At 39.3% G+C, this 144,179-nt stretch overlaps 1 protein-coding gene and 1 long non-coding RNA gene across 4 annotated transcripts; one reads left to right on the forward strand and one right to left on the reverse strand.

Moving 5' to 3' along the window:
- Window positions 1–31,898: 31,898 nt before the first annotated feature.
- On the reverse strand, window positions 31,899–100,225 carry MAL2 (mal, T cell differentiation protein 2). 3 transcript variants are annotated; one of them, XM_041769391.1, is made up of 4 exons: window positions 99,967–100,225; window positions 85,697–85,867; window positions 44,772–44,896; window positions 31,899–31,914 (listed from the first exon to the last, which is right to left on the reverse strand). In XM_041769391.1, coding segments are annotated over exons 1-4 (429 nt in total). In that variant the 5' UTR covers window positions 100,099–100,225; the 3' UTR covers window positions 31,899–31,913. The 3 variants fall into 3 exon arrangements, with proteins under 3 accessions (XP_041625325.1, XP_041625324.1, XP_041625323.1); XM_041769390.1 differs by lacking the exon at window positions 31,899–31,914 and adding an exon at window positions 36,585–36,600; XM_041769389.1 differs by lacking the exons at window positions 31,899–31,914; window positions 44,772–44,896 and adding exons at window positions 75,046–77,305; window positions 78,052–78,207 and having other exon boundaries at window positions 99,967–100,216.
- On the forward strand, window positions 99,513–102,357 carry LOC121498963. The gene is made up of 3 exons (XR_005989960.1): window positions 99,513–99,814; window positions 100,841–101,029; window positions 101,963–102,357. It is a non-coding gene; the product is annotated as an uncharacterized LOC121498963 (long non-coding RNA).
- The last annotated feature ends 41,822 nt before the right edge of the window (window positions 102,358–144,179 follow it).

Consider the following 144,179-nt stretch of genomic DNA (forward strand, 5'->3'; position numbering starts at 1 on the left):
GTATCCTAAGCCATGGAAAGTGAAACTGCAGATAAGCAGGAGACACAATTGTTATCCAACTCAAGAGTTGACTGAGTGAAATAATAGGGCATGTGGGGAAACGAGTTAGAAGACCATCCCAAGTTGTCCAGCTAAGAAATGATGGATAGCCTGGACAAGAGTCTGGCAGAGTAGATGGGAAGAAGAGAAAACATTTCAAACAATTACAAAGTAAATGCTTTGGATTTATGATTTTTAACAGAAGTTACAGAAACCAACCAAAACTAGAAGAATAAGCCTAATTATAAGATTATGCAGATGCCTCCAAGGAACTGGAGTATACAGCTGAGACTTAGAAAGTGCCTGGAACCAAGACATGGAAAGTCTTAGGAAACTCATGTAGTAACTTGTTTTTATCTCTCATTTCTGTTTCTAAATTTTTACTGCCTTCTCTATCTATGCACACTGGCTTAATCTACTCCATGTATATAGGGTAGAAGATGGCCATAGCACATCGCCCACATTTCTACACCTCCTCTATTCAAAAGAAAGCATGCAGAACTACATTTTTAATTTTTTAGTTTCAATTTTAATTCTTCAAAAGTGTGAACCAGGCTGTCCACTTTGAATCTTTTTAAGTGGATTCAGGGAGAAGTTTTATGATAAAAAATAAAATTCTGAGTACTCAACATATTGAAATGGGGCTAAAGTTAGGGTTAAAAATCTAATGATTTTTGGGGTGTCTGAGTGACTCAGTCAGTTGAGCCTCTGACTCTTGGTTTTTACTTGGGTCGTGATCTCAAGGTTGTGGAGTTGGGTCCCTTTCATTGGGCTCCATGCTCAGTATAGAGTCTGTTTGAGATTCTCTCCCTTTCCCTCTCCCTCTCTCTCTGCCCCTCTCCCCCATGTGCTCTACCTCTCTCTCTCTCTCTCTTTACAATAAATAAATAAATAAAATTGTTACAAAAAATCTAATGATTTTTATTTTCTCATAAAGAGATGGATGTGGTAATTGTTGGGAGTAAGGAAGGTGGTAGAGTCAAAGATTTGGGAAGACTAGTTAAGGTTTGAAATTACAATTGCAGAAAGAGAGAGATTGAGTAGAGGGACGTAGTATGACCCTAGGTAGCATTGAGAGCCCAGTTGGGATGAACAAACTTCAATTTATGGTGGCACTAATCTGCAAATTAACAGAGGCACAAGGAGTTTAGGTATTAGATAATGACAGTGATGGGCCATGCACATTAAGGATAAGTAGATATGTGAAGAGAGAAGACTTATGGGTAGAGATAAAATAGGAAGAACAGCATGTACAAGGGCCCTGAGTCAGGAGAGATTTGGTGGGTTTGAGGCACCATGAGAAATCTAGATTGGACACATTTTTTGAAGGCTGGAGTCACAAGTTGATTTTCGTTTTCATCACTCAAATGACTGACTTCAGTGACCAATCCAGTATCTATTTGTAGTAGGTGCTCAATAAATATTTCTTGAATGAAGCTAGCCTTATCTTTATCCAGCAATTTTCCTTCAAACTTTCTGTCCTCTAGATGGCACCCTTCCATAATTTACAGAAGTAATTCCGGCTTTCATCTATTTTTATATTGGAAAAATTACTTAAATATTTTGGGTCTCAATTTCCTCATCTGTAAAATATAGAATAATAATAACTCCCACTTTATAGGTAGTTGTGAAGTTTTGTTGGAGTGAAACACATAAAGTACCTTTTGATTTGATAGACAATAAATACTCATTACCTAATGTAGTTATTAATTTTTTTATTAATGATCTCAGCCCGTGAGATTATTTGTGTTCATGTCATTGTCTTTGTTTAAAAATCTTTCCATTTTTGCTGGACATTTGTATGTTGAAGGACACTGAACACCCTTTCCCATCTTAATTGTATCCTGAGTTTTCCTTTGAGATACTAGTCCCTCCAAATTCTGAGTCCAAGTGTTGGTTTTGCTTGTTTGTTTTTGTTTTTGAGCCCACGTATTTTGAGTGAGATGCCTACTCCTGGTTAGAGGGTAGCAGCCCTGGAGGCTTAATGTCAATACCTGTATTCTGTATTTCATTCCCCTGATCATAGGGAACCTGGGAGTCTAACCAGATCCAATAAAATGTGTAATAATTTGGGACTTTTGTCTAGTCCTTTGTGGAAACTTCAAGAAGAGAGCATCACTTGTCCCCACAATAATAAAAGATGAGGTCATGAGGTCTGTATTTATGCTGCTAGAAGTATGGCTGAGAGAGTCCTCAAGGAGAGCCTGAGGGTCAAGCAAAGAACAGAACAGAGATAAGGTTAAGAGTGAAGTTCTGGATGATATTTTTTTTTTGAGCCCCTGGATTCAATCCTGCCTGAAACTAGTTGTATTTCTTATCTTTTGCAATATGTGAGCTAATGCATTTAGTTTATTGTTTAAACTAGTTTAAGTTGTGATTTTGTTACTTGCAACATATACATAATTTTTATTGAAAATGCAATCTGCCTACTTTCTATCAAATATATACTGACAGAAATAGAATATTCTTCTAATAATCTTTATCTAAAAATTCCATTAGTATAATAATCAATGTCATTAAATAGCCCATATCTTAATTTTTTTCCAGTATAAATCAAACTCTAGGACCATATGGTCTTTCAAAAATTAGTGATTCTTTTAATAATTATGCTGTGGTTCTCAGGGCCTATCACTGAGTAAAGATATTCCTACACACAGATTAGTTTTTATTTTATGGCTTATTTCACCTTTTCGTGTAAAACAAGAACATTACTGAAATTTTTTATTGTCCACTTATTATAAAGCTGAGTTCAATTTTTTGCTACTTAAATCCATTATTTAATTTCTACATTTCCATTATATCCAAATTTTGAGAGACCATGGTTTTTATTACTCACAGAGGGAACATTTGAAGAGGAAGGAATTTTGGAATCAGACCGAACTGGGTTCCAATCTCAGCTCTGCTACTTGCTAGCTCAGTGAGCTTGGACTAGTTATTTAACTCTGAGCCTCAACTGTTTGTTTGGATTTCAAATTGGGAGTGATAACAGAAACTTTCAGAGAGAAAGATGTACTGAGTAATACTGAGATAGCACATGTAAAACTCCTAATGTACATTACAATACCTAAAGGCTCATAACAAGTATTATTTCTCTTTTCCTAATTAGTGCATTTAGCTTTGTCTCCAAAAATTTTAGTGAGATGTCATGCCAAGAAGATACATTGTTCTATGACTTAAAAGCATTAAATGTTTTTCTTTATTTACCAGTTTCTAAGTGCTCAGTGAGGAAACTAATATGTATTTAGATTAGATCTTGTTGATTGCTAATTTGATGTCAGGTTTACAAATTACTTGTAGTGTATCTATGGATGATGATAGGAATACGCATATTTCTTTGCACAGTATACACTGAGAATTATGGGAAGCTTAGAAAGCCATTAAATCCCTCTCTTATCATAATGTCCATACATCAGTTTTTGTGTGTATTGTCTCAGTTCCACTGGAGAATTTTGGCTTCATGTTTTTTCATTTATTTTTCAACTTTATATTATTTTGTGCTGCTAGCTGTGTAGCTCATAATAGGGAAATTGGAAAAATATGTGTGCAATCATGCTACAAACTATGACCCATCCATTTAATATGAGCTGGGAGAGAAGTAGCTCCCCCTTTGTTTTATTTGTATTATTGAAACATTCTCAACATTTGGATTTCAAGTCCAAAGGAAGAGTTTTGTTCTTCATAGTGTTTTTTTGTATAAATGTCCTGAATGGTGTTCATGTGAAATAAATTTTGTTTTCCCCCTGGACCTCAGTACTAACTCTGACAATCAGAAATCATTTTAAAATCTCCCAATTACATACCCTGCCCAATGGCCTAATGGCCATGACCTTTTCATGCCAATTGGATCCTTCCTCACTTCCCAGCTGGAGACTGAGCTGGAGTAGCTAAGGAACCTTCTTAAACAGAGGGATAAACATATCCAAGTTTAAATTTGTCTGAATACTAGTATAATTACACGAATGACTTAGCTATCCTTTTTTATTGTTCAAGTTGAATTCAGGAGGGAGAAATAAGCTCCTGAAAGTTAATGAAGACAGAAGTCAGAGAACAAGAAAGTATCGCCAGAGATGTCTCTTTATATGCAATGATACTTAAAATTTATGACCAAGATGCAAGATGGTATGATGGTTAGAAGCAAGGGCTCTGGTGCTGCTGGGTGTGAACTCAGATCTGTGACTTACTAAGAGCACAATGTTGGGAAGGGAGCCTGCCTGTGTGCTTCTATGAAATGGCGATAAAAAACCAGACCTCCCTCATGGATTCTCGGGAGAAGAGGTAAATTAAATAAATATCCTAGAACAGTACCTGGCATATTGTAAATACTCAAAAAAATGTTACTTTTGGTTATTATTGTGTTTCTGGATATTTAATTTAACAATACAGAAATTTCATATAGATGAGTAAATACTGACTAAATAAAAATAAACGTAATTTTAGGATTCCAGTTCAATCATGTGGACATCAGTGAGAGCATATTTTATATTAATTTACATTAATTGCAATGATGACCATTGACTCTTAGGTAAATTTTACAGAAATCTTCAGAAATTTCTTCATATGCACAAAAAGAGCACTTTACAAATAGACCCTAAAGTAAAGGAAAAAGCGGGATGAAAGCATTCTGACTTCCAAGCAGCGTTTCTGTTATTCTTCTGGAAAAGGAATCCTTATTCCTTTTTTGACCTATTCCAGTTCTCTCCTTACCTCCTTTCTTAACCAAAATTATTGAAAAAATCCTTTCTACTTGAGGTTGCAATTTATTACCTGCAGTTTTCTCCTGGCCCCAACTAACCTCACTTTGCTGTTCCTCTGCAGCTGTCTTCTCAAAAACCATTGGAAAACCTGGAACTTCTAAAACTCAACAATCCTTTTCAGTCTTTACTGATGGATGCTTCAAAGCATCAGACCATGTTTGCTTTTCTTTCCTTCTTGAAACTCTTCTTTTCCCTTAGCTTTTTAATACCTATTTCCCTCCTCCATCTCTGTGCCCTTCTTAATCTTCTCAGATACCTATTTTTGCAGCAACTTTGTCAATTATTGTATTCCTCAGGATCCGCGTCGCAGACATCTCACTGTTAGACTCTCCTTGGTTGATTTGATCCAAGCCAATTGATTCCTGGTGCCATCCAAATTGTCCCAATTTATATTTCTCAATTTGTTTCATTTGTTTATATTTCTGTCTCTTAGATACTGTGGTGCCCCATAAATATCTCAAGGTCATTGTGACCTCAACTAAAACTAAGTGTTTTTTCTTTCCAGTCCAAAGTTGCTTCTACATTAATCCTTATTTGGTTGAATGATTCTACTACCAACATACTCATCTAAGTTAGAAACCTTGAAAGCACAATAGATTGTTCCCTTTACATTTTCCAATATTTCCCATTGGTTCCCAAGGCAAATTGAATTTACCTTAGAAATCACTTGACCTATCCTTTTCTTTATATCTACAGTCTTACTACTTATAGTTCTCCTCGTCTTATGCTTACATTATTACAATGCCTACACTGAAGGGCAAGCAAGGAAGGGCCATAAAGTTAACTGAAGAACATTGAATTCTCAGAGAAAAAGAAAACTAGATAAGTAGAATCTTTAGTGTAAAGTGGGGAAAAAGTGAGGTTAGTTGGCACTTGATTGAGAAATTTTGCAATAAGATGAAATCTTGAGTTGCTACCGCTGAAATGTGTTCTCCCAAAGGTCAGATAATACTTTAGGGGTGATAGAGGTGTTTGAAGACTACGAAAGGATTGTCTACCCTGATGATTAGTCATGCCAGTCAGTTTAATTAATTTTAAGTGTTTGTCTGTTGTGTAATAAAAATTTGGCAAGCACAGATACAGAGCTAAACCTATCACCTCACCCTCAAATTATCCTTCTTTCTGTTTTCCCTCTCTTGGTAGGTGATACGCATAGATGGGCATTTTCCCACTCTAGAAATTTCAAGCATTTCCCTGCTCCCTCAGCCCAGAATACTCACCTTGATTCCCTACTTCCCACATCTTAGTTCAAAGCTCTCCATTCATTTTCTTGAAAGGTGCAGTTAATACTGAATCTTTAGCACTCTACTGGATTATTTTGAAATAAATATTTGTTGATTCGCATTTCAAAATCCTAGACATTGTCATCTATGATGTGGACTATCCCAATAATCTAACTTGACTTTCTAACATTTCTTCCCCAGTTTAACTTATCTTCCATGTTGCTAGCACAGTTATCTGCCTAAAAACTGAAGTCAAATGAGTCCTTTCTTCTTCTGGCTTTCAATGGCCTCAAGCACAAGCTAAATGCTTTCTACTTGCCAGCTGAGACTTTTTACCGGTTGACTCCATTTTCCCCCTATAGTCACATTCCTACCACTTCCCTTCCTGTATCCTATGCTCCTGTTACTTTTTGTGGTTCTTCAAATTAAGCTAAGCCTCCCTCCTTGTGTTTTCACACATGTTGTTACTTTTGCAAAAAACTCATCTCCCTTTGTGGACACCCAGCATATTTCTTTTCTGCTCACAGATCACCCAGGCAGGTAGCCTTTCCTCCACCATCCTCACCACCCTCACAACTCTCCATTATATCTTTTGGTATTTTTAACAACTGTTTCTTATCTATTTACCCCAGACTTGGTAAGCACCTAGAAGGTATGGATTTTGATTTAGATGCCTCAGAATTCTCAGAGCTTCCCAGAGTTAGCAGTCTCTCATGTTTTGTCATCCTCTCTAATTTTTCCACTCGTTTTCTCTCCTTTCCCTATAATCCCTTTCACTATTTTTTATATCCCTATATGACTGAAACCATATAATGATTGTCCTTCTCTGATTGACTTACTTCACTCAGCATAATACACTCCAGTTTCATCCATGTCGAAGCAAATGGTAGGTATTCGTGGAAGGGGAGGTGGGCGGGGGAATGGGGTTGACTGGGTGACAGGCACTGAGGGAGGCACCTGACAGGATGAACACTGGATGTTACATGGTATGTTGGCAAATCAAACTCCAATAAAAAGTATATATATATATATATATATATATATATATATATATAAAGAATTCTCAGAGCTTCTTATGCAGTAAAGATTTTTTTAAATGAATAATCAAATTCTAGGATGACATTCTATTTTTAGTTATGTACATATTTTAACATTTTACACATCATGTGCATGTACATTTTCAAGTCTTGTCATAATCTGTGATCAGAGAGATATTTTTATGTATGTTCTACAGAAAAAATAGAGAATCATTGTAATCATACAAGATTCCAATTGAAGTATTCAGCAGTCTTATTAGCTAGACACTTCAGGCTCTTGAAAGAAAGGGAAAGAGGGAGGGAGACGAAAGGAAGAAAGAAAGAAAGAAAGAAAGAAAGAAAGAAAGAAAGAAAGAAAGAAAGAAAGAAAGGGAAAGAGGAAGGAATGAAGGAAGGGAGGAGGAGAAGAAAGGAAGAAAGGAGAGAGAGAGGGAAAGAAAGAGAGAAAGTTGATTAAATACAAATGCTAGAAAAATGATAGACTAGCATGGGCCTAAATGTGACTTGTCCTCAGTAAATGAGACCTTTTATCATGAAATTTCTGAGTTTTATCTCCCTGACAGTCATTTTGCAGTGACCCACTTTTTCATCCATATCTTCAACTTCCGCCAACCAATCAGCATGATTAATTCATTACTAAGAACACGTCTTGGGTTTCCACTCTATTTTTTTTACTCTACTGTTTCCTTTGTCAGAATGCCTTTAACACTTTATTCCTTCTCTCCTCTCAATATCCTACCTAGTATTCAAGAGATTTCAAGATGTCACTTCCTCCAGGAAGATTTTTCTGATCCTTACGCTGAATGAAAACTTTTTCAATACTTTGTACCCTTTTAATGGCACTTACCACAACCTGCTCTATACTATGATTATTTGTGTACTTGGTTAATTTTACCTATTAGAGTTTAAGCTTCTTAAAGTCAAGAAAATTCTCTTATTTTTATCCTTCACTCAAGCAATGTTTGGTACAGTTTTGGCATTCAGTTAGTATTTGCAGTATAAAATTGAAATGAGTTATGGGCCTGAATTTTGCCATTGATAAGTTTCTTGGGGCCTGAACTATCCAGTACATACATGTGTATGTCTTAATCTCTGCTGAATTGTATGGAATGTCCCTGTCTACTTATTTCCACTACTAGAAGTCTCTATTTTCAGGGCCATTCACAACCAATTGTTATAACAACAATAAGAATAACCATAGAGATCTTTAAAGTAGTCATCTCTAGACTTCTTTTTTTTTTTTTAAGATTTTATTTATTTATTCATGAGAGACACACAGAGAGAGAGGCAGAGACAGAGGCAGAGAGAGAATCAGGCTCCATGCAGGGAGTCTGATGTGGGACTCAATCCCGGGACCATAGGACTACACCTTGAGCGGAAGGCAAATGCTCAACCGCTGAGCCACCCAGGTGTCCCCATCTCTAGACTTCTTACCCCCCCAAAAAAGCATCATGTTAAGGAGGGAATAAGATGTATTGTCAGGAGCACAGGCTTTGGATCTAGAATGATTTAGATCTGAATCCTGGCTCTTCCACTTATAAGTAGTGTGACCTGAGTAAGCTTATTAACCTATCTATCCCCCCCCTCCTTTGAGTATCCATAAAACAAGTATTGTAATAGTACTTAACTCATGGTTTGTGTGAGAATGGAATAAGTTAATATTGTAAAGTGCTTAGAAAAGTATTTGGCATGTGATAAGTGCTCAGTTGCTTTTAGTTTTTACTGTATTATTACTATTATGTGCACTTAGTGTATATGCCTGCCACTCCCTTGAAAGCATGAGCTTATAAATGTTTGATACTGTGTTTTCTTGGTCTTTGTATTTTACGTGACTAGTACAGTACCTCACACAGAGTTAACACTGAAGAAGAAGAACCTGGAAGAAAATTCCTCCTTGCTCTAGAGGTGAACCTGAACTTGCTTGCTCCCTGTTGTGGATATTCAAAGAACTTCCTTTTTATGCTCTCAGCAACCTCATATTTAACCCTGCTGGTTTTCATTTATTTTATAATTCAATCATAATGAATTTTAAAAACCATTCTAACTTCTAAAGATCTCTAGAGATTTGCTTCATCAGTCTGACATCACGTTCATTTACATTTCTTATTTTTTCATTTCCTTGTATGAGGTCTAAGAATTGTTCCAATAAAACACTTTTAAGATTGTATTACATATACTGTGTGCTATTTATTCCTGGCTACATGTTCAAATTAACAAGCACGAAATTGCTAATGCCCTGATCAACTATAACAAACTGTAATGCTATATCTGTCATAATTGAAAAAAACTGGAACTGGACTATTCTTTTGTAATCATCTAAGCTAATAGTTTATGTGGAAAATATTTATATAAAAAGCATAGCCAATTGAAGTTCAAGGAGTTGTTAGAGGCCATTCAGCTTGGTCACTCTCCCAAGAGGGTAAGTTCCTCAGTAGCCCTCATGATAAATAATTGTCCTTTGCCTAGATTGTTCCAGGAGGAGAGAACACATTGATTCTAAAGTCATCTTTTTCCCTTGGTGGGCAATTTTAATTTGTGGGAAATTATTTCTTCTGTTGAATAAAACCCATTGCTCTTAAAAACCACATAGGTTAGAATAGATCATCAACTTTCTTGATGGCCTTCAAATACTTGGAAACAGGTACTTTATTTCCCTGATATGTTAAAAATTAACAGATTGTACCAATGGAACTCAAGAATTTTTATGCCTAAAAGATATAAAAATATGATTTAATCTTATTACTTTACAGATGAATACATTAAAAAGAAGAGAGATTGAGTACTAACATGCTCACATCACACATTTGTTCATTCAATCATTGCATACTTAGCCACCAGCTTAACAAATTCATAATTTTGTAATTTAAAAATAATACACAATTTTATAATTTAGTACAAGACAAAATTTTACAATTTATTATAACAAATAAATTATGAAGAAACTTATGTTTATTATATAAATAACACTGAAGATCTTGGTGAGTTACAGCCAATCCATTCTTCCTCCTCTTTCCCCAGAAGCTCTGACTAATCCATATTTGTTATTAACTTTCAAACATATTGTATGGTTACTGCTCTAGCAGAGAAACAGAACCACTATGAGTGATGTGGAATATGGGATTTATGACGGGGATTCTCTTTTACATGGTTTATAGGTGTTATGGAAGAAGTGGAAGCCTATTGCCTCTGCATCTGGGCCTGAAGTCATTGTTGGTTCATAGAACTGGCAGTGAAGATCACAAACCAGATGTGAAGTGGGGTGAAATGAGAACAAACAAGAATGTACATCCATCCCTCACTGCCTCTGAGATGATTATAAAGTACTTAGTTTAGTGAGAGGCATACAGTAAGTGCTCAATAAATCATTGTAAATATTTATCCCTGTTATTGCCCCTAAAACCTCTTGCTGTTTCTACTTGATGTGTCTCACCATTAAACTGTGTATTCCTTGAAGATAGGATCTGTGCCTGATTCAATCCTATATCCTTAGAAACTTAGCTAAGTAAAGTTGTCAAATTTTGGGGGGAAATAGGTAGAAATGAACATGAGACCTTGGAGTAACATTTTCTAAGCATGTCACAAAGAAAGGTTTGATAACAGATTTAATCTTATAAAATTAAGAAAAATTGTCTATTTAAAAATCTCAGCGAACTAAAGAGGAAAAAAATTGTAATGATATTTGCAAACTGTATTACTGTCCATAGTCTTAATGTGCAGGAGACTCCAATACATAAGTATAAAAAATACAAACAAATCAATAGAAGAATGGGAAAGAGCATGAATAGACATTTCTTTTTTAAAAACATTTTAAAGATTTATTTATTTTAGTGAGAGAAAGAGCATATGTCAATGAGAGTAGAGTGGAGGGGGAGAAGGAGGGGGAGAGACACTATCTCAGACAGACTTCCTGCTGAGTGGTGAGCCCACCGTGGGGCTCCTTCCCAGGACCCTGAGATCATGACTTGAGCTGAAATCAAGAATCAGCCACTTAACTGACTGAGCACCCAGGCACCCCCATGAAGAGACATTTCAACACAAATGCATTCTCTTACAGTTCTAGAGGTCAGGAGTTCAAAATGGGTGGTATGGGGTTAAAATCAAGGTGTCAGCTGAGCTTCTTGGTCTTAAGGGCTCTAAAGGAGAATCGATTCCTTGTCTGGTCCAGCCTCCAGAGGCTGCCAGCATTTCTTGGCTTATGGCCACATCGCTCCAATCTCTGCTTCTGTGATCATGTTACCTCTTACCAAATTTGATCTTCCTGCTTTCTTTTTTTGGGACCATTGTGATTACACTGGGCTATTGGATAATCCAAAATAATCTCCCCATGTTAACTTAAAAATATCTTCAAAGTCCCTTTCATCATATATATAAAGTAATATATTTGTAAGATTCTGGGAAGTATGATATAAACACTTTTGGGGACCCATTATTGAACCCACCAGAGTAGCTTAAAATTCACTGATTATTATCTAAATTTGTCATACTCCTTCTGCTCTGTATACGCAGAGCAGTAGGAAAAGCATACTAGATAGCAACTAGCTATGTCAGTTTTCCTGGCATTTGAGTGGTCTGGGCATGGCCACACGACTAACTTTTTCTATTTATTTTTTAAAACTTAAACACAACTGAGTCTTTCAAGACATTTGTTCTGAACCTAAACATAATTTTTTGATCAAATAAATTAAGTAACCATAAATACTGATTTGTTTTTGTTTCCTCATCCTTCGTTCCTCGGCTTTATGGTATGTTGAATATTATTTTAAACACAAAACCATTTTATTTGGTGTTAAATTGATGACTGAAGCAGGGAATACACCTCATCAAGGAGTAGTGATATTTTCTAGCACCACATGGGGGAAATCACTACTCTCCCACATTTCCACTTGGGACCTTTCTTATAATTATCATGCAACATATGACTAGATTAATTCTTTTCTAGGCTTTCACTACCTAAAATATTGTGATGCCGTCCAGACCCACTGACCCCTGATACATCATTCAAAACAGCAATGAAGTCTGTAAAAGGAAATTATAGCAATTCTTACGTTAAACTTAGTTGCATATTTATTTGTCCAACATTAACAGGAGACCAAGTTTTCTGAGGGCATTGATTAATGCTTTATCCAGCACATAACACAATGACTGGCATGTAGTAATTACCAAAATAAATTTGTTAAATATGTAAATGAATGAAAGAATGAATGACTTCATTTTACAGCAGCCTGTCTATTGAGTGGCCCCTGACTTGGATTAGGATGATAAGTATGTAATTTTAGTGCCTTCACCTTAAGCAGGAAGGAGAATACTTTAGAAAAAAATGCTCATTTTTCTTGGATGTTTGAATATATATCTGACTGCCATTGGCAGTGGAAGAATAGACCTCAGGGGTCCAGGAAAGCATTTTTCAGGCATTTTCCAGAAATATTCAGAAATTGCAATTCCCGAGGAGAAAGGTTGACCTCAAGAGCAGGTGCTGAGGCCGCCTGTCGGGTAATCAACTACCACGATGCATCAAGCATTTTCTTGCTTTAGGCATCACCTTGAGGTGGCTCGAGAGCAAAACTGTGAAAAGGAATTGAATGTTCTTAGAGATGGTTTAGATTTTGAGAAGAGGTTCCTTAAGCTTAGAATCTTAGAATTCTAAGGATTCCTAAGATTTTTAGGAATTCTAAGATTTCTTGAGAAGGTTGCATATTGAAGGAAGAAAACAAGATATCAATGGGAGAGAAAGAGACAGATGAGATGGATCCCTAATCTTACAGTGCAAAGTCTCATTTTATGTGTAGAAACACACATAGAAAATTATGCATAGAAGGCTAGAGCTGGCTGGAAACTTTGGGAAGAGTTGATTCTGAGTTCTTCATTCTACAAATCAGGGGCCCATGGCCAGGGTGTTTAAGCAAATTGTCCAGAGTGACAAAGGGAATCAGCGGCAGAGCCAGGATTGTAAAGTGGGGCGCCCAGTTTCTAACCCCTCTTTCCACTCTCTTAGCTGGCTGCCCAGCTCCGGTGCGGAAGGAGAAACCACTCCTGGGGTTATTTGGAAGAGCATCTGTCATCTGGCTGCCACACTCATGGAAGAGCCAGACCGCTTGATGGTGGAAAAAGAGGATGGAAATGCAAATGGCAAAGATGGAACTGCAGATTTTATATGGAAAACATGAACCAACTATGGTTTGAAATATTAAAAATAGGTTAAATTCAGCTTAAATTCTATTGAACACCAACTTCAGGGCTATAAACACAATGTCTGGAAAAATTTATTCAGCTATCTTTCTTTTTGCTGTATTAGGCAAATTAATAGGACTGTGCCCCTCCTCTAGGAATTTGTTTAAAGGTTGAAAACATTAACCTTAATAAAGAAAAGGGAATGAAACATAGAACAAAGATTATGCCTATCATCTCTTAGCCTTGCCCTCTGTGATGTAGAACCAAAATCCCTGGGCTGGAAATGCAAGAACCGAATCCTAATCCTGTTTAAGCTATGACTTTATTCAATTCTTCAACAATACTCTGGGGTTCAGTTTATTTACCTGTAAAAATGAGGAGATTAAATTAGATGCAGGATCTCTAACAGTCTGTCATATTTAACATTCTAAGACTTAACTTTTTCTTTTAATAAGCTCACATGTTAATTTATTAACTACTCGCTATGCATCAGGTACTGTGCATGATGTTGTGCATACAATGATGAACAAGACAAATATGATCCCTGACCTCATGGAACTTAGAGAGACAAAAAGTAAACAGGAAACACTAGCAGATAACTTATTACATTTTATCCATAATAAGTAGATAACATAACTAGTAATAGGAACTAGGCTGGGTTAGAGAGTAGAGTAAATGTCAAGAGAAGAAGGCCTCCTTTGGGTCTCCTCCATGGAAGACCTCAAGCCCCAAGACAAACATTTAAATAGACATATGCACAATGTGCCTAGCAGAGAAGGAAGTGCACACAAAGGCACTGAGGTCAGAAAGAGTTTCCTATCATCACAGACTTGACAGAAGGTGACAGTGACTGGGAGATAGTGATCAAAAGAAAGGAGGCATAAAATGAGAACAAAGCAGGTCTTGCGAAATATGGCAGATCATGGGAGGCAGTTTGGATTTTGTCCCATGGGCAATGGGAAGCCATAGGAAACTTTAAAGGAGATGAATGTCATGGTTTTATTCAAGTATTAAAAAGATGATCTTCAATTCTGTGTAGAGAGAATGTAGTGAGGCCAAGGTGCAGACAGGAGACTGGGGAAAGGTAGTTGCAGAAATTTAGTTAAGCTAGGTGGTGGCTTGGATGACAGTTATACAGTGCAAATGAAAAGGAGTGAGTAGACTTAAGTTAAATTTTAGCACTTGTGTTGACAGGACTTATTAACATATGGTAGGTGTGGGGAAGAGAGAAGCCAAGGTTAGAGATGATTTGAGTAAGTAGATGGTGGAGCCATATATTGAGGAAAGTTGGAGGAAGAAGAGGAGTCAGGTTGGGGACAGAAATCAGTGATTCAGTTTGGTCTTGTCGACTTTTAGATTCTCTTTAGACATGTGCAGGGACATACTAAGTAGATAATTGGTTAGAAGAGTCTGAAGATCAAAGGAATGGTCTTGGCAGAAGAGGTATACATTTTTGGGATTACTGGAATATAAGTTATAGCTAAGATTATGAGGATACTCAGAGAGGGTGAAAATAGGGAAGAATACCCAGGAATTGTGGCTTAAGTAGAATTGTCAGCTACAAAGGTTGAGAAGGGATGACCAGTGGGGTAGTTGGGCTAAAAGTCACATAAGCAAGAAGAGAATGTTTCTTTTTTTTTTTTTAAATAGGAGAAAAACACCAAAGTTTTATTACATGTGCACAAAATCCCAGTGACGAAATTGAGACCAAAAGAATGACCAAGAAAGGCAGCTTTTGTACATTTTAGACAAAGAAGTATAAATCTTTGATACTTTATGAGACAATTACATTCTCAATCTTTAGAAGCTAAAATTAGTATGGAATTCTAAAGATGATTTGGTCTGGGGTCATAAATTAATAGAAGTAACAAAATTTATTTATGCAGAATTCTTGAACCTGAATTCTTTGACATTGTCTCTCTACTTCCTGGTGTGTAAGGTGGTACTTTTCATATAGGAGATTCACTTCCTTCTTTTTGGAGACAAAGGAAGTTCATAGTATTCTTCTTGCAGTGGACATTTCTTAAGTAACTTTAATTCAAAATAATCAATACGCCACTGTGAAAAACTGTGGTGGACTACCCAAAACCACTAGAGTTTCCTCCTCTAAAACTTCCCTGAAATACTCACATTTCGAAAGCTGTCGTGGTAGCTGGTCTCATAGAACCAGTTCTTAGTCCTGACAATGGGTCAGTTTGGTTAAACTTAGTTCAGGACATAGTAATGCAGGTGTGTTCTCAAAGTTAGGTCTTAGATTCAAGTAGTCATGTATTAAATTACAGGTATTTCTTGTAGAGATAAATGAAAAATAATGGTTAACGAGTGTAAAAAATTATAAACCAGTTTCTCAGTTCTGGGTGTAGCCAATTGACAAGATTTCTGATGTCAGGGTCCAAGCATCTTTAGACAGAGTGAAGGCAGGCAGTGGCAATTGGAGAGGTTTTCCTGGTTTGCAACTGGTATATCTCTGGTGACCTTTTTTTTTCTTTAAGTCTCAATGAAAGGATGTGTTAGTTGAAAGACTCATCACACACAGTGTGGTTTCAATGATTTAAGCATGCAGCTATTTTCATATGTAAGAAGAGAATGTTTCAAGGAGGGAGTGGTCAGCTGTGTTGAAAACCACTGAAAATTAAATAAAATGTAGACTGAAAAGTACCGTTAGATTTGAAAACATAGAGATAATTGGTGACCTATAAGGGAAGATTTTTTTTATAGTGGCAGGATGAAAACTACATTAGAATGATATGAAAAATAATTGAGAGATGAACAGTAGAAGAATGTGTAGAAAAAATCTTTTTTGCTGTGAAGGTTTACTGTGAAGATCAACAGAGGAATAATATAGTAGCTAGAAAGACATGAAGAGTCAAGAGAAGATAAAATTTTTTAAGAATGTAAGACACTAGAGCGTAAAAAATAGTTGTCACTAGTCTGCTAAGTAGTGAGAGAAATAATGTTTAGACAGGGATTGGCAAACTATAGCCTGTGGGCCAAATTTGTCTTGTTGCCTATTTTTGTAGACTATGGATGGCCCATGAGCAAGGAATAGTTTTTATATTTGTAAATAGTTTTTAAAACACTTAAAAAAGGAAAGATATTTATTTAGTGATGTGTGGGAATTATACAAAAATCAGATTTTAGTGTTCATCAATAAAATTTTATTAGAATGTGGCTATGCCAATTAGTTTATGTATTGTCTCTAGCTACTTTTATGCAATGATGGCTGAGTTTGGATGTCATGACAGAGACTGTATGGTCAGCATAGCTTAAAGTATTTACTCTCTGGGCCTTCAGAGAAAAAGTTTATTGACCTCTGGTGTGGAGGAAAAAAAAATTATTTGGTGGGATTAATTTGAGAAAGGAATGAGTCTGAGTCCCAGAGAGTGAGAGGCTGGCCTCTCATAGGGTCAGGGATATTTAATCAGTAGAGCTGGAAGAAAGATTTTTTTTTTTTAGATTTTACTTATTTATACATGAGAGAGACACACACACACACACACACACACAGAGAAGCAGGCCCCATGCAGGGAGCCTGATGTGGGACTCAATCCCGGGCCCCCAGTATCACAACCTGGGCCGAAGGCAGATGCTCAACCGCTGAGCCACCCAGGGATCCGGGAAAGATGTTAAGTATGAGTACAGATGCACAAAGTGTCTTGAGTGGTGACTGTGGGACAATACCATTCTTCATTATGCCTCTTTTCTCAATGGCTTACATAATATAGGCATAGAGTCACCCTAGAAGTCTGACCTAAGCCTTCTTTGTCTCAAGAAAGAAATGTCACAATGAAACGAAGATCAAGGTATAAAATTCACGACTTTCAAGTTTCAAAAGCAAAGTATAATGAAATATCTTAAACTTGAAACAATTCTTTGAGCTGAAGAGGGAAGGAAAGACTCTGAGGGAAAGCCAATTAGTTTGATGCTAATGGTTCTCTGAGGGGCTGTGTGCCCTTTCTCTTCTCCTAGGATCAGTCATAAAGAGAGGGTAGACAAACCTCCCAAGCAATTTGGGGGCAAATTCAAATAAATGGGACAAGGCTTTGATCTCCTTTGTAGCTTGGGAACCACAGGATTAGGAAACAGTAGAGGAGGTGGTTGCATGGGGGCCAGAGCAGAGACATGAGTCAGTGGCAGTCCTGTTGTAGTTACAGAGAATTGTGGTAGACAATCCAGCCATGCCATGGGGCCACGCAGTCAAGACAGCAGTGGTGGATGGAAGCATGGAATTGGATGGAAGCACAGAAGCGAGTGGAAGAAGAGGATAAGAGACAGAGACCACATAAATGACAGAAATGAGGACAACGAAAGTCTAAGGAAAACCTGAGATCAAACGTGGTTTTGTTAACCTCAGTGGAAGTCAGCAAAGATAGCTAAGGACCAAGAATATGTCTTACTCTGGATGTGAAGTAACTTTGAAGACCCCTTGACTGTTGGAAGCTACCACAAATGGGGCAGGTGTTGAACCATACATTGACTGACTTTACTTTGAATTAACTGAGAGAAACCTTGAGTGACTGAATTTCCCTTGAAATTGCAAAATCCAATTTCTGCTCTAGGTGCCATAGGAGTTTTGGACAGAAACTAGGAAAAACACTTACATTTTTTGCATACTTGAGTTTTGTGGTTTGAAAATTTAAAAATCTTAACAGGAATTGAAAGAGAGAGGAGAGAGTTTGAAATTGTTCATTATGCCCTCTGGAAGGAGAAAAATGTTTTTACCACATAAGTAATTTCTTCTTGATATACTAAGTTTACTTCTTTAATCATAATTGTCATGTATAACAGCTTATTATGTGTGGAACATGATATAAAACACTTTATGTGCATATTTTGTTCAATTCCTACAGTAGTCTATGAACCTCATATGAACCTCATAATTCCTTATACCATAAGGAATTATGATCACTTTATTAATGAAAAAACAAAGATCCAGAATATGTTAAATATTTTTCCAAATGTATTTGAAAGCAGAATCCACTTAATCCCAAAGCTGTTCTTTCTTATCTCTCTTTCTAGCTTGCATTTCTCTGAATCAATAGCTATTAATAATGGCTTCCACTTGGTAAAATTGATTTTTTAAAAACATTCCATTTATTTATTCATGAGAGACACACAGAGAGAGGCAGAGATACAGGCAGAGGGAGAAGCAGGCTCCCTGCGGTGAGGCTGATGCAGGACTTGATCCCAGAACCCTAGGATCACGCCTGGAGCCAAAGGCAGACGCTCAGCCACTGAGTCACCCAGATGCCCCTGTAAAACTGATTTTTGATGAGTATTGAACTAACTGCTTTTAAATACTTACTTTCCCTTAGTCCTTGCAAAAAGTCCATGCCATATTATTAGTCTGATTCTCACAGATGAGCAAACTGAGGCTCAGGGATGTCAAGTAATTTATTCCAAATCACCCTACTACTAGTAAGCACCAGAGCCAAGATTTAAACTAGTTTGTCTCAGAAGTCCATGTTATTAATACTATTCCCCTCTGCCACTCAGACACCTGAGAGTCAATTGTACTTGGGAACCTTTTTAACAAAAAGCAGGAGTGATAACAAATCATATATATATATATATATATATATATATATATATATATATATATATATATATTTTGTACAAATCACATTCTATTTGTGTTAACTTAAAAGACATATACTGGCATCCACAAAAAATTCATGTCCCCCTTCTTGGGCACTTAACTAGGCTCCTTTAGAGCTGTCCAGGCCATGTATACTATGAGTGGAAACAGTATGTATCATTTCCAGGGTTGACCCATTAAATTTCCTGTGCCATCCACCAGGATCTGTCCCCTTGATCTGGCTGGGTGCAAATGTGGAGTAGACCCTAGGGATTACTAGAGCCACAAGATGGAAGCATTTAGGGTCCCGGAATAACAGCTTGGAACAGAATCACCACCAGAGAACTGATACTTCCTCAGGACTGTTATCTGGCGGCAGATGCAGAAGAGAGGAATGGCTTTCATTGGCCTATTTATTATTTGCTACAGTGTCTTAGCTTATTCTAAAAAATACAAATGGAAAAGGACATCGCAAGCAAAACAAAACCAGCAGGAAGTAAGGGAGCTATGCTAAAATCAGACAAAAAGCATTATGTGAGATTATAGTAGGCACACAGCAGCTATGTCAGAGACAGCATTCTGGTCCTAATGCTGTTTGCATGAGAACAAGCCCAGAACAACACTAAGAGTAGGCAGGTCAATTAAGAAGCTAAAGTAGCAACTCAGGAAACAAATAGTGATGGCATGACCTAGAATTGTAGGAGAGGGGTGAGTGGATTTAAGCTATTTTAAGATTGTAAAATCAATAGGACCTGTAGTTGATTGTATGTGGACTGAGAAAGGGGGTGTCTTCAGGGATAATACCCATGTTTCTGCTGGACAATGGTGGTGCCATTCACAGACTCATGTAACAGAGGAGAAAGGGCACCTCAGGGAGGTGGAGTTGATGGGGTGATGGTGGGACATGTAGTATGCATAGACAAGGAATCTAGGCATGGGAAGGTTTAGTATCTTTTCTGGAATCACAGAGGCCATTTTTTTTTGCCTTCCAAACCCAAGTTCTTTTCGCTAAGACAGGTTGGAAGAAAATTCAGAGCTTCCGATTTCTGGTACCTTTTTCTTTGCTCTGTTCAACACCCCTTTCTTATAAAAGTGAGTTACCTTTAACAGGTGTGGCTACCGGAGTGCTTAGGAGAGTTATGGGTAAAGATGACATTTCCGTGGCCAGGAGAAATTCTCATGAGGATTCCTATTGAATGAAATATGATTCCTTTCTATAGGGTTATATTTCTGATCCACAATACCGCTGTGTGTCAAAATTAGCTTCCCCTCCCTCTTGCCTCCTTCTTGGTATCTTTAATGCCTAATTTATTTCAGCTCAACACCCAGTATCTGTACCAATCTGAGTGATTCATGAAGCTTAAAGCATAGCTGTATTCAAAGGTGTCCTGGGTGACCTGCATTTCATGGACTGCTGCATCAGGGCTGAGCATGGTTCCCTGGGTTTCTGTGATGCTCTCATCTGCCAGAGACTGATTGGAATGTGCAGTCGCTCACGGTGGAAGGGGAAACATGTTTCTCATTCAACAAGAATGTGGTCCCATCTACAGAGTTTACAGCACGGTTACATTTGAAGTTCAGCCCTAGAACTCTGTGGCAGTAAAAATGGTCGTGATTTATAGAAAAATGTCACTCGGCTGTCTCCTCTATAAAAACCTTTTACAACTCTCATTGAATATAAATCAGAATGTATGCAGCCAACAAAATGATGGTTTTGGCATAACATTTTCAAGACAAAAAGAAATGGACTAGAATTGTCTTGGCTTTTTACTGAAGACAGATATTACAGGAATTTATTACTGGTCCAAAATCAATATTCTTGTTTTTAAAAATAGGTATGAGTAAATTTATGTCTTGGTGAAATTCCAGATTAATTAAAGCTGTCATTACAGACTTTACCCACATATACTGAGGATGCCATGCTTTTGTAGTTTGAAATTTAGCTGAAAGTGTTTTTCTTTTAGTTTTTGTCTTGCTAAACCAAGTTGTTAGACACATAACTCAAACTTAAGGCTGTATTTCATTCTAATGGGGAGAAAAGAGTTGGCCTCCAAAGGACTGATTTGCTAAATTCGTTTTGGAGATACATAAGAAGCCTCACAGTATATTCTTCTCCAAGTCTCAAAAAGATGTCAAAAATGAATGATCAAAACATAAGATCTGTGTTTGAAACAGCATTCCCCATTTCCTCGTGTACTTTTGCATCATAAGGCACTCAAAGGAGAGATCAGAATAAAGAATTGAGGGATGGAGGGTGCCCATGGTTCTGTGAGAATCTGGAATGAACAACCAATATTGGGGCAGGAGAGAAGCAGAACATAAAAGATCTTCATGTGGCTGCTTTGGGGGTGTAGAAAGAATGTTGACTATGCATGTGGAAGAATGATACTATAAAAGATTATCAGGAGATTTTGAGAGAGCAAGTAAGGCAAATGGCCGAAATATTTGGCTTCTTTTTCTGGTGACCATCCCTCCCCTACTCACCCCAATACCCACCTTGGCCAGACCTCGCGTGAAATTTTGTTTTGTGAGTGCTACCTACTTGGGTAGGGAAATCAATGAAAAGGGTCAATAAAATATATTATTTTAGGAACTATTGAAGGACTCAGAATAGCTCATTCACAACAAAGAAAGCCCTCAGAGAACATAGTACCTGTTGTGTGGAAGAGGAAATCCACCTGTTGTGTGAAGTCTCAGTGGTCTGATGTAATATCAATAGGAAGATCTTACATCCTTTCACTCCATGAAATGTTTGTTGAGTGTTATGTGATGGGTGGAGATTTAGGGACAGGATTCCAGTGCAGTGAGATATAGTTTAAAATAAAGAATACCATTCTTCCTCTTCCTTAATCAACATTATTTATTCTAAATAGTATTCTTAAGAGTCATTTGATATATGGTTCCACTGTTCTTTTCATTTGTCTCTGTTCTCTCTGTGTCTTTCTTAATATGGACATATAATCTCTATGGTGGTGATAAGGACCAGAGACAATTCTATGTTTTACTTTCTAAATTTAACAATAAATCAATAGCTTCTTACAAGTATGTGTTATGAGCTTTTCAGTGATGGGCTGAGCTGATTTAAAAATCTGTGAGTTTCCTACCCTGGGGTCTTCTAAGCAGAATCTAGATGATTATTTGGAAGAGGTAATGTAGAAGTTATTCTAACATTTATGACAGAGAGGTGGAGTTTGTTTTGAGATGGTATAAAAAGAAGCATAGTGTTGTGGAAAGAGGCCTAGTGACTCAGAGGTCTGGTATTAATGTTTACAAAGAGATTTAATATTAAGGCAGTATTAGAAGCAAACTCCGAGAAGCTCATATTTCTCTCTTCTCCAACTGTTTAGTTCAGGTTTCAACATTTTTGGATAATAGTGTTTTCTATTTTTTTCCTAGTTATTTTCTTAACAATACTATGACTTTTTCTTCCTAATATCCCTCTGATAAGGAGAAATTTTTATCATCTAGAAAATTCAGTTACTTTACTAGACCAAGAATCTCCAAGGAAGAGACAAAGTTCCGAGATGCTAGGTTTTTATTCTCTGCCTTTTCTTTAAGTGAACAATCATGGTAAATCAGAGGACAAAATTGAGCATAGAATTAGCAATATATTATACTAATAAGACAAAATCTTTGTAAAAAAAGTAAAATTTTTCTTAAGTTGCACTTGAGCCCTGTGACCCCCATGACATGTTTGCAGCCATTAGTATCAAAGTAATATTATATAAAATTTGCAAAATTCTCCTAACTACATGCTCATTGACTCTTCTATGTTACCCTAGGATTATGACAAATTATGACATAGGTCCTAGTACCTATAATATTAACAAATGGGACATACTATCCATTGAGTCATGTCAAACTTTTCAAATGGGTAGAAAAACGTACATAAGGAAATTGTTAAAAAAAAAAATCGGTTTGAATAATAAGACAATGGCAACCTCAGTATGATTAGAGTTTGATAAAATGTCCTGAAAGGCTAAAGGACCCATTTGCAGAAGAGAGCTGTAAGAGTGATGTTGATGAATTTTTTTCTCAGTTAAGAACACTTCGGGGTGGGGGATGGGGCACCTGGATGGCTTAGTGGTTGAGTGTCTGCCTTGGGGCTCCTGTCATGATCCTAGGGTCCTGGGATGGAGTCTGGCATCTGGTTCTCTGCAAGGATCCTGCTTCTTCCTCTGTCTAGGTCTCTGCCTCTCTCTGTCTCTCATGAATAAATACATAAAATCTTAAAAAAAAAAAAAAAGAAAAGAGAGAACACCTCTGGGGCATAAGTTCCCCTTCTGGGCATTACACTTTTCTGAGCAACATTGGTAAATGGAATGTACCCAGAAGTGGTTCCTGATATGTATAACAAATCATCTGCATATGATTGAAAGAATTGAATACATTTAGTATGATTTAAATAGTGACATGCGAGTTGCTGTCAAATAATTAAGGATAGATGGAAGAAGAACACCTATGCCTGTAATAATCTAGGGCCAGAAGTATAATTTAGGCTCAATATAAGGAAATGCTTTCTAATGGTTTATATTATCCAAAAATAGAAAGGATTTTTCTTTTGAAATGTCCTTATCATTGGATGTGTTCACGAAGATGAATAACAACCTCACTGAGGCTATTGGAGAAAGGATTCTTGCAATAATTGGAAGTTTCTGTTTCCTTCAAATATATTATTGTTGTTATAATTAGGGTCCTCTAAGCTTGGTGGCCAGAATACAGTGTGTAGAAACCTATAGGAGAAGAAATACCATGCAGTATACCAGTCAGTATATTGCCAGACATTCTAGAGGAAGGAGTGACTAGGATGGCCTTTTGCAAAGGGGAGATAACTTATGCCATTGACATTTGACTGAACTTCAAATTTCCTAGACCGATCCTCAGCTTTTTATCTAAGGTGATTCTCTTAATTTCCTTATGGTTATTTCTTTTTTTTTTCCTTATGGTTATTTCTTAGTAAAAGTATATAGGAGAACAATGGAGACACCAACAGAAATAGTGAGTGTGTGGGAAAGGAATTTTGCTGCTGTTTTCCAATCACGCCCATGTGTCAGGGCTATTGAAAGGGCATGATGTCAGTAACTTTCTAGACATTTCCTCTACAAACATAACTGGTGGGCTAAAGGAACTGATATCAAGACAATAGAATCTAGCTGGTCAGGTATAATTCAGATGTGTGATTTCCTTGACATTTATATAAACTAATTCATTCCCTCTTCCACATCATGGGATGCACAATGATTTCTTACAGTCACATGGACATCTCTCCTTCTAATTTCCTGTGCTTTCTGAACCTATGTCTTACTCTTTTCTCATCACCCTGTTCTGATGCAGGTATGGAAATGCATCCCTTTTTGCTTTTCAGATACTTATTTTTTTTTTAATTTTTATTATTTATTTATGATAGTCATACAGAGAGAGAGAGACAGAGGCAGAGACATAGGTAGAGGGAGAAGCAGGCTCCATGCACCAGGAGCCTGACGTGGGATTTGATCCCGGGTCTCCAGGATCATGCCCTGGGCCAAAGGCAGGCGCCAAACCGCTGCGCCACCCAGGGATCCCCAGATACTTCTTATATAATGTTGTGAGTGGAGTAGATTTTACTGGCAGTTTGGCAAGATAAAAGATGCTTTTGTAGTGACACGTTGCAAATAACTTGAACACTGAATTTAGGTAATCCCTTGTTATGAAAAATCTGAACAATTTGCCATTGGAGATTTCTCATAGACAGCATTTCTTTATTAGGCAATAGACCACGCAGCATCATCCAGCTCCCCTATCTCTTTTGTTCTCCTTCCATTTTCATTATTTATTCCAACTCAGATTCCTGTTTTCCTCTCAAACAGAGAGCAGTTAAGCTTATTTTCACTCAAATCATCATGTTCTCATCGTCCCCTGCTTACGTGACTAGTCATTGTAACTTTCTGAGAAAGAAAACCCTTTCTTCGAGAGAATTCAAGGTGTCAGTTGTTAAAATGTTTTTTTCTACTGATTTCACCTTTTGGTTTTCTGAATAGAGACCTCTGGTTGCTGTATCCTTGAACCTAGACTATTGATCATTGAAGGTAGAGAGTTAGGTGGAAGGATGTAAGAGATGAAGTAAAAAAGCTGATGTTTTGAATACCTGCTTTGCCACTTAATAGTTACATGACCTTGGAGAGTTGACACAGCCTCTCTGAGCCCCTTTTGTCCTCATAAAATGCAGATGACTTATACCTTAGAGAATAATTATGAGAATTATTTGAGCATGTGTAGACAAATCATCCAATTAAGTACTTAGCATATGCTCACCTCTAGATAAATGTTTATTTCTATCATCTCAGAATCCATTCCTTTCTTTCCAGCTTTTTCTGAATATCTTAGAACGATGTCCTGATCTATAGCTTGGAATATTGGGAAATATTTGTACTATTGAACAAGCAGACACAAATGAAAAAAATAAGTGTGGTTTATAGACAAATTCTAGCCTTTCTTTGTATATTTTCAAACCAAATTCCTACATTATTATACATCCAAACAATGAAGTTGAGAAATTAGATTCTAACAAAGCTGAAAGGAAAATAACTGTTGACAGACAATTTACTTGGGAGCTTGGAATTCCAAGCTTTTCCTGGAAGCTTTTAAATGTTGAGATTGTGTGGAAATATTCCATACATTGTTATTAATATGTTTCTCTCATCTGTGGCAGCTGATGCAATTAGAGGGGGGAAGAGGGAGGGCAGAGCATTGCTCAGAGAATAATGTCAAGCAGGGTGAAAGGTTGGAGTCCAAGCTGGACACAGGTTTGGCGTTAGGCAGCTCTTTGGAAAGTCTAATGACAATCTGATAATGGAAAAACAGTGGCTGTTTACAGCAAAATCTAAAAAATTATGTCCATCTCCCCTTGGGCAATTTTTATCTTTAACAGATCTTTTCCGCCTCCTATTTGTAGAGTGGCTGGACACAACATCAGATCAATTTGGATTTTCACACAAATAAAATGTACTAACTTAATGGGATGTGAAAGAGCCAACTTCAAAGTAAATCTCTGTTGAAAGGCACTTGAATTATATTTGAAATGGAAGTGAAACAAAGTTGAATTTTATGGTATTGGCTTACAGGCCCTCTCTTACACCATTTATAGATTGACCCAGATAAGATAGAAACCAGAATCAATCAATCCCACCATATACATTTCAACAGTTTGATAACATAGATTGATTCCATTTATATATGTTTTCTTTTTTCCCTCATTTTTGCTTTTTTCAATAATAATGTTTTTCCTCGAAATATTAATGTGAGTCAACCTTTAATATATAACCAGGAGTTTAAAATAGATTGTGTTGGAATAGATACAATATAAAATTTCCTAATCATTACTATCCTGTTTCATTTAATTTGTAGTGTTCTTTGTACTTTCCATCATCTGTCTTCCAAAATTTCATTTGCCTCAATTGTCGATCCAGTATTGATCAGATTTTATCCCTAAACTACAGTTAAAGATACTATAACTCAGGAAGAAGAAGAGATTTATCTAATCCACGTATCTAAAAGCAACATAGCTGCTTCCTTGTGGATCTAATTTCCTGCCAAACCTGGTTTTGGTGGTAGTAAGTAAATGCATATGATTTTGGTACTAGAATGTAGATTTTAATCTTTAGTGAGCTATATTCTCTCACCTAGACCCCAAGCCTCACTGTAACTTTCATGGTGCTGTCAGAGGTGGTACTAATAGGCACCCTTTCCAGTTCCTCCTTACAAACTCCCCTACACACCCCACCACTCCCTGGGGCCCTTCGTGTTTCCATGTTGACTGTTAGTGATAAAATCATCTGATTTAGACCACATTTTTCAAGGGATCTTATTTATGAAGAGTACATTGTGCTTTCTCCACACTACTGGAGACTTGCAGAAAGCTAATGCCTACAGGACTCCAATTCTTATGACTATACAATATCATCACGAAAGGAGTATTATAGAAGAGGACACACTGTCAGGGACTACCAGGCTTGTTTCGTTTTTAATTAAGCAGCTGGATTCTTCTCTCTTCTTTCCTTCATCCTCATGGGGATATGGGCAGGAGACGCCTGGTATAACTTTTGAAGGAGATTTTGGAGGGCAGGGGCAGAATTTCTCTGTCACCAAAGATAGCTACCCTGGAATTGTGTTTAATGGCAGCAGCTATGCGAAACCCTTAGCACTCAGCTCTCAAAGAGGTGTTGTATTTTGGGGAGGTTTTGAATATGTAAAAGTTACAAATTATTTAAGGTATGAATTGTCTCTTGCTATATAACAAATACTTTTAAAGGAAGTAATTTTGATATGATGAGTATGTTTTGCTGGTTCATAGAAGCACAAAATAAAATCGGAGAAGAAAGCCAAGAATGCTACTTGATATCTGCTTTCTGGGCCCCCAAAATATAGAGTTCCTAGCAGAGCACATAGCACATCTAAAGAGAGATAGATGTCTTCTCAAAACAGAATCTTGGACCTAATGTGTGCTGCCTGTCTCTCTTTGGATAGAACACTGATTCCAAATATCAGTGAAGTTGTACACATAGCAATACCTCAAAAAGTTTCTAGCTAAGGATTTTATGAAGATGACATGAGTATTTGTTGAAAATGCCTGACCTAACACCTGAAAAAGACAGCAGTAAACTGTTTACACTGTCTATGTAAGAAACTATAAAGGACACCTACTGAGTAATAAATTCCAGTCACACATTCCAGTCACACTGAAAATAAATTCCAGTCACACATTCCTCTTCACTTAGAAGCTAAGGCACACAGGGACAAGTAGGTGACCACCTCCCAAGATAGCCAGTTCCATTGATATCTAGTTTTGAAGTTTATAAACCTCCCAAAGGAATGTTTTCCGTTCTGGTCTGTATTCTTTGACTTTCATGTCCTGAGGCTTTTCCAGTAGCTCCCACACCACTGAACTGGAAAGAGCTCTAAGAAGATGAACAGTGTAGCTTCACTCAGCAGCTTCTCAAGCAGCATCTCTGTTAGTTTGTGGTCTTCAAGCACGTAACACACATATCATGGAGCCATGTCATCTCTGTGCTTGAAGGGACACTCAAGAGATCTGTAGTCCAGAAAGGCTCACTGAGTCATAAATACCCTCGGTACTATCTGTGACTCTTCATAGTATCTCATCCTATCAGAAGAGTGTGCAGGTAGAGGAACCCAGATGTATCCTGTGATTGCAAATTTCATGTTACCTGCTCCAGTTGTTACGTTTTTTTTTTTTTTTTTTTTTTTTTGTCTTTATCATTTTGAGCAGGATTTCATCTCTCTGCAAACTCCTTTCTGGAGTCCCAGTTAAACCATAGTGGATTAAAATCAGCTGTAAAAACAGCATTTGTAGCTATCTGCACACCAAACTGGGGGTACTTGGCACAGAACATTTGCTCCCAAACTCCATGCTTTTAACTTACCTGTCTATTCTTTTGGTTCTCTCCTTAACTAAACTTGAAAACACTGAGAGGCCTCCAGGGTAGAATATGAAGCCCTAAACAATTAACAGATGCTGAGGGTTATAGGAACACTGAGAATTACTGTAATTGGTGTTTGGGGAGTCATAGGCAGGGCTTGGAGCCCAGAGACAGATAATTCCGATTTCCCACCTCTCTTTGATGTCCTTGTTGACAGATGATGTGAAACTAGCTCCCCTGAGCCTAGTTTGCCTGAATTTACTGGATTTGCAGGTGTTTGGCTTCATCCCATCAACGGAAAATGATACAAATTGTCTCTCAAGGCTTACTCAGTACAGAAGGATCTCATGTATCATAGAAAACCAGAATATTAGAGTGAGAAGTGACTCTAAAAATCTAGCCTTCCCTTTGATTTTACCTATTTTTTTTTTTTATTAAAACCCTTTTTTTCTTCTAGAGCACAAGTATAAAACATCAGGTTAATCCTATTTCCTAGTAATTAATGCTATCATTAGAGACAATGCCCTCTTCTTATTTAATCTCCTTTCAGTATTTTCTCCTTTATCACCCATCTCTTTCCATTCTCCTCTTGCTGGCATGGGCACCACTCTGATGTCCTTCAAGATGTATAGTTCTCTGGACAATGACTGTTATTATTTTGTATATAGAAGTGTTTTGAATTTGCATGAATACAAAGCAATTTATACCTTATGATTCTTAGCTTTTTTCCCCATCAACACTTGTTTCGTATGTTTGTATTTACTATTGCTTCTGATAGCTGCTTAGCAAAGCACTGAACATACCACTTCCTACTTATCTGTCCATCCATAGATGCATACCTAGGTTGTTACCAATCCCCCACTTCTGCACATGGTGCTGAGATGATAATTCTTAGATAAGCCTGTTTATGGATCTGTGGACAATTCTCGCTGGGATATATATAAAAGAGAGGCTTACTAGGATTTATTAATATTTCATTTCATTAAGTACTTCAAATTGCTCTCCAGATGACTGCATTAGCTTACAATTCCGCCTGCAGGTGTGTTTCAAATGTGACATTACCTTCATTTTGTGTAGGTCTCAGCCTATCTATAGGGATGCTATGAACTAGTAATGCCTGATGGGGGGTGCACCCACCCCAGCCTTCACTATTGGTGGCAGGCCCCCATGGACATTTCCCTAACAGAACCAATGTTGTGGCTGGACTTGCTTTTGTGGTGCTTATTATGATTGCAAAATTTACCTCAGCAACACACCCAAGGTCACACAGCCAGGTCACAGAGGGAGAGAGAGAGCGTGCACAGACCTGGGACTCCACCTTTATTGAGGTTGAGGGTAGGGTTCCTAGGATTTCACAAGACCACTCTTTGCTGGTGAATTTAAAACAGAAAGCAAGAATTAAAACATGAGAAGGGAAACAGGGTCAACCAAGTGGCCAGTTATCTTAGTCACCCAGGGCTTTCTAACACAGGAACTTAATGGGTGGAGGGACCTGGCTCTCTATCCAGATGTGTTCTTTCGAGATGGATATCTTTGAAATGGATGCTTCAGCTTTTTTAAAAAATAAATTTATTTTTTATTGGTGTTCAATTTGCCCACATATAGAATAATGCCCAGTGCTCATCCCATCAAGTGCCCCCCTCAGGGCCTCTTACCCAGTCACCCCCACCTCCTGCCCATCTCCCTTTCTACCACCCCTAGTTCGTTTCTCAGAGTTAGGAGTCTCTCATGTTCTGTCTCCCTTTCTGATATTTCCCACTAATTTTTCTCCTTTCCCCTTTATTCCCTTTCACTATTTTTTATATTCCCCAAATGAATGAGACCATATAATGTTTGTCCTTCTCCGATTGACTTATTTCACTCAGCATAATACCCTCAAGTTCCATCCACATCGAAGCAAATGGTGGGTATTTGTAGTTTCTAATGGCTGAGGAATATTCCATTGTATACATAGACCACAGCTCCTTTATCCATTCGTCTTTCAATGAACATCGAGGCTCCTTCCACAGTTTGGCTATTGTGGACATTGCTGCTAGAAACACTGGGGTGCAGGTGTCCCTGCGTTTCACGGGGATGCTTCAGCTTAACGTCAGGCACTTTTATCACATTCAAAGAAGCTAATTGTCAGGCACTTACACTACAACTTTTCCTAATTTTTGCCAAATTAGTGGGTATAAAATAGTCTAATGTAGAGTTGCACCTCTCTAATTTCAAGTATCTCATCTATAGTTGTTAGCTTTTTGGAACTCACTATGAATTGCCTGTTGATAAATTTTGCTCATTTTTCAACTCAGCTCACTGTTTTTTAACATATATTTGTAAGAATTCTTTTAGCATTATAGATATTAACCTACGTTAGTTTTTTACATTGTAGGTGTTTAACCCAAGTAGGCTGCATGAACATGATAAATCACTTTACCGTATTACATAGATGTTTTAGGACTCATTATTATGTTTTATTGATTAATTTACTTGTTCTTATGTACTAGACCCAAACTATTTCTAAGGCTTTATATAAAACTTCATGTATAACTAGATGAACTTCTCTTTCCTTTTCATTTTAAAACTGACAACTAGTTCCATATTTTAATCTAAGTTTTGGAATGAGTTTTTTTTTTAATTTTTATTTATGATAGTCACAGAGAGAGAGAGAGAGAGAGGCAGATACACAGGCAGAGGGAAAGCACTCTCCATGCACCGGGAGCCCGACGTGGGATTCGATCCCGAGTCTCCAGGATCGCTCCCTGGGCCAAAGGCAGGCGCCAAACCGCTGCGCCACCCAGGGATCCCTGGAATGAGTTTGAATGGAATTTTTATTGGAACAGCATTAGATTTATAAAATAATTTGGGAAAAAGTAACATGTTTATGATGCTAATCAGTCTCATTCATGAACATGGTATATTACTATCTTTTGTAAATTTTCTTTTACATATTTTAATGGGGTTTAAAATGTTCCTCCAAGAAATCTTGATGAACATCTATAGAGTTGTTGAGGGGATTTGTTGCTAGCTATAGAGTATTTAAATTTCTGTTACATATATATATATATATATATATAATATATATATACTTTTTTTTAAAGATTTTATTTATTCATGATAGTCACACAGAGAGAGACAGAGAGGCAGAGACACAGGCAGAGGGAGAAGCAGGCTCCATGCAGGGAGCCCGACGTGGGAGTTGATCCCGGGTCTCCAGGATCACACCTCGGGCCAAAGGCAGGCGTCAAACCGCTGCGCCACCCAGGGATCCATATATATATATATATACTTATAGCCAGCTAGACTCAGTTTAGATGATCCGAATCTGATCTAGGTGTTGACCATATCACCTTGGCCACATCAATGATGTAGATCTTCTTCACAGCCTATTTGATCTGATGGTTATTGGCCTGGATATCCACAATGAACACAAGTGTGTTGTCTTCTATTTTCTTCATGGCTGACTCTGTAGTCAGGGGGAACTTGATGATGGCATAGTGATCAAGCTTGTTTCTCTTGGGGGTGCTCTTTCAAGAATATTTGGGCTGCCTTCAGAGATGCAGGGTTTTGGGTCCTCACAATGTAGGTGACCTGCGGATCTTCTTTTTTTGTGGGACAATGCACACCTTTCAGCACAGCTTTCTTAGCTTTCAAAGCCTTTGCTTTGACTTCGGTTTTGGGAGGGCCAGGGGCTTCCTTCTTCACATTTGGCCCCATCTGCGTGAAAAGATTTATATTTTTAATTGGTTATTGGTAACCAAGTAGACATACCATAGTAGACATGAGGTAACTGGTAAAGGAAACTTGATTCTTTTGGTATTAAATTTATTGATTTCTTTGGATACAATTGATATTTAAATACTAAATCCTTAAGCTTTAATTCAATTTATTCCCTTCTTCCTTAGGTTTTTAATAAAGCTTAAAAATTTTCTATAAAAACTGTGAACATTTTGTCCAATTAGTGCCTGGACAATGTACAAATTTCTTTATTTGCTCATAAATCTCACATTGAATTTATAATATTTTCTTATCAATATTTTTGTCATAGAGGAATACTATTGATTTCATAAATTGGACCTCAAATCCAGCAACCATGCTCATCTCTAATTTTTCCAATATATGTTCTGTGGATTTTTTTTCAGGTTTTCTATGTGCATCTGCAATAATGGCAGATTAATTTCATTCTTTATATTGTTACTCCTTTTTTTTTTTTCCTTTTTTTAGTTGTACTAGAATACTCAGCTCAAAACTCCATGGTGGCTGTCCATCTTACTCAGATCAAAGCCAACCTCCTTGCAATGCTCTGAGGTCTTGCAGTGGTTGTCTTACACCTCTGATTCAGGCAGCTGCTGTACAGATGGGTCCCTTTGCATCAGGCACACTGAGCGCCTCACTGGTTCTGAAACTTTCTAGGAGCAGTCTGCCTCCCAGTCTTTCCAGGATCAATTGTATTTACATAAACTGAGAGTGGGAGCTTCCTTAAGTTTTACAGCTGAGGCACCTCATTTACTTTACTTTAGTCCAAGCTCCACTTTTCACTTAATCTGTGTTTGCCGGCAAAGCTCTTATCCCAAATATCTGCATGACTTACTCCCTCACATTTTTCAAGTCTTTGCATAGATAGTGTCTATTTAAAATGGATGCCTGCAAGCACTTTCTATCCTTCTTTCTTGCTTTATTGTTCTCTATAGCTTTTATAACTACTTAACACACTCCATGATATGTATTGATTTATTATTTTTTACTTCTCTCTCTCCCCACTAGAATGAAATGTCTATTAAGGGCAGACATTTTTGTCTCTTTTGCTTACTAGAATATCCTCATGTAACTGTGTCTGGCATATAGAAGGAGTCCTATAACCATTTGTTGGTAAGTAAAGAAATGAATGAGTAAATTAAATTATTGATGTTTTCATCTTGTTCTAGATGGAAAAATAATTAATCTAATATTTGTTCAATAAGAGGAGGTTCACAGTAGGTTTTTGACAATTAGCCTTCTTCAAATTAAACAAGTAGATCTGATGTATCCAATATCATTTCTTAAGGTAAATAATAGAAAATAAATTCAGTTTAAAAAAGTCTATAGCATACAGAAAAGGATATTAATCTTTAAGTAAAAAAATTAAAATATTAGAATGAAATGCAAGAGGTAACAACAGTGGCTATCTCTGGATAATGGCATTATCATCTTTGTCATATCTATAATTTTTTTGTATTAAAAATAATGTTACTCAAATAAAAAGAAAATGTCAGAAAATAACCTCATTGCTAAGCAATTAAACTATTCACAAATTTCCAAGGACATTATTCCATTTCATTTTATTTATTTCCATTAACAATCCTTTATTGAGCAAAACATTGTGCCAGGTGCTGGGAAAGATACAAAGATGAATAAAACACAAGCCATGTCCTTAAAAGAGTTTATAATCCAATGTGCACCAATAACTCAAGGGAGCAAAGTGCTGAGTGTGCACAAGCTATGGAACTCCCAACCCTCTGGGTTCCAAATTGGAATGCTGGCATTATATTTGAGCCTTTGCAATTTCCATCCCAGGACTATGCTTGACGTTATTCTTCCCTGGACCAAATCAGAACTACTGTCTAGGAAGACTTAAGAAAAACCTCAAACACCAGAGGAGGCATGGAAAAGTTTTTGGAAATGAGAGAAAGAAAAGAGAATAAGGTGGGTTGGTGAGAAGGTGATCTGACCAGATGAACTGATTGATGGTGGAGGATGGCGGCAGAGGAGAGCATGAGTCAGTGATGTTTCCCATACACTGCTAAGAGCATTCTGTCCACAGAGAAGACAGTGAAGATGAAGATAAGGTAGGAAGGGTAGGAAAACTTTTAGGACTGGGCAAATTCAGCAACTTTAAACCACAAAAATTTTTGAAACTCTGCATTAGAGGAGATCATAAGAGGTCATTTGGGGGCGCCTGAGTGGCTCAGTTGGTTAAGCATCTGCCTTTGGATCAGGTCATGATCTCAGAGTCCTGGGATTGAGCCCTGCCTCTGGCTCCCTGCTCAGGGAGGAGCCTTCTTCTCCCTCTCTTTCTGCTTGCCTCCCCTCCTGCTCTCTCTCTCTCAAAATAAAGTCTTAATTAAAAAAAAAAATGACATTTTGTCATTTTCTTGCCTGCAGGCACAACCACAAACTGTCTTCAAGATGGGAATTATCACAACCGAACTTATAGAATGTCCACTATATGGTAGACATGGATCTAGGCATTTTAACATATTTGAACATTTTTTTTTTATCACAACAACCCTTTGAAATAGGTGCAGTTATTATCTCTATCTTAGGAGAAAGGAGAGTGAGATGTCAAGAAACTAAGCAACTGGCTGAATGTCACAAGCTAGTAAGGAGGAGAGATAGATTGATCCCAAACAATCTGTCTTGTGAGTCCACATTTTTAAATGCTCTCCTGCCTCTCCTTAAGATGTCCAATTTATTTAACCTTAACAAAGAAAGAATATATATAACTCTCTCACCAAAAGACAAATTATTTTGCCTGGGTCAAATTCCTTTTTTTCTTCATTGATATATCATGCTTGAAGATTGTTATAAAATCAGCCATCAGCAATTATTATTTCTTTAACTTGGAAGTTTAATTGTGGGTAACAAAAGAGTATAAATGCCAGGTTGACAAGGGATGGACCATGGTCAAATGTTTGTCATTAACTTGGCTTCATAGCCACCTCCTTGTAAGATCTCTGCATCACAGAAGAAAAGGTAGGAACTTCATTTCCTGAATTCTCTTCCTCAACTTGTTCCTGAATCATTTTCCAATGAAAGGCATTCATTTGAGATTCGGAAATAGGAAGAGAAATAGAGGATATTATTTTCATCAGGAAGAAGCAGCCAGATGCATAGTAGACATGAGGTTCACAGTGATCCAATATAATCATCTTGTCATCAAGTGGTTGGGCAGTCTCCTCAAGGGATTGGGCCATATTAGGGATATACTTTTGGGCTCTGTTGTTAAATCAGAGGCATTGATAAGGGTGGGCCCATGATTAGTCTTCATCTCTGCTGCTGTAGCCACTCTGTTCATGGAACCATCATGCCAATTCAAGAGTCTGATGGCAAACACTGCCTAATGCCACTTGGCTTGCCCAATTTTTTTCTGCTTGTTTATTCAATGCCTTTTCAATTACGAATGCTTTCTGGAAGTTATTAACATGTGATAAGGACATGTTTCAAATAAAATACATTCACTCCCACATATACATCTTCACCCTCTATTCCAAAAGTTTTGTCCTTAAGTCTTTTTTTAAGTATTTGTCTACAACCTTCTAACTCCTGGCTTTCATACTCCTGACCAACTTTCCAGACTCATCTGCCACTGATATGTATTCCGTATATATTCTTACTTTAGGCCACTTATCTTTCTATTATAGGTGGATAAGCCAGTTGTTCTGTTTAAGATTCTTCCCAGCTGAAAGATTTTTCCTCTGTACTGTTTTTCAAGATCATTTTTATGAGTGTGGCTATAATGCAGTTATCATTTAATTTAGGCTTGTACCCATATGCTGAACTATTCATAAACTAAATTCAGGCTGTTCCTTCCTGCTTCTGATGGTTTTGTAGATACCCTCCACAATATGTTCATTAGTGTGAGCTGATGGAGGGGCATTCAGCCAGCACGATGACGTGGGGGTCTGCTGTGCTTGATCATATAGCTCACTTGTACTGTCTGGTCTTTACTAGTGTTTAATCCTGAATGTATCTACCATTTTTATCTTAACGTGAATTGCTGCTGGGACTATTTGATTCTATGACTTGATGGTTCTAATATAACTCAGCTCTTGATGGGAATTCTGGTGTGGCTTTTGGTGTCTCACGGCCAAGTATTCCATCTCTACCAGGGCCCACTAACTCCCTTGAAGCTGTCTTTAAAAGGCAAATAACTCTCCTATGTTTTGGCCTTGCTGTTGAACCCCAGGACCCTGCCTTGTAGTATGCCCAATGGTCCTTGCCAGAAACTCCATGCTACATCTTCCACTTCAGACACCCCCAATAGTATAGGGTCTGCTAGAATGTATAACCCAAGTGGTAGGGCTATTGTACCACAGTCTGGACCTGCTACATAGTTCTTTCACATTCACTTAAAGCTGGCTCTTTTTCATGTCAACCAATGTGTAAATGAAAGAATTATTTGGGGACCCCAGAGAGGTTCCTTCCTTGTTTTGGGAGATGCACTTATAACAATTAGTCTTTTACTTCATAGAAGATGTCCTGGTAAAGCTCTGACCACTTGTGTCCTTATTGGCAGTTGGGTGGTAAGGGATTCAGTTCTCAAATCCAATTCTCAATTCATTCTGACTATTAACTCTGATAGTTCTGATCCTTCGGGAAGTGGACACAGATGAAATTGGCAGTGCAAATTCCCTGTAAGAATGTCTGAAAGATAAAGGGGGAAGAAAAAATATTAGGTAGGGGAAGCCTTCAGTCCATGATTCAAATCTGACATCTGTGAAATAAGAGGGGATAGAAGCAGGATTGAGTAGGGAGAGCTTCAGAAAAAGCAAAAGGAAACCTGGAAGCAAACATTTCCTAGTAAAGCTATCTCATGTGGAGGAGAAATAGATCCTAGTAACTTTTTAATGGTCCATCGTAAGATGAGGACTATACAGGAATCCAAAGTCTTACCTTGAAAGCTAAGATAGATCCAAAAAGGCTCTGAAGTTGAAGGCTATCATCCAACTGCCCTCCTTGCAGCTGAATGGTAAGTTTGTTTCTTGAAGAGAGATCTCAGTGGCATAATGGTCAATAAGAATGTAAGGATCTAGCACAAACATACAGGGTCTGGCCTTGCATAGAAGCAAGGACAGCTTGTCTATAGTAACACAAAGGAAGGCAGTGTTAAAGGTGTAGATGCCAATGGATATATAGTCACGGTAGTGAGATTTGGTATACATTCTCTTCAATTTTCTTAGCAAATCAGAAAGCAAAGTTATCTCTTCAATCTTCTTACTGAAAAATAAAATGCAGTTATCTGCTAAGCAAGAGGATGGAAAAGGAAGCATTAGAGGTTTGAAAAAAGAGAAAGTAGGTGTGGTACCAAATGGAGAAGGATATTCCAAAGAAAGGAATCAGTATATGTGCATGGATTGTTTGAGTAAGTGGCTTTATATGGTTTTGGTATGACTGGAAGAAGTTAGGATGAAGCTGGAAAGCTAGGTTGAGATCAGGTTATGAATGTCTTTGAAAGATGTGTTCATGATTTAGAGTTTTTTATATTTGTGAAAAACTATTCATAGTTTTAACTAGGGAAACTTAATTAGAATAACATTTACACTGGAAACATAAGTTTTTTTGGCAGCACAGAGATTATACAACAGAGAGAAGTAGAAGTTTCCCTCACTATGTGAATGCTCGCTGTCCAAATCTTCCCTTAACTTCTTATAAAATATCTACCCAAAACTTACTACTTTAGTTGAAATCCATGCTAATGAGTCTACATACATGTGCTAGCAAAAATCCTTTAGGTTGGAATGTGCACTGGAGGATTCATATAATACTGTTCCCATATTTTCACTGTTCTATTGGGATGGTAACTTATGCTCCTGTTTTTAAACCATTTTTGTCTATCTATTATTATTAAGTAAAAGTATTTTTAAAGAAAATTAGAAAAATAAATCTAAAGAAAAGAATTGTCTAGAAAAGGTCATATGCTTAAAAGAAATGCTAGAGATGATGAAGTATATTGAGCAAAGTGAATGCATTAAATATATTACGCTTGTCCATGTGCATATATGTATCTTTGTGCACATGATAAGAAAATAAATATTGTGAAAGTACTGTTGATGCTGGAGAGCTTCACTGTGTTACTTGAATCCAGCATAATATTTTTTAATAACTAGAGAAATGTCTTATGTAATGGACTGAGAGCCCCACTCAGCATGAGATGCCCTTTAGCACCATGTTGAAATAGCAAAAGGCTCTAGACATCCCTAAAAATCTGAAAAAGGCAGTGGAGAAAGGAAGTGATTAGGTGGGGGAGCTGAGTTGCAAAACAAGTCAGAAATAGTTTGAGAAATTTGAGAAACTGTAAGATTTTATAATTTGAGGATCATTGGCAGACCCACCCCTAATACTTACGGAGCCTGCGGTAGAGTAAAAAGGAGGGTCGAGCCCACAGCCAACCCAAACTTCCCTCTGACCAATTCCAACCCATACTGTGAGGGGTCTTGCACACGTGAATGTGGATGCTCCAGCCCATACTTCAAAGCTCCATCCACTGGCTCTCTCCCAACCCTTGGCTTAACAAAGAGCCACAGCATGGCTACCCCTCATGTGTCATCCAACTTGTGCAGGCCCTGGAAGTGGGCTTGTATCCATTTGGGCAGGGAATTCCTGAGTCTTTCCCTAATTTTGGTCTAAAAGAGGGACAGAGACACTGGGTGATCACATTCTTTTGATTTCTAGGACTACTTGCTCTGTGGGGAGGGATGTGCAGGAGGAGGGCCAGAGCTAAGCACAGGGTAGGTTTGCTGGGACTTAAGGGAAATACTGATTATGGTCAAAGCAGTTTCTACTAATAGTGAGGATGAATCAATCTTTCTCAGTGAAATAGAGGGAACCATAGATCAAAAAGAAGAGCCATGAATGGCGATGACAAATCTTTTTTAAAAAATGTAGATAATGCATAAATATAATCACATATGATATGATATGATATAATGTAACATAATACAACATTATACTGCATATAAGAAGAAAAGTAGTGGTGTCAAAGGAATAGTTTTTTATTCTCCTCGAATTAAATTGAAATGAAATGAACAACCACCACAAAAATTGTACAAACAAAAAATATCTTCAACTAAATTAGGTAATAAAATATTCTCATGAATTTGAAAATATAAGTGAGTGGGGCCAAATTATCAAAATCAAAAACACCCTCTATGATAAAAAAAAAAAAAACAAAGCAAAACCAAACAAAAAATAGGGCATAATACAAAACAAGACAAAAAACCCTGAGAAAATATTTAAAGACCTTGACCTGGAGCACCCAGAAATCACTAACAAGTAAGTACTCATTTCCAAAGCCAAAATCTTCTTGGAACCTCAGTGCCCCTATTAGAAAAGATGGAGGAGGCCACACAGGTCCTAATTCATGAGTGAGATCAAATAATGTTGGGCAGTCTGGACCTTATGAAGTCCTGAAATGAATCTTAACCTCTTCCAGGGCTAAGACTTGCATTGAGGCGAAACCCAAATTAAGCAGGAGAGAGTGACTAGGGGTACCATTCCTTGGAGTGATCCCCCAGATACCTGGTGGCAGTTTGATTATAATGGGCCACTCCAGTAACAGAAGAGGCAGGTCTTTATTCTTAATGAAAAAGTCATTTACTCAAAAAGTCACTTACTCTGAATTTGGGTTTATCTTTTCTGCATGAAGTGCTTCTGTCAACACTCCTCCAGTGCCTTACAGATACCCTATCCGCTGTCATAGTATTCTACATACCTTCTTCCCTGTCACTGCTGTCAGTCAGGATCCTCAAGTTTCTCTCTCAGCCTTTCTCATTTCTGCTGGTACACAGTAGCCAAGTTCTATAGGTCTTTTAGTGAATAATCTCTTCCCTCCCTTATCAGGACAGCACTACATCCGTCTATGCAATGCTGATGCTTGAACTTGGTTATTGGTCTAGTGGCCGGTGGTAGAGGTAGAAGTAGATGTTGGAAGGTATATACATTAGCTGAGGTCTGTGTACATCCTGCCAGCAGGAAGGTCATAGGTGGGTACGGGGATCTGGGTGCTATTTCTAGCGAGAGGAAATAGGCCACTTATGCAGTACAGAGGGCTTCAGGGCATGTAGAGATTCAGTATTTACAGTTGCATCTACCCTGTGACCCTATCCTAACCTAAGCCTTTGGGCTTTGCTCTTTCCATGTGGCCTCTGACTTTGGTTAGGAGCTTGTTGAGGTTTTCTGGCTTTTTTTTTTTTTTTAAGTTTTCCTTCTATTAAATGCTGTTAAAAAGGCCTTCTGATTTCATACCATGCTTTAAGTCATCAATTGGCTGACCCGAGACTATGATATAGTTTTCTCTTCAAACAATGGTGTCCAGAGTACAAAACCATCAGAATATCAAAGTGAATAGTTTCTGCCATTGATGGAAGCACCAAATATGTTATAATTCAAGAGATTATAAAGGTATTTTTTTAAGAATCCCACAGGTCACCTTTTGTAGGTTGCAAGAGTACCAATTCATTATTCTGAAACCTGGCAAGTAAAGGAAAAGAGTAACATATAAGTTTTTCCACAATGATATAACAGGAAAATTGCAATATGAAATATAAGAGATAGTTAAAAGATAGGTATGGTATAATGCCTTCTGCATAATATGCAAAGGAATCTTATGTATTATTTATAGATACAAACATATGTGACAGAGTTTTAAAAACATACAAAGTGATAAACCACATTTCAGGATAGTAATTACCTCAGGGAAAAAGGAGAGAATGAGATCGGGGAGTTTTATACAGAAAACTTTATAGTATCTATAAAGTCCTTCTTTGAAAACAATTAGAAAAAAATATCTGAAGCGAATATTGCAAAACGTACATATTGAACAGACTTGAGAGACAGTTGGTACCATCAAGCTTTTCTTGATTATTCTCTCATTATAATTTTTTTTTTATGATAGTCGCACAGAGAGAGAGAGAGAGGCAGAGACACAGGCAGAGGGAGAAGCAGAGGGAGAAGCAGGCTCCATGCACCGGGAGGCCGAGGTGGGATTCGATCCTGGGTCTCCAGGATCGCGCCCTGGGCCAAAGGCAGGCGCTAAACCGCTGCACCACCCAGGGGATCCCCTCTCTCATTATAATTATGCTTGAGGTTTTTCATTATTTTTAAGATAAATAAAAAAAATAAATAACAGCCTTTATGATTTCTGTGTCTAGAGAGCCTGAATGATGGTGGCATCATCCAATGTAATACAGACAAGATGAACAACTGGTTTCTTAGCAAGATAAGGGATTAAACTTTGGCTATATTAGGTTAAAGAAACCTAACATGTATTTCCATCTTATACAAAACAAACTATCTTCATGTCTGCCTTTTCTTTTCTCTTTATTTTTAAATGAACTTTCTAGACTGGTTAGGCATGTCTTGAAGATGAATGGCCTCGACTGAGTATGTCTAGATTTTGTAAGAATGTAATGTAAAGTTTTCCTTGTTTTCTGAAGACTTGATGGAGAAACATGGATAAAATAGAAGACCAGTTAGATGTGCTCAAGGTTTTACATAGAATTAGTTATGGTTTGGCCCCAAATGGATTAGTATTGAACAATAAAGATGTCTCTAATACTTAAAAGGTATTTTGTTGGGGTGGTTATATTTTAGACAATAAGAACAAGTAATGAGCTTATCTTCACAGAAAATAATAGACTGAAATTTATTTAGCATTATGAGGGCTAGGCTGTCTCAGAAACACTTTGCGTGCATTATTGCCTTTTACTAATTATGACAGCCATTTCAAATAAGTATTGTTACCAGGCTAATTTCACAACTAAGCGAAATCCAACTCAGACTGGTTAAGTAGCTTGCCAGGGTCATTCAGTAGCTTGTACACCTACTTACTAACTTACCTGAAACTTCCCAGGAGCCGTGGAAAAAGACAATGTCACAAGATGGTTCTGAGCATGGGGTGTGGGAATCAGGCCAGACCTGAGTTTGAGTCTGAGATTGTTGGTTACTAACCCTGTGGTTTTGGGCAGGTACTTAATCTCTCTGATTCTCAATTTGCTCACTAAAACTGCAAAAATAACAAGCCATTGATTTCACAGGGCGTTTGTGAAGAGAAATGAGATGATGCATGGAAAGCCCTTCTTACGTGTACAGGACCTTGTATCGTTGAATGTTAGCTAGGAGATGCTTTAGGATAATACAAAGGAATGGCCAATATGAATGATAAGCTATTGGGAAGATGTTTTTGCCTGGTACTCTTGGGATTAAATTGTCTCATTGGCTCCTATGTATAGACTGGCTCCGGGTTGAACCACACTACGGATCCATGTGGATCATTTTAGAAAGAGCTCTTCTCCACAATGGTGACAAAGCAGAGGAATGAATTATTGGACTTACTTCTCTTGTTCAGAGTCCAGGAGGCTAGAATCCAAGTTCATTTCTACTTCAAGATGAGAAACAGTAACCCTGATGATGGGTGAGGTTATCACATATTTTTAAATTTTGAACAAGCAATTAACTCACAGTGGATGTCCTGTCAGTGCTGAGCAGGACATGGGGCAGCTTCTAATGATAACACAGTGATAAATGTTTCTCTTAGTCAGCTTGCCAAGCTCACTTAAACCCAATAGGAACTGTTAGCAAGGTGCCAAGGGGACCGGCTCAAAGCTTTTAAAGGTCTTTAAATATAACTTTTCTAATTATAAATGTAAAATACTGTTTGTTGTGGGAAATTGGAAAATAGAGATTTCCTATGTGTATTATAAAAGGAAGGGCATTTTCTAGTAATAGACAGTCCTAGTTACAACCATGTCCTCTTCTACATTTTCTTTGAAATATGCAGTTTCCTGAAAAAATAGGGATGATTTTGAAAGACAATTTCACAGATATTTTTCATGGCTGCTGTGTATTTTAGCCCTTCTGTTAAAAAGACTTCTTTCTTCGTCATGCTATGAAATTTAAGTCAACATGACACAATTTTTTTTTTTCCTTAGAAAAGCAGACTCACCTCCTCCGATGCAGCAATTGGCTAATTTAAACCTCAAAGAAAGGGCTAATTTAAACCTCAAAGAAAGAAGGGTGGTCACCCTTCATCCGGGATTTCATTCCAGGAGGTGGTATTTCATACACCAATCAAAACATATGAGCTGAACTGAGTGCCACCCTCTTCTCCATCCTCCCCAAGCAGTGTGATTCTTCAGAGGAGTGATTGCTTTGCTCTGTCTTGTCCTTAGCTCTTGCATCCAGATAGGAATTCTCCAAGTGTAGACATCAGGATAGTACAAGTATTTATTTTTGATAAGGCTCAAGGGATTTTCTCAAAAGTATATTAAAAACACATTTTTCAATAATTCTTTTGTAGTTGCTCAGAAAAATTTTGGAAAGCTAGAAATTATAGTCTTTATTTTTCAGATGAAAGGCTTATTTTCTTATTAAGTAACTGGCTCTTTGCCTCTTCCTCAGGCCATGACCTCACTTTCTGAACAACTAATAGAGGCATTCAGAGTCACCTATTGGGTGCTATGGGAGAACAAGGTGGGTTCAGACCTGGTGATGCCTATAGCGCATGTTGGAATAAATCCAGGAATGTGTATTTTACTGCCTCACAAGAAAGCAAAAACAAACCCCCCTCCCCCCCAAAAAAACAAAAAAAGTGAAGCAAATAAGTCAATGTATAAGGACACAGGAAAATGTCAAACTTATCTTGGAGATTTGGGGGAAACAGAAAAAAATTTACTTAATTTAAAAAATTATTGTGTATTTTAGAGGCTCTTTAAAAGCCTGTTGTACCTGGAAATAATTACTCTCAAGTGGCAAGTGTGATTCGTAGCCACGTTAGGTCTAAAAGGAAGGTGATAGTGATTGGGGAGTTTAGCTGCCAGGAAGGTTGTTCCATAAACTTCCAAAATCTGAGTCTCAGACTGCTTCTAGAAAAGAGTCTCTAAACCCATGACTATCAAGGGAGGAGGATGAAGGTGTGGGTGCTATTTCCCATGGGGTCTTGTTTTGTTTTTTAAACCACACGTGGGGATGCCCGGGTGGCTCAGTTGTTGAGCATCTGCCTTAGGCTCAGGGTGTGATCCCAGGGACCTGGGATACAGTCCCGCTTTGGTCTCCCAAGAAGGAGTCTGCTTCTCCCTCTGCCTATGTCTCTGCCTCTCTGTGTGTCTCTCATGAATAAATAAATAAAATCTTTAAAAAAATAAACCATATGTGATCCCAGATCAGAATCTCTGGATATGTGGACATGGAGTGAATTGTAGGTAATATTGGGGAAAAATGCAGCTAGACTTCCATGAATTAACTGACTAGCTGTATCTGATTAAACCTCTTTCTGAAAACAACTGAAATAGCTGAATCAAGGCAAAGAACTTAAGCACCAAAACATTTGAAGATATCTGAGAGCTACCAAGACAGCAGGACTTGTGCACCCAAGATCCAAGAAAAGAAGAGAGGGCTGAAAGCACATTGGCCTCACTTTTCTTTCAAGGCATTTGCAAATTTGAAAGCAGCAGAGAAGTTGAGGAGGTAGGCAGAGATTTTGACTAAACTAGAGCTCGAAGGACCATAATAGAAATGTAGAGTCCCCTATGCCCCAGGTGTGAGAGTGAACTGGAGACTCAGCAGTCCCCAGAAGACAGAAACCCAGGTTGAAATGTGTTCAGTCTCAAAATGCAAACAAAACAAAACAAGATAAAACACAGCTTTCCCCTCTCTTCATCGTATGTCTTATCAGTATTGGGAAGGAAGTGACCTCTCTCTTAACCAAGGTCAACCCCTCCATCTGTGTCCATCAGTTACTATCACTCTTTTTCCTGCACCAATAGGCGCACCATATCGCTTTTTTGTCAACCAGTATTTTTTGTCCCGTTGGCACTCACCATGCTATGAGTTGTTTCTTGTGATTGGACTTCACCAAAATGCTTCTTTGAGTAGAATGGAGCAGCCCTTCAGTTGGACACAGGAACTTTCTCTGGGCTTCCATTTTTCTTCCCCAGATGATTTTCTTAAACATATTTCAGGAACAATAGAATATTTTTATGTTAATTAAGCACTTTACTTTCTTGTCACGCATCTTGCCCTTTCCTGGCTGTTTACCATAGTGCTAGCCATGTTACACAGCAGACCCTTCAGGGTAAGCCCATGAGACACATGGGAGAGGGGAACCAAATACACATTGTGGCTGAATGTCAGGTGACCCAGAGTTAAAATGAGTATTCGGCCAAAACTGAAGCTGAAGACTAATGTCACCTCATGGAATGCATTTCCAGGGCACAAGAATAAGTATTAAATTTTCCAAATTTTAACTTGATCGTTAAAAATGCTGGTAGTCAAATTTTTAAAGTTTGATATTGTTGCACAAGACAATAATTTCTTAGGCCTCCCAAGTGAGGTCAATGTGCTCAACCTTTGCTGTGCTAAATAGATTCTCACCTTCAGTTTAGGTCGGGAGAGGGTGAGGCTATTTTCTGTTGTACTTCGGTGTTTTAAGTGCTGTGATGTGAAATGACCCCTGAGTCACTGAGCTTTCCTCTCGTACAGAATTGCAACATGCAGAACACATAAGAGGATTACTTTTCATTCAATTTTGAAAGTCTACCTATATTTGAAAGTGAATATTTAGATGTTAATTAATATTTAACTTGGTGACTCATAACTAATATTGCTCATATGCTACAAGCATAGAGACATATTAAGTATTTTACATTATATTATAAACCTATATGGTTATATATTTTCTTTTGTTAGCTGTGCACAATCTCCATTTCCTGCTCTCATAGGAAATAGAAAATTGTAGCAGTCATCACTTGACGGATTCATATTATGCCGGTACTGTTCTCTGAGTCAGGACACTCTCCAATCCCTCTTAACCCTTCACTAACCTGTTCACATTGATTTCTTAGTTTAAACATTATATGCCTGGGATAAGTTTAGACAACCCTCTGTATCAATTTCCTAGGGGTGCTACAACTAATTAACACAAATGTGGTGCCTTAAAACAGTAAAAATCTGTTTTCTCACACCTGGAGGCTAGAAATTTGCTGTTAAGGTGTTGGAAGGGCTATAGTCCTTGCAAAGGCTTCTAGAAGAGAATGTCTCCTTGGTTTTTCCAGCTTCTGGGAGCTCCTGGCATTTCTTGGCTTGTGACAGCACAACTTCAATTTCTGCCTACAGACCTTCACGTTACTCTCTTTCCCTATCTCTGTGTCATCTCCCTGTTTCTTCTCTTTAAGGACACTAGTCATTGGAATTAAAGCCCACTCTAAATCCAGGATGATGATGATCTCATTTAGCAATCCTTAATTTAGTTATATTTGCAAATACCCTATTTCCAAATGCCATATTCACAGGTACTGGGAGTTAGGACTTGGATACATGTTTTGAAGTAGACACAACTCAACCCAGTGTTCCATGTCTAGAGTAAGTGCACTCCGGTATTTCACCCATAAACACTGTGCTTAGCTCCAGAAGAACAATTTTTAGAACATATTTTAATTGCTTTTGAATTTTCTCTAGATAACTGAAGGCAGGATTTGGGTCTTTATATCCCTCAATACCTAGTGTGGTGTTTAGCATAAAGTAAAAGATCAATAACTATCATGCAATCAATACATAGAAACATTAAGAAGAACCATTTCAGGCCAACATAAGGATGTAGGGAAGAGGGCAACCCGGCGGCTCAGCGGTTTAATGCCGCCTTTAGCCCAGGGTGTGATCCTGGAGACCTGGGATCGAGTCCCACGCAGGGCTCCCTGCATAGAGCCTGCTTCTCCCTCTGCCTTGTGTCTCTGCCTCTCTCTCTTTCTCTCTGTGTCTCTCATGAATAAGTAAATAAAATATTTTTTTTAAAAAGGATTTAGGGAAGACATTTATGTTATTTTAAAGTGAGTTACAGTTTGAGCTGGTTACTTTAGGAACCAAGGAAACAGAGCTAATCAAAGTGAGAAAACTGTTCCTTTGCATGCAAAAACCACTCTATAATACAATTTTACTATGCAAGTATAATGTCCCACATCAAACTAGTCTGAGTCGGAAGAAACTAGAGAGTGAGTTACTTTCCATAATAAGGTAAGACAAAATTGAGCGTTTTTAGATGTCAGCCCTGCACATTGTAGGTTGGAAGAGAGAGAAGGGGAGAGAGAGAGAGACTGACAGAGTGGGTGAGAGAGGTCATAGTGGTAGATCAGAGACTAAGGAGAAGAATGGCCAGTGACAAACTGAATCTGTGTGTTGAAATTACCAATTGTCTCCATAACTGTACTATCTAATAATTGCTCTCCTTCTGTGACCGTACTCATTTGCAGTAACAAGTTTCATAAATGGCTTGTAGTAGTTGGTACTCTAAGAAATGAAATATGGGCATGGCCATCAACCACATGGGGCACAATATGCAACAAGTGGACAGCTGCCTCTGGAAGTAAGATAAAAGAACCCAGATGGCACATTCAATATAAGCCGGGATCCAGAATCAGAGGGTCTAGGAGACCACTGGACCCACAAATCATCCCTTGGAATATGGGAGGAAAACTAAAATTTTCAAGTATATAAGATGGAGGCCTTGAGGCATTTTGCTTTTGCCTTAATGAAAATTGATATCTGGAAAGTTTTATATTAGCAACTTAGAGACACTTGAATTGCATAAGTAAGAGCTTTTTAACAGCCTGAAATATCTTTAGATGAAAAAGCATTGAGTGTTTTGGCACCAGAGGTATGTAAACATGATCTAAAAGACTGCTTGGCAGGGACATAGGGTAGGGGATTCATGCTTTTGATTTTTGATATCTACCATCCATGATGCTCTATGGAGCATCATGATTTTAAGATTTTAAGATTCTAAGGCTCACTGTGATCAATGTAACTTTCTTTTCAAATAGAATTTTTTAAATACAGGTTAACTCTGTGCATAGGTAATTTGTAGTGAGTAGCTTCAAAAAATTTGGAAGTTTTGTCCTTCCATCTATTTAAATGAAATACAAGTTTCTGTCTCCTCTGGCCCAAGGTTGTGTTCTGTTCATGGTGTGTTCATTCTTACTGCATTTCTTGTTTGTCCTCTGGAATCTACAGTGAGATGGGATGCACATGCATGGATCAAATTTTTAAAGTTTGATATTATTGGAAGTCCGCATGCATGAAAGTCTGGGTAGTTTTTCCTCCCCACCCCAGCTACCATTCTCCATAAGCTTGTTATAAAAGAAATTCACAGTGTTCTACAAATGCTGGCTGGCATTCAACACAGATTCGAAATAAAGCTCCAGATGGAGACACCTACATGAATCTACAAGAACGACTAAGGAAAACAAGTAAATGTCACCACCACCTTCTATGTTAAAACCAGAATGGAAGATGTAAACATGGCAATGAAAGTTGCATCTTCCCATATTGATATTCTCTGCTCACCAGAGCTGCTTTGATTATTGCTGAAAGTTTACATTATAGAGATTTATCAAATATTCTTAGCATTATAAGTAATATGGACAATTTCTCTTCAGATTTGGGCTCTGTTATTTGTTTTTATTTGGAATTAATTAAAATTGGATGTTCCTTATTACACTCTGATATTGGCTGACTAACTACCTATAGCACATGTCATCTCTGAGAGGGCAGGACATTGGTCACTGCTGTATTCTTGTGCCCAGAAAAAATCAGAAACATAGTAAGAATTTAGAAAATACTTGTAGAATTGATAAATGGAGCTTATATTCCAAAAATAAGGACACCGATTATAAAAAAAGGAACTAATTGAAAACTGATTAATCACACTAAGAGAGAAACACAAAGAGAAAAGTGAGAGTGTATGGAAAGTGCCAGAGGAGTGGCCCTTGTAGGAGACCTGAACCATGTGCAAAAAAGCAGAGAAAGAACATCACAGGCAGAGGACAAGCTCTGGAAGTCCAGACGAAAGAAAAGACTTTATATGTTCTGGGAATTCAAGAGAGGTGGTGTGGTTGGAGCAGAAGGAATGAGAGGAAAAATCAGGTAAGTTTAAAGGAGTAGGCAGGAGTCAGATGGTTTGTGGTTCTACACAAATTCACAGTGTTCTACAAATGCTGGCTGGCCTACCAGCTGGCTGGCTGGTGCAGTAGGATATCACTGGAGAAAACCCAGGGTGTGCCATGATCTGATTTAGGTTTTAAAATGTTTATTCTGGTTGGTGTATGAAGAAAACATTAGATGTGGTTAGGGGTATTGGGAGGTCAGATGAGGGATGATTGGGGGGGCTTTTCAGTGCACTTTGGAGGGAAAATGAAACCATTTTTTTAGTATTGGAATCAGCTTGAACAAGTAGTGGTGCCTCCTTTAAATAATATGTCTATATGAAGATGTGGGAAATTAAGAGCTTTGCTAGAACTACCTATTAGGTTAAGGGCATCGCTGAATATATGAACTGGAGCTCAGTAGGGTATTATGGGTTGGAGGTACAATTTGGGAACCACCAGCATCTGGATGGTATTTTAAACCAAGTACTAGATGAGATAACTGGACGATAAACATATATAGGGAAGAAAAGATAAGCTAGGGATAACTCCCAAGTCACTCTCTTTAGGAGCCCATCCCAAGAGCAGTCCCAGACATACCACACAGAGAGGTAAATCAATTAGGACCTAGTCAAGTGTTATCTGAATGGGGAAAATGTAATATAAGTAATTACTATCTAGTTGAGGTGGTCAACTACTAAAAGAATAAATGGGATTTGAAGAGGCCAAGCATCCCCTCTAGGACAAGAGAAGGAATTTAGGACTAGGAGAGAGTCCCTTCCCCCAGTGCTGAGATTTGAACTTCTTAGAAGAGGTTGTGACTAGCTAGAAACAGGCAGCTTGCAAGTAGCAAAAAGGTAAGAGAGTAGGGTTGAGGAGGGAGCTGGAGCTGCCCAGATAAGGGCCTGGGGGGGACCACGTGGCCTGAGAGCTACAACAGAAGCTGCCTACTGCAGTTACCCAAATGGTTGCCAGGGAGCAAAGCATGATCTGAGGGTGCATCTGGAGTTTGTCCACAAGGACCACCAGGGTCCTATCCCGCATGATAATAATGGAAGATCACAACCCTGAAGAGAAATGTCTTCCTGCCTCTATCACCAAGGGATATTAGTGTCACCCCAGAGGCTTCTGTGAAAAGCCTGATGTCTCACCAGCTGGCAATGAAGAATTGTTTGCAACGTCCAGTTGAAGTATCCCCAGAAAGGGCAGAGAATGGTAGATTTGGAGCTGAGAGACAACACATTTAGCACTGGCATCAGAAGCCACATGTAGACGCTCCAAGAGATAACCCCAGATGAACCTTCAGCCGAACCCCCAGCTGACAGACAGCATGAGCCACCAGCCATGTAAACGATCCATCGTGTTGACTCACTCCACTTTAACGTTCAGATGATGATAACCGCAGCAGACATCTGAGTGCTTCTGCCTAAGAGACTGAGCTAGAAACATCTAGCTAAGTCCAGCCAATCCAGAACCATGAGAGACAATAAGTTGTTAGTCAGTAAATCTTGGATTAGTTTGCAATACAGAAACAGATAACTGGAACTGAAGGAGGTGATAACTGTAGAGAAGTTTGCTGAAAGACCATTTGACATGTAGACTGACCGGAAATGTCCATTCAATATCACAACATAACATAAAGAAGTGGAGAAACAGAAGTAGGCAGGTAGTGAAAGAACGGGGTGGGGGTGGGGGTGGGGGTGGGGGTGGAGAACTACACTGTTGGGAGAGAAGAATGTATGCTTTCTTTTCTATGTCATCACCTTTTTTTTGTTGTTGTTGTTCTCACCCTTTTGACACTCCCGGATGAAGGTGACACATCTTTCCCCATCTGACATTTCCAGGAGACTCATTCCTGACATAGGTCTCCAGAATCTTCTTCTCAACCCACACTCACGTGAGGCAATCCTTCATCTCCCATGGTTTGAAATAGCAACAATATGCTTATGACCTCAAAAATCCAAGCTGGCAGTATCAGCTTTTTCCTGGGTTTTGGACACACATATCCACTCCCCATTTAACATTTATTTGCTTCTCCCCAAATTGTTTATGTCCAAAATTGAAGTCATGAACTTCCCTCACCAACTTCTTCCTCTACTTGCCCTATCCACCGAGTGCTCCATTGTGTACTCATTTGTCCAAGTTAGACTCCTGGAAGTGACCGTGGACACATATGTCTCTTCATCTTTCACAGCCAATTCTAAGTCCAGATTTATTCTACCTTTTAGCATCTCCTGAATCTTCCTTCTTTTTTTCCACTTATGCTATCATTACCTTGATCCGAAATACCTTTGTATCTTGTTTGTCCTTCCTCACTAAGCTCCCAAATGGTCTTTTCATAGCCTCTATTACCTCACTTATAACCAGTCTGCACACAGCTTGCCAGTGTCGTCTTTAGGAATTGCAAACACAAATTTGTTGTACCTCTGTTAAAAGCCCTGAAGTGACTTTCCATTGCTCCCCTGGTCAATATTAATGGTTCTGATATGTTCTGATATAGCCTGCAAGATTTTCCCTGTATACTCTCCTCAGCCTCATGATTTCTCTTTATATACTAGTATTCTTTCAGCAATTTCAGCTTTTTCTTGCTTGAGACACCCTTGTAGATCAGACCAGTCACCTAACCCAGACTAGGTTAGGCACATTTATTCTTCTATAGAATGAACTATTCTGCATTTATGAACTCACAGCAATTTCAATGAATTATATTATCACTTGCCTTCTCTGTTCCACTGAAAACTTTATTAGGACTGGGAACATGTCTGTATTAGCCCGTACTGTATCTCCAGTGCTCAGTCTAGTACCTAGCACTGAATTGGAATTCAAGATTAACGGCTGAATTTTTCAATAAAAAGGACCTAAATTATGAGAATTTAACTTTGATCATCAAGTGGCTATTTCAGGCTGTGCCTATTGAAATGAAAATTCCATTTATCTCCTAAATGGGTTAGGATGAGTTCTATTTACACCAAGTATTAGGAGAGCTTGAAAATATTCTCTTTGGTAAAAAAAGAATACAAATAAGAATGTGAAGCTTCTTCCCCTTTGACCTCACTAAAGCAGTATTATGCTCTTATTAAATGTAGAAAGAACAAGGGAAATAGAAAGATTATCATTAGGCAAAAGTGACAGCTAATTTTTTTGCAGATAAGAACCCTTGATAAATCCTAAAATTAGTGGGCAAAAGTACATGATTAAAGTGATATATGTATGAAAAGAAGCTATACATTATATGTTATTAGAAAGATGCAAATTAGGACAACAATGAGATATTTCTATATATATCATATATATATTAAAATGCCCCAAATCTGGAACACTGACAACACCAAATGCTGGTGAGGATGTGGAACAACAGGAATTCTCATTCATTGCTGGGTAGGAATACAAAATGATATACTTTGGAAGACAGTCTGGTAGCTTCTTACAAAACTAAACATACTTACTATATGATCCAGCAATCTCCTTTCCTAGTATTTACCCAAAGGACTTGAAAACTTATGTCCAAGTGAAAACCTGGATGTGAATGTTCATAGAAACTTGATTCATGATTTCCAAAATTTGGAAACAACCAAAATGTCCTTCAGTAAGTGAATGGCCTAACTTGGCACATCCAGAAAATGGAATATCATTAGTGCTAAGAAGAAATGAACTATCAAGCCCCGAAACAATATGGAAGAAGATTCAATGCATATTTGTAAGCGAAGGAAGCCAATTTGCAAAAGCTACATATGGTATGATTCCAACCATATGCATCTTGGAAAAGGCAAACCTGTGGAGACAATAAAGAGAACAGTGTCAGGGGCTGGTTTGCAGAAGGATGAATAGATGAGACACAGTGAATTTTTAAGAAAGTGAAAATAGTCTGTATAATACTATAATGATAGAGATATGTCATTATATTTTTGTCCAAACCCATAGAATGTACAGCATCAGGAATGAACCCTAATGAAGTTTAATGTATAGACTTTGTGTAATTAGTACGTGTCAATGTAAGTTCATTGATTGCAACAAATATGGCTCTGCATCATTCAGGTGGAGGATAGTGACAATGGAGGAGGTTGTGCATGTGTGGGAGCTGGAGGATATGGGAAATCTTTACCTTCTCCTCAATTTTCCTGTGACCCTAAAACCGCACTAAACACATAAAGTTTTGTTTTGCTTTAAAGAAAAGGATATTTGCATTATTGCAAAGTCTTTCTTCATAATCTACTTATAAATTACAATGGAGGAAATAGTAATTTTATAGTGAAGAACTCCAGCAGACGCACGTTACCCAGTGATCAAAGTGTATGTTACCGTAATCAGACATAACAACATAGTTCACATCTGCTCTCATGCACTGAGACAGGCCCAGCATTGCTTCTGTGCTATGCTTGCTTGCCCAATTTCTCATGTCTAACATGAAGAAGTAGACAACCCAAACTGAAGGGTATTCCCCAAAGTAATTGACTGGTATTCTTTGAAAATGTCAAGGTAGTTGGGGTGCCTGGGTGGCTTAGCTGGTTAAGCATCTGCCTTCAGCTCATGAGATTGAGCCCCACATGCAGGCTCCCTGCTCAGCAGGGCATCTGCTTCTCCCTCTCCCTTTGCCTCCTCTCCCCTGCTCATACCCTCTCTCTCTCTCAATTAAATAAATAAAATCTTAAAACAAAAAAGAAAGAAAATGACAAGGTATTGAAAGAAAAGACTCATGAACTGTCACTGATTGGAGGAGATCTCTGTGGAGGCATGACAACAAAATTAAATGTAGGATCCGAAACTGGATCTTCCTGGAGAAAAAGGACACAGAGGGAAACCAGGGAAATTTGAATGAAGTCTGTAGGTTAGTTAGGAGTACTGTGTCAATGTTAATTTCTTGGTTTCAATAATTGTGCTATTATTATATAAGATGTTAACATTAGGGGAAGTTTGGTGAACAGTATATGGGAACTTGATTTACCATTCTTTGCAACTATTCTGTACATCTAAAATTATTTCAAAATAAAAAGTTAACAAAAATACATGCTTAATCTTTTTAATTGGACTGATAGCAAGATCTTTTTGCTTGACATCTTCAAATACCTTTAATCTCTTTCAGATCTCTATGTTCAAAATTTTTCCCTTTCCTAATTTAGATTTTCAACTTACTCATTTTCCTTTTCTAACTTCCCACGATGCTCCTTCCTGCCCTGATGATCAACTATTCATTTTTCAATTGTCCTTTAATTTATACTCCACAGGGAGGCCCTCCTGATTTATATATAACCAATTTCCTGCTACAGGGAGATACAAAGCCTTCAAGTTATGCTCACTCATAGTACACTCAAGTGCCTAGGGATGAAGTCACCAAAGCCTTAGATGGTTATTTACCCTTGCATGAGAGGTTTTTAGAAATAATAGTGTCAAATTTGTAATGTCAAAATTTTGATCCCAAAACCCAAACAAGCCCAGGCTAGTATCCTGACCTTTTATATGGCAGCTTTCCCCAAGGAATGCAAAGCATTTTATGGATTGAATTGTGGTCATTAGGCCTGGCACGTTGGGCAAGTTCTGTGAGGCTTATTTTTAAGAAGGGATAAAATACTGAGCTCAGAACTTGGGTGCTTCATCCAACACTTACAACAAACTGGCAGCAGGAGAGGCGGTGGAGTCTGCCTTCTGACCTTCATTTTCCTGCCTTCCTTTAGAGTTCCAATCACTCTTCCTTTCTTGAGATTTCTTATCTGCAGGTTGATAGACCAGAGGCTAATGATTCTGAGAAGTCAGCAGAGAGGTCGTTGCCCCATGGAGTCTCCCACTGCTGTTGCATGAGAGGTGGAGGTAGGTTGTGGCTTTGTTGGTCACTAGTATCTCTACTCAGAAAGTAGGCTTTCAATTCATGTTTGCAAGCGGTTTGTTCTTGTTCTCAAGGAGACAGGCTGTTTTTCTTTTCTCTTCTTTGGTGAAGTGCACTATATTATAGGCACTACTTCAAAGGGAATACTTGGATCAGGCTATGCTGAAAAATCCCTAGTAACCTGCCATAAATTTAAAACTTTTCAGTACAGTCAATATTTTTCAAATGCTAAAGATAGGAAATGTGGCAATTTAAAAAAATTTAGCAAATGTATTCCCCAAGGAGAACTCTTGCCCTCTTCCCACTCCTGGCGGCTGGCTTATTCTAAAGGAATCTTTCTTATCTTAAAAATGTTGACCATATGAATAAGCCAATAGGAGCTAGCTCCCAGATTGGAGCTATGGATATCTAGAGTGGGAACCCTGGGATCCACATCCCAATAGATGTGTCTTTGTTCATTTCATATCAGTTGGGTATGAAACTGATGACTTCTGATTTCCAAATAGAGGGTTAATATTTCTCTCCACTAGAGTATACTGTATAGGAATAAAGAAAATCTAACAGATGGTCATTGCAGATATGTAATTTCTTAAATCCAGACCAACTGGACTAGCATTGAATAAGAATCACCCAGCAACCTTGTTAAAAACAGACTCTTTAACCCGAATATCTGATATCCCAATTCAGTGATTCAGATGCATAGCCAGGCTAGGAAATCATTACTTTGAAGGAAAGGAAAACTGGATCGTACTGGCAGTTTATATGTTGGGGAAATAAGTTATTTTTTTTATCCTTTCAGTTCTCCATTCACCTATCTGCCTACTCAACATATATGTATTAAATCTCTAAAAATGCCTGCTATGTGGTAGGAATGGAACCGTGTGCTAAGTGCTTAATTACAGTAAAGGAGCATCCAATCAGAGGGGAAGATGTACAAGGAAATAGGCATGTGTGTAGTCTATTAAATGTAATGCTGGGGTGGTACACATGGTGAATTGGAACCAATAAAAACATCACTGACTCCAGCCTGGGGGAGTTGGAGAAAATTTCATAGAGGAAGTAAACTCTGACCCAGGTATCCTTTAGAGGATAGCTGGTTAAAGAAAAATTGGTGAAGAGAGATGAGATAATAACAAAGTGCGTGTTAAGACGCAAGAAGTGAAAAGAACATGTTGTAGAGGAGATTTCAGTAGTTTAGTACAGCAAGAGTATAAGAAGGCCGTGGGGAAATTGGTGAAAGGTGAGATAGGAAAGTTATAAACAGGCCATGAAAGGCTCTATAATAAAGATCACATGTCCCTATGTACCTGGGACAGTCCTCATTCATGCCCTCTCACCCCAGATTAATTTTAATGGCCTCTCTTTCACTTTTAAAAGAAGATACATTTTATGGTTGGATGATAAATTGTGTGGTTGGCCCACTTACAGACATTTTTAAGGAGTCTGGCTTTTTGGTCAGAGGAAGACATATTATATTTGAAGGGTTTCCAGGAGAGGGTATTGATCTGATTTCTGGTTTGATAATTCCACCTGGCTGCAGCACAGAGAATAGATTGTAGCAGGATGGGATTGGAGTTAGGAATATTGTTTGGTGAGCAATTGTAGGAATCCTGGCAAGAGATGATAGTGGGTTGAATAAGATGGTGATGGTGGGTGTGAGTAGAAAGGAATGGATTCCTCTAACACTAAGAGGACTTGCCATATAAAATATGATCATGGGTAGTTACTTAATTTTTTCTCCTTCATCTGAATAAGGAGTTATAACAATTCCTCTTGGGATTCTCCTAAGACAAAATAGAGCAAATTGTTGAAAGTACTCAGCACCCATCCTATGAGACCCTCAATAATTGCTTTCCTCTTTTTTGGCAACCAAGGCCCTCATCTCCATAGCACACACACTTCCAAAGTCCATCTCTATTCTTCCAAATTAGAGGCATTAATTCTACTCTCAATTTCCTGGTGTCCCTACCCCTACCTTTCATTCCTTTACTGCCCAGATACCAGGTGGATGTCTCCAAAAATAGCCTAATTTTGTTGGAAGATGTGCTTAAGATTTATCCATTAAAACCACAATGCTAATAACAAAAACTCCATCAGGTTTTAATCCGAAAATGTATATCCTGAAGGCTTCACATGTAAGCAGTGTGACCTATGGATATAGTAGTTGCGTACCCAGGATTTTCTAGAACAGTTCAATCATCTGTCCTGGTGTTTTGGGTTTAGAAAATAAGGTATCTTTGAAGAAAGATGACCATTTTTTTGGAATCTGCTTCACCCTCCACTATAGAACACTTTTTCCTTTTCTTTCTCTCATTTTCTCCTTACCTTCCTTTCTTTCTTGTCTATGTCTTTCCCTTTTCCTCACGTTCCCCCTCCTCTGCCGTATATATGTTTACTTCTAATGATATCACTGGGGACCTTGACCTCTGTAGTTTATAATACAGTCTCTCTCCATCAAGGTAGAACCTTTGTCCAAATCAGTTGCTTTCCCAAAATATGGCATACTTTCCTCCTTGTCACTGTTTATGAGAAGATTATCCATCAAAACTTTGTGTCTGAGTTGACTCTACTGAATTGAATTTCCATCTTCTCCAAGAAATACTTTCATTTTCTACTGCATTCTGGAGTTGATGTCTTCCTTTTCCATCTCTTCCTAATTCCTTTAGCACCAATGATCTGAATCTGCAATCTTATCAAACTTTTTATGTGTGCATGTCTGATCTTACCAACTAGTTGACAGCTCCTGGTCACATTTTTGTTTTACATACTCTAATATTACCCACCAAACTGGCATGAACTTTACACACAATAAGTTAACAGATTTTTAGCTATATGTGAAATACGGAGAAAAACTCCTTATGATCTCTTTTCTTGAAACTAGGCTTTTCTTTTCACTTGGCTTCCAGACACCATGAGTGTTCTTGTCTCTAAGTAGCAACTTGTCGTCTTGTCATCAGAATTCCTGGTTTGCTTTCACATAGAAAAAGGTTAGGCTTTCACATAGAAAATGGGGATATGAGGGATTCCTGGGTAGTTCAGTTGGTTAAGTGGCCGACTCTTGATTTTGGCTCAGGTCATGATCTTAGGGTCATGAGATCGAGCCCTGTGTTGGGCTCTCTGCTCAGTGGGGAGTCTGCTTGGGATTCTCTCTCTCCCCCTCTTCCTCTGTCCCCCCCCTCAGCTCATGTGCATGCACATGTGTGCTGTCTTTCTCTCTATCAAATAAATAAATGAATCTTAAAAAGAAAAGAAAATGGGGATATGAAATGTCTATTTTGCCTGTCTTTTGAATTGTCACAAAGTTAAATGAAACAATATCAGTTGTCAGGTCAATATCAGGTCAGTTAACATATTGTTTTAAATAATTGACCTTACCATAGACAAGATCCAACTTGATACCTTTCTTGTTTTCCATCAATACTGAGTCACCTCTCTTCCGAGCAGTTGGTGTCTGTCCTTAAACTTAGGGGTAAACTGTACTCCTTGTTCATCTCTAAGAGAAAGTCCAAGATGAAAAAATCATAGATCTCATTCTAGTACCCTACAATTCTGGATATTCAATTTTTCCTATTTTGTAGAGATAGTTAAGGAGCATATGGTCAATGGTGGAACACTCTTTGAAGTAGTCACCTTTTTAGATTAGTCTGTGGATCATGAAGTCCTGATACATGTTGCTTTTCTTAATGGAACTTAATGGAAGCTAACCAAGTGGAGAGAAGCCTTCTTCTTCAGCCTTATCTAAGATAGTTAATATTTGAACACATTAACCTTCTCCCTCTATAAATAATTCTTTAGGTGAAGGAGCATATTTGTACAATTTCATCCTTCATTCCTTCACCCTCTCATTCATTCCACAAATATTTATTGTTTGTACACTATGTGGCAGGTACTATTCATGGCTTTGGAGATTCAACAGTAAACAAACAAAAATTATCTTTGCACTTTAGATGCTTATATTTTAAAAGGGAGGGACAGACAAAAAGAGTAAATAAATAGGATACATACAATCATTGTAACAACTATGAAGGAAGTTAATAGGGTGATATGAGAGAGAATAGTAAGGTGTAGAGGTAGGATGAACAGCAAAGGTCCCTCGAGCATATCACAGGGAGCAATTTGCAAGGAACCATCAGAAGAGTCTTCTAGGCAGAGGGAACAGCTAATGAAAAGGCCCCAATGTGTGAAAGAGCTTGATACAAGTTTAAGATACAAAAAGGAGCATGATATATAGCTAAGTAGGAACAGGAAAGAAGAGAGTGGCTTAAAGTTGGAGAAGCAGGTGGCCAAAGCCAGGAATGAGAATAGAAATGAATAGGCAAGTGATTTGGAAACTGAATAAGAGGAGTGAAGTCTCCTTTCAAGAGAAAATAGACATAATCAATTACTGTTGGTGTCTTTAAGCAACCATGTCCTTTTCAAGCCTTGTGACTTTGGCTTGTCTCATCTGAGCAGTGGTATATGAGCTGTCTTCTCCATTGATTTTCCTCAGGAAAAACCCCTGTTTGGTAGGCCATGGGAAGATACTTTCCATAAGCAAATTAATTAATTATTCAATAAAAGGGCCTAATTTAGCATAGACCAACATGTTAAATATTATCCATTCTCTCATGGGCTTTTTTAAGAAATCAAAGTTTCCCTTTGGTTATAAACTCATGTGGATTTGAAAGCAAATTTAATCCGGAAGCTTCTGATTCATTTACATTTAGCTCATTACCATGTCATTCTTTTAGAGTGGTTTGAAGTTTAAGAAACCTCTTGAGACTTCTTTGTCTTAAAAAAACAACTATTTAACTTTTAAAAACCCTTTTATTTCTTCTTGTTCTTAAGAACAAGAGATAATGAGTTTATAAACACAAATAAATGGAAAAGCCCAATGGCAGAGCTCAGTTGGCAATGTAAAAAGTTACGATGCCCCTGTCAGTGTTAAATTAGGCAAATGGAGTCACACACCCAGCATAAAATGAGAACATTAGACTTCAGTAAAATGTGCATTGCTATCTTTTATGTAGAGTAGAAGCTGTAGCATATTATTGGGACCCGAGAGTTTACTCTGCCTGTTTCCTCACTTCACCTCAATTCAGCAAGTTATTCAATTTCAGAGATTCCAGAAATACCAGACCTTTAAAAAAAAAAAAATCAAACCACAAACAGACAGTGTTTGAAGAGACTTTATAAAAGGTCATTTTATGTGTTAAGGCATTTTTGGTTGCAAGTGACAGATAATCTACTCAGAGTGGGCTTAGACAAAAGTAATTAATTGGTTTATGTGACTGAAAAAAAATCAGAGGTAAAAGGGGTTTCAGAGGTAAAAGGGGTTTCAGGCATGAGAGAATTTAGAAACTCAATGTCATAAGAACACTCTGTCTTCTACCTCTAAGCTTTTGGCTTCCCTTCTTGGCTTCATGTGATAGTAGGACAGCTCTAAATAACTCCAGGCCATGTGCTCCCAGGTGCCATTGAAGTCCAATGGGGATTAAAGAGATGTACATATGCCCTTCTCTTTGTAATTATTCCAAAGCTCCTCATATCTCTGATTGGGTTAGGAGTTCATGTTTGTGCTTGAAGAGTATGATTCTTTGACTGGCCTGGTTACAGATATGTGCTACCCATGCAACTAGGGATTTGATTAAATTTTGCTTGAATCACAGTAATAGAGATGGGAAAGTGATACTCCAGAGGAAAATTGGGGATTAAAATAAACAATCCAAAAAACAAAGCCAAACAAAAATGTCCACTATATAACCTACTGCACCCATTCATCTGTTGTTTGACTCCTTTGAGCTGGGAAAGTGAAATAGCAGGCTGGATTGAAGCCCTTGCTTTGTCATAAATTACCCAGGTCATGTGGCCAAATCGCTTCACTTCTCTGCCCCTCGGTATCCTTGTTTCTAAAAGGAGGGGACTGAACACAATGCTCTCTCTGACTTTTCTTCCAACTCCGAAATGGTAATGATCCCAGGCTTGCCAAGTAAGAATGGGAAGATTCTCCTGGCCTAAGATTTCATGGAAAAGAAAACGGAAGCAGGCCCAGGTGCAGGGCAGAAAAGGGAGCCAGCAGACCCTGGGCCATAGAGTGAAGGAAGCAAAGAAAATGCTCAGGGGAGTGAGGTCAACTCCAGGACAGGACACCTCTCTGCAAGCTGAGGAGCACCCTCCAGTCTGTGCTGAGTACTCGGAGTGAGTGCACTGGAGCAGTGGTGATAGTTGCCATAGAGAGGGATAAATAGACCATTGTTTAGTGCAATAACTTGATTTCTGCCAGAAAGTTTCACACTCAAAATAAATATTATATATGGCTCCCATCAGAAGTATCTAATCTAGAAAGCAAAAAAAATGTATATTTCCCAAGGTGTTTTAATAAGGTGCTTTAATTCTAGTTGTCCATAATCTCGCATCTAAAACCTGTGAAGTCATATGTGTTCCTCACTTAATTTTTTTTTTTTTGCAGGGGTGGGGGTTAAGAAGCAAACTAAGAACATGTACCATTTATATATTACCATAGGTGGAGTACAGCACAGTAAACTATAATGATCTATATCAATATTTCTACAGTAAAACATATGAATGTTCATACTGAGAGATAAATAAAGACTAAAATTAGTCTCCTATTAGTTCAGGTCAGATTTTTTAAAACAAAACAAAACAAACTTAGTTTCCAGAGCTTTTTTGGAGTTTAAAGTTGTGGATAAAGTAGTATGGACCTTTAGGTAGGTACCAGAGCTGATTGAGATCATTCTGGATAAGACAAAGGAAAGATAGGAAGGTCAATGAATAAACTGAATTGTTTTTCTTAAAGTCAAAGGACATAGAATTTACTTCCTGTTTTTTTTTTCCTCTGACCTAGTCTCTAGTAGGTGTTTGGTAATTATTTATGACACCTAGTCTCTAATAGGTGTTCAGTAATTATTTATGACATAAATACTTTCTACTCCGTTTTGGCTAGTTGACTGTTCTCATCATTGCTCTAACCTCTCTACTGATGGCCAACATCAAGTTCATGCTTCTACAGCATTTGATGGGTTGGTTACTCTTCCTAGGTGTCTCTTTCACTGGCTTGTGTCAAGCCATGTTGTAAATCTAAATCTCTGGATGGTCCTTGGTTTCTCTTTTGGGCTATTTTTCCTCATCCTACCTTTATGTACCAGTGTTCCTCTTCCCTTTTCCCTCTGCACATTTCTCAACGGTGAGCTAAAAGACATCACCTAGGAGGCATCACCTACCATTTGCATGCTCACATCTCCAAAGCTGTACCTCTCTGTACCTTATACTGGTCTTCTCGAATCAGGACCTATAGCTGACAAGGCATTTCCAAATTCAATTGTGCTGAAGAGTTTCAAATAGAGTTTATTACTTCTCCTTTCCTAGACCCCACACCCATAAATTAATACTTTAGTGAAAAGTACCACCCCTTATCCAGGTGCTTGAGACAGAATCCAGAGGGTTAGCAAGTTCTATCAATTATATCTAGTTTATATCTTCCCTATGCATTTTTTTCTCTATCATTTACTCTGACACTATCTTACTCTAAACTTCATCATCTCTTGCCTGGGTTATTCAATGGCCTCCTAATTCAATTCCCTGTTTTCAGTTACCACTTCCTCCAACCCACTTATTCTATCAGTAATAGAGAGATCTTTCTCAAGCAAAAAATCTAATCAAGTTATGACACTGCATCAAACTTGTGGATTTCCTCACCCTCAAGATCAAGTCCAGACTTCTTTACACAGAAGTGACCTAACTTCTAATTTCTAGACTCACTTTTGGCTCCCACACGATGCCCCAATTGCAGGAACTATTTGTAGCTCAAGCTATTTTGCCTTTTGGTCCTTGCATGTGATATCCTTACTTTCTAAAACTGCTCATCCCCTCAATGCCTAATTAACTTACATTTCTAATTCAGACTCAGATTAGACACCTGCTTCTTCAGGAAGTTGCTCCAATCATGCCCACCTGGGATTAGTGTCCTCTCTGCACACCTATAGCACTCTGCTTATATTATATATTATAATATGCTTTCTGATGTCTATTTTCTTTCATAAGGTTGTTAACAGAGGCCAAGAAATTCATATCTTCACTGCCTAAAAAAATGCCTGACCCATAATATCTCTCAATAGACTTTTGTTGAATGGAGGAGTGAATGGATACACACACATACACACTCACATATTAAGGCTCCTATAAAGCCTTTAATAGGGGTAGTTTCTGATTTGTTTTATTTATTTATTTATTTATTTATTTATTTTTGTCTAGGAAATGCTTTTTAAATTTTTGCATGATTCAAACAACTGGCATATCATTCAGGATAAGCGAGGTCCTTCTGCAGTAACAATCTTTAATCTCAGCAGTCACATGGCCTCTACTCATCACTTGGGCCCCAAGCAGGGCAAACCCATCCCATCATACACTCAGAATCATAGAATTTCTGGAATATCTGAGCACTGGCAGAATTTTAAATACGAAAACTCTGTTTTTCCTCATTCAGAACATCACATTTATGAGTAAAAGCATACAGTTTACATCAAGTTGATTTTTAAAAAGCAACTTCTAGATCACTAGGAATTTGTTTCATTCATCTTTTCCTTCTACATCAGCACCCGGAGTTCGTTGTACTTCCTTCCTTCCTCCCTCCCTACCTTCCTTCCTTCCTCCCTCCTTCCTTCCTTCCTTCCTCTCCCTACTTCTCTTTCCCTGACCACCATCTCTCCATGTCTAGATTATAGCACTGGCCTGCAGGATATCTCATTCTCCTCCTTTGATCTGTCCTTATACACTGCAGCTAGACTAATCCTACTAAAACATTCTTTAGTGTTTCTTCAGAGCTTACAGAATAAAATATTAAACCTATAGCTTATCACCCGAGTCCTGTTATAATTTGCTCCTGACCTCCACTATGACCTCATTTCCTCATTATCTTTTTGCAAAAGCCTTTGGCTTATGCAAAGGGGCTCTCCTTGAGCCTTCTCTTTCTTGTCTGCACTGGTTTAATAATGACAGTCCTTATCTCCTAGGGTTGTCAGGAAGATGGAGTGAAACAATATGAGAAAGGCTTTGAGCACACTGCCCTGACGTACTGTCGGCTCATGATATTGTGGCACCTGGTTAAAAATATGTATTATACCTAACACTCTCATTAGCAATCTCTCATTAAGTATCAGCACCTATGTAGTATGCCCGTGCCATCCTTCATTCTTTAGGAATCTCTGAGAATAAAGAATATTCTAACAAACACACAAATACTAGTCATTCTTATTGAAAAACTAGATAGTTATAATTCAGTTCTTTGTAATAAATAATCCTGGTTTGTATGATCCAGGTGATGGCATGCACTAATATAGTCCTTACTCTTGTTAAGTTTCACTGCAACTTCCAACAAGCTAAACAACCAAAGGTGTTATTATTTTGAAGACGGAAGAATTTGCTTTTTGTAGTGGGTGTGTTATAACTCTGCTATGCTTTGTAGTAGTAAAGGTGGTCAAAAGATATTACATCAGCCACTAATGCACTTACTGAACACTGTAATGATACACCTGTGGGTCCCTTAAAAATGTACCCTTATTTAAATTGCCTGAAAGAGGGCTATTACAGATGATGCTGTACTGAAGCAAGAGCACTAGACTAGGAGTCTGAAAATCTGTCTTCTGAGATCTATTAAGAACTAATGGTGTGATCCATTAATACCAGTTGATTTCTCAGTAGACTGTGAATAATATCTGCTTTCTTAGAACATTGTTGTAAATAACAAATTACATTTGTCAAAGTGTTTTGTTCAAATTGATAGTTTAACTTCTGCATGCAATTTACATATATAAAACATAATGTAATTTGCAAACATGTAAGAAAGACTTTCATTATATGTGTGGTATTTGCTAAAACATTATGTAAGACCAAACTGGGGATCCCTGGGTGGCACAGCGGTTTAGCTCCTGCCTTTGGCCCAGGGCGCGATCCTGGAGACCCGGGATCGAATCCCACGTCGGGCTCCCGGTGCATGGAGCCTGCTTCTCCCTCTGCCTGTGTCTCTGCCTCTCTCTTTCTCTCTCTCTGTGTGACTATCATAAATAAATAGAAATTTAAAAAAAAGAAAGTTTAAAAAAAAAGACCAAACTGGGTTCCTTTCTAGGAAGGTGACTATTATACACATTCAGAGTCAGCTACAAGGACTAAAAACACTTTTTGCTATTTTTCTATTACTTTTGGTGCTGGTATTCTTGAAGAGATGAAAGACATAGAGAAGAAAGAGGTTTTATATAAAAAAGGAAATTTGAGAAATAAGACTTTGGTGAATGAAAACAAAAATTCATTTTTCTCCTTAACATTGAAAACAGGGGTTTTTTTTCTTTTCAAATTTTTATTTAAATTCTAGTTAGTTAACATACAATACAATATTTGTTTCAGGAGAATTCAGTGATTCATCACTTACATATAAAACCCAGTGCTCATCATAAGTGCCCTCCTTAATATCCGTCACCCATTTAGCCCATCCCCTACCCACTTCCCTCCATCAACCCTTAGTTTGTTCTCTCTCTCTCTTTTTTAAAGATTTGTTTGTTTTAGAGAGATAGTGCACGTGAGAGGGAGAGGCAGAAGGAGAGAGAATCTTAATCAGACTCCCCAATAAGCATGGAGCCTGATATGGGGCTCAATCTCACAACCCTGATATCATGACCTGAGGCAAAACAAAGAGTCAGACACTTAACCAACTGTGCCATTCCATTAAGAGTCTCTCATGGTTTGTTTCTCTCCCGCATCCCCATATGTTCATCTGATAATAGCTTTGTTAGGGAAAACACAGATTTATTTGGGTTACTGTCTGTATTACTAGAAATCTGCTCTATTACTCTTTGGAGGAATGAACATCACCGGTTAGTGCTACTTTAGTCAAAATAACAGAGACAAAACCAACAGCAGTAGTAGTTTCTGCTTCAAATTCTACTGCTCAGTAAAATCAGAGCATTGCTCATCTTCCAGACAAAACTGACCCAGAAATTAAGAGACTGGCCCTAAATCTCACAACTGAGCCAAAATATGAAACAAGTTCTACCTGGCTCCAAGCTCTGTTTCTTTCATGGCACCACCTGACCAAGCTGGTTGTGAGAATAACGGTGACTTCAATCAAGAAGGCAAAGACAACATTAGAAAGTGTACTACAAGATGCAGCATTTAAAAAAAATTTGATTATTGCATGAAACACATGATGGCCTTAAGTGTGTGCTGTTCCTTACCATTCAATTATCGGCAAGGTTTTTATTTTAAGTGAAGACTGGAAAAGTGATGTCCTTCAGTAGAAGACAGCCAAATTTTGCAAACAGAGCCCAGTGAGTATGTTCCAAAATGATATTTTGATTAACAGTGAAAGATATTGCAAGGTGTTGAAAAGATGACCTTTCATTGTAATATAGTGAGGAGCTCAAGAACATGAAAGACATTCATGTTTTTAATCCCTTCCTGCTGTGGAAACAGGCATTCTGATTACAATTATTGCTATTTTTGCTTTTAATGATTAAGTTTTGGCTAATGCCTTAAAAGAGGCTATAGCTCTCAGCTCTTACTTAGACCAACACGCTACATATGGCCTTAAACTTTGGGTTTTCACATTACTCTGAGGACTGGGACTTGAGAGTACACCCATATTAAAATGGAAAAACTTTCTGAAGTCCCCCCACCCTTAAGCAGCTGCCACTGAAGTCTCTAAAAATGTACTCTGACTGCCCTCTCCTGGTTGGATGGAAGAATAACTAAAAGAAAAGTGAACATCGGTTTTAGCACTGCATGCTCTATGACTAATCTGAATTTAATAGAAATGGAAATTGCCAAGTGATCCAAAGTGAAAAACAATGGGACAGAAAGAGAATTCTCACTTGTGACTCTGCAGTGCAAATATAAACCCAGACTAAAGAAATTCCATTAAAAAAGCATCCTAATGTTGGAAGGAAGTCTTGCTTTAGAGTAGGTAGATAGTAGTAGATTAGTAGGGTTGCCCCACACCTACCGGCTATGTGACCAGAATTTATCTGAGTTCTGGATAGGTCTGTCTCAGACCACATAAACCATAAGGTAGGAGTCAATGAAGCCTGGGCACATCAATGTTAAATTTGCTTTCATTCATGGATACATTTACTGCCTGGTACCATTTGTAGTACCCCACTGGCAGATACAAAGGCTGATAGCAGGTTGATGCACAAAATCAGAGGTAGCTGGCAATCCATGGAAAAGATTTCATTGTAAAATACTCCAGTATTTTTTCAGTGTTTGTTGACCAAATTCACGGTTATGATAAAATCTAAAAGTGTATTTCTCCTTGAACTTGGTTCAGAATTGTAATCTTTAAAAAGGTTTTGAATACCAGCACTTACTGGGCTCTTGGAACATATTGTTTAGGTTTGAAATGTGGCTCTACTCCTAGTTGTATGACCTTACACAAGTCCTCAAATTTTGGTGTCCTGAGATTCTGTATGTAGAAAATGGTGGTCATTAGAGGGTCTTGATTATCGGGGAGATTAAATGTGAAACATCTAATACTAGCACATAATAAATATTCAATAAATGTTCATTGCTAGCATTACTCTACATTACTAGGAAGGCCAGTGATGGTTTCCTTTAAAAGACAGAACTGTGGGTAGGCAAGACATTTAAAGAGCTTGGCGTATCAAAAGAAATAAGGATGATGGAGCCATGATGCAATAGAATCCAGAAGGCAATACTTAACCACCAAAATCCTGGAGGTTGCAAATTTTGGGAGATGTCATCACAGAGCCTTGACCCACTGGAATTTGTGCAGGTGGTTACTAGAACATGGCTTCTGTAGGGGCAGAACAGATGGGCAACCAATGAGAGTACTGCTTATTATAGTCAAAAGAAGGAAAGGATGGATGAGCATAGAACTGTCAGCAGTTCACTTTTTCTCGCTCAGTTCACAACCTGAACCTGTTTTCAAACCTGGAATGTATTGACTGAAGAGGCGGCTACTTCCCACAAGGAAGGACCTCACAACATCAGGGCAGATGTATACTGTTGATCCTTCTCCAAGTGATTCATATTGAGTAAAGTGGAATGACAAGATATTTTGAGGGACTTTGGACACAAGGACTGAGTTTCCATTGATGTTTGGAGATTCATCATATGATTATCATAACTATTCGAGCAGGGACATATGGGGACAATAAATTTGTGGCTAAAATCCATCTTACAAAGAACTTACTATGTATGTGTGAGCCAACTGGTGATGATCCCCCCCAGTTCCCAAAGCATAACTGTATTAACCATACTTGGCAATTAGAATAAACCTCATATTGGAACCCTGGTCAATAGATTAAGAGCTATAATAGAAGGGGAGGCCAAGGGGAAGCTTCTGAAACCGCACAGTCCTCAGCCAATATCCTAAATTTAATATATATATATAATTAAATTTATACTAAATTTAAAATATATATACATTACACTCTAGGGGAAGGGAGATGACAGAGATCAGTGCCATCATTAGGCTCTTAAGGAAGCAGGGGAGAGGGTCTCTAACGTATCTCTATTTAATTCAAAATTTCACCTCTTCAGAAATCAGAAACATTTTTAAGGATGACAAGAGAGTATCACAAGCTCAACCAAGTAGCAGTCCTGATTGTAGCTGCCATGCCAAACAAGGTGTCAGGAGTTTGTTCCATTTTTTTATTCTTATTCTTATTCTTTTTTTTTAAAAAAGATTCATTTATTTCAGAGACAGAGAGAGCACGAGCAAGAGAGGCAAAGAGAGGGAGAGAAAATCTCAAGCGGACTGTGTTGAGCATGGAGTCTGATGCAGGTCTCATCCCAGGACCCCAAGATCATGACATGAGCCAAAACCAAGAGTCAGACCACCACCCACCACCCGGACACCCCAGGAGTTTGTTCCATCTTACTAAAAAAAATACGGGATCAGAAACAGTTGACTTTCATGTGGATCAGATAGTAATACACATGACAGATGTGTCCTAGAATTAGGATAACTCTTCTACTATGGGTCATGATACAGTCTGAAGAGATCTGGACAATCTGAACATAACCACAGCACATGATACTGATCCAAGACATTAATGACACAGGATGAGTACACGAGCTCACTAAAGACCTTGGTAAGATCTGCACTACAGATATCATAAGAAAAACCCTGCAAAGATTCAGGAAACTGTCTTTTCTTCTAAAACTTGTAGGCATGTAGTTGTCAGCAGCATGTTGGGGCATCCCCTCTAAAGAAGCCAAAATCCTGCATCTTGCTTTCTTATTCACAAAGATGGAAGTACCATGGTTTGTAGGTTTCTCTGGGTTTTCTGAAGGTGATACATTCCATGTGTGGGAATATTGTTTTGGTCCATATTCTGGTTGACATAAAAAGGAAACTTCTTTGAGTGAGGCCCACAGTAGGAAAGAGCTCTGCAGCAGACCCAAGTTCTGGGCCAGCACCCAGTTTCAGTCATCTCGGACTGCCATAACAAAACATAGACCAGGTGGCTTAAATAACAGAAATTTAGTTTTTTATGGTTCTGGTGAGGACTCCCTGGGTTGTAGAAAGCCCACCTTCTTGCTATGTCTTCAGAGTGGAGAGGGAGGAGAATCTCCTCAATGCCCCCTTTGGGCGGCATAAATCTGCTTCTAGATTCATTCTGTATATTTCATATAAATGGAGTCATACAATATATGACCTTTTGTGTCTATCTTCTTTCACTTAGCATAATGTTTTCTAGATTCATCCACATTTAGCATGTATCAGTACTTCATTCCTTTTTAGGGCTTATTAGTATTCCATTATGTGGATAGGCTGCACTTGTTTATCCATTCATCCATTGATGGTCATTCAGGTTGTTTCCACCTTTTCACTACAGTGAATAGTGCTACGATGGCCATTCATGTACAGTATTTGTTTGAGTTTGTTTTCAGCTCTTTTGGGTATATAGTTAGAGTGGAATTTCTTGCTAGGTCATGTGATAATTCTATGTATATCTGCTAAAATATTTTGAGAAACTGCTGAAGTGTCTTCCACGGCAATTGTACCATTTTACATTCTTTTTTTTTTTTTTTTAAAGATTTATTTATTTATTTTAGAGAGAGAGAAGGAGACAGAGAGTGTGTGTGAGCAGGGGAGGGGCAGAAAAAGGAGGAGAGAAGCAGACTCTCTGCTGAGCATGAAGCCCAGTGTTGGACTTGATCCCAGGACCCCGAGATCACAATCCAAGCTGAAACCAACAGTCAGAGGCTCACCTGACTAATCCACACAGATACTCCCCCACGCCATTTTACATTCTTATCAGCAATGTATGGCGATTCCAATTTAGTTATTTTTCTTTCAAAATATATTCCAGTCACCATGGGGGGTGTGAAGTGATATCTCATTGTGGTTTTGATTTGCATTCCCTGGTGGCTAATGATTTTTAGCATCTTTTCATGTGCATCTTGGCTGCGTATTTTTTTAAAGAGAAATGTCCATTCGAATCCTTTGCCCATTTTTAAATTGGGTTATCTTTTTATTGTTGAGTTATAGGAGTTATTTATATATTCTAGATACTAGACCCTTATCAATTATACAATTTGCAATTTTTTCCTTTTTAGTAAGTTGTCTTTTCACTTTCTGGGTAGTGTCTTTTGGTGCGTAAGAATTTTGAATTTTGATGTTAAATTTATCTATTTATTCTTTTGTTGCTGTGCTTTTGGTGTATCGCTGCAAAGCCATTGTTGGAATTTAAGGTCGTGGGGATTTATCCCTGTTTTCTTGGGTTTCATCTTACGCACATTTCGTGGAAGAAAAACTGTCTTGAGGTGAGAAAGTTTACAAACTCATGCACAATAACATTATGGAATGATTGGTCCATAGGCATGGAATCTCAGCCAACATAGCATCTAACCAGGGAGATAGTTCTATGATTGTGGTCATTGATCATATCCTCCAATGTACCATAGAAGCAAGCAGCTGGCCAGAAATGGCCTGTTGAAAGCACAGTTGAAGAACCAGCATAGAGCCAATACTCTGTAAGGGTGGGGAGTCATCTTCCTAAATGCCAGGTATGTATTGAATCTGAAACTTTTATAGGGCACTGTGTCCTCAAAAGAACTCATGGTGCTGAGGGAAAAAGAGGTGGAAATAGGAGTAGCTCCATTTATTATAACTCCCCATCACTCACTGTGGGTTTGATATGGCCTGTCTTTGCAACTTTGGGTTCTGTATGGTTACTGTTTTGGATCCTCAAGGGAAGTTCACTCTTACCAGGGAATAGAGCAAAGGTCTCATTGAACTACAAGCTGCGGCTTCTGTTGAAGCATTTTGGATTTTGGAAATCAGCAGGCACAAAGGATTCACCATTTGGCAGGGGTAGCTGATTCTGGCCAGGAAGAAGTAGGGCTGTTATTATACCATGAAGACAGAGAGGAATGTGTATGGAACTCAGGTGATACACTTGGGTACCTTTTTGGCATTTCCTTGCCCAGCTGTGATTGTGAATGGACAAGGGCAGTGACTCCTACCTACAAAAGGTATTACTGCCAAGAATTTAGACCCCTCAGGAATGAGGGCTTGGGTCACAACACCAAATCAATGACCAAGACCTGGAAAGTTGGTGGTAGCTGCTACTAGTGGTGATCCCAAGACTAACTGCAGTGATGGAGCTAGTGGTTTGCCTCACTAACTTCCTTTTTTTAATTCTTCCCTTAGGTCAAGAGGCCCACTGGAGCCTTGGAGAAGTGGCCTCCAGGACAAGTATGGAGAAGTGGATTTATCTGGCACAAAGGGAAGAAAGTGGCAGTCACCAGTGTGCCATTCAGATCTCCAACAGGTTATCACCCAAAGGGAGGGCAGTTATTGAACAGCCTCCAGTTGCAGGTGCCTCCGGATCTTCCTTCAGTTTTTAAGTCAAGAAGCTGAGATCATATTCTTTCTGGGCAATCCAAGGCCAATGACTGAGCACAGTGTTGGTATAGGGTTCATCCTTCTAAGCTAGTATGGGACTCCTCTATGGGCAATCTTAATGCAGGAGCTCCCTGATAAGTTGGTTGAAACTTTCTCATAACTAGAACACAGTCTGAAACTCTTCCTATCTATCTTTGTCTTTCTTCTCTTTATCATAGGCATTACCTCCAATTATTTTTAATTTTAATTCCATCTTGGGTTCTTCTTCCCAAAGGACCTATTGTCACAGGTTTGTAAACATGATCACCATTGAAGATGAGTATATAGGCTTAAATAAAGCAACTCACTTCAAGTCATACAGCTCTTAATGGACCTTTTTTTCCTACTTACATGTTTATTTAGTTTCATGCCAAATAATATCCATGAAATCATGCCTTTGATGTGCAATTTATATTTTTCTAATGAACATTGAAAGTATAATTATTAAAAAAACTATCTGAGGCAATCCTTACTTATCTCACACTGGGAAAGAACATAATATCATATGCATTTCTGGAGAATAGATTTGTTCCATAAAAATTTATCTAACCAAGAGTTAATTTTTGAGATATAGGGAAATTTCTACTCAAAAGAAATGTAGTAGTAGCTATCATCTCACCAGGAAACCGAAGCAAAAGTATTGATAAAAGACAATGTGTATGGCTGTCAGACTCTATATGAGACAATTTCCCCTATCATTTTATTCAATACTTCTATCAAACCAGTAGAAGACAAAAATCCAGGCATGTGACCTCCAGATCAATGATCCATTCATTCCTGTAGCCTCTCAAATGAGTATATGTGCCTTAAGAAATATTCAGAGTAATTCATTACACAGCATGATACAAGAACATATTTTAACTATATTTTATGATAAAAAATTAAAATGCTTTACTAACAGTTAAAATAGGTTGACACTGGTTCATATATTTCATATACATAAATAAGGTAGGCATGTTCAGAAACTAATACAACTGTTACATTCTTTAAAAGTAACAAATCTTTAGTTAACCACTGTTAAACATTTTATATACTTGTGTATACAAATAAATGAGTTTATTCACATTCCAAAAATTTTCCACACCAAAGTTCTAGTGTATTCAGTAAGATGGCATATTTAATACTCAATAACATGCACAATTTCATGAAAAGGCAATGTGGCCCAGTATACTGATGCATCAGAACTTCATTGCTTTGGCTAAACTGTACATTGACTCAGGACATCAGGCATATTTAGAATGATACATGAAACTGCAGATAGGGAATTCAACAATATCCTCCATTCTAGAATATCTCTTATGCATATCCAAAGATAAACTTTAGAGTTGACAGACATAAAAAATCAAAATGCCACATGATATATACAGATACATCTACCTCTTGTTAAGAACAGTGACGTTCATAACTTATAGCAAAAATCACTAGTCAGAGCCCTACACTCCCATCGAAATTATTTTTAAAAATGACAGCTTTTGACCATTAGTTCTTAGTTCTGATAATGCTTTGAGGACTAAGTCAGTTGAGTCTATAGTGATATCTTTTGTCATGAAAAAAAATATAGAATAAAGATCTGATGAGTTTACACAGGATGCCTAATTTTTATCTGCATAGCCCCTCTGCTATAGAAGACTGATTACATAATATTTTTACAATACACATATATTTAATTACTAGAGAACTTGTAAGGTAGAATTCACTCTAAATACATCCAGAACTAGATGAAAAATACTTAGCCATTTTATACCAGAAATTTTCAAGTGCTAACAAGATCAATTTTTATATAGTATATCGATTAGAACATGAAAGTAGGTATTGCTGTAACATTCATCCATCTGCTAACTCAACATGTAGTTACTGGGTACATGTTATTTGCTATGCTCTTTTCTAGCCACTGAACATGGAGCTGTAAACAAAGTAGATGGTTCCTCTCTATAAGCCTTACATCCTAGTGGAGAAGAGGACAAATGCAGTAAGCAAATAAAATACATGTTGTTCAAGCTGTATTTAAAATATATATCCTAAGTGCCTAGGAGAAATGCAGGAAAGGAGAAGAAGGCAGGCTGTTGTGAGATTGAAGGTGACAACTGGGCAAAGACCCAAAGAGGGTGAGGGAGCAAGCCATGCAAGTACTTGAGGAGAGAATGGTCCTGAGAGAGCAACTGGTATTGACCTACTGCCCAGGGCACAGCTTAGGACTCTCTCTACAAAGATAAACTTTGAAAGCATTAAAAAAATCCATATATGTCCTAAAGATGATCGTCTCCCCTTAAACTCTGGACCCCTCCCACATGAATATGTTATATTGTCACCTGAGACGCTGGCTCACTTAATAGCAAACTTGAAGCATAATGTTAAAGATAGAACCTTCGTGATGATGACTTAGAATTCCAGATTCTGGCACAGGCAGAGGTGGAAATTCAGAGTTTATATATAAAGATCGAATGGTGTGTCTCAGACTAGAGAACCCTTCTGATGTCAGTTCCGGAGCTGACTGGGAAGCCAGGCTAATTCAGGAAAGTGCTGATATAAGGCAGTGCAGGAGACTGAAGGGCCTGCACTCCAGGCCAGAATTACTGGACCAGAGAAATAGGCAGTCAAGCCCTTCGGGGGCCTCTGTGGACCAAAGTTGCTGGATTTTCCCCTATAATGCAGGTCTGGCCTAAAATCTTACAGCCAAACTCATGAGTCCTTGGCTAGGACAAAAAAGTTCTAAAAGATGGTATCTACCACAAACAAATTATATTAAACATTCTGCTAAAAACTTCTTTGAGGAGGAAAAGGGTTCTCATTTCCATATAAATGAAATATGTAAAATCTTGAAGAACTGAGGAATGCAAAACCATTAAGCACCTGGACTTTAGAGCCAGACTTCTGGGGGTTTCAAGTCTATTGCTAGGCACACGACCCTGCAAGTCATTTATGGTCTGTGTTTTAGCTCCTTCATCTTTTTTTTTTTTTTTTTTTAATTTAAGTAGGCTGCATGCTCAGCATGGAGCCCACCACAGGGCTCCAACCCATGACCCTGAGATCAAGAGCAGACCTGAGACCTTGAGTCGGATGGTTAACCAACTGAGCACCCAGGTGCCCTGAGTTTCCTCATCTTTAAGAGGAGATACTGTCTACCCCTCAGAGTTGTCATGATGAGGATTAAATGAGCTAATATTTGAAAAGATGCTGAGAGCCTGCCTGGCATATATTAAGCAATAGAAAAATGCTTTTCAATAAAACAGAGTAGAATTTAAACTTCCTTTAAAATATTACTTCCAAAGACTTACCTCTTTGACCTTCATCAAAGAAAAAAGGCTCACTGACATTTCCTGAGAGTCTTTTACATAGAAATGTTTAAAGCCGAACTTTTATATATTGTGGGTCTAGAAATTCCAAATCTGTCAAGTTTATATCAAACCTTTCACTGAATTTCAAAGTGAATTGTATAAAAAATAGATGACCAAAAAAGATTATCAAATGAATACTTTATTAGAGTCATAACACTTATAAAATAAATTTCTTTTCATCATGGAGTTACCAGATTTTAAAACCAACACTCTCATTTCTACAGCATATATAAAGAAATTCTCAAATGCCATAATTTTTGTTCAAGTGCTTTGTCACTCAATTCACAAACCCAGAACACGATTAATCTACAAATATAAGTATTCACAGTCAGATGAGTTTTAGGCTTGGTTCTTAATGATCTAGAAGCAATCCATTTACAAAAGTGCCACTAAAGCCATTTCATGAAATCATTTAATTTAATGCCACCAAGCATGGACCTGTTATACTTTGGAAACAAAAATAAAATCTCACAACTAAATCTAGCAGACTAACTTTGAATGATTCCAGCTCAAATAGACTAAATATCCTTATGGCACATTTATGACTTTGTAATATACAATTCATAATACAGGTTTAAGTGTGTGGTATGAAGCTAGAAAAACCAAGGAAGTCAGATATTATAGAAAAGATAGGACATGAGTATAAAGTCGTAGACTGATTTCTTCTTGCCACATACTGAAACACAGTTTATATCACAAAGCAAACTCTAATAAGATTCTTCCTTCTAGGGGATTATTACATAAGTAGCATCTGATCACTGAGCATTGATCATGTTACTCATTCAGGATTGTTCTGTGTTCCATGAAATCTAATAGCACAACTTATACATGGCACTCTTATGGGACGATTCAGCCAAAAAAGCAAAGGGCTGAAGGTTTTGAATGGTCAAAGCCCTCTTTTCCCAGAGGAAGCCCTTCTGGGGTAGGAGAGAAGTATCCTGCTTTGGACAGTGTGGTGGGAGCTGGGACCTAACTCTTACTTGGTCTCCCATTCAAGCCATTTTTGGCACCTTTCCACAACCAGGGTCTCTAACAGATGCATTAAAATATTTTCTGTGCAATTCAGCCAGGGACAAGTTCTTATAATGGCTGTTGTTTTAAAACTGATTTTATACCAATGTAAAACAGCACAGATGTTGGGACCATTATCAAAACACGTAAAAAGCTACAGCTTTAAGTTTTATTTAATACTCTATCCAAATTTAACTCAGGAAGTAATGTAAAATAATTAGAAGTTACAGGTTAACTCTTCTATTTGGTAAAGCCTCACATATCCACACATAATTATTCATATGTTCATGCACAGGACAAACAGCTGTATTCTGAAGCATAAATAAATCCAAAGTAAGACTAAGTAGCTAGATACCAGTTCCAGTAGTGGTGAATGGTTTCTCAGGGAATCTCATTTTAAGGATGCCAGATGAGAGGTTTGCTTAGTTGTTAAGAGACCCTTAGTTTGATTAAGCAACTAGGATTTACTTCATAAATTACTTTTTCCTGTACCCAAGACTCTGCTTGAATTCGTCTGAAAAACTATCCACCACTTTAAGGGTAAGTACTTGACCTTTAACACAAAGGCAATGTGATTATTGCATAATGAGGCTAAATATTATGTTTTATACCTTTCAAGATCAGTTCAATAAAATACATAACATATAACTAAAGTTTTATACCAGAGGTTGGCAAACTATAATCTACAGCCCACAGGCCAAATCCAGCCTGCTTCCTGTCTTTGTGAATAAAGTTTTATTGGGACACAGGCACACTCATTCATTTGTGTATTGCCTATGACTGCTTTCACAAAATAACAGCAGATATGAATTGTTGCAACAGAGACTGTATGGCCCACAAAGCCTAAAATATTTACCAACTGGACCTTTATAGAAAAAGGGTGCCAATCTCTGTCTTATATTAAAAGACAGAGTGCAGTGGGAAGGCTATTTAAAACGTGGTTTGTTTCTTTGTTTTTTAAGGAAATTTTAGTTACCTATTAAAATTAAGGTTTAGGTGACTCTAAATAAAAGAAATACCCCCTTTTTTATGAGAAATATCTGTATATTTTATGGATATAAAGAAAATCTTCTTTAAAAAAGAGACAAATGTAAAATTAAAGGCCATTTCTCTGTTTAACATCATAATACAATTAAAATACCATCCATGAAATGTACCAAAACTTGTACTTTGATTCTCTCCGTATACTAAACAAATTACTTTTGGAATGTTGTTCTATCTGGACAAAATGGCATCTATTTGATCAGACACATAAAGTAGACAAATGAAACTAACACAGGCCGTTAGTTTCTAAGGAGTGTTACGGTCGCCATCTTCGTAAAGCCAGACCCAAACTGCAACCATAACAAGCTGTTGTCACAAAGGCAAAAATCTAAGAAAAAAGGAACAAAAGCTCACATCAGATTTATACCACCAACTTTAAGAAAACACTCATCCTAAGGAACAACTATCTGAATACCGATCAACCTACCTAAAGGTACTTCATCATTTATGAAAATGGTTTATATTCATCTTTTTTTGATGATTTGTACTACTGTTTTACCCCCTTGCATCATTAACCCTTCTTTTAAACATTCTGGCCTCTAATAATTTTCTCATTTGTGGATAGCCTTAGATTGAACACTTGTTCACATGCTGGACTCACTTATTAAATATTTATGAAACCCCCAACACAATATTCAAAAATTCATTATGAGGTGTCTATTCATACAGTGATTTCATAGCCAAGAAAAGTGCAACTATCAGAACTTGAGGATGTATCAAATCCTTCCTTGGACAATGGGAAGCAACTTCAGAAGAAAACCTGCAGAATTGAATCAACAGATTGGCATGGGAGGTAGTCCTGAAATCTGCACTCAATCCTGAATTTCTGTCCTTACTTTTTGACAAGGATTTCTTAAGCATCGACTGTGTGTACATCAGGACAAGGGTCCTTGTCCACAATAGGAGGGGTCAGAGCAGGACTTAGCTCCTCAGGTTTATCTACAGATAAATAGCTAGTATATATATATATATAATGCTAATGGCTATTATTAGAGAAAATGATTGCTGCCCCTAGAGTTTCTAGGAGACCTGGGGAGGGGGCTGTGCTGGTACCCTGGACTCATCGACACTCACTGTGGCTGCTACGTTTATGTTATACTGGTTATCGCTCAAGAGCGGCTGCACCACCATGGTCGTATTGCAATGAAGATCATGCAGGGATGTGGCTGCTGCTTCCAGTAGAAAAGCTCCAAAGTAGAATACAAACACTGTAAAATGGTACACAAAATCCTGAAAGAGGAGGGGGAAAAAAGACACCTACAATTAAAAGTATACTTTTTTTTTTTTCGGTTCCTTATTTCAGCTCATGAGGTTTAACTTCAGAAAGGTTAGAACTTTTAATCAAACAATCTTTAACCATACTCACCATTTATTCTGGCTCCTGAGCCATGTCAAGCTATTCGAATCCAAATGAAAACCAACCAACGCTCTGCTATAGTCGGCGGCGTGGCAAAACTGACATACTGAATTTTATAATAAAATATATAATTTCACAACCTTGTTATAGTTATTTGATAATAATTATAGTATTACAGTATATCATATAGCTATATGATAATATACATACACACATTTTATAATTAGGCCTTTTATTTCTGAGCAATTTTATTTTCATCCATAGACTATCACCCCATACACTGAAAAATGCGGGAGACCTATGACATCATAGAATTCAATAACATATCTCCTGATATTCCAGAAACACAAATTATATATCAGATACTTTGACAAAATGTATAGAACTCTCAAGAGTCAATTGTCATAAGGTGATTTCATATGTTGCTGGCATTGTGAGGCATAACTCTACTGGATTTCACATTGTCTTACAGGAACAGATGTCTATCAACACATCGCTGTGTGTATATTTGTCAACAGCTGCCAGATACCCGGTATGTTACATCCATTATCATTTATCCTTACAACCACCATTTATTATTCCCATTTTACAAACAAGTGACTTCTTTCTTTATTCTTTCTCTTTCTTTCTTTCTTTCTTTCTTTCTTTCTTTCTTTCTTTCTTTCTTCTTTCTTTCTTCTTTCTTTCTTTCTTTCTTTCTTTCTTTCTTTCTTTCTTTCTTTCTTTCTTTCTTTCTTTCTTTCTTTCTTTCATTAAATGACTGTTTTAAAGCTATATAAACATAACCTTTTGAAAGAACTCAAACCCACATAGGGCTGATTCCAAAGTCCACTTTCTTTCCTCTGTCAAACTGTTTGTTATTGATATGGCAACATTACAGAGAAACAGCACGCTGCTTTTATAAAGGCCCGTTCAGCAAAACTGTCCATAGGAATTATTCTTACTCTGCCTAGAATAGTAAGGAAAAGTTAACTCACCAGGAGTGGGAATTCCAAAGGTAAATACTAAAAATACGTTGTACTTAACATTTCTAACTTATAAAAGCTGACTCACCAATATGAATCAAAAGATTTAAGAACAATGTCACGCACTGATCACGTGTCTAATCTATAGCAGAAATGCTTAAATACATGTAGCTATGCAACAAACGTTAATTGATGAAGGTCAAAGTCCAAATGTTATGACTTTTAGGAATTACAAGTAACAGACCTGGATCTTAATTAGTAATAAAGACTGAAAGAAAAATATGTTTAAGATCATTAGGTGCTCATCTAAATTACTGAGGTGGACTCTCGAAAGTGGCTCATGTTACCTTAGAAAGGGCAGGAAAAGTCTGATGACATGGCCTGCAACTCTTGGTATAATGAGGTCCTCACCTTCTTCACCAGCCTTGGCTCATGCCACCTTCCCATCCCTCTGACATCAGCCACTTCAACCTTATTTTGGTGCCAGGAAATACTCTATACCTCAAGGCTGATGTTCCTTATACACAGTATGGTGTGGCTGGAAAGATTCTTCCCACAACCAATTATCACTTGCCCCTCCCCCCACCCACCACCAACTTTCTATTCCTGCTAATTTTCACTTCTTCCTCCTTTTCAGTAGTATTGGAACTGATCCATGGTGAAGGCTTCCCTATCCAATCCTTTTCCTTCATTTTTTATGGTTGTTGTCATCCAATAAACTTCTTATATTCCTAACTCTGTTTGACTTGGGCCATGCTACCCATCTGTCCATATTATCCTAGGGCCACATGTATCCTAAGGTGTTGGTGTAAAAGATTTGAATTCATGGCAATACTGGTGAGAGAAAATCATTATGCAGGCTCCTGGACTTCTAGAGTCAGGCAGGCAACCTGAAGTGGAAACTTACAGGTCTTTGTAAAACAGCTCCTGGGCCTTGTAGCATCCATAATTATGTGTTGCACACGTTCCCCTTTAAGAAAGAACCTGGCATTCAGCTGTGAGGAGTCTACTTAGCTGATGACTTTGGCTTCAGTAGGTTGGGGATCTACTGCTATGTTTGAACCAAGGCAACATTCCTCCTGGCAGTCTCCAGCTAGTGATGGTACAGTGGGGATACTGGTGCCTGGCCACTGTTAGCTACTATAAGACTCTTAAGGCAAAGACTGTGCTCTTGAGCTTATCGTTAATTTGGCCAAGACTGTCAATCTGCATCCCACACTAAGACTTTTCTGTTTTACCCTATTTCCTTCCCCATTTCTTTTATGGGTATTATCTCTTCCCTTCTCCCTCAAAAAAAAAATCTTTTGCATTTTTTTATTTTCTTTTCTTTTTTAGAGAGAAAGAGCATGAGCGGGGGGTGGGGCAGAGGGAAAGGGAGAGAATCTTAAGCACACTCTAAGTTCAGCATGAAGCCTGACTTAGGGCTCGATCTCATGACCCTGAGATCCTGACCTGAGTTGAAATCAAGAGTCAGATGCTTAACTGTCTGAGCTACCCAGGCATCTGAAAACCTCTTGCACTTTTAAATTCATCTTACAGTCTGTTTCCCAGTGGACCTGAGATGACAGATATGCTCTTCTAGTACCCTGAACACTCCCTGCTTGACCATTAACATCATTTTGATTAATGCATCAATTGTGTAATTATTTTTTTTTTTAAGATTTTATGTATTTATTTGAAAGAGAGAGAGAGAGAGAAGATGAGTGGAGAGGGAGGGCAGAGGGAAATGGAGAGAGAGAAGCAGACTCCTGCGGAGCAGGGAGCCTGACATGGAGCTCCATCCCAAGATCATGACCTGAGCTGAAGGCAGACACTTAACTGGCTGAGCCACCCAGGCGCCTCTGTGTCATTATTTCTTTACTGACACTGTCTACTACAACAAACGCTTTGAGAGCCACTACAAGCCTGTCTTGTTTACTACTGTATTTCTAGGGCCTACTATATCACCAGGTATATATTAGGTGCTAAGTCCAGATTTCCCACCACCAGAGAGCCACACCCACGTTTATATTTGGCCATCCTGGACATTTTATTCCAATGCCTGCTACATGGGGAATGTGTGTGAGAAGGGCTTCCACAAATTTTTGCTCATCATTTTGGACAGCACAGGTTGTTCATCCAAAACCAGTGGTTCTCAAAGGTAAGCATGCCTCAGAATCATCTGAAAAGCTTGTTACAACACAGACTACCTGTGTCCCACCTTCTGAGTCTCTGACTCAGTGTGTCTGAGTGGGACCTGAAAATCTGCATGTGTAACAAGCTGCCAGGTGATGTGGCTGCTGCAGGTTAGGGACCCCCCTTTGTGAACCACCTGTCCTAAGTCCTTGGCACTTCCCCATCAGCAGATGGCCCCATCCCCTTTCTGAGTCTCATTTGTATACCCTTGCTCTTCTGCCAAACTTCCTAATATTCACACAGCCCAGTGTTCCTCTCTCTCGTCTTCACTTTTTGCTCTGGTAAACAATCTTAAGCATAGCTCGATTTTTTTTCTTCAGCAACAAATGACTATCCCCCATATTCATATCTTAAGCCCATGTTTTACTCTTCAGGTCCAATTTTCACTAACTAGTTTTAAAATAAAAGCTATGCTGTAAATAGGGGGCTCCTGGTTTCCCTGATGGCAGCATGAAAAAGGGACAATGGCCACACTAAGTTTTAGCTTTCTCAACAATGAGAACAATAATAGGAATTGTCATAAAGATCAAATAAGTAAATGAATGTCAGGACAGAAAACATAGCTCGGGACATTCACAGTATTAAGTGAAGTCCAAATAGGCAAATGTATGCCACTTACTTTGGGGGAAGAAAGTGAAATATGTTTAATTGTACAGGATTTTTTTTTGTAGCTCTCATTTTTCTAAAATATTCTAAAATTTTCTAAAACTGCTAGGAAATACATATGTCTAATAAAACCAGGAGGGATGTTGGAAAAATATTTAAACATTGGTATAGCATGTGCATCAACCATTAGAAGGGATGCTGGGCAGTGCAAGGGCCCCACACCCCACCTCTCCAAAAATGGAAAATAACTATGGTATCTCTTACTTAAAGTTAGGCAAAATGGTATTTCCTCTCTACAAAAAAACAACAAAAACAAAAAACCAAAAAAACCACCTCAAAATCAAAACCTGCTTCTTTCCTGAAATTAGAATAGGGCAAGTTTTTAATATTTCATATATGTTATTATATATATTACATATTATATTTTTATTTCATCACTTACACCAAAGCTAGAAAGCCTTGGGGAAAAAAAACTGAAGACATTTACCACTACAAATGCTAATTCAACCCCATAATCAACAAAAGCTCGAAGCTATGAATATTTTAGTTAATATCTCACAACAAATACTTTTAGAAATAAATTCTTTTTTTAAAGGTCTTATTTATTTATTTGACAGAGAGAGCATGCATGAGCATGGGGAAGGGCGAAGGGAGAGGGAGAAGCAGGTTCCCTGCTAAGCAAAGAGCCCAATGCAGGGCTCGATCCCAGGGTCCTGGGATCGTGACCTGAGCTGAAGGCAAGATGCTCAACAGACTGAGCCACCTAGGCACCCCAGAAAATAAATGCATTCTTTCTTCCTTTATGCAATGCATACAGGTAACATTAAACTGTTATCACAAGGGGAAACAATTATTTTTTGAGTGGTTAATGTCTAACAATTCCAGAACGCAGCAATTAAAAATGGTTACCATCTGTGGTCGATTCTACAATATGCATGGCTAAAAAATTTTCCTCACTGAGAGTACCCAAGATATATTACAAAATCTACCAAAAGCAACTAAGTGGTCAGAAATGACCAATTATGTGGAAAAAATCTCAGAAGGGGAGAAAGAAAGGAGCCCTTTCAAATATGGCAAGTGTTTAAGTCAACTCCATGAGGCATGAGTTGGCCCTCTGAAAATGTGCCCCCCAAAGGAGAAAAAATGAGTGGGAAATATCAGAAAGGGAGACAGAACATGGAAGACTCCTAACTCTGGGAAACAAACTAGGGGTGGTGGAAGGGGAGGTGGGCGGGGGGTGGGGCGTGACTGGGTGACGGGCACTGAGGTGGGCACTTGACGGGATGAGCACTGGGTGTTATTCTATATGTTGAACACCAATAAAAAATAAATTTATTAAAATAAATAAATAAATAAAATGAAAGTGTGCCCCCCATGACAAGGCTATAGAGGGAACACCACTCACTTGCTGCGTGCTGTGTTGCTACCACCGCTTTCTTCCTCAGTAATAGTGGACTATCCCAGCTAAAGAACCACAGGATAAACTCTGCTGGTGACCTCTGCAACAGACAGGTAGGTCTTTCCAATTCTGGTTGCCCCTTTCATAAAGTGGTTTAATTTAAAAAAAAAAAAAGCACACTCTTATATTTTATTGTCGGAACACCAAATATAACATTACACATGGAAGAGGGAGACCACATATTTAGGAAACCTAATAAACTTATAAGGATATTAATGATGTACTCAATATCAAAAATTAGACTCAATATAAACAAAAGGAAGAAAGATGGTATGAACATATGTCTAATAAAACCAGGAGGGATGTTGGAAAAATATTTAAACATTGGTATAGCATGTGCATCAACCATTAGAAGGGATGCTGGGCAGGGCCCCAGAGACTTAGTACTTTGCCAGGTACTAACCCTTTAGTTGCTAGGCTACTAGGAAGTCCAGGAAAGTCCCAGAGGAAGACCAAGGGTGGCAGGGAGCATAGCACTTGGGAAGAGGTAGTAGGTTAGGGCAATGACTATGTATTAACCAGGACTAAAGGCTATCCTGGTACATGCTGGCCAAATACTATCTTTGAACTTAATATTTACAGAGCTTGGTGGTGCTTACCAACAACATTAGGTATTGATTGATTCATTCATATATGATTATGGGAAAGCCAAGCACTTAGAAAGAGGAGATTAAGCAATCCATCTGTAACTTAAATAGAGATTTCTGATCTTCCCTACTTGACTAATTACTAGAAACATTTTCTCATCATTTATGAGAAAGCAAGGCAAAAATGTGGGAACACACTGCATCAGGAACCTAAGAAACAGAACTTCCTCGTGTGTGTGTGTGTGTGTGTGTGTGTATGGAAATAAATTTTTGCCTTAAGTTTTTATTTAAATTCCAGTTAGTTAACATACAGTGTAATATTAGTTTTAGGTGTACAATTTAGTGACTCAACAGAATGACTTTCAACATTTCAAACTGCAAGCCTTGGTATACTTACAGAATTATGATGATTATTGACCATCTACTATAAATCAGATACACAGCTGATAAGCACTTTAGAATACATTAATTCCATTATTCCTTAACAGCATTTAATGAGGCAGGAACTATAATTACCATTTTACAGAGGAAAAAATCAGAAGTCATAGAGGTTCAATACTTTGGCCAAGGCTACACAGTTATTAAGCAAACCAGACCTAACTTCAAAGCCTGTGCAAGATGATAGCCCTTGCACCATACTTCCTCCTTTACACTAACCATCTGCCCCTAGGCTGGTTTAATGGGCAGCCACATCTACTGATAACATTCGGGATGATGGTTTTCTTAGTTACCCTGTAACTAAGAACATTTTTTTAATAAGCCTAACATCCATCCTAAAGCTGGTGAATATAATGTTACCACACCTGAAAATAACTAAATAAGCCTGATGAAAGGCCTGATCTAAGTTTCTAACCACCAAACTGACTGAAACCTAGGTGAGGTTCTTCATGAATTTCATTAAACCTTTGTCTACCAGATTGGAATTCCAGCTCCACTGGCCATTTTGAAATAGTCTCAGAGATTGAATAAGCATAAGCATGAAAGAGGCCCCCTATATGATATGGGAAAAGGGAAAGTAAGATGACCCAATTTAATGGTGTCATAATTTTTTAAATTATGTTGATTATAAATTCACTTTTTAAAATTACCAATTCTTATTGATTTAGGACAGGAATTAAAAATAAACTATCCCCTTTTCTAAGTATTTAGAGAGTAGAATATACAGCTGCTTGTTTTCTGAAAAGAATGTATGTACTTAATATCTAAAGCAGAAATCAATGGAAAATTTCAAGATACCTGTCCCAGCATCCATCTCCCAAAGGCACCTCTTCAATGGTTCAATAACTGTAATGCAATTCATTTGTTGCATGAAATTAAAGAGTCTTTGAGTAAAGGTCATCTAACTCATAAAGGAGTAACAGAAAAATGGCTCGGCTCTATTGACAGAAATTTCATAAAATGGGATCCTGCTGTCCAGCAAGCAGCTGCACGCAGCACAGCGGACTGGCAGTCAGACCTTTTCTCTCTCACTGGAGGCAACAGATAGAACAGGGGATCAGGCATTTCAGGACAGAGGAAGATATTTATACGTTTCTTGCATTTTCCTGAAATAGACTTAAAAATCCCTTACCAGGAAGTTCCAGTTGGCATCAATCTGAGTCACCATGCCAGAGAGGAACACGCCCAGGAAAAGGAGGGAAAAGATGAAAGCTGTCACGGACACGAACATGACCCATCCTTGTAGCAGAGGTAGAGGAACGTTGGAGGAGGCGACCAAAATCCAGACGAGTCCCCCAAACAGCTGAGGGAAGGAAGAAAGATGTCACATGTGTGGGCAGTAACTGATCATGTTCGCACCCCTGGTTTCTCCCCAGACCCCTGCACATGTCCCAGCCACCCCATTCACTTTCCTCTTTCCTGATGTAGGCCACCGGCTTCCCTCAGGGCCAAGACCAGTGCTTTCTCTCTCGGGTGACCCAGTCCACACCTGTCTCTGCACCTGCTTTTGTGTTGGACTCTCATCCTCAGCCCATGAACAGACACAGAATTCTTTCATTACCTAAAAATAGTTTCCTCTGACCCCTGTTGCCTAACAATTTCCTTTTCAGTCAATCATTTATACAAATTCAGCTTTGCTTGGTCCCTGCCTCCTACCTTGAGCTCTGACTCAAACCACTGGCTTCTGCCCTCGCCATGTCTCAGAGAGTTTATCAGCAAAGATCAGTCATAACTTTCTAACTTGTCACTTCTAATGGCCATGTGCCCGTCCTTATCACGGCCTATTTGTACATGTGGGATTATTACCTCTCTGTAGAATAACAGCCGCAGCTGCTGTACATGGTAGTAAATAAAACCTACCTGATTTATTGATACTCTTCTATGTGCTGAGCATGGGAATAGGTACTTTGAATATTCACAGATCTAATACTCAGTAAACACCTACTGCCTGTCAGGCACTGTTCCAGGTCCTGGGAATAAGGTGGTAAACAAGCTACACTTGGTCCCTGCCACCAGAGAATTCAGTCATTTATAGGAAAGAGACATTTTTTTTTAAGTTTTATTTTTTAAAAAGATTTATTTATTTATTTATTTATTTATTTATTTATTTATTTATTTACCTACTTATTTGGAGAGAGTAAGTCGGGGGCAGGGGCAGGGGCAGAGGGAGACAGAGAAACTCAAGCAGGCTCCGCACTGAGTGCAGAGCCCAGGGCGGTGCTCCATCTCAGGACCCTGGGATGATGACCTGAGCTGAAATCAGATGCTTAACCAACTGAGCCACCCAGATGCCCCAGGAAATGGACAATTAAGCAAGTGAGTAAAATGCTGCTTCACACATGTCACCATTGGGGAGATTCTGGGCACCACAGGCTCACAGATTGAGGGCTCTAAAATCCAGAGCTGAAGGCTCGGGAAACACTCCTTGGAGGCAGCCACCCAAGGGACAAAGCTGGAGAGTATAGGGGCCCAAGGAGAAGGTAGTTGCCGGGGCAGGAGGGGAGCCCTGAGGTGATCTCGTAGAGCTGAGGGCAGAGTTCAGCACAGCGGGAGCAGGAGCAGCAGGTGCCATGCGGGGGATGGCCGGAGGTGAGAGCTGGATGCTGAGCTCAAGGGTCCTGCAGATCCACCTGCGGAGGCGAACTTCTCCCAAGGCCGGTGGGAGGCCACAGGACCCCTGAGCAGGAACTGGCGTGATTCAATTCGTATTCGGAAGCTTCTCTCTGGCTGCAGGGCCACAGGGCTAGAGAAGAGAGGATGTGGGCCTGAGGGACCATGGAGGAGACTGCGACAGCCACAGGGCACAGCCCAGATTCAGGCACACAGCACAGAGGGGAGTGAGCAGATTAGACAGAAATGAGAGGTGGATGTGGTGGCAGGAGGTGACTGATCAGATCAGCAAAAGAACAGATAAGGAAGAAACCCAGGTTCCTGGCTTGGGAAACTAGGAGTGAGGGAGAGATCACAGGAGGAGAAATGATTAAGGGGTAGAGATGGTCAGTTTTATGAACCTAACCACAGCAGCCTCCTCTAAGCTACCACTAAAGTGATAGAGGCTACACATCCTTTGCATGGCATCCCAGGTCCCTTATGCTCTAACCTGTCTTTTGCCACTAAGCCTCTCACATTTTACACGCAAGAAAAAAAAAATCCATAGTCCAAAGACAAAGCGCTTTCACATCTGAGAGGCCTGACATATGCTGGCCCAGAATGTCATTCCTTCCCCATGTGTATTTGAGAAACTGCTGTTCATAGCTCATATTGAAGAGTACATCACCCCAAAAGTCTTTCCTGAGTTCCACTCCATGTATAGGTACCTCCCTATCTCCTGGGCAAGCTCCCTATACGGATATTTTACACTAATGAGAAATACTGTAACTGGATGTCCTGGCTTCCCGTCCAACTGCACTATGAGACCTTCTTGGCAGCCAGCTGCCTGACAGGCTTCTGCATGCCAAGCCATTTGTCCATCGACATAATGATCCCTTCCTATCAGTCAGGCACTACCCTAGATTGGTGATCCAAAAGCCTAGGCAAGTGGAAATCAATACCCCGTCCCAATCATACACACACACACACACACACACACACACACACACAGGTCATATCATAGAAACATATCCATCTGGCATGCAGGAGGCCCTCTAATATTTGTTTAGTAAATAAACTCCAAGTTTCCAAGAACAGCTGGAACTCTACATATTAAAAACCAATAATTATGTGTGTCTTGCCTCTTAAGTATCTAGATAACATCCAAACTGCAAATTGAACAAATCACCAAAAGTTAAAGTTGCAAGTTTTAATTCAAGTTTCTAAACAAGGGCCCAGTCATACAATTCATTGCCATTTTGAAAAACATTTTCAAAAGCATAATAAATTATTACTTGAGTATGATAACGATAGCACCAATCTAATAAATTTATAATTGTGGTTGCTGAGGTCCTAATTTCATTTTTTTTTTTTTTTTTTTTTTTTTTTTTTAAATTTTTTTTTATTTATTTATGATAGTCACAGAGAGAGAGAGAGAGGCAGAGACACAGGCGGAGGGAGAAGCAGGCTCCATGCACCGGGAGCCTGATGTGGGATTCGATCCTAGGTCTCCAGGATCGCGCCCTGGGCCAAAGGCAGGCGCCAAACCGCTGCGCCACCCAGGGATCCCTGAGGTCCTAATTTCAAATAAAAAAAATTAACAACACAGAAAGTTTTGTGAAATAAGTCTAAGTCATGGAATATTAATGCACACTTAAAAATTTAACCAGAACCTTATTGTAGCTATGAAGGAAATAATGTTCCCGGTAAAAAGGTGCTCTACTCTTTCATACTATTTACTAAATATTTGAAGGTGATAAGATCTTCAAATCTTTCCTTTCTTTCTCACCATTATCTTCCTGGTAACCTTTTCTTACTCACCCACTACAAATAACTTATACTAACTACTCCAAAGGCTATTTAAGAAATATATGCTATTAAATATCTATTAATTAAAGAGCCACCTATTGAGAATTGAGGTGCAAGTACACAGGGTAATAGAGATCAACTGGCCATGTTTATTAGGGGCAAGCTGACTGAGATAGAAAAGCATAATTATATGATGTAAGGATTATGATAAATTGACCCTCTGAAGAAGAGTTATATGATCCCCTCGAATTAAGGAGAACATTTAATAAGCCTCGACTGGACCTCAAACTGGTTGGCCTCAAATCTATTGCCAGGCACTGTAGAAGAATACTCAAGAGAAAAAAAGAAAGAAAGAAAGAAAAAAAAAAAGGCGAGGTTCTGTCTCCAGGAGCTCTAGATTAGGGAGAAATAGACACCATCAAATCTGATTCAGGAGCAGATTGTGGTGAGTGCTATAAAAAGAGCTCCACACAGTGTGCTCCAAGAGGCTGGGAGTGGAGAGAAGAAATATAATGGGAGGCATCGAGAGAGGGAGGCGAGGGAGGCAGGGGAGGCAGGGGAGGCAGGGGAGGCAGGTTTTCAAGCAGGCTTTCAAGGCAGACCAGGGCTCTGACAGCAGATGCTGATGTGAAACAGTATAAATGAACCATTCTTGTCATACTCAAAATTACAGCCCTTCCAACACCTCAAAGCCTTGGAAAGGAAACAAAATGCTTATATGAAAAGAACAGATTCGCTTCCTCATCTGTGGTGTGTGTGTGTTGCGTGGGAAGGGGGCAGGTAGGGGAGGAAGGCGTAGGAGTGCCCCACCCCACCCCAATCCCTGGCTCCCTGAGTCTGTGAAATCCAGACCGGAGTCCAGCTCAGCAGGGCAGCTTTGGTAGATACAGAGAACAGAAGCAAGGCCCCCCTTCCTCACTGCAAGACTGTCACCTTGGTGTACAGGCCACTGGGGCTTTGACACTGTTCTTTCTTCCTTGTTTCTGGATTGGCCTTGGCCAAAACCTACCTTTTCTCCCTGAGCTTCCCAACCTGGCTCCAACTTTAGAACTGATCTTTTGGGGCACCGGGGTGGCTCAGGTGGTTAAGTGTCTACCTTCAGCATCAGTCATGATCTCAGGGTCCTGGGATTGAGCAGGAGCTGGAGGTGGGCTCCCTGCTCAGTGGGGAGCCTGCTTCTCCCTCTCCCTTTGCCCCTCCCCCGCTTATGCTCTCACTCACTCTGTCAAACAAGTAAATTTTTAAAAACCTGATCTTTTAATAACACTTCATTAAGTTCTCCTTAACGTTCATATATTTATTTCATCTAATTCTTGGCATTACTAAGCTGAGGGCGCTTACCAGCCATACTTAATTATTAGAATCCCAGTTTAGCGCAGGTGACTCTGGAGGGAGCCTTGTTTTTGGGTGAAAAGCGGAGCATAAACATGGTTAAAATCTGAGAGAGAACAGTTGATAAAGTATCGTAGCAACTGCACAGTACACACACTGTGAAAGAGAGTGGAATGCCATGTCTGCCCACGTTTTCTCCTCTTGGCTCTGACTCCACATTCTGACCTCTTGTCTATCACTGCCTTCCATCACCCTCTAGTGTCCTAAAAGGCCCAATAATTACATATAAAACTCCCCAATGTATCACATTTTGACATTTCTTTCAGGAACTGGTAAGTTGGGGCTTAGGACTCCAAGCCTCAAGCTCTAACAAAAAGATGACCAGACTTCCAGGGATGGTGCAAAGGCAAACATTCCCTAGGCGTAGGTATCAGCCTTCTGCGGTGACTCAGTTCCCCCTTAGCCTCTGAGCTCAGATTCAGGTGATGTACCTGAGAGACACTGCAAGCGCTCAACTATGTGCCGAGCTGCAGTTATTTAATTGCTACCCATTCCTAAAACCACACATCTCCTCTGTGGCTTACCATATGTTTATCGCTTTCACTTGGCTTCTGCGGCCCACAAGGGTGTGACTTGATTGAAGCCTTCCCATAAGAAAGCCGTGGAAGTTTTCATCTACATGTCACACTGCACCGAACCTTCCAAGTTGGACTTGAAATGTGTTTTCACTAGAAACCGTGGACTGGTGAGAACCCGTAACCCCGCGGGAAAACATGGTATTGAGCCAGAAGCAACTCTTGTGATGCTAGCTGCGTGGATGACTGATTTCTCAACTTGTCTCCTATTTGGATGGTCTTATGTCTCTAAAGGATTCGTTTTGCAAATACCCTTTTTTTTCTCTTTCCCAAAAGTCACTTATTTCCTACTTGCAGGCTTTGAAATATGCCCTCCAACATCTTTTTTTTTTAAAGAAGATTTTATTTATTTATTTGAGAGACAGAAAGAGAGACAGAGAAAATGAGTAAGGGGAAGGCAGAGGCAGAGGGAGAAGCAGACTCCCCGCAGAGCAGGGAGCCCAATGTTGCCCTCCAACATCTTAGCTAACAACTTTCAAACCAATCTGACGCCTTCATCTTAGTATAGTCTTATTAATGCACTAAGTAAACAGTCCAATTCCTACTCTGACCTATTTTTCAGTCAAAGTTTGGAATGAGAAGGGGCAAAGGTAAGTGAATCTGAAGATATGAGGGACTGGTTAGACTATCCCTAAGGAGAAATATTTCATTATTTAGAACTTCCTGTATATAACATATAACCCGTTCTTTCAGATTTTCCTGCTATTTATAGATTGAGCACTTCCTCACTGTAACAGTGAGAAAATGAACCAACCAATAAACCTAGAGGGAAAAAAAAATGTCTCTTAATCTGGTTTATAGAGTTAGTTCGAGTAGGAGGTTGAAGCTGATGAGGATAATAAAAATATTAGCTAGCACTTATCTAATGCTTATGCTCCAAGAACTGCTCTATGGATTTCATTTTACCAATTTAATCCACACAAACACTGAGAGCTAATTACTATTATTATTCCCATTTGAAAGATAAGTTGAAATACACACCCATTAATAACTTGCCCTAAGTTATAGTCAATAAATGTTAGCCTCTGCTCTTGATATTACGCTGTCGTGGCTCCCTCAAAAGTTAATGTTCAGTCTGGAGCAGGGTATCTATCCTTTTGCTGTGGACTGGCTTGGTGGAGGTCGGAGACTGATTTCCTGAAATCTTATCTATTGTGAGGACACAACTTTCATTGGGACCACAGAGCAGTTGGTGCCCCTCCAAAAGTTCAGAAAACCTCATCTTCTTGGTGACCTCTCCTATTTTAATAAATGCTGGTTTACAGAGCACCCGTAAATGAAACAACACGGTTGAAGAATTTTTAACGTGTTCAGACTACCATCTAATGAATAGACTACCTATAATTAGCTCTTTATACACAACCTGTATTCCAAAATTTTGGTTTTAACTGGGAACATACTTTGGTCAAGATACAACTGATTCATGTGCTTGTAAGGCAGCCTATAAATGTGTGAATTCATTCACCCTCTGACTGTAGTCAAGTGGTAACAGTATCAAGAACACTGATGTCGCTTCTCCAAGCTCACCTTCCTCCCAACACTGCTACTTTTCCAGCTGCCCAATCCTGGCAACTAGCCTCTTGCTCCTTGTCCCCTGCACATGAGTCCATCACACTGGTCCATGCTCTGCCTAGCATGATGCCACCAAAACTTTCTCTGGAAAACTTAAACTCTGGCAGCATATCTTCCAGAAAGACTTCCCTGGATGGATGCCATCCCTTGGTGCTTCCATGGTTACTGATGTCTGTATCTTTTGTAGCACTTACAACTATTGGTTGGAAGTTATAGATTCATATGGCTGGTTTCCCCACTGGATTGCAAGTTCAGAGTTAGCAGCATTGCCTTAAACATCTCTGCACGCTCAGAACCCAAGACAATGCTTTCTACAAAAGATGTTCAAGTGCCTTCTCCTTGAAATGAACGAAAACCAACCAGGGTGTGTAAAGAATGACTCTAAAAGAAAATGCTCCAGAAGTACAGCTAAAGATGCTCAGAACACACTGCTGTCTGGGGCCTAGCTCATCCCCTAGTACATGGTGGGTGTTCAAAAATAGGCATGAAGACTAGTGAAGCAGGAACATGTACTTCTCAATTTTTAAGTTATTATTGGCAGCACCCACCACCTACTACAAGATCTCAGGAGGCAGGGATGGAAAGCTCTGAGGAAGTTGGCAGCTTTTTCCAGTCTAGCTCATGACACCCCATTTTCAATCTTCTTCGGGTCCCAGATTTGTTCAATTCATGGATTCTACTGCAACTGCTGCTGGAACTTTTGACTAGGGCAGTGTTTATCTTGTGCCTTACCCGACCCCCTCCTGCTTCCTCCATCAATCCCCATCTGTCCTCTCACTATGCGGACTTCCATCCAAACTGGTCCTGGTCCTGGACTAGCCCTGATGCAGTTCTGAATTAGAGGTACAAGCTGGTTAGGTGTTTTTTGTTTGTTTTAAAACAGAGAAAGGAAAAACCAGACAAGTGAGAAGCAATGAGAAATAACAGATATAGAACAGGCCTCTGTACAAAACATACTAATGCAAAAGAAGTTTTGCTTTTTAGATTTACATTAGAAAATTCAAAAAATATGTCTGAGGATGCTATAAAGAATTTGGTACTACAGTTTTTCCCCCTCTCCATCCAAACTTCCAACCCGGTTTCTTAAATAGCTGATGCTAACCCCAAAATGGGAAGCACATCTTATATGGGGGAGAAATATGTTCTGACCCCTTTTTTATTCTTACTTGTAATTGCCCTTGGTTTTTTAAAAAAATTCTCTTTTCATGTTTGTGGGTAACTAGTTATCATCTAACTAGTGCAGATGATGCAGGTCCATGCCTGGACATCAGCAAGAACCCTACAAATCATTGCCTCTTTTCTTCCTTTTTACCTCCCTCCTTCTGGAAGCTATTATACAAAAGTTAAGAATATCATATATGGTGACTGGAAAAGGATGTGATCCCTTGTCATACAAAAGAGGACATAGGTAATTCAGATCAGACTGCAGATTCCTGGAAAGGAATCATGACATTTTAAAAGTTGCTCAGGACATCTACTCCCAAACTACCCTTCTCCACTCCAGTTTCTCCAGAATATTTTCATTCATGGTACAGTTTGTCCTGCAGATCCAATCTACTCCCAAACTTCCCTTCTCCACTCTAGTTTCTCTGGAATATTTTCACTCAAGGTACAGTTTGTCCTGCAGATCCAAGAGCATCTGTTAGGCATCACACGTGCAGGATACTGTGTACACCAGTCTGGTTCCTGTCCTTTGCTGTTACAAAGTCTTTCCTATTCAGACACATCAATGCAAATATGCCATGGCCAGGACTCCTACTACCAACTAGAACATTTCTATGTGGTTCTGCAAAACAAATCTCCTCTCCTTGAGCTTTTCCTTTAGAGCTCAAGGTCAAACTTTCCAGGAACCTGACTTAAAGTTTTCCATACTGCTATTCTTCACGTTTCATACAGGGCTGCCAGTCAGGGCAAACGATTGCTGAAAATAATCCTGGGTAGAGGCATCAGTTTATTTTCTCTTATGAAGCTTTAAGGACTCTTTACACATGGCTGGAGGTTTTTAACCCAGAGGTAAAGGGAAAATCTTAGTTATAGAATAAAACCCCTTTCAAGAGGTCAAACACATCCATGAAGAGCCCCTCTTCACCACTGCAAACACACAATGTCGGTGTGCAACTCAAATTTATATTCTGGGCAAGAAAAGGAGACTCTATACATCTGACCATTTATACATTCATCTAATGTCAAATCTTTGGGTTGAAAATAACCTGATATCCCTTCCATAGATTGCTCTACAGGACTGCACGTGCCTGTTCCAGAACCCCTCCCTCCCCAACATCCTCTCATTAACATTTGTTTTTCTGGCATAATTCCTCTGAGTTACACCTTAGAGTTAAGTTTGGTCTAGTATCATTTCAGGACATGCCAAACTTTACATACCTGGTTGACCTTCTAAACGTCAGGCCTGACTCTCTTCTTCTCTACTTCTTTCATTTATCAAGTTGTCATTATCCCCCAAGCAAACCACTGAAACAAGCCCCTTAGCTGATCTCTCTGCCTTCAATCTGTTTTATAACCAAACCCCACGACCCAAAGATTTCTAAAACACAAGTATGATCACGTTTGCCCCTGTCATTCAGCAGCAACCCATCCTGTGCCTTGACCTACCATTTTCAGCACATCACAACTCAAGCCCTGCCACCTGCTCTTTCTCCTTCCTCTGTCCACTTCCCACAGGTCATGTAAAAAATCAAAACAAACTAACAATTGCTAAAACCTTCATTTCATGGTCCTTCTCTTCTTTAGGGTTTACCCATGCCCTTGTTTCTACCTAGAATTTTCTTCCCCACTTTTTCTGTCTATTGAATGCCTACTCATCATTTCAGACTAAGCTCAAATGTCACCATTCCATTCAAGCTGTCTGTCCTGGACTCCTCAGTGGCCAGACATGCTCTATCCTGTTTTTCTTTCTTCTTTTTCTTTAAGATTTTATTTATTCATTTGACAGAGAGAGAGTGAGTGAGCATGAGGAGGGGGAGGGGTAGAGGGACAAGCAGACTCCCTGCTGAGCAGGGGGCCCAAAGCAGGGCTCAATTCCAGGACCCTGAGATCAAGACCTGAGCCAAAGTCAGATGCTTAACTGAATGAGGCACCGAGATGCCCCTCTACCTTGTTTTTAAATAGTACTTTTCATGAACCTATCTTATCAATTCAAACACAGCACTGTAATTCTTTCTTGACTTTTATACTTCACAATATAGGAATTTCTTTTAAGGGTAGGGGCTATGTTAATCATTCTACTTCCAGGATATAAAATAAGGCCTGACGCATAGCAGATTCTTAATTATTTGTTGAATAAATGAAAATTATTGGGACATCTGCAACACTGTAGGTTGAAGCATATGAATAAAAGTACTATAATATCTTCCATAAAGAAAAACACTAATGAATGCCTTGGGGAACATGGACAGTTTATTGAAACCGTGAAGCACACTGAATTCAAATATATTGCCTTTTATTCTTTTATATGTTTAATACTGTTACATCTGATCTTTCTTGTGCATTATACAAGATAAGCTGAGGACAGGGACCCGAAATATCTTATTCAGCCCAATAGTACAGATGCTCTGATGTCATTTTCTTATGAACAGACCCATATGGAAAACACTTTATCTGTAGTTCACTTTCCATACTTGCATCTTTCTTCTTGAATGGTAGTTATTTGAGAGGCATACCTTCTCAGCTAGGTTATACATTCTTTCAGGTGAGGAAGGCTCTAAACATCTTTTTTTTTTTCCTGGAAGAGTGCCTTGCACACAATAGATAATCAATAAATGCCTGACAAATGACTTAGAAAACATGAATTTAGGAAACCCTGGGAGAATTTGAAAATGTGACTTCGAAGGTGATGTTTTCTCTCCTAAACTACAAGGCTTTGCATTGCAAACATAACAGTATTTAACACTTCAGGCAAGCATAGCTTGGTGCAAAAAACAGAGGGGCTCACAACCTACATATCTAGGAGTGGAACAAACCTATCTCAAGAAGCCATACCATGCATGTGTGGTTGCAATATTCTCCATCTATGGAGCCAGTGCCATAAATTGCCTTACCTGGTGCTGTTAAGGAGGCACTATTTGCATCTTTCGAATTACCTCTCACCAAATGGCTTATACTTGAGAGATTATATATGGGTATAATAAGGGGGACTGAGGTTGAATTCTTTATGTAAAATTTATCTTGGAGTTGACATATAACATTGTATTAGTTTCAAGTGTAAGGCATAGTGACTCGACAATTCTATATATTACTCAGTGCTCACCACAGTAAGTATAGCACCCTCCGGATAACAAATTTTCTTTCTTTTAAAAAGAGATTTTATTTATTTATTCATGAGAGACACACAGAGAGTGGCAGAGACATAGGCAGAGGGAGAAGCAGGCTCCCTGCAGGGAGAGCATGATGTGGGACACGATCCCAGAACTCTGGGATCACAACCTGAACAGGAGGCAGATGCTCAACCACTGAGCCACCCAGGCATCCCGAGACTGAATTTTCTGAGCAAGTTTCTGGTTAGTCTGAGAAGTGAACTCCAGGATCATGGCTTCATTAGCTTAGTCAACTATGGATAGCCCGGTCCATCTTGCCAGATGCTGTTTTCACATGGCAAGTCTTAGATGGCAACAAGACATAAAAAGAGAAAACACCAAGACAAACAGATTTGAAGAGAAGGTCAAAATTGAAAAAGAGTAGGGGGATATCCAGAAACACTGGAAAAAGCTAAAATAATTGGGCCCCCAGAAAGGAGATTACCTAGAGTTTAGAACTGCTCCTGCCAAACCATCACATTTAACCCACATGCTGAGGAATTTGTAAAGAGGAACCATGGGAGATGGAACATGTTAAAGGAACCGGAAAGTTAGAGGGAAATTTAAAAAGCTGGGACCAAAGATACATCCAATGTGTTTACGTAGCTCATATGGGTGTATTAGATAGAGAGGTACCAAGGCAGCCTTGATCTCTGCTCTCTTACGGCATATAATCCAGTATCTCTAAGCCGTGTGGGAGGGTAAGAACCAAGCATGAGTTTACAGTTCAGCTCCAATGAGGTCTGTTGTTTCTCTGAGGTCACCAGCTTCATTGGATGATTTTGGTTCTTTTATTTTTGAAGGGGTGGGCTGAGGAGAAACAAGGATGATAGCCAAGTAAAAGAGGTAAGGGAGGCCTAGATTTTAACTTATTACATATGTTTGGCATAAAAAAAATGAAGAGTAAACCGACATGGCTTTTGGAAGTGATGCTATTCTATGTAGGTAAGGGTCTGAGACATGTTTCTGGAGTGAGAAGCCCTATGACATGAAGAAATAAGAGGAAAGGCTGGATAATTCTGTGAGCCTGGGTCCCTACTAGAATACGGAAGGGGGAAAGCTCTCACACAGGGAGAAAATTCATATTTGCGTGAGGGCTGTCTTGTCCACAGAGCCCTGATAAAAGGCTGCTCTTGGTGCTTCCCAGCCATGACTGTACACTAGAAGCTCTAGGGAGCTTTTAGAAGAAACTGGCTGACTCTGGGCACCCCCCCCCCCCACTCCCCCAGGAGATTCTGATTTAATTAGTCTGGGCCAGTCACCGTATTTTTAAAAGCTGCCCAAGTAATTAAGTACAGCAGAGTTGAGAACTAACTCCTGGGCCAGATAAAGAGATATGGGGGCAGGGGAGAGGAAACAGAGTAGAATGAAGCACTCCCACTTTCTCCCTCAGAATTAGGCAGCGTTTCCAAAAAGTATGACAAGACCACGGATGGTCCCTGAGACAGTATTTGATTTGACGGCACACGGATGAGCCTTCGTATATATGTGTCACAGACACACACATGTACCCTTACATCTCTTTACATATACACATACATATAAGTAAATACATAAATAGGTAGTTGAGTAAATATTAGGAAAATATACCCAGTATATCAAATTTGAGGATTCATGGTATTATTGCTGAGAATGAGGCTTGAAGTGGGTACTAAAGTTTAGAAGTGAATTGAAGTGAACATTCTGTAAATTCTAGTACAGGTGGAATGTGGATTTGGCAAAAACTTGTAGAAGAGGTATGCAAACAAGCCGAGTTAGAGGAACATGGAACTAAAGCAGCCCAGAACTTATACAAGCTTCCTCCCCAGATCCTACTGTTCTGGGCGCATCTCCCCCACGCACAACAGCGCCCGGGCCCAGTGCCATCCTCTCCCTACTCTTCTCACATGGATGCCTGTACCTCATCCCAAGCGTTCAGATGCTTCTGAACTGGGCTCAGACTCAAAGCAGCCTCTTCCAGCCTCGCCGTCACGATCCGATTACTGATGTCGTAGCCTGTAACTCACTTGTCTCCTTTTTCAGATTCAAATCTGAGCTAAACTTAACCTAGCACGCCTTAGCCACCTTAGCATAATAGGGCAAGAAAACCAATGCTCGCAAGGCGTTCCAGCCCCACGAGCACAAAAGTGAAACTGAAGCTACCAAATCCAGGTTATGCAAACTCAAAGGAGCAGGTTAGGGAAGAGAGACGGGGAACTCCACACGGGACCAAGCAACACCAGCCTGCAGGAAGGGCAGCCACTTGCTATCGTTGCACTCTGGATCTGCCGTTCTCAGGGTCTGACGCAACCTTGGGTTGCCCAATTTATGTTTGCACATTTCCCCTGGTCCAAAAACTCCCAACTCTATAAAATTGCCTTTAGAAAGTTTAAATCTCCAGCCCGATAAGGTTGCAGGCTAGGCCAGGTAACCTCACCGTCACCTGGGCCCAACGAAGTGTGCTGAGAAGGCGTGGGGCTGCCCAGGCCCACTGGGAAGCCAGAAGGTGCAAAGACAGGCCGCGGGGAACTTGACAACCACGTTTCTACCTTTCCTCCACCACTGTCACGCCCACTTGATTAGAACCTGCCAAGGGCACGGTTCAGACCTGACCTTTTTCCCTGCTCTGCCTCCTAAACCCTGCTCCCCTCTCCAACTCAAAGGGCACTAACGCTGGCAAAGGAGGAGGGGGGTAGGCCTGGGTCTTAAGCCCGCTCCGCCTCCTCTTCCTGCCAACCCCCCCCCCCCCCCCGTGTTTTCTCAGCGAGGCGGCCTCCGGTCACTCAGTCACCTGCTGGCTACACCTGTGCACCACCCTGCAAGATGGCAGGTCAGCAACAGGCCAGGCCGAGGGCGCCTGCTCCAGCTCTAGCCAGGCCGCCGGGGCTCCGGCCGTGCCCCAAGCCCAACGCCCTCCCCTCCCCTCCCCTCCCCGAAGTGCCGGTCCTGGGCCCCGCCGCGCCGCCCGATGGCTCCCCGGGGGCGGTCTCCGTGGCCAGCGGGGGGCAGGTGCCAGCGTAACAGGTGCCGGGCGGGGGGCCCGGGCGGGGGCGGGGGCTCGCGGAGGGCGGGACCCCGGGGCGGCGCAGGTGCAGCCACGTGGGAGGGAAGGAGCGGGGGGGGGGGGGGGGGGCAAGGATGCGGCGGGCGCGGGGCGCGGGGGCCGCCCCACTTACAATCTCCAGGCAGACGAAGGCCCCCGAGTAGGTCCGCAGGATGTCCGGGCCGGCGGGCAGGGTGATCCGGGGCGCCGGGAAGGACACGGCGGGGTTCGGGGGCGGCGGGACTGGCGCTCCGCCGGCCGACATGCTGCCGCTGCCGCTCTGCGTCTCCGCCGCCGCCCTCCGCCCGCCTCCGCCGCCGCCGCCGCCGCCGGTTCCCGCCGCCGCCGCCGCCGGGGTCCGCGGGGTCCGGGCGCGCCGCGGGGAGGGGGCGTGGCCTCGCGGGGCCCCGCCCCGTCACGTGGGCCCAGGTGCGCGAGCCGCGGCCGCGGGTCCGGGCGCAGGTGCGGGGCGCCCTCGCTTGGTGTCCCCGGGCCCTCGGGCCCTCGTCCTGGGTTCAGCCTGGTCTCTCCCGCTGCCCTCGGCGCCCCCCGGGCCTCGCGACTTCCCCGCCCCACTTTCCTCAATTTAACTACAAGCCGGGTCTTGAAGTTGTGACTCAGAAGGTAAAATCAAGGTCGCCAGTCACACCTAAAAAGTGGAGTGGATCTGCCCTAAATGGGACTCTAGTGGGATTTTTTTTTAATCTTTCTTTCTTTTTTTTTTAATTTACTTTTTATTGGTGCTCAATTTGCCAACATGCAGAATAACACCCAGTGCTCATCCCATCAAGCGCCCCCCTCAGTGCCCGTCACCCAGTCACCCCACCCCCCGCCCACCTCCCCTTCCACCACCCCTTGTTCGTTTCCCAGAGTTCAGTCTCCCTTTCTGATATGTCCCACTCATTTTTTCTCCTTTCCCCTTTATTCCCTTTCACTATTATTTATATTCCCCAAATGAATGAGACCATACACCGTTTGTCCTTCTCCTATTGACTTTCTTCACTCAGCATAATGCCCTCCAGGAGAGTCAGCTGGCTCAGCTCCAACATCCATGGGCGGTGGAGGCGAGGGGGATGCTGGACAGCTACCTGGCTTCCTTGGGTGCCGGTGGTGTGCTCATCTGTGAAATGGGGGCAAGGGTCTTTACCTCTTGTGATTGCCCAGATTACAAGAACGCGAAAAGAGCTTCGCTCATGGTAAGCGCCCTTTAATAGGCGCTGATAGGTAGAGCTACCTTTTAATATATATTTTTTTTTAATTTTTAGTTATTTATGATAGGCACACAGTGAGAGAGAGAGAGGCAGAGACACAGGCAGAGGGAGAAGCAGGCTCCATGCACCGGGAGCCCGATGTGGGATTCGATCCCGGGTCTCCAGGATCGCGCCCTGGGCCAAAGGCAGGCGCCAAACCGCTGCGCCACCCAGGGATCCCCTAGAGCTACCTTTTAAAGCGCCCTTTAGTAGGTAGCTGATAGGATGACTGCTATTTTTTTTAGATTTTTTACACATGCACCTATCATGCTCTTGGGTACACATGATGTTGCATAGGCTGTATTTTCCGCATAAAACTTTAATTATTGATTTTACCTGTCTGAAACTTATGAATTGTCTCTTAGACACTTTAATGGATTTTCTTTTTTAAGGATGCTATGTATACTTTAGATTCCCTGCCCCCAATTTATCCCCATTTTATCTTTGATTTTAAGGTCAACATTTTGTAAGTGAGGTAAAGGATAGGAGAATTAATCTTCTCAAAGATTAGCTGAATATAAACAAAAGTACACACACCAGCATACACAGGCAGAACAGGTTGGAAAAAAATATTACGTGACATCATCAGGCATCCTCCGAATACTGGTCTTGTCTATCAGTAGCCTTTAAAGAACTCTGTATAGCTCTATGCATTGGTCAGCAGATTTTAGCCGTTCGACCTCTTTATTATTTTAATAAGTGAAACTCATAGGTGTGGTGGCAAGAATAGGGCAAACCCCACAAAACAGGGTGTGGGTGAAACCTTTTGTATATTCCTCCTATTAGTCATCACTTTCTGATATTCAATGTGTGCTAGTTATTTCATAGGAAATTTAAAGTTTTCTGCACTAATTTGTTTCTCTTTTTTTTATTTTAAAGATTTTATTTATTTATTCATGAGAGACACAGAGGAGAGAGCCAGAGATATAGGCAAAGAGAGAAGCAGGCTCCCCGCAGAGAGTCCAATGTGAGACTCCGTCCCAGGACCCCACGATGACACCTTGAGCTCAAGACAGACTGAGCCACCCGGGTGCCCACTGCACTGGTTTGTTTCATCGGTGAACTGTCTCTGTGTTCAGACTGTGACAAGTAGAGAATAATCTTCATGTGTATTGTCTTGTCTTGTATTATATTGTATTATCTGGCTGACATTTCTCCTTAAGTACTTGACTTTCAAAGGGAAGACCTCTTCAAAGAATTTCATCATGGAGATACTCAATAGCTATGATGGGGCCCCCAAATTTTAGTGAATAAACTTAAATCACTTAAGAGTTTCCCAAAATGTGAATCACTCAGAAAACCTCAACTGCATTTGTTTAAAAAAATTTCTACCAAGGGGGAAAACTTTGACTGTGTCCCTTCCAGAACCTTCCTTGCTATATACTATGTATCCCTGACTATCCCAGCTTTCCCTCTTCTACCTGCTGCCACAATGACTGGTGGAATGAAAAGAATTGCCCGTGAGTCCTCTTTTCTTATTGTAACATATTATTTGCTTGAAAATGAATGCCTTCCTAGAATGGCTTTCCCTTCTCATGATCATTACCCAAACCTGTTTTCTCTTGATCATACCAGTTTCCTTTTAATGAAAGCAACACCTCTGGACTCCAAGGAAGGAAAGACTCATCCCCGCCCCCCTCACCCCACCACTGTGTCCTTTCCTGTACACAATTGACTACGAACTCTTCACAGTTTCACTTTTCTGCTTTTTCCCCATTCTGCTTCTGTTACTGACTTCCAGCATGACTTTTACCTTGTTCATAGACTTCCTGTGGACACTCTTTTTTTTGGAATGCCATTATTCACATTCATGATACTTTCAACAATCTTGCCTCACTATCACCTGCTACCTTCAATGAGGTGAAATCACATCTTGACCCACCTTACTAGAATTTCATTACTGCCATTCCTGTGAATGCTAACATTCTCTCTGATGGCTATTTCCTTTTTTTTTTAAAATTTTTTTATTTATTTATGATAGCCACACAGAGAGATAGAGAGAGAGGCAGAGACACAGGCAGAGGAAGAAGCAGGCTCCATGCACCGGGAGCCCAACGTGGGATTCGATCCCGGGTCTCCAGGATCGCGCCCTGGGCCAAAGGCAGGCGCCAAACCGCTGCGCCACCCAGGGATCCCTGATGGCTATTTCCTATTCATCAAATTCTCCTTCATTCTCATTCCATTGGCCTCCAGCCTTTCACTCTCTCTTTATGCTCTCATTGGCCCCATGTGGCTTCCCCGTCCATTCTGTGCTCATGGGAAGGAATTTTAGAGATGCTTATATTAGTCCCAGATATTGCCTCCCATCTTGTACTTTAAATTTATCCACACTGACCTCATATTCTGCAGCTTGGGTTCAACCCACCATCTCTATCTGTTTTCTCTGATTCTACTGTCACAGTGCTTACAGTTGCTGAAAGAGGGTCATAACCAAGATTTTGTTTCCATTACTATTTCATGATATCTAACCTTGGCTTGTCCTTAAAGATTCCTGAGGTTGTCACTTTCTGTCACCACCCTTCTCCACTACTTGTCTTGCTTATTTTTTTTTTTTTTTAATTTTTATTTATTTATTTATTTATTTTTTTAATTAACTTTTATTGGTGTTTAATTTACCAACATACAGAAAAACACCCAGTGCTCATCCCGTCAAGCGTCCACCTCAGTGCCCGTCACCCATTCCCCTCCAACACCCGCCCTCCTCCCCTTCCACCACCCCTAGTTCGTTTCCCCGAGTTAGGAGTCTTCATGTTCTGTCTCCCTTCCTGATATTTCCCAACATTTCTTTTCCCTTCCTTTATATTCCCTTTCACCATTATTCATATTCCCCAAATGAATGAGAACATACACTGTTTGTCCTTCTCCGATTGACTTATTTCACTCAGCATAATACCCTCCAGTTCCATCCACGTTGAAGCAAATGGTGGGTATTTGTCGTTTCTAATTGCTGAGTAATATTCCATTGTATACATAAACCACATCTTCTTTATCCATTCATCTTTCGATGGACACCGAGGCTCCTTCCACAGTTTGGCTATTGTGGCCATTGCTGCTAGAAACATCGGGGTGCAGGTGTCCCGACGTTTCATTGCATCTGGATCTTTGGGGTAAATCCCCAACAGTGCAATTGCTGGGTCGTAGGGCAGGTCTATTTTTAACTCTTTGAGGAACCTCCACACAGTTTTCCAGAGTGGCTGCACCAGTTCACATTCCCACCAACAGTGTAAGAGGGTTCCCTTTTCTCCGCATCCTCTCCAACATTTGTTGTTTCCTGCCTTGTTAATTTTCCCCATTCTCACTGGTGTGAGGTGGTATCTCATTGTGGTTTTGATTTGTATTTCCCTGATGGCAAGTGATGCAGAGCATTTTCTCATGTGCATGTTGGCCATGTCCATGTCTTCCTCTGTGAGATTTCTCTTCATGTCTTTTGCCCATTTCATGATTGGATTGTTTGTTTCTTTGGTGTTGAGTTTAATAAGTTCTTTATAGATTTTGGAAACTAGCCCTTTATCTGATATGTCATTTGCAAATATCTTCTCCCATTCTGTAGGTTGTCTTTTAGTTTTGTTGACTGTATCCTTTGCTGTGCAAAAGCTTCTTATCTTGATGAAGTCCCAATAGTTCATTTTTGCTTTTGTTTCTTTTGCCTTCGTGGATGTATCTTGCAAGAAGTTACTGTGGCCAAGTTCAAAAAGGGTGTTGCCTGTGTTCTCCTCTAGGATTTTGATGGAATCTTGTCTCACATTTAGATCTCTGATCCATTTTGAGTTTATCTTTGTGTATGGTGAAAGAGAGTGGTCCAGTTTCATTCTTCTGCATGTGGATGTCCAATTTTCCCAGCACCATTTATTGAAGAGACTGTCTTTCTTCCAATGGATAGTCTTTCCTCCTTTATCGAATATTAGATGGCCGTACATTTCAGGGTCCACTTCTGGGTTCTCTATTCTGTTCCATTGATCTATGTGTCTGTTTTTGTGCCAGTACCACACTGTCTTGATGACCACAGCTTTGTAATACAACCTGAAATCTGGCATTGTGATGCCCCCAGCTAAGGTTTTCTTTTTTAAAATTCCCCTGGCTATTCGGGGTCTTTTCTGATTCCACACAAATCTTAAAATAATTTGTTCTAACTCTCTGAAGAAAGTCCATGGTATTTTGATAGGGATTGCATTAAACGTATAAATTGCCCTGGGTAACATTGACATTTTTACAATATTAATTCTGCCAATCCATGAGCATGGAATATTTTTCCATCTCTTTGTGTCTTCCTCAATTTCTTTCAGAAGTGTTCTATAGTTTTTAGGGTATAGATCTTTTACCTCTTTGGTTAGGTTTATTCCTAGGTATCTTATGCTTTTGGGTGCAATTGTAAATGGGATTGACTCCTTAATTTCTCTTTCTTCAGTCTCATTGTTAGTGTATAGAAATGCCATTGATTTCTGGGCATTGATTTTGTATCCTGCCACGCTACCAAATTGCTGTATGAGTTCTAGCAATCTGGGGGTGGAGGCTTTCGGGTTTTCTATGTAGAGTATCATGTCATCGGCGAAGAGGGAGAGTTTGACTTCTTCTTTGCCAATTTGAATGCCTTTAATGTCTTTTTGTTGTCTGATTGCTGAGGCGAGGACTTCCAGAACTATGTTGAACAGCAGTGGTGAGAGTGGACATCCCTGTCTTGTTCCTGATCTTAGGGGAAAGGCTCCCAGTGCTTCCCCATTGAGAATGATATTTGCTGTGGGCTTTTCGTAGATGGCTTTTAAGATGTCGAGGAAAGTTCCCTCTATCCCAACACTCTGAAGGGTTTTGATCAGGAATGGATGCTGTATTTTGTCAAATGCTTTCTCTGCATCTAATGAGAGTATCATATGGTTCTTGGTTTTTCTCTTGCTGATATGATGAATCACATTGATGGTTTTACGAGTGTTGAACCAGCCTTGTGTCCCAGGGATAAATCCTACTTGGTCATGGTGAATAATTTTCTTAATGTGTTGTTGGATCCTATTGGCTAGTATCTTGTTGAGAATTTTTGCATCCATGTTCATCAGGGATATTGGTCTGTAATTCTCCTTTTTGGTGGGGTCTTTGTCTGGTTTTGGAATTAAGGTGATGCTGGCCTCATAGAACGAATTTGGAAGTACTCCATCTCTTTCTATCTTTCCAAACAGCTTTAGTAGAATAGGTATGATTTCTTCTTTAAACGTTTGATAGAATTCCCCTGGGAAGCCATCTGGCCCTGGACTCTTGTGTCTTGGGAGGTTTTTGATGACTGCTTCAATTTCCTCCCTGGTTATTGGCCTGTTCAGGTTTTCTATTTCTTCCTGCTCCAGTTTTGGTAGTTTGTGGCTTTCCAGGAATGCGTCCATTTCTTCTAGATTTCCTAATTTATTGGCGTACAGCTGTTCATAATATGTTTTTAAAATCGTTTGTATTTCCTTGGTGTTGGTAGTGATGTCCCCTTTCTCATTCATGATTTTATTAATTTGAGTCTTCTCTCTCTTCTTTTTAATAAGGTTGGCTAATGGTTTATCTATCTTATTAATTCTTTCAAAGAACCAACTCCTGGTTCTGTTGATCTGTTCCACAGTTCTTTTGGTCTCGATATCATTGAGTTCTGCTCGAATTTTAATTAACTCTCTTCTTCTGCTGGGGGTGGGGTCTATTTGTTGCTTTTTCTCTAGTTCCTTTATGTGTAAGGTGAGCTTTTGAATTTGAGATCTTTCCAGTTTTTGAATGGATGCTTGTATTGCGATGTATTTCCCCCTCAGGACTGCTTTTGCTGCATCCCAAAGATTTTGAACGGTTGTATCTTCATTTTCATTAGTTTCCATGAATCTTTTTAATTCTTCCTTAATTTCCTGGTTGACCTTTTCATCTTTTAGCAGGATGGTCCTTAACCTCCACGTGTTTGTGGTCCTTCCATATTTCTTGTTGTGATTAAGTTCTAATTTCAAGGCATTATGGTCTGAGAATATACAGGGGACTATCCCGATCTTTTGGTATCGGTTCAGACCCGATTTGTGACCCAGTATGTGGTCTATTCTGGAGAAAGTTCCATGTGCACTTGAGAAGAATGTGTATTCAGTTGAGTTTGGATGTAAAGTTCTGTAGATATCTGTGAAATCCATCTGGTCCAGTGTATCATTTAAAGCTCTCGTTTCTTTGGAGATGTTGTGCTTAGAAGACCTATCTAGTATAGAGAGAGCTAGATTGAAGTCACCAAGTATAAGTGTATTATTATCAAAGTATTTCTTCAGTTTGGTTATTAATTGGTTTAAATATTTGGCAGCTCCCACATTCGGGGCATATATATTGAGGATTGTTAAGTCCTCTTGTTGGATAGATCCTTTGAGTATGAGATAGTGTCCCTCTTCATCTCTCACTATAGTCTTCGGGGTAAATTTTAATTTATCTGATATAAGGATGGCAACCCCTGCTTTCTTTTGAGGACCATTTGAATGGTAAATGGTTCTCCAACCTTTTATTTTCAGGTTGTAGGTGTCCTTCTGTCTAAAATGAGTCTCTTGTAGACAGCAAATAGATGGGTCCTGCTTTTTTATCCAGTCTGAAACCCTGCGCCTTTTGATGGGGTCATTAAGCCCGTTCACATTCAGAGTTACTATTGATAGATATGAGTTTAGTGTCATCATATCTATTCAGTCCTTGTTTTTGTGGATTGTTCCACTGAACTTCTTCTTAAAGGGGAATTTTAAGAGTCCCCCTTAAAATTTCTTGCAGAGCTGGTTTGGAGGTTACATATTCTTTCAGTTCCTGCCTGTCTTGGAAGCTCTTTATCTCTCCTTCCATTTTGAATGAAAGCCTTGCTGGGTAAAGTATTCTTGGTTGCATGTTCTTTTCATTTAGGACCCTGAATATATCCTGCCAGCCCTTTCTGGCCTGCCAGGTCTCTGTGGAGAGGTCTGCTGTTACCCTAATATTCCTCCCCATAAAAGTCAGGGACTTTTTTTCTCTTGCTGCTTTAAGGATCTTCTCCTTATCTTTGGAATTTGCAAGCTTCACTATTAAATGTCGAGGTGTTGAACGGTTTTTGTTGATTTTAGGGGGGGATCTCTCTATTTCCTGGATCTGAATGCCTGTTTCCCTTCCCAGATTCGGAAAGTTTTCAGCTAGGATTTGTTCAAATACATATTCTGGCCCTCTGTCCCTTTCCGTGCCCTCAGGAACCCCAATTAAACGTAGGTTTTTCTTCCTCAGGCTATCATTTATTTCCCTTAATCTATCCTCATGGTCTTTTAATTGCCTGTCTCTTTTTTCCTCAGTTTCCCTCTTTGCCATCAACTTGTCTTCTATGTCACTCACTCGTTCTTCCACCTCGTCAAGCCTCGTCGTTAGGACTTCTAGCTTGGATTGCATCTCATTTAATTGATTTTTAATTTCTGCCTGATTGGATCTAAATTCTGCAGTCATGAAGTCTCTTGAGTCCTTTATGGTTTTTTCTAGAGCCACCAGTAGCTGTAAAATAGTGCTTCTGAATTGGCTTTCTGACATTGAATTGTAATCCATATTTTGTAACTCTGTGGGAGAGTGGGCTGTTTCTGATTCTTTTTTTTGAGGGGTTTTCCTTCTAGTCATTTTGCTCAGTGCAGAGTGGCCAAAAACAAGTTGTATTGGGAAAAGGAGAAAAAGAGAGAGAAGGAAAGAAAAGAGAAAAAGAAAAAAGAGAAAGAAGAAAAAAATAGGGGAAAAAGAGAAGAAAAAGAAAGAAAAAGAAAGAAAGGAGAAAAAAGAAAAAAGGGGGGGTGGGGGAAGCAATCAGAAATCAAGAAGAAAGAGAGAGAAAAAAAAAGCACAAAACAAAAAAACAAAAAACAAAAAAAACCACGGGGGAGTATCTTCCGATTCTGTGTAGTTTAAGTCCCTTGATTTCCCTTGGAACTGGTCCGTCTCGCCGGTCTTCTGGGGGAGGGGCCTGCTGTGCTGATTCTCAGGTGTTAGCACTTGGGGGAGCTGCTCTGCCCCTGCCTGGTGCAGGGCTCGGTGGGGGTTGTTCACCCCGTGAGGCCCCGGGAGGAAGCCACAGTGGCGGGGGCAGCTCTGGGACCCTGGATCCAGCCCCCGCAGTAGCTCCGGGGCTCTCCTTCTGCAGGGCCTGGGGGCTCCGGGGCGGGGCCGCTGATCTGCTCAGTTCCAGGCAGGAGCGTCCTTGCTGTCCTGGGCCCTCCCGGCCTCTGCCTGTCCCGGGGGAGGCCGGATCCTGGGCTGTGTCCCGGCGCCCTGTGCTCCGGGGCCTGTGCTGTTGGATTCGCGCTCCCGGCGGTGCAGCCCCCTCCGCGGAGCCGCCGCCCGAGCCTCTCCGAGCTGTTCCCGGAGCCGCGCAGCCCCCTCCGCGCGGAGCTTCTTCCTCTGCGCGAGCCGCCGCCGCTGAGCTGTTCCCGGAGCCGCGCAGCCCCCTCCGCGGAGCCGCCGCCCGAGCCCCTCCGAGCTGTTCCCGGAGCCGCGCAGCCCCCTCCGCGAGGAGCTTCTTCCTCTGCGCGAGCCGCCGCCGCTGAGCTGTTCCCGGAGCCGCGCAGCCCCCTCCGCGGAGCCGCCGCCCGAGGCCCTCCGAGCTGTTCCCGGAGCCGCGCAGCCCCCTCCGCGCGGAGCTTCTTCCTCCGCCCGAGCCGCCGCCGCTGAGCTGTTCCCGGAGCCGCGCAGCCCCCTCCGCGGAGCCGCCGCCCGAGCCCCTCCGAGCTGCTCCGGGTCCCGCCGAGCGCTGCAGCCCTTAGGGAGCTCGGCGCACTCTCCCGGGGCGCAGTTCCTCTGTTACTGTCCCAGGGAGCCCGAGGGCGTCCCCGCCTTTCTGGGGATCCTGCTCCAATTCCCCGGGAGCCCCTTTCCGCGGGGAAGGTCGGTGCAGCTCCTGCTCCTCCGGGACGGGGCTCTCCTGTCCTGGGGACACTCGCCCCGGCCTCAGCCCAGCTCCTCGCGGGGCCCCTCCCCCTTGGAGGCCTTTTGTTCCTTTATTTCTTTTTCCCCGTCTTCCTACCTTGATAGAAGCGCGAACTCTTCTCACTGTAGCGTTCCAGCTGGTCTCTCTTTAAATCTCAGGCCGAATTCGTAGGTTTTCAGGATGATTGGATGGTTTTCTAGGTAATTTGTTGAGGACAGGTGACCTGGGGACCCTACTCCTCCGCCATCTTGCCCCTCCCCCCACTTGTCTTGCTTTTTATCCCAAAGCTTCTTTCCCTTTCCCTGTCTTTAAGCCTGGCATAGTAGACAATATATTCAACGAATAAAGCAAATCTAAACCATTCCAATCATACCTGCTTTCGCTTACTCTACAAGGAGTTTTAGGACATCTAACCAGTAATGCTTGTTTCATTGAAAACAAGGCTGTCAGTCCAGTTATCCAAGACAAACATCTGGGTGTTTCCTCTGGTAGCTCCTCTCATGTCACATATTTAATCATTTATAAGGTTTGGCAATTCAAGCACCTTATTCTCTCAGATGTCTCACCTCTCTCCATCCCCACTGTTCTTCTGTCTCAGGATATTATCCCCTGTCACAACGAATACTCTGTCTTGTTCCTTCCTTTGTGCTCTCTACATTGCCATCAGAATGATTTCTAACCACAAAATTGATTGCAGTCACGCCTCTGCTTAAAACTCCTCTAGGATTCCCTATTGTTTTCAGGATCAATTACAAACAAACACCCTAGAATGCATTCAGGGTATTTGTGGGATATAGCTTCTCGTAAGCTCTTTGACCCTCACCTGTTCTACTAATCCCTCTGCAGTTCCAATAATTCTCCTGTTTCCAGACCTTTACACATTCTCCTACCCCTAATGGAACATCTTTTCTTCTCGCCACTCCTGTACCCCATATCTATTTTGTGGATAATTCCTTTGGGTCATAAGGGCAATTCTTTATGGCAGCATATCTCTGACTGTTGAAGATTATAGAGAGCCCCTGCCAACCCATTGTGTTTCCACAACCTGTGTGAAGAACATTTAGAGAACAGAACACTTACTTCCCTAAATTAAAATTGTATTTTCACTTGTCTCGTATCCTTAGGTAGTGTTGTGTAATGGGATATTAAGTTGAAAAGATCAGTGGAGGCACAAAGAGATGTTAAATACCAGATGCCAGTGTGAACTGTAAATCATACCACCAGAAAAAAAAATCATACCACCAGAAGTTTTAAAGTAAGTTGATTAAGAAGCCATTGGATAATTTATGAAACCCTCACATTTATCAAGAACATGGAAAGCTCAGGGATAAGAATTTGGAAGAAGAGTGATTTCAGGGAGACCTGTGCTAGGAATCACACTTCACTGTCCTCCTTCATCCCTTGGCCCACATTGCAGAAAGTAGCTGAGATTTATTCACATTACATAGTAGGACTCACATAATATTAGCTGACCAAATGAACTCTGCATCTAAATTTCTCTACCTTATCACTATTACTCACCTCCTTTCTTCCTGTCCTTACCCCCCCCCCCCCCCGCCGCCATATCCAAAGTGAAGACCCATCCCAGCTTCTTATTATTTCTCCTTTGTACTTCCTTTAGGAAATTCATTCATTATTTTTTACTTCTCTCTCTTCAATTCCAATATTCACTTTACACTCAACCCTTTCCCCTCTGTGAACATATACAAATTTCTCTTATCATCAAAAACAGCAACATGTGACTTCTGCCCAAAATAGAAAACTAGATTTATCTTCCCAGTTGAAACAAATTCCAGACAAAACATGTGAAACACTGGTTTTTAGACATTGCACATCAGACGATGCAAGGTAATAATCCATTAGGAATAGGGGGAGAAAACTATTATTTTCTCACCTTGGCGTTTCTAGAGTGAGGAAGGAGAACCCTAGTGGAGGCCAGGGGTTGAGATGGTGAAGCTGGATTTGAGGGGACCAGAGGAATTAGAGCTCACAGAATACTAGAGAGGAAAGAGCTTCACGCAGAGAAAGCTTGAGAGGTCAGCAAAGGTCCCCCTTAAATCTTCAGATGAGTGCTAATCAGCACACGAAGATAAGTGACTTGTCTGAGGCCAAGGAAAAAACATTCCAAAGGAGCAGAGGAACAATCCCAGGAGTTCATACGTGGCCAGGAACAGTTTTTGTCTCCACTACTTAAAATGAAAATTTTTCTAATTAATAGAGCACTAGAGTACTCAGAAAAGTATTGTCTCAGAATTGAGACATAGTCAGCCTTAGATGAAAGGCTGCTCTGGTCCTGTCTTACAAAGCTTTCTGAAAAGCCCCGAAATGCTCAAACTGTTTCTAGATAACTCAGTTGAATCACAGAATAATCCTTAATAATATTGAGGAATACAAAAATGTCTGTCACCCAAGAAGAAAAGATCCACCATATCTGACATCCAATTAAAACTACCCAGCATGCAAAGAATCAGAAAATATGAAACATAATGAAGATAATATCAACCACCATAAACAAATCCAGAAATAGTACAGGTGATTGACCATAGTAGTAGAAAGGATATTAAGACAGTTAATATAAATATATACCATATGTTCAAAACATAAAGATTGAACACATCATGTAGAAACAAATATAAAATATATAAGAAGGACACAAATTTAATGTCTGAAATGAAAAATGCTCTGTAGAGGATTTTTTTTTTTCTCTGTAGAGGACTAATAGCAGATTAGATACTGCCGAAGAAAAGATTACTTAACTTGAAGACATAGAAATAGAAACAGGAACTAAAATGAAGCACAGAGAAGGGAAAAGACTGGAAAAAAAGGAAGTATAGTGATCAGTGGGAAAACCTCAAGTGTTTTAATATATTTGTAATTAGGATCTCAAAAGGAGAAAAGAGAAAAATTCTGAAGACACAATGGGTGACAGATTTCCAAATTTTACCAAATTATATCCACAGATCTAATAAGTTCAATGAACTCCAGGAATTAGATACATGAAGAAATCTATACCAAACCACATCATAGTGAAATTTCTTAAAAGCAATGACAAAAAGAAAAATCTTCAAAGTAACCACCAAAAAAGATACATTATATATAGAGATACAAAGATAAGAGTGGCAACAGACTTATTGGAAACAATGCAAATAAGAAAAGAGTAAAACATGTTTAAGTCACTAAAAGAGAAAAAAAAAACCACTGCCAACCTAAAGTTCTATATACAGTAAAAATTCCTTTCAAAAATGAAGGTAAAATACACACTTTAAAATTTTTATTTTTTTATTTTTATTTATTTATGATAGTCCCAGAGAGAGAGAGAGAGAGGCAGAGACATAGGCAGAGGGAGAAGCAGGCTCCATGCACCAGGAGCCCGACGTGGGATTCGATCCTGGGTCTCCAGGATCGCGCCCTGGGCCAAAGGCAGGCGCTAAACCACTGCGCCACCCAGGGATCCCCACTTTAAAATTTTTAATTTGTTTTCCAAGACTTTATTGTTTTAGAGCAGTTTTTGGTTTACAACAAAATTGAGAGAGGTACAAAAATTTCCTGTGTACCTTCTGTTTCAATGCATGCATAGCCTCCCTCATCTTCAACAGCAGTCACTAGGATGGGACATTTCTATACCAAGAGTGAACCTACATTGGCGTATCATTGTCACTTCAAGTCCACACCTTACATTATGGTTTCATTCCTGTTTTCCCTCTGGCTCACCAGAGGCAGACCCTGAGAAATGGATTCCTGTCCAAATGATTCAGTAAAGAAGTACTCTTATGAGAGACTGGAAAAGGAGTAGAGCAGGACAGGGAAGGAAAGGAAGCCAGGCAAGGGTGTGATCTCAGGGATAAGTCAGCCTGATCCTGCGGAACAACTGGAACGTAAATTACATCTCAGTGTTGCATAATTTAAGGTGAGGCTTTCGTACTTCTTTACCTGAAAGTCAAGGCTAAGGACAGAAGAGAAGAAAGCACTTAAACTTCAAACTCTTCCAGCAATCTGCACATGAAGGTAGTTCACCTCCAGTAACTCATGGTTGTCTTCCAAAATGGACCGCAGGGGCTGATGCTTGAACCCACACCAAAGTGGGGAGAATGACACAGAAATTATATAAAGGGAATTAAGGGGACCGGGAAGAGCACAGACATCATCTGCTTCACTTCCTAATCTAGATCTCGAATTCTGAGTTCCCTCTTGAACTCCAAACCTCAACTTTCAATTGCCTGTTGCAAAGCACCTGTAAGTTTAAGTTCAGAATGTCCTACAAGTTTATCTTTCTCTATAAAGCATCACCTTTCCCCATGATTTCTTCCTTCTGCTCTTGGTATTACCATTTTCCCAATTATCTATGCTTTATTTTCACTTTTTAAAAACTTTTATTTTATAATGCTTCCCATATCAGCCAGCTTCCAAATCTTTGGAATCCTACCTCTCTGATAGCTAATAAGCTGTCTAATAATAATAATAATAATAATAATATCTCATTTTTACTACTTAGAACAGTGCTCTATTACCTCTCCTTTGAATTATACCAATAGTTTCTAATATCTGAGTTTTTTTGGTCTATTCTTTCTACTCTATGTTAAATTTTAAATAATTCTGTCAGTTTGACTTTTTCATAATGCAGCCTAGACATGTCATTTTCATCCCTAATAGCTTTTTACCCCTCCCTAATAGCTCTTAATGGCTGCCCATTACATTCTAAATAAATGGAGAACTGTTCATAATTCTATGCATTTTGACCTCTGTGGCCTTGTTCATCCCTCCAGTTGTACAGACTTTATTGAATATTCCCTTTTCCAATTTTGAATATCAAAATATTTTTTTAAAGATTTTATTTATTTATTCATGATAGACATAGAGAGAGAGAGGCAGAGACACAGGCAGAGGGAGACACAGGCTCCATGCGGGGACCCTGATGTGGGACTCGATCCCGGGACTTCAGGATCAGCCCTGGGCCAAAGGCAGGTGCCAAACCACTGAGCCACCCAGGGATCCGTGAATATTAAAATCTGATCTATGCTTCAAGATCCTGCCTGAAAGCCACCCCTTTCACAATGCCTTCAGTTCTTCTCCCTTTGACTTTTCTATCTTTCCAACAGTTTTCATGTTCTGTCTTACATGATGGTCATTCATTAGTTCATAGGTGTATATGTATATACATGTATGTGTATATGTGTATATATATGTGTGTCTGTGCACACACACATATTAATTCATTACAAACATGTCTTTTCTATTGAGGATCATGTTTGTGATTTTCCTTTGTACATCTTATTATCCCTTACCCTCTCCATCGTTTAGGCACAGTACTTTGCAGATATTCACTTTTTTCATTCAGCAAATTGAGTTTGTATCTACTATGTGACAAACCTGTGCTAGGCACCAGAAAATCAGTGGTTCATAATACAGACAAAGTACAAGCCTTCAAACTTATAGTTCAGTGGGAGAAGCAGACATCACTGAAATATGTATTCATTTTAAATCATAAGGTTAATAGGGCAATGATGTTTCTTCAGGGTTCTAAGTTGCAAGCAACAGAAACTGATCCTGGTTACTTTAAACAGAAACATAATTTACTGAAAATATGTGTGTTAATTTGTAGATTTGGCAGGAAGTTTGGGAAACCAAACTGAGAAAATAAATAAGAATGAGGATGGATACATAGCCAGGTCACACCCAAAAGTAAGCAACAGAACTGGTCAAGCGATGACACTGCCAACTCCACTAATCACCAGGATCCACGACTTGTACTCCTTACATTGACAGAACTGGACCAAGGATTCTAACATTGATATAAATGCTGTTGATATATCTTTGAGCTCTCAAAACTGGATGTCAGCACAGCCATTGTCACCATAATGGGAATAAATCCTTTTCTTTCCATGCTTCTTTGAATCACCAGCTCCTCATCTGACCTTGGAAGCAGGTGCATCTAATTTGCTAAACCTAGCCCATGCATCTGCATTCTAACTAAGAGGAAGGCTGTGAACAAATACCTACTTTTAGCCACCCACAATGGGAGATGGGCTCTATCCTTCACTATAATTCATACTAGATAAGGAATTGGTCCATCGGCAGCACAGCCAAAAAGACTTTGACAAATGTTTTCTTTATATATGGAGTGTATGCAAATGAATAACAGGGTCTTCAATGAATATGGAAAGTTGGGGAAAATTTTGAAGAGTACATAACTTAAGCAGAGACCCAAAGGATGAATAAAATCTAGCCTGACTGAAGGCAGGAAGAGGAAGGAGGTGTCATGAACAAAGGGGAGAACATATGTGAAGATTTGTCTGTAAGAAGGAGCTTGGTGTTAAGAACTGAGTGAAATCCAAGTACTTTGAAATGAAAGCAGGGAGTTGGGTGAAGTTTTGGTTCTCTAGGGCCTTCTTTGTCATGCTTAAGAACATGAAATTTATCCTAAGAAACCTATAAAAACAGTGCAAGGTTAGAGGGGAGTAAACTTTTAAAGTACAAGCTTTAAAGAGATAACTTGGGGCTCTAGGTAAAAAAATTAATTTGCACTCAAAATGTTGAAACCATCCAACAGTGAATGGGAAAGCAGTGTGGTAAAGGGGTAATGTTAGAAACTTTGGAGTAAACAGACTTGCTTATCTTGAACAAATTACTTAAACCCCCTGAGACTCATTCCTCACTTCCCAAAATGGATTTATTTTCCTATATTCATCTACCTTCAGGTTATTGTGAAGTGAAATTAAATAGAAGATGTAATTTTTATTGTAAAATGCTCTCAAATATAAAATATGTAATAAGTATTTAGTGAGTGCTCACTTATTCTGCTAAGAATGGAAGAAGGTGTACAAGTTTATGAAACCTATGGGAAAATACTCTAGTTTCACATTTCACAGATTGTCTTTTATTCTCATGGGTTCCTGGCATCTATATTTTAAACTACACATCTATAGGGAGGAGGTATTATTCAGTATATTAACGCCTATATGGAGAGTCTTTGTTGTAGTACCTAACACATAGTAAGCACCTTATGAATGCTTAACATTATTAATTATAATGCACAAATAATCTAATTATTCCTGAAATATATATAATTTTGGTTCTTCATTTTAGAAATTTTTAAAAAGTTTTTTGAAGATTTATTTATTTATTCATGAGAGACATAGAAGACAGAGAGAGGCAGAGACATAGGCAGAGGGAGAAGCAGGCTCCTCACAGGAAGCCCGATGCGGAACTCGATTCTGGATCCCAGGATCATGACCTGAGCCAAAGGCAGGTGCCCAACCACTGAGCCACCCAGGAGTCCCTATTTTGGTAATTTTTAAAATTTGTCCAATACGTAATGACTTTATAACCCATAAAATAGAGAAATGGGTTGATGCTTGCAAAGGCAAGAGAGAGCAGGTTTACCATTACTTTTACAGAAAAAAACACATTTCATCTGGCCAATTTTACATTGAGCTCCTCATCACACCAGAAAAGAGAAAGAAATCTTTCCCCAGGGCATTTGTACTATTAATGTTCTTCAAATCTTGACATAATCAGATCTGACCTTACTAGAAGATTATCCAAGGACAGATATAGCATACTAAACTAATTTTCCTCTAATTATCTCACATATGAAGGCATAGCCTTTCAAAAAATCATACCAGAAATCAGTAGCATGTGATTTTTGAGGAGACAGACAAATGCCCACAAAACTATGTTTTTTGAAGTGAGGAAAATAATTTACAGAAAAGTTAGGTAAAATGACAAATACTTGGCATTAGTTATACTACCTAGTATGATGTACCTATGGAAGACATCATTAATAAATCATATTCTTCACAGCAGTTGGCACTTTGGTGAAAAAAAAGAAATCTTTTTTCCTTGTTCTAGGTGTTCATAATTGTTCTTTTTGTAGGAGGATGAGATATTCTTGAAGACTGGGTGTAGACAGCAGAAGAACTTCCTGATTTAATAAAAAAAAAAAGTCCTTGAACTTTCCATCTGATAGGGACTAATTAATCTGTTCATGAACTCCTCTATCATATTACCTGAATCTCTTGGAGGATCCAGACAATATGTCAATAGGAAATAAAGAAAAATATGTCCAAGACTGATACCGTACAGACTGGTCACTAAGGAATTGGAGCTGGTCTTATGCAAATTCTGTGGTAGTTGGTGATGGCCCCCAGTTCTTTAGGAATAACAATCTTAGTCGAATGCAAGGCCTGGGCTCCTATCCCTGATGAAGGATTGCTGTTTCCCCAACCATAAACCCTGGTGTTGCAACTCCTAGTTTGGTAAATCTTATAATTGACACTATATGCCGGGACCCCAGTGCCTGGGACAGAGACTGTTTCCCCCTACCTATGAATACTAATTGGCAGGAGGGTTAGAATTAAGTTTCTGCCACATTACAGCACAGAATCACACCAGGAAAGAAGCCACTGCTTCTTTAATCATGTAGCCTTGAACTTCACAGCTCAAAGTCTGAGGTGGTGTAGTCTTACGTCTGGCCCTGCTATAATGAATGAGCGATGGCAAACCTACATATCTGCTGCTAATTCTATCTCTACTTGTTTTTCCCAGTAAATGCCATTCTAGCCGACCTGTAAGTGGGTATGCATGTGTGTGTGTGGAGGCGGGGAGGTGAGTGTGCATGTGTGTGACTGTGTGTGTGTATGTGAACATTTTCTCTAGTATTAAGGAATGTTAATGAACCTCCATATAACTTGTCTTAATCTGGCTTCTTTTCTTTTTAATGTGAGGTCAGACGTTGAAAAACTTTGAGCAGAGGGAGAAGAAATCATTTCAGAAAAATAGGGTTTTGTTTGAAGCAATGTAGAGTAAATGTGGAAATCAGCGTCCCTGCCTTTAAATGTTCTTCCCTATTTATGCCTAGGATCCACCTTATAAAACCTGCTAGTCAACTTGGCTCAATAATTCTTCTGTGGTTTCACCATGTAACTAATTCTTTAGACTGCACTTTTGTTTGATTTTCCAAGTTCTCATCTCAACAGCTCCTGACCAGAACCTCAGTTTCCTTCTGCCTACATTCCCCAGAGTAATGACCTATTTAGGTCACATCTGTGTGGTTTCTGCTACAGACTCACCTGCTACCATTTTCCTCTGCTCCGTCCAGCAGCCAGAACTCAAATGCTGTGCCCCAAATGTAGGATCTAGGCAGCATAGCTTAGTTCTCATCATAACCTCTAACCAGGCATGTGCAGTAAAGGTTTAACAACCACTGAGGGTAGAGGGAAACTCTGATTTGCAGCACATGGTGATTTCCTTGGTGCAAATATTTCCACAGTGATCAATCTCAAGCTGCCATCGTGAAGTCACTGGAAGTGGAGTTATGAAGAGGTATGCAGCAGTATACATGTACCACTATATAGATATGATAGATGTAGACAACTCCAAGAGCATAGATAATAAAAAGTTAGTAAAATAAGTCAGAATTGTTGAGTATCTGTTACCTTTATTTCTAGTATAATTTATCTACTTACAAGTTTGTATCATTAAAATTTTAATGATAGCTGGGTTTTTTTTAGATTTTATTTATGTATTCATAAGAGACACAGAAAGAGGCAGACACACAGGCAGAGGGAGAAACAGGCTCCTCACAGGGAGCCCAATGCGGGATTCGACCCCCAAACCAGGATCACGCCCTGAGCCAAAGGCAGACGCTCAACTGCTGAACCATGCAGACGCCCCTGATAGCTGTGTTTTATAAACAGCCAGCAGGTTTCTAAAAACTTTGACAGCTCTCACAGCTAGTACAGACTAACCTCAGCACACCAGGGCCTCCAGCATATCACTACTCCATTCCACCGTTTTTCAGGAATGAGGAAAGAGAAATGAATGGTTCAGGTGCCGAATATGCCCAGAAAATCAATCATCTTGGATTTTCCCCCAGATTGGAATTTTCTTAAAGATGTATCTAATAACACCACCCATACTCCAAAGCCCACCCTCTCACTATCATACCCTCATAGGAATTACAGACAGGTCACATTTTTGCAGCCCTGCATGGAAACCCCCAATTCTGCTCTCGTCTTCTTGCTATGTTGCTCCCTGTCCATTGAGTCACTAATGGTGGTGAGACTGAATTAGGGTGTAAAAGCATGATTTATACATCCTAAATCCCACTAAAAACTGGAACTATACAGACTTCTTTTGTATTTTGATTCCATGAATGGATTTTATTACTGTATCCTGAATGAAACTTGTCATAATTTACATTTTTCAACAAGTTTATATTAAGATATATTTTCTCCAAATCCATATTAAAATATATGTAGATGGTTCTCCTAAGACTTTCTTTTATTTCCAACCGGACATTGCCTTAAGAAATCAGGGTGTATTATTACATTAAAAGAGCCTAGAATGACTAGAATGCTTACTTTAGACCAAGTAAACACATTTATTTACTTTCCTTGTGTAAACCTTCCCTGCAGCCTTTATATATATATATCGCCTTGAGCTGTCTTTAGGGTTTTCCAAACTAGTTTACAGTGAGCATAATCATTAGGAAGCAGACTTCTTTTTAATTAAACATATTTCATTACAATAATTAGTCTGCTGTGTACTCATTAAATAGAATTATCTATCATTTTCTTCTAAACATTGAATTTGTTTCACAGGTTTATACTGTCTCACCATCCTCCCACGCTGAGTATTTATTAACTTTCTCTTTTCAAATGCATCCTCATATGAACATTAATGAGCTCAGTCTTTTCTTTCTTTCTCTCTTCTCTTTTTTTTTTTTCCTTTTGGAATCACCAATATTATCCAAAAATGCAGTTTTATCCATTCCTTTTTGTTTGTAGGACGATTTAGCTCTAGGATTTTATAGAAACTGGTTTTTCGATTGTTGTTGCTAATGTATATAGTTGAGAATATATATTTATGTATGTATATTTTTAATTATACACAGGTGGCATTTTGTTATCCATTAGCAAAAACAGTTGAAATATCAATTTCTATAAAATCCTAAAAGCTAAATTCTTTATATAAGGTGACTATCTATATCTAATCAGTTACATAGTTTATATGATAGCTACTTACAAAGTATGCTATATATGTCACATAGTATATATATTCTATATCAATATAGTAGATACGCATGTTATATATCTACATATACTGTAATAGCAATTATATAATACCTGCCTATGTATTGTTATGGTAGTTGAACCAGATATTAAATAAAAAAATTAGTATGAGTTCAAATCCCACAGTACTCCTCAGGTATATAACTTTGGGCAAATAATTTTTCTTCTTTGTGCCACAGGTTTTTTTTCCTCCCCCTGTAAAATAGAAATAATGATAGCACCTCCCCCCTAAAGTCAGAATGAGTGTGAGTTAGTGTTTAATCAGGGAGTAGAAACCTTGTGAGTGCATGGAATGCAGAATGCACTGTAGGAGTTCTAACTTACACAACAGTGGGAGGAATTTAGAGAAAGAAAGGTCTGAAAAGATCCAGGGTGAGGAGGGGAGTGAAGTTGTCAACCATCAGCCCTGGCATGGGTAAATGAGTAGGAGTTTCTAGAAGCTACATACATCCAGCTGCTATAGAAGTTCCAGCTTAGCTAAAAATCGTTCAGTACAAAATCCCACATTGTGCAGTAAATGTGTCAAGTCTTAGAGCGGCACCTACACATAACATACATTCATAAAGTGATCAATCTTTCATGTTGCTGTCATTTTGCCATTTTCATGGTTTTGGCAATTTTGCCAGATGGGAGCTTGGGCTGAGAGGGTCATGGGATTTGATGACCAGTTGTAAGAGATGGGAGATGTACCATGGGATCGAACCAGCAAAAAGAGTTTCTTTACTGGAACAAAAGACAACCTTGCCTTGCAGGTATAAAAGAGAGCTCTCTGGGGGAAGTAAACAGTTTCTCCCAGCCAGAGGCTGAGCCCCGCAAGGCAGGCCAGCAAGTGGTGTGATAACAGTGGACTCTTGTGGGGCGCGGTACCTTTGGTCCTGTTGTAGTGATGGTGGTTGTAATGATTGCTAGATACTTGAGCATCAGCTTGTGCCTTTCAATCTTTTCGATGCAGACAGAAGGATCTGCAAACACTCTGTGAAAAGGTTATACAGCATTGTTTTAGATACATCATTCTAGGTGTGGTGATCCTGGGCAGTTGTGGAAGAGAGCTGACCTGGCAATCTGCTTGCAGATTCCAGTTGTGCACTTTATTGCCCATGTCCTTGTAGGACCACTTGGCATCTATTGTCCCTTTTCACACTAACGCAGCCGAATTTTGTTTTGGGGATACTGTTTTCTCCTACTGATACCAAAGCTCATTTTTTCCCTCTCTTTCCAGTAACTTTGTGAGATAGTGATGGATTGTCCCTTATTTGTTTATATCTCACTGAATACAGTATGCCTGATGTAAGTGGGACAGGATTTTTACAGCAAGAGATTTATTCTTTCCCATTTATCCCATTTATCTTTCTTGGAGAATGACGTCCCATCCCGATTGTCCTTCTCAATGACAGTAGCCCAGCATCTTCGTCATTGTTATTCTAAAATATCTCTCGTCTTCTCTTCTTTGGGCTAGTGTAACCTGATTTTCTTTTTGATGAGTATTTGTTTGATTGCAGCTTTCCAAATGTGTGTTCATTTCCACTTTATGCTGTACATTTTAAAATGCCATCTGTAGACACGTCAAACTTCCAAACTTATCAGACTTCGTATTCTGTATCATATCCCTCTTTCTCTTGGACAGAAGCCTATAGGGATCACACACTGGCGTGTCATGAGCCATAACTGGCCCATTGACATGTTTGTCATGAAATATCTAAACTTTAAAAAGTAAATCCCCAATGTTTAAAAATTGTGAGATTTTTTTTGCAAGTTCAGATTCAGCTCCTCCTTAAAAAAAAAGTCTCACGGGTCTGAAACATGGAGCCCATTTCATGCATGTGAGGAATGGGCTGGACATAGGTAATGCCTGCTTCCTGCAGTATGGCCATGGGCTCTTCTCTCAGCATAGGCTCACCCCATCTTATTGTGGATATTTCTCTAAAGAAAGCAATATAACTTCATGGTTTGGAGCACATGCTCTCAGTCAGATGGCTCAGCTGCAAAGCCCAGCTCTACCACCTTCCTAACTGTGCATTCTTGGTAAATTCCTTTACCTTCATGTGCCTCAGTGTTCTGTCCATTATGGGATTAAGAATACCTATCTTATAGGGCTATTGTGAAGATTAAGTGCGTTTATGAACAAAAAGTGTTCAGACTGATGCCTGTGCGTAATACACACTCAATAAACATTGGGTGTTGTTATTTACTGCCTGGACCTTGTAGACGGTTGAACTTGCAAACCCTGCTCTCATTTCTAGATTTGATTACTGAGGCACCCCTGCAGCCAGACTTTTTAAGAGAATGGTCTACCTACATTGTTTTTACATTACCACTCTCAACCACCCCCCCCTTTTTTTTAGCACACAACATAATTTGGCTTCTACTTCCCCTCTCCTAATTCAAATTGGAATTGTTCAAGTAAAGGTCACTAATGTCCTCCTAGGTGTGAAATATAATGCTAACTTTTAAATATTTTAATATAATAGCTTTATTAAGATATAATTCTTAATTATACATACATTTCACCTATTTGAAGTATACAATGCAATGGTTTTTAGTATATTCAAAGAATTATCCAACTATGACCTCAATGACTTTTAGATCATTTTCATCACTTCAAAAAGAAATTCTGTACTAGTTAGCGATCATTCCTTATTTTCCCTCAGGTTGGCCTGCCCAGCCCTAGACAACCACTTGTCTTGATAGATTGACCTCTCCTGGATATGTCATATAAATGGAATCATACAATATGGCCTTTGTGATTATCTTCATTTATTTAGCATAATATTTTCAAGGTTCAATCATGTGGTGGCTGATATTGTGTCAGTAGTTTGTTTATATGACTGAATACTATTCCATTGAATGGTTATAGCATATTTTTGTTTATCTGTTCTTCAGTTGACAGACATTGGTAATCCAATACATAGTAAGTTCATTTTTTGTTGTTCTTCTTCTTAAAAATGTATTCAAGCGGGATCCCTGGGTGGCGCAGCGGTTCGGCGCCTGCCTTTGGCCCAGGGCGCGATCCTGGAGACCCGGGATCGAATCCCACATCGGGCTCCCGGTGCATGGAGCCTGCTTCTCCCTCTGCCTGTGTCTCTGCCTCTCTCTCTCTCTCTCTCTCTCTGTGACTATCATAAATAAATAATAATTAAAAAAAAATTTAAAAAAAATGTATTCAAGCTAAAATACTAAAAGCAAAACAAGCACACATACTGTAGTACTGGGTCTTGGATTTGACAGATCTAGATTTAAATAAAGGTTTTGCCAACTGCTGGCTGAATAACATCAAATTAGCAATGTAATCTGAGTTTCAGTTGGAGAGATTAAAATAGGAAATATAAAAAAGTGAAAATAATGGTAGGGTTATTGTACGGACTTTAAAAATTAGGCAGTGTCCAGCATATGATGCAAATTTTCAACAAATGACATTGTGTTCTTAATACTAAATATAATGGGCTTCTCATACTTAAACTCAGATTTAGAAATTAAGGTAAATACTTATACTGTTTCCAACAAAAATGTATATTTCTTGAGAGTAGTATATCCAGTAAATATGAGCCTTAAAACAGAAATTCCAGAATGGAGCTTCTACTTATTATAAAGTTATTTAAGAAATGATATGCCATTGCAATTAGACTCCTTAGCTAAAAGTAAACTTTCTAGGCTCTTATTATTCAAAGTGAGGTCAGAGACTCAGCAGCCGTAGTAGCACCTAGGAACTTATCCAAGTTTTATTTTATTTTAAGTTTTATTTATTTATTTATTTGAGAAAGAGAGGGAGAGAGAGAGAGAGAGAGAGAGAGAACACAGAGAGAAAGAGAGGCAGAGGGAGAAGCAGACTCCCCACTGAGCAGGGAGTCCTATGTGCTAACACAGACATTGCATTATTTTCTTTTTATTAACTAGCAAAATGATACTTTTACTTAGAGAAAAGAGGTTAATATTGGCAAATAGAGAAGACTTCCAAAAAATTGGTGAAAATCAGAGCTTTATTTACTGTGGCTAAAACTGTATAACTTCAGTTTCAAAGTCATGGTTCTTTGGTTGGGAAATTGGAGTGGCTCAATGCAGATTCCAGGAAGGAAAGATGGGTTTGCACAGTGTGCATGGTTGTTCTTTCTCCCTCCCTCTCTCTCTTTCTCTCTCTCTCTCTATCTTCATTTGGAACATAGGCAAGAGATTCTGTTCTCTGCAGTAATTGCTTTAGAGCCTAAGGCATGAGATTTGATCATTCATATCCTACCTTGAATCAGGAAACACATTATTATTAGTTAAAAAGTTATTCATACTTAAAAGAAATAGCAAACCAGCACAATGCCCCTCAGTTTTGGCCACTGCATACTGAATTTTATGAGTTGGGTAACTGCCACTAGAAAGACTCTCCCTTTATAAAAATCATTCAAACCTTGTTTCTATGTAGCTAAGCCTCTTTCTTAAATCTTATGATCTCTAGCATGAATGGTACTAGGTGAGGGATATCCTAAACAGATCATCCCCTCAGGTTTTTAGGTTTTTTTTTTTAATATATGATCCCTGCCCCCCCACCCTCTCTACAATCTTTAGTCATGTTCCTACCTGAGGATAAAAGGCAGCCTAAACGGTTATTCAGAAATCTCAGAGCCTCAAATGTACTCATAAGCCTAATTAAAAAAAAAAAAGATTTATTTATATATTTATTTTAGAGGGAGTGCATATGAACAGGGGTGGGGCAAAGGGGGAGAGAGAGAATCTCAAGCAGACTGCCTGCTGAGCATGGAGCCCCACAAGGGGCTGAGCTCATGACCTGAGCTGAAATCAAGAATTGGATGCCCAACTGAGCCACCCAGGCCCCTCATAAGCCTGATTTTACTGTCTGTATTCAGTTTCTAAGAAATAGCTGCATCTTCTTGGCTCCTAAGTCTTTAATAGGAATAGAAAGCATTAGTATCTCATCACAAAGTTCTCTATGGAAAAAAAGGCAATATTTTTAAATGGTCAGTAGTAGGAGGTGGAGGAAAAAGAGCAGTTGTTTTTTGTTTGCTTGTTTTTTAAAGATTTTATGTATTTATTCATGAGAGACACAGAGAGAGACAAGATATAGGCAGAGGGAGAAGCAGGCTCCATGCACAGAGCCTGATGTGAGACTCGATCCCAGGACCCCAGGATTACCCCCCAAGCCAAAAGCAGACACTCAACCACTGAGCCACCCAGGCATCCCAAAAGAGCAGTTTTTAAAGACCTCTCTAGACAAAAGGTATTATCCAAAGGGTTGGCAGGCCCTGGACCAGAGATGCTATGGGGGCTCAAAAACTGGGTCCTGCCTGGGCAGGGCTGGGAGATAGGAGTTGTAGGGGACAGAGTGGGGCTGACACTGGAGCATGAGTGGCTCAGAGCTGGACATAAACCAGAGAGGAAATAGGCATCCTCACATCAGCAATAAAGAATTAGGAGGCTATAGACACCCAAGGGGAAAGTAACTTGAAGACTCCAAAGTCTGAATGGGTAAGTCATTACAAACTGAGAATGCCACAGGGAGGAAAAGACAGGGAACCAGAAACTCGGGAAGCTGTGTGGAGCACTGGCGCCAGTAACAAAAGACCTTAATAAAAGGACCAAGCCCTGTTTGTGATGTAGTTGGAAAGACATGAGCCAAAAGAATCTGGCCTCAGATCCCTCCCTGACCACACCCTGTGACCCTGAACTTCTAGTCTAGTGCCCCAGCGCCTGGCACAGAAAAGGGAGAAATGAATCACCATGAAACCCAATTTCTCAAGCGCAGAATAGGGATTTTACCTGCCTCATAGAGTTGCTATTAGGGAAAAAAAAAATGAACGTAGTAAAGGTATCAGGAAATACCTAACATGCCTTCAACAGGTGCCCTGTAAATACTAGTTCCTTTTCCTTCTTTTCAATTATGATCATCCATATTTACTTTCAGTTGGGGCAGGGACAAGGAGTGAGATAACAAGTAAAGGTCAGTGGTTCATGTAGCTTGAAACAGAAGTGAGAAGCAGGAGAGAAAGCCACCCACTGACACAGGGTTGGGAACTTGCCAGGGGGATGTGGTAGATTTAAATTGTTGGTGCCTTTTAGAAGCAGCTTCCAGCTGCAAATTCCTGTTAGGACAGAATTGCGGGATGTTTTCTATTTTGAACTAAGATAACTTAATGCCTTAAAATAACCTGGTTAATTTCTGTGAGTGATTTTTTTATTTTATTTCTACTGTCAAGAAGCTTCTCTTGGGAGGACATTGCAGCCCGGTGGGAAGTATGTATCCACAATCAGTGGCAGGTAAGGAGAGCGAGAAGGATCATCTTGAAGCTGTGTTTGCAAAGCGAGCAAAATGTTTTTCCTTCCATCATGTGTTATTTGAAGTGGGTTGTTAGGTGTGTGGGGGGAGAGGTGGGGGATGTCATGATGAAGATAAATTTTCCACTACAAAAAAAATTATCTAAAACTAAATTCTGATGATATCATTCCCTTGGTTATAACCCTCATCAATCCCACAACCTTTCCTCCCCACAACAGTACCCCAAGGATAAAATCCAGGCTCCTCAGTATGACAGACAAACCTTCATGATCTATCCTTAGCATTCTGTGTGGCCTCACTGGTCACTTCTCCACCCCTCCACAATAGCCTGAAGCCAAACTGAACTATTTAAGATTTCAATAATGTCCTTCATTCTCTCTGAATCTTTGTAAATGGTATCTACTCTACATGCAATCTTTTTCTCCTTCTACCCTGATTATCTTCAAACTCCTACTTCTGCTTTCCATCCTGGTTTAGAAATCACTTCTTCCGGAAAGTCTCCCTGAGTCTCCTGAGCCTAAGAGGTTCCCAATATCTTTCCTTCTTTCGTGCTCCTCTGGTACCTACTGCCTCTTTCTATTGCAGCAAAAATCACTGTATAGTATTATCTACATACTCATCTTTGTCCCCCACAAAACTGTGGATGGTTAAGGGAGAAGACCTGTCCAGTCAATCCTGTATACTGAACACCTGAAAGGTAATAAAATATTCAATAAATATTTGTTAAATAAATGAGACAATGAACTGAAGGTGTCTTATCTATATTTCTAGAACTGAAATGAGTACCTGGTGCATAGCAGGATGCAATAAAGTTATGAGGAATGAAAAGATGAAGGAATGAATCAATGCATTGCATCATTGTGAAAGCAATGTGAATAAACTATGCAGTTATTATTTGGATCTCAGGATAAGGCTTTGTATTAGTCTCTGCCTGTACAAGTTTTGCCCTAGCTCCCAAATGAGCTCTGCTACCTCATGCTCAGCTTCTGGGCTTATACTCAAGCAGAGTTATGGTGTATGTCATGTGTTGAGGCTATCACCTTCTGCCTTGGTCTTTGTTTCCAGATACACTCGGACTTCCTGCTATGGCTGATGTTCAGCATTGAACACCAATGGTCACACTGAAGGTTCTGACATTAAATAATCGCTTCCCCTTTCATAGGCTTTTTCTGCAAGGACTTCCCTAAATGCTGAGTGATCCCATGCCACTATATAGTATGCGAAAGCAAAACCTCAATACATTTGGATATGAAGAATGGATTGAGACTGAGAACCACCAATACTCTGAAATCCTGGTCTTCTTTATAGGAACCTCGGTCCTTGGCCACTGAACTTCAACCATAATGGATTTGAGTTTGCCATAATCCCTTGGGCTTTGTTTTGAACTGTTGACAATCTTTGTGGTCATTGTTTTTCCCTAGACTCTATTATTGGCTCAGTTTTAAGTTATCTCTTAATTTTATTCCTTTATGTATGTTATAGCCCATGATTTGGAAAATAGAATTTATTGCTGTTGACTCTATTCCCCCCAAAACCATGTTATCATTTGTTGACATCATAGTAAAATTTCAGCATGAGTTTTGAGGGAATAATAATCCTAGGAGAGCTGAATCTTGAAACACTGTGTTATAAAGTGATTGCTCACCCTCACAGGCTCGTCTTTTACCACTACCCCACATTACTTTCATTCCATGTGTTAAAAGTATCTAGTAAGACAGTCTTTAAGGTCTTTCATTATACCATTTTCATGCCCCTGGGGTTTCATGCTATCTTACTATCCGATTTAGCACTACCCTTCCCTATTCTTCATTTGGCTGATTTGGTTTAGGATGTTATATTTTCCCAAATCTCCTTGGTAAGCACCCAAGACTGAATATTCATCTGTCCTATAGTAACAATCTTAACTGCTTTTTTGGAAATTAATTAGCTTTCAACCTCTGGATAGTAGGCTGAATAATGGTCCCCAATGGCATGGTTCTAATGCTTAGAACCTGTAAACAATACCTTATATGGCAAAAGAGGTTGTGTAGATATTATTAAGTATCTTGAGGTGGGTTATCCAGGTGAGTCTTATCCCAAACACCCTTATAAGAGAGAAGGAGATTTGACAAACAGATGAAGAGGGCACATGACAACTGAAGCAAGATATTGTTTCATGGGCTTTGACGATGGAAGAAGAGTTCCATGAGCCAAGGAATCTAAGGACTGAATTTGCTGAAGCTGGGAAAGACAAGGAAATAGATTCCTCCCAGAGTCTCCAGAGGGAGCTCAATCCTGTCTGTACTTTGGTTTTGCCCATGAAACTGGTTTTGGGCTTCTAATTTCCAGAATAGTAAGAGAATAAAGGTATTTATTATTTTAATCCACCAAATTTGTGGCAATTTGTTACAGTAGCCTGAGGGAAGTTAATATCCCTCCAAATTACTTCTGACCCATTCATCTGGTTTCTATGAGGAGAGATTTCTCTTGCCCCACGTTTACTCCTTTGAGTTTGGTTCATGGTTAGAGGCTATTTTCTGCCCTAACATTCTTTTCTTTCTCCTTAGCACATTGTTTGTGTGGTGACAGGGCCTACATTTGTCTTGTTAATCTTGGCATCCTTAACCTTTTGTCTTGAGAGTTTTGCACTTGATTATATAAAATTACTGTTTACCTTAACCCCCCCCCCCCCCCAGTTATTTCACCAGCACAAAGGGGTTTATTCAGGAATAACAAGAGAATTGCAGCAAGCAAATTGTGGGGGAAAACAAAACAAAACAAAACATAGGCAAGTCCACGGAACAAAGGAGAAGAATGCAGAATGTTCTTTTATAGAGGAAAGGGGTTTGGGAAGACTGTTAAAAACAAAATGACCTGTTGGAGTAAACTTGGAACTTGAAATATAGTAGCTTTTCATTGGCGGAGTTGTGAGCATTTCTCATAGGCTGGGCTGTTGCCAGGGGAGAAGAAAAGCCTTTCTTCCTCCTGCTCAGAGTAGTAAAGTAGTATCCATGTGCTGGGTCCCTCTTTTCCTGTTGAGTGTTGACAAGGAGTGATAGGATGGGACAGCTCCCCCTGCCAGCCTCCCAACTTCATTCTAAAGATTCCCTTTTATTTATTTTCATATTACCCAGATTAGAAATTTGCAATTTCATACGATTCAACTCAATAGGTTCTCAATAAGGTATGTGGAATACACACATCTAAGGAGAAGGGCATTTTAAATTGTCAGGGGCTAGTCCTGAACACAATCCCCATCTCTTACAGTTTCCTAATCAGACGAGCTGGGAAGATCACATGAGTGAGGAAGTCCTACTGCTGGAAGCTTCTTTTCTTGTAAATCCTGCCCAAAAATACAATAGCTGCACTCAATCACTGAATGTTAGCAAACCCAAAGCTCTAAGACAAAGAAGAAGAGTCTGGATCTCATCATATGAAGTCTTTTGCAGTAATTAGTTCCTTAATCCTGGCAACAGCTCTAAAGTAGATGCTATTTTATTCTCAGTTTACAGACCAGGAAATTGAGATACATGTCTTAAATTGCGACAGTTTTTGGTTTTTTTTTTTTTTTTTTTTTTTTTAATTTATGATAGGCACACAGTGAGAGAGAGAGAGAGAAGCAGAGACACAGGCAGAGGGAGAAGCAGGCTCCATGCACCGGGAGCCCGACATGGGATTCGATCCCGGGTCTCCAGGATCGCGCCCTGGGCCAAAGGCAGGCGCCAAACCGCTGCGCCACCCAGGGATCCCAAATTGCGACAGTTTAAGTGGCTTGCCCAGGGTCGTGTTTCTTGCTAGTGGCAGTACCAGGATTCAAATTCAGAGCGACTCCAAGCCCCACCATCCTTCATTGCCTTTGGAAAGTACCACTCCTGGTAGGGCATTAGCACCACAAGTAGCCTATGAGAAATTTGTGTGTCTGCCTGTACTGATGGGGCAGGTGTCGCTGGGACATGGCCTGCTAGGGAGGGACTCTTGAAAGTGTACCCAGGCACCATGAGCCCCACTATTCGTGAAAAGGAAACAGTTCTGCTGATAACTCTTCCTCCTTCAAAGTAAGTCATGTTTTCTGCAGCGTGAGAGCTAATCCTTTTGCCGGAAAACTGAAATTTGACGAGACCTGTAAGTTTAAGCAGTTCCGAAAGGTCACGGGAAACAGGAGACAAAGAGAATGGATCTGTTCGAAAGTAAAATAATTGTATACAAAGGTTCCTTAGAGTATCACTGTATTATTAATATAAAACTAACAAATTTATGCTATTATTGTATTATCATCAAGGCATGCTTTTTTTGAGGATACTTTTCCTTGATAGACTTATTTTCCCCTGAAGTTTATTAAGTTATAATTGACAAAATTGTATATATTTAAAGTGCACAACATGAATATATATATAATATGTGTGTATATAATATATATATATGACCACAAGCAGTTAATTAACACATCCATCGTTCACATCATTACCTGTGTGTGTGTGTGCGTGTGTTAAGAATACTGAAGATCGGGATCCCTGGGTGGCGCAGCGGTTTAGCGCCTGCCTTTGGCCCAGGGCGCGATCCTGGAGACCCGGGATCGAATCCCACGTCGGGCTCCCGGTGCACGGAGCCTGCTTCTCCCTCTGCCTGTGTCTCTGCCTCTCTCTCTCTCTCTCTCTCTTTCTCTCTCTCTCTCTGTGTGTGTGACTAATAAATAAATAAAAATTAAAAAAAATTTAAAGAATACTGAAGATCTATTCTTTTAGAAAATGTCAACTGTACAGTGCAGTATTATTTATTATAGCGATCATGCTCTGCATTTGATCCCCAGAACAGATTTATTTTATAACTGGAAGTTCATACCCTTTGACTGACATCCCTCCATTTCCTCCACCCTCCCAGTGCCTGGCAACCACTATTCCACCCTCTGTTTCTATGTTTTTCACTTTTTAGATTCTGCAAGTGAATGATACCACAAAGTATTTGTCTATCTCTGCCTGACTTATCACAGATGAGTTTTTATATTTTCTATATAGCAGACAATTTCCTGAGATCTATCATTTTGCAAACTCAAACCAGGTTTAGCGAAAGTAACTCAAGGTGGGTTTTCAAAAATAGTGATGGTAGATTCATCACTGCCTTACTTGCAGCTTGAATGCACTCATTGAGAACTTAGGGGTTTTTTTCTGATGGAGGCTGTTGGTGTAGCCTCCTGAGATCACAAGCATGATGCTGGTACATTTCTCATTGTAAACATAGAAAGATATATATGTCCAAGTTATCTTATTCTGTGTATTTAGTTGAGCTTCTAAACATCAAGAGGCCACATTTACATAGCAAATGAAAGATATCGAAGGTAAGGGAAATCTACTGTATGTTGTCTCACACAGGGTGCTTTACCACAGAGTAATGTCCTTTTTATTATTGAGGGAAGCACTAGTTTTGAGACTAGTGCTCAAAATTGCAATGCCTATTTGCAATTTCCTTCCTTATCACTTCAGAAACGAGACAAATAGTGAGGGGTACTCAGGACCCTTATTTGCTATAAGCCTGACACTCTACAAGTTAAATGAAATTTTGATCCAGTTTTTGTCAAATGCAGTATTTGTTGAAAGCCAGCTATTCCTAAGATACATTGATAATCACTGCAAATAACTAAAGCTGTTGATTGATGCCTTGTTATTCAACCTCTTTTTCTGGAGTGTATCAACAGTAGAAAAGACCACTTGAGAACATTTATACCTGGAGGTTGGGATTGTGAGTGGAGTTTGGTAAGAGATGTACTTCAAATGAGTGAATTTGGGGAATACTTATTGTGCTATTCTGTGCCTTTCTCTCCACACAAGCCTCAAATAATTAAATCAGTGGGCTTTTAATATGTATTCATAGAGCTCCTGTCATGAACTGGGCACAGTGCTGAATATAGGAGATTCACTGCAGAGCAATAGAATATCCATCCTTGCTTCAAAGAGTGTTCATTCTAGAGGGATGACAACAAAATGAAGTCAGCAGAGGGGCACCTACAATGCAGCAGAGCCTCAGGCAACTCAGTTTCCAGTCCTGGTTATTTGTATTTGCTCCACCTGATTCTGCATCCCTTTGTCTCCACCCCACTCTGGGCCAAAGAGGAAAGTCTGCAAGTAGTGCTCAAGGGACACCCTTTCCCTCTGGCTTCACGTTGTACATGGGGAGCAACAGTTTGAGACTGAAGAAGTGAACACAGTGAGGTCTGGATATTTATCCCCAGCATCTTCCCTGATCTCTCCTCTTGCCCCTTTAGACCTTAGTGTTTGGCCTGCAGCTACGAGACCAGATACTGCAGTATCTTTGTGGATTTTTTCACCCTACCTACAATTTATAAATGGTCACTTTATTTATTGGTCCTTAAATTTCTCCCTGGAGGTGATGTATGCTATTTGTACGCATCAGACATCTAACTGGACAGTCTCTAAATTACCACGTGAAGTGGAGTCTTCTGTTGACCTACATGATACACTTTCGTGTGACTAAGTCTCTGAAATGTGGAGGTTAATTTGCAGTACAGCAATGCTTAATATAGCAGCCACTAACACAGCTGAAGCAGTGTGTGAAGGTCTTAAACACCATTCAAATCTACAGGATTGGAGGAAACCATCCCAAGTGGTACGGCTCTCTCTAAAATAAAAGAGTAAGTTTGGGAAGGGAATGAAGTGTGTAAAGAGGCTGCATCCTTGAAGGACAGTTGGGCAATTGGCAACAGGAGATGCCCACCATCAATAGCCTTTGAAGAGGTAAGAGGTGGGGCACAACTAGGCACTAGACATTTAGGAGATGTTTCTTCTCTTGATCCTTCCTGGGGGCAGGGTTCTGGCCTGACCTTCTTCCTCATATAAAGAGATAAATATCTGGGAAGCATTTTCATCTTATCTTTCTATCATTTTCCTCCAGTGGAAAGTTGAAGCTTATAAGAATATAAGGCAGAGTCAAATAGAGAAGTTATATTTTTGCCAGATATTTGGATCTAGTCACTTTGGTCTACGTGGATATTTACATAAATCCACTAACTCTTAAAGTAAAAGCATCCGACTTTGAATTACCTTAGGCACAAGTTATTATTTATTTTTTGTTTCATCCTCAACATATAGCTCAGACCCTAACAAAGAGGAAAGATTCAAAAGCATTTATTTAATGAACAAGAAATTAATGACCAAAGGAAAAGTAAAAAGTAAACGAGAGTAGCTTTTCTTCATATCATTGCACACTTTTATTTTATTTTTATTTTATTTTTTATTTATTTTATTTATTTTTAAAAGACTTTTAAAATGAGAGAGAGAGAGAGAGAGAGAGAGAGAGAGCACTCGCCAAGCAGGAGCCAGACCAGAGGTTTGAGTCCAGGATCACAACCTGAGCAGAAGGCAGATGCTTAACCAGCTGAGCCACCCAGGTGTCCCCACACTTCTTTTTTTAAGTAAATGTACAAGAATTATCCAGGTAAATGAATATTATCCCTTAATGTAATCACCTTAGGGTAGGGGTTAGCAGTAGGCAGACATTTCGACAATATTACTGTCATTCATAGACTCTTTCAGAATCAGCCATACATTCTTTCAGACAGTGGCAAATATCAATCCTTTGGGAAAGGTTTAATTTTTTTGAAACTGCTAAAAGTTATACAAACACGACTTTTGCATGTATATATATTACATATTGTATGTATGCACAAATATACACACATAGAGTTTTTAAAAGGCATGCTTGCAAAGTAATTAGATAGTTTTCTTTTTTCTTTTCTCTAATGACACTCAAATGTGCTTGGACATAATTAGATTTCAATGTATAACAATTCCATAACTATTCTGAGCAATGCCAGGCTGAAAAAGTGAGCATATAGTTTATAAAAGTGATTAATTTGAAGGGGAGCAACCTTTTGAATGTTTAGTTATTGGTCTGTTTCTTGAATGAATGGTACCTTATGGCGCCTGATATGCAGTAGATATTCAATACAAATTAGTTGTATGAAATGAAATTATCATTTCCTTATAATTACATTTTAGCCCTTCCTCCCTTCCTTCCTTCCTTCCTTCCTTCCTTCCTTCCTTCCTTCCTTCCTTCCTTCCTTCCTTCCTTCTTTCCTTCCCTCCTTTCTCTTACTCTGGGTCTCTTCCACAATTCATGGCACGCTCTCACTATTGGTCTATTAAAGATCTTATTTTAAAAAAATATTATTTTAACATTTTCCCATTATTTCTGATCCTCACTCCTATCTCCCACCCTTAACTGGTCTTCATATGTTTTTGGATTTACATGTGTCAATAATAATGTATAGTGTTGTTTTGTGAGATAGATTTTTTCCTATTTTTCACTCAATATTATGTTTTTAATATATCTTAATGTTGATGAATCTGCCTCTAGCACATCGCTTTTTCCTTGCATGGCATACCCTTGTGTCTGGTAATAGAGACCTGGAGACTCTAATTGCATTCATTTCCGTGCTACAGTTGAAATCCTTGCCTATTCCCTTATGGAACTGTGGGTGACTTTTTTTTAGATTATTTATTTATTTATTCATGAGAGACATACAGAGAGAGGCAGAAAGACATAAGCAGAGGGAGAAGCAGGCTTCCCGGAGGGAACCTGATGTGGAACTTGATCCCAGGACCCGGGATCACAACCTGAGCCAAAGGCAGACGCGCAACCACTGAGCCACCCAGGTGCCCCGTGGGTGACTTTTGTCTCTGGGGCGTGTACCGGCAAATGACATTGCAAATTTAATTTCATTATGGTGTCAAATGTCTCTTCAAAAAACCTACATTGGAATGTACCGTATCAAAAGGTATGTAAGAGTCCCCGTTTCTTTTCCCCTGGTCCATAGTGTCTGAGTATTTTCCAACTTTCTCATTTTCACCAACCTGGTGAAAGGTTCCTATAATTATTTTAAGTTACATTACTCACACTACCAGAGCAGCTCTTCATATGCTTGTGGTCCACTTGGAAATGCCCCTCTGAATATTGCCTAATGCTTTTTTTTTTTTTTTTGTCTTTTTTTAATCTGACTTGGTTCTGTGCCTATTGGCTTGTCGATTTGCTGGGGTTTCTTATACAATCTAATTTTTGTTCCTAATAATCTGGATATATATTTATTCTTTTCTAAGTTATTCATATCCTGTGACCTTTTGTCATTTTCTAGACTATTTAGCTTATTTGAGATAAATAGTGCTAATTAATAATACATTGGAAGAATTGTAATGAATCAAGGCCAAATACTCCTGCTTCTTAATATTTGTTCCCAATAAGGCTATTCTGTGGGAGAACTTCTGCCAGTGACACAAATGTCTGTCTCATCTGGCTCTCACTGACTTCTGTTTTCTGATTAAAGATCTCACTGAAGCTAACCACCGTGGGACTGGCTAGGAGGTAAATCCTTCAGTCGTAAAGATTAAGGTTAAAACACTAAATAAACCATAACATCTAAAGCAAATAATAAGTGTTCTTTCATTTTAGATTATTCTGTCTGTTGACATGCATTTTTTTTCTTAGCACAGTATATTAAGAATGGCATTTTTTTTTTCAAAATAAGATTACATCAGAGGAGACTGGTAATACAAGAAGAAATTTCTTCCAAAAGTACTTTGTCCTTATCTACTGGGTAGACTGAGAATTAAAGATTAATCTGATTGTAGCAATACACTTATCATCTTTAGACAAGTAATTATGAGAATACTTCAAAAAGTAAGCAACAGTATGGCAGTAATTCCTTACAATTGCTTTTTGTGTATTTTAAACAACCAACACACTGTTCTAAATTCAGTAACCTTTGCCTGCATATAAAAATGCTTGTGAAGAACTGACTTAACAACTTAGTTAACATAGAACTTATATGGACCCAGTGGTGTGTTTCTTAGGCTAAAATTCTAGTCCCTTATCATCTGGCTTTTAATTCAGCATCTGAGTTTTATCTTTCACAACATTCTCACACATTCCAGGTTGCACTGGACACCTCACAATTCCCTGAACTCTCACTTTTATGCTCTTGTTCCTCTTCTGGAGTTCCTACTCCCTTCTGCTGAAATCTTCCCCTTCCTTAAGGGCTTAAAGAAAGGCCACACCTCCATTATGTCCTCACACATCTATCACTAGATGTGAGTTCTCTTTCCTGTTAAACGCCATGGGATTTAAAATATGCCTCTCTGGGTGCTTCAGTGGCTCTGTGATTTAAGTGTCCAACTCTTGACTTGGGCTCAGGTCATGATCTCAGGGTGGTGAGATCAAGCCCCACATAGGTAGGACTCAATGCTGGGCATAGAATCTGCTTAAGATTCTCTCTCTGCTCTCCCTCTGCCTCTGTCCACACCGCTCCACACCCCCTCATGTGCACATGCTCTCTCTCTCTCTTTCTCCTTAAAAATAAATAAATAAATATTAAAAAAAATAAATTATGCCTTCCATAGGGCACTTTTAAAATGATCTATTTCCTGGAATTCTCCATACTGGGATATTGCATTTGTTCATAGACTAGAGTGTAAACTTCGAGGGCACAGCTTAGGTCTCATGGATGTCTATCCCCAACGATGCCTGGCATGGTGCTTTTCAAAAAACAAATGTGCAAGTAATAATTACTGAATATTAAATGAATTTCCAGGAGATCAATGAACTGTTAAAAATATTACACAGAAGATGAGGAAGAAATTGTCTCATGTTTGCAATGGGCCAAGAATGCATGATAGTAACATCACTGAAGCCTGAAAAACCTGAGACAAGCTTTCTTAATTCACAGCCCTGTTTCACCATTTGGAAGGCTGTTGTTCTTGACCATTGACTCAACCACTTTAATCTTCATTTCCTCATTTGTGTAATGGTGATAATAATATCACCCACCAAAACAGTTTCATTTAGGATTAAATAGGATAATTTATATGAGAGAGTTTTGCTGAATGTCCATATACTCATTATCTCTTGGCTAGAGTAAGTTTATTTTTGTTAGGATCCTCATGTGGGTATAGACTATATTTAAAATGATGTTGGTGGTAGGTGGCATTTTGCCTGCCTAAATGATAGTCAATGATGAGAAATTTGTAGCAAAAATATTAGAAGGTAAAATGAAAACTTGGTCAATGTAACTGGAGACATTTTTTGTTAAAACAGAATGTACCCAGGTTGATGAATAAAATTAAGAGATTCTTCCTATATCAGAGCCATTTCTTTGCACATTACTATTCAATTAAGCAATATTTTTTTTGATCCAAGAGCTCCTTAGATGAAATTAATAACCAAGTAGACTTTTCAGATTTGGATGGAATTCTAAGCTTTAAAATTAGGTAGAAAAAGATTTCTAATTTCATCTTAATTTTCTAAGCCATGCTCTTTCACAATTTTATCATAAATTAAATATAAGCTTGAATAAACATGAGGTGTAGTGTCAAAAGCAAATTAATTCTATTGGGTGTCAGTGCTCAGATCAGTGAGCACGTTCCCAGATTCATTTCCCAGTTGTCTGCTAAATGTGTAAGGGGAGGAAGGAGGAAAGAGAAAGGCGAGATTTCACCTTCAACTTGCAGTTTTAGCACAGGAGCATGGAAGAGCGGGATACATGTTTGAGATCCAGAGCCAGACAAATGACCTCAAATCTTGCCTTGCTTAGGCAGTCACTGCATGTGAGTTTCAGGATTTCAGATGGTGTCTTCATTTACAACATCGGAGAGATGTTAGCTACATTATGAATCTGTCATCGAAGTAGCCTGGGATTTATGTCAAGTATTCACCAACTACTCACACACAAAATCATCTTAATAATTAAGGTTTTGAGCTCAGAAATGCACCAAAGTACATCCATGATACTTTGAGCTTGAGGGGAAAGATGCATCTTTGCATGGCCAGTGCTAAGAACAAGGCCTGTACATAGTGGCTGAGTGTTAAATGTAATCAGATGGAAAGAAGGACTTCAACTTCATTCTGTGGATACACAGTAGATATCCTGTCATCTTTCATGTTCTGTATGTATAGACATCTCTTGTCAATTCTTATCTGGGATGCAGTGGCATTTGACAGGAACCCAAGATCCAGGAATCCTCTAACAGCTGGCTAACACCTCCATTGATTGAAGAATACATTCTACCAAAGGGATATTCTAGGAAAAATCATTCTGTTTATTATTTAAAGACTTTCCACCAAATCCCAATAGAGTCTTCTTATCGTATAATGCCGTGAGAAAGCCTTATACCATGGGCTATAGTCAGCAGGACAGCTGGTCTTCTTGGCCTCATTTCTCTAGGTCTACACCCTAATCTCAACTTTCCATCTTAATGCTATGATAGTGAATAAAATAGATCCCAAAGAAAAGAAAGCAGACCAATTATTTATTTATACTTCTTATACTAATAATTTGGTAATATGTCCTGAGTTGTCCTTGGACTTGATATGTGCAAAGCAATAAATCTCTTGTGGGGTTGACATGTAAAGATGAGCTCTGAACACCAATCACTACTTTCTCAGAATTTCTTTTTTTTTTTAAAGATTTTGTTTATTCATGAGAGACAGAGAGAGAGAGAGAGTGAGGCAGAGACACAGGCAGAGGGAGAAGCAGGCTCCATGCAGGGAGCCTGACATGGGACTTGATCCCGGGTCTTCAGGATCAGGCCCTGGGCTGAAGGCAGTGCTAAACCGCTGAGCCACCAGGGCTGCCCACTTTCTCAGAATTTCTACCATGAATTAAATCTGCACCAGCCCCACTGCATTTTTCCTTTTACAATTGAATATATACAGGTATTTAGTTGCAAATTGGCCCTTGATAATTTCATCATCTTGAAGTAGCTATTATCCTCGACTATTAATTTGTTTATATGGGACTGGAGTTATCTACTTCAAGGTTTTTTAAGGGAGAAAATGGAAGATTATAGTAGAAATTTTTGGAAATGGGCTGGTTCTCCAGAAGTATTATCTATTAAAGCCTTTTTCATATTCATTTGCTTTTCCTATTCACTATTCACCTTGACTTTAAGAAAAATTTGATATAAATAAAAGGCAGGGATTAATAGGGAAAATAAGAAAGCTAAAAGATCAAAAGATAATATGCCAACTGGATATCTATCCCAACAAACAGTCATTGCCATGTCTGTCTAGTCATTCACCTCTCCTCCTTCTGGAAATTGTTTCTCTACTCTCACTCCCTCCTTCTGGGAAATGGTGTTTCTCCTATTGGAGCCATCTATTTTGAATGGAAACTGTCACTTGTTGTAAATCCCAGCAACACTTAATGATCTGAGGTGAGTAAATAAATCCAGAGTAACATCCCTCACTGCCTGACCTTAGCTGATTGGTTTGAAAATGAACCCTTCACTCACACTGAACAAAGTACACATCTTCTCCTTGGCTTTTTAATTTGAAAGAGAGAGAGAGAGAGAGAGAGAGAGACAGAGAGAGAGAGACTGAGAGAGCAGAAGCCAGTCATTTCCTGGTGATGACTCTGGAAGATTGAGGATGGAGCTGCTGCCAGATTCTGTGTTTCCTGCTGGTGGGAAAACCTTTCCTAAGAAAATGAAGCCAACATGTGGATTCAAGACATGTAGTACATTCTGGAGACATTGGAGTTTCTATTCCCAGTTGGTCTCTGAGCCATATTTGCTCTTTTTGTGGTTATAAGTCTTCCAATAAATTTCCGTTTTTTTGGCTCAACTAGTTTTTTGTTGGCTTGCTGTCACTTTGAACTGGAAATAAACCTGACTTAGGAAATTCTTTTAAAAAAATCAAGACCCCAAAAATTCACTCCAAGGACAACAGGAGGTTCTAGGATCTTCCCAGATAGGAGCACTTGGACCTGGAGCTGACTGAGGGGTGGATGTTGCCCTTGCCTGGCTCTAAGCAGAACTAAGCAATTAGGGATTCCAGACAGGGGCAAAAGAAAAGATGGGTACTAAAAGTCCCTCTCCATTAATCTTCTAACCTTTATGAGCTCAGTCACAGAGTAAACAACAAAAATAATAAACATGTAATCAAAGGGGGTTAAAAGCCAGAGTCAGTGACTGGTCTTAATCAAATGGAGCAAACAGGCTAGAGGATAGATAAGAGTCCATCTATTCTACAGATACTTATTTAGGTACTGATACAAAGAGGCCAGTACTTCAGATAAAGGGTGACTATGACTCCACTTGCAGAAGGAACCCCATTGTTAAATGAGTGGTATAGGCATCTCATCTAAGACAATAATTTTATTCTGAACGCTAGTTCCAACACCAAAACAATAATTTTAATAGGAGACTATTCAAGTGACAGTGTTTTAATTCTTCATTTGTATTGTCTCTTCGTCCCATGTAGATAGTTTTTCCCAGTTCATGAGCGAGGTACCCAAGTTAAAAAAAAAAATCCTAGTGGAGTATATCTCCACTTTTACAATATTAGGCTTATAAAAATTCAAATTTACAAGACCATTATTTGTCTACACTGAAAGATTCTTTATTCCCTAAAAAAACTTATCACAGCATTTCTTTAATCTAAATAAAACTTGTTTCCAATATGAATCATTCTGTATGTAACATATTAAGATACATCTCTTACATGAAGAAAAACAAACCTATAAGCACAAATAAATTGTCCAATGTATTTAAATTTGTAAGGTTTTAGTCTGCTGTTGATGATATGTATGAGTTCAGAGGTTGGACATAAACACATCTCATTCTAGATAAGTCATATTTACTTCGCTATTTTAACAGTTCTCAGATGTTCTCTATACGTTGATTCATTCATGGTATAATTAAGAAGAAGAAGTTGTAGGGTCTTTAGAACTCAACATCCAAAGTCGTAAATTCACTAATACCATGGCAAGGACAATTGAATGGAGGATAATAACCATCATCTCTTAGATGAGTAGTCTTTTAGAACAGAAAGCACTTTCCCATTTATGATCTTATATGAGCCTTATTGTAGTCCTTTGAAGCAGGTATTATAGCCTTTTTAAGGATGATAAAACTGAGACTGGAACATTAAATGACTTGTCTAAAATTATACATGAGGGTAGTACATGGGAGAGCCAGGATTCATATTCATTTCTTGGGCCTGTTTTGCTTTCCAGTACAATACAGCTGCTTCACAGCAAAATACCTTATCTGTCCTTGAATAAGCTGTCTGAGATAGCTTACAAATGACAGTAACAACTTCCTCTTAAGGCAGTTTCCTGTTTTCCAAGCATGATTCTGCATAAGTGGCCCTGGACTGAACTTCTTGATAGTTGTTCAGAAATCAAAGCGTGAAATGTATTCAAGCAGTTTCTCAATTACTTAGCTCCAAAATTTTCCTTGGATATGATCCTGCTGTCAGATAACTGATAGATATGCCCCAATTTCTATCTGGTAAATTAACTACTGCTATTTGTTAAACAGATTTAGCAAAATATGTTTATTCTACAACCAACTAAAATGAATACTAAAGTGGAGTAAAACTTCAGTTGTTAATTTTGCATGAATAAGTTGGAGAATAATTTTTAAAAATTGAATCTATATTTAAATATTTGAATTTCATTGCATTTTAGAGGCTTTATTACATTTTTAGAGGTTTATATATTCACCATGAACATTTATTTTTGTGAGTCTGAGAAATATATAGTCCTTATTTATATGGCAATGTTTTTACTTTATTGAACAAATCCCAGGCTAAATACTCATTAGAGCCTAGGGATAATAACATAGGATAATGATTTTGCTTTGTTTTAATTGATGGATAGATTTGTAAAAAGACAAAATATTATGACCATGTTAGAAATAAAAGACCTTTTGGGATTAATCAAAACTATTAGGGAAAGTGGAATGTGCTTATAATTTCAGGCAAGTGAAAAATTGGGAAAGAGGAAAACAGTGATTAGGTAGGTTGTTTAATAAATAATTAGAAAAAAATTAACCTTCTCTAGTCAACTAATTCCACCATGTCACTTATCTTCCTCAAATGGGAAGTTTTAATTATGTATTAAAACACTTTTTGTATCAAGGAATAAATATTATAAGGCTTAACACTTTCTCATTATGGTTTTGTATACACATTTACAAGTTAAAAAATAAATGGAAGCACTTAGTAACTTCACAATAGAGAATTTTGAGGGGACAGAGCATTAAGTAGCCATTATTCGGCTTTGAAATCTATGATAACTCTATCATATTAATGTTGGTGACCTTCAGAGAGCCCCTTAGTGGATATGGTCAGTCTTCAGCTAATTTGAATCTGTGAAAAGATAAAAGTTTGTCTGAAGAATCCTATTGTTTCCATAGTTGCTTCCATCTTAAAAGCATTATCTGGTAAGGTTATCTGCTGAGCCCCTTTTCTTCAAAGATGTATGCTAAAGACATTGGATTTATTACTTCATTTAAATGTGTTATTTACAGCACAAATCTTACGGCAAGGATTTCATGCTTGGAAATCCTCTTGAAATAACTGCTCGTTTTGCCTAATTTATAGTGTTGCAATATGCAGTTAGTTTTTCAAATAAATGCCACATTAACAAGATAATTATTTACATATGGACTTCATCTTGAAGTAGGAATATCCAAGTCTTCCACATACTGTAGCAGACACTCTGACCATGTTGCATTATTAAGTCAATAAAACATTATACCTATGCATGCTTGTAGTATAGGTATTTCTAAAGATTTCTTCCCAGATAGTTGGCCCCTATTCAGGGCCTTACAGAGAATGCTCTCAAGGGAAGCTGACCAGTTTTTGGCACTTCATCTTGTCTTGGAGTGAGATTTTTGTGGGTTGGATTCCAAATGTTATTGAAGTTGCCTAGCTACCACATCTCAATAGAAGGAGAAACTGAGAATTTTGACAGTGATGACCATGTAGCCAATTACCAGGGCTTTTCTTGGGTGGTAGGGACTATTCCATTTGCACCTACCATATCTTCTCTGATGAGACTGAAATTGGGCAAATGCTATAATGAGTAATCCTTCA

This window comes from Vulpes lagopus, chromosome 9 (assembly GCF_018345385.1).
Source record: "Vulpes lagopus strain Blue_001 chromosome 9, ASM1834538v1, whole genome shotgun sequence".
Taxonomy (NCBI): Eukaryota; Metazoa; Chordata; class Mammalia; order Carnivora; family Canidae; genus Vulpes; species Vulpes lagopus.

Bases quoted from the DNA above. Each gene is read 5' to 3' on its own strand.
- MAL2 (XM_041769389.1), bottom strand. From the start codon at position 100,098: ATGTCGGCCGGCGGAGCGCCAGTCCCGCCGCCCCCGAACCCCGCCGTG. The intron at 78,208-85,696 runs GTAAGGGATTTT...CTCCTCTTTCAG, and splicing joins ATGCCAACTGGAACTTCCTG to GATTTTGTGTACCATTTTAC. The intron at 77,306-78,051 runs GTGAGTGTCGAT...CTTTTTTCTTAG, and splicing joins ACATAAACGTAGCAGCCACA to ATTTTTGCCTTTGTGACAAC.